This window comes from Macrobrachium rosenbergii, chromosome 9, assembly GCF_040412425.1.
Source record: "Macrobrachium rosenbergii isolate ZJJX-2024 chromosome 9, ASM4041242v1, whole genome shotgun sequence".
Classification (NCBI taxonomy): Eukaryota; Metazoa; Arthropoda; class Malacostraca; order Decapoda; family Palaemonidae; genus Macrobrachium; species Macrobrachium rosenbergii.
In genome coordinates, this window is record NC_089749.1 from 37,071,787 (window position 1) to 37,215,965 (window position 144,179).

Consider the following 144,179-nt stretch of genomic DNA (forward strand, 5'->3'; position numbering starts at 1 on the left):
TTCAGCAAGAAGTTCAATCCCGCAGAGTCCCGATACAGCACCTTCGACAGGGAACTCTGCGCGATGTACCGCGCAGTTCGGCACTTCAAGTTCCTCCTGGAGGGACGCCCTTCACAATCTTCACAGACCACCAGCCACTGGTTCACGCTTTCACGAAGCAAGGGGCGCATGGTCTTCCAGACAGCAGCGCCACCTCTCAGCCATAGCCGAATTTACCTGTTCCGTCAGGTACCTCCCGGCAAGAAAAATCCATGTAGCAGACGCCCTCTCCAGAGTCGAGTTGAGCACGCAGTGCAGCTTGGTGTAGATTACCAGGACCTTGCCAGAGAACAGGCCGCTGACCCAGAAACCCCAGCATACCGCACCGCCATCACATCCCTCAAGTGGCGGGACGTGACCCTCCCCGGAGGCCCCAGCCTGCTCTGTGACATCAGCACAGGCCAGCCCCGCCCTTTGGTTCCAGCCTCACGCCGCCGCCAGGTATTTGACATCATCCACGGCCTCTCACACCCTCCGGCAGGACCACGCCAAACTGCTTTCAAAAAAGTTCGTCTGGCACGGGTGCAAAAAGGACGCCACAGCCTGGGCAAAACAGTGCCTGCAGTGCCAGACCAGTAAAGTGGGTCGTCACACGCAGTCGGGGTAGGCGAGTTCCCACAGCCAGGGCGCCGCCCGCCACATCCACATCGACGTCGTCGGGCCCTTCCCCATCAGGCGGATCCAGATACCTCCTCACGGTGGTAGACCGTTCAACGAGGTGGCCCGGCCACGCCCCATGCAAGAAGCCACCGCCAGCGCGTGCGCCGAGGCCCTGCTCTCCAGTTGGGTTAGCCGCCGGCGTCCCGGACCACATCACAACCGACAGGGGCCCGCTTTCCTCTCCGAGCTGTGGTCTGCCTGGCTCAACTGCTGGGAACCACGCACCACACCACCACAGCGTACAACCCAGCGGCCAAACGGCCTGGTTGAACGGTTCCACAGGTCCTTAAAGTCATCCCTCATGGCCCGCTGCACCGCCGAGGACTGGAAACATCAGCTGCCGTGGGTCCTCCTCGGGTTGAGGACCGCCCCAGAGCCGACGGCACCCCATCCGCAGCTGAACAAACCTATGGGGAACCCCTCGTGGTGCCGGGAGAGCTCGTGGACGGATGATCGCCACTCCCCATCTCTGCAGAGGCTCCGCGACGTGGCGGCAAGTTCGCCTGCAGGCGCTCATACATCGACAGAGCAACCACCTTCGTGCCGCCACAGCTGTCATCCGCCACCCACGTCTTCGTCAGAGTCGATGCCGTCCGTCCACCACTAACTAAGCCCTACAGGGGACCCTTCCGCGTGCTGGAACAGAACAGCAAGCGTTCCGCTGGCACTTCCAGGCAGGAACGACTGGGTTTCCATAGACCGGCTAAAGCCCGCCTTCCTGTCGGAGAGTCCCGGCAGCGTCGCAGCACCCTTCCGCCCAAACGCGCTCCAGCACGCCCTCACCACACGCAGGGCGCGGCCGCCCCAGGAAGGGACCGCCCAAACAGCAGCCTCACAGGCGGGAGGCCCCTCAGTTATCCTCAAGGAGCGCGGCGCACCTTCAGCGTCCCACCAGGTACAGGGATTAATCAGACGCGTCCCTCGTCTTGGGGAGTATTTGTAAAGTCACCAATTCGGCGCCAGGATAGTGTTTCTCGGCGCCATTAATTAAGTCTCCGCTGAGCTTGTTTTCTTTGGTGACTTCCCGTTTTCTTCAAGCTCAATTAGTCACGCCTAAAACGTGCCAGGTCACGCATTTTAATCATTTTACTTTATGGTATTTATACGAATGTCACACATTGTGTATCACATGTTTCTTCATTCACAGGCATCAAGACTGTATCTATATTGTGTCTCTGTATGTTTCGTATTGTAATTCGTACTCGTTCACTGCATATTATTGTTTATTGTTTCGACCTCAGGTCACAGTCAATTCCATTGTCTCTCACGGCCCGGCGTCAGTCGGCCGCAATATAAGCCGCCTGGATCTGTAATAAATCAGCAGTAACCTTTACCTGCTCGTTTCTTTGACACCTTACAAGCACATTTACATGTCAGGATTCCCAATTGCTTCATCTTGGATATTTTATATATCTTAAGCTATTCTCATTTACATTTTTACTATAGTTACTCATTTTTTATTTTTACAACCCAAAAGAGAACCACCATCGCATGGGTAGGGTATGTGCGAACGTACAAATTTAATCGCTGGCATCGGAGAACTTGCTACAGCTTGTTTTGGTTCGTGTTGTCACGCTTATGATTTGTTTATTTATATTTTACTCCATTTTCATATATATTTTTACTGCATTTTATCATCTTTTATTTTTACAATCCAAAAGATGAACGCAATCATGTGTGTAGGTATGTACGAACACACAAACTCGTTTGCCCTTTGGACCCACTGGTATTTCATTTCGGCCATTGTGTCTTTTAATCCTTTGCATGCAGACAATGACGTCACACGAGCTCATCACAGGCAGGGCCCACAAAGTGGGTATATACTGACTGGCTCGTCCATACGACAGAACGTACGACCTTCCTTCGTTTTGGCATTAATAGTTTCAGTTTTGTATTAATTTTCATTGAGTGGTTGTCTATGAGGATCCTTATTATTTATAAGTGTCAGATTACTTTATTAAAAAGTACACCATCATCTGTCAAAAATATAAGTTAATTTGTCTATAGATAGATGAGGGTAAGAACTTCGAGGAATCAACTTTATCTTGTGTTATTTAAATAGCATCTTAGACAAACATGATGCAGATTGTAATGAAGATAACTCGGAATACCACAAACATTCAATAAATGAAAAGAAATTTGTCCTCATTTAACTTTATATATATATATATATGATATATATATATATATATATATATATATATATATATATATATATATATATATATATATATATATATATCAATCGGTTCTCTAAGGTAGGACTCTTCGTTGGGTGAGTCGGTAGAGCTTTATTGGACTGTCACTTCGATGGGCCGGAGTTCAATTCCCGGCCGGCTGATGAAGAGTTAGAGGAATTTATTTTTGGTGATAGAAATTCATTTCTCGCTATAATGTGATTCGGATTTCACAAGTAAGCTGTAGGTCCCGTTGCTAAGTAAGTAATTGGTTCTTAGCCACGTAAAATAAGCCTAATCCTTCGGGCCAGCCCTAGGAGAGCTGTTAATCAGCTCAGTGGTCTGGTAAAACTAAGGTATACTTAATTTTTCTCTAAGGTAGGTGTCGAGGGCGGATTAGCGTGGGCGTTCATTGTTCTGGCAATATGTCAAATGTTAGTTTTACGTAAGGATAGATTGTTACATTCGGGTTCTTGACTGAAAACAACGTCGTGGGTTTTTATCTTTAATTCCACTTCTTTAAAATAATAAACGATTTCCACCTTCTTTATAACTGCATTTGGGAGTTATTTGCTAGGTCCGGGCCCGAGACTTGTACCTAGACCCAAGACTTGTACCCAGAATCTAAGTTGAATTCGAGAGGTAATTACTCTAAGTTCGTTCACCACCGCTGGGCATGACTCTGCAATGGCCCACACACATGGCTCGACTGTCGGTTCTCCCTCTGTCTTCTATCGTTCCAGCTCCTGCTTATAAGGAACCTGTGCCCCTGTCTAGCTGATTCCAGACTTCATATAATTTTCTTATAATTTCCTGTCTGTTTCATTCTTTTTTCACCAGACTTCATGTGTAGAGTTATCGTTCGGTTAGTCATCGTTTACGCCTATGCCTTCTGAGATAACACAGGCCCTTTCATTTCTGTTGGCCTCCACTGGCGCGGTATCGTCATATCACTTGCTAACGACCTGCTGTCAACCAGCTACGAGAGCCAGGCTAGCTACAAGAACCAAAATCATAGCATCATTGGTTTAGGTCTATGTATGTAACACCTACCATGACTAGGCCTCCGTTCTCTCTAGGTATGAATCACCAATATAACACTCCTTTTAGCTCGTCCTATGAATAAGGCTACAGTAACCGACCCGCCTGTACGTTCATGTGTTCCTTGTTTTCATAGTCGTTATTAAAAAGATTCTGAATTTAATACTCTCTTATAGTCTCGGCATGCTGCCCAAACTGACTTCCGGCAGTTTTAACTAAACTATAAAGAAAATAATATGGTTCTACGAGGACTGCTAACAACATAATTTATATGCAAACAAAAATTCAAAATAGTTGAAATATTATGTCCATATCTCGTCCTGGAAGCTCATTCCTTGGGTTGCAGTCGTTAGTATTTTTTTCTTCTTCTTTGCTGTTCTTGAAACGCATGAATGAATATCTTGTTTTGTGTGTGTGCGTATCAACAAATGTTTTAGATAAGTGAATTTTATATTTAAACGTTTTGCATCACAAATTGTGTAATTGTAATGTGTAACGTGCTTATGCAACTTTCCTCGACTTCTTCAATATGAATGTGAGTGTCTCTCTGTACAAGGAGTTCTGTACGTTCTGTATTCAATACTAAAGTATGACTGGCAACGCAAGTAGGGAAAAGGGTAAAAGAGTGATGCTTATGAATATTTTTTATTTACTGGAGAAGTAATTAGTAAGCCTTCACTAGTTAAAGTAACTTTAAGAAATGGATAGAGTAGGTGTGTTAGTTCAATAGGAATTTAGTGTATTTACTTTAATTAACCTTAGTGTTAGTAATTAATTCTCGCAAATCCTTCCTTGGTAACAGAGCTGCGGAGGATTTTCCTTGAGAAACTTTCACTACAGTAGACTATTCACAAAATTCTGCAATTCGTCTCCTGTTCCTTTTCCCACTTCTAAATCTAGGATCATTACAATAAAACTTAAATTCATGGTTTGAAAACAAATTCCTCATTAAAATCACTTAATGTCTGTCTTAACTTTCTTCTTTATTCTTTTATTAGGAGATTCTCCCTTAAAGAAATATTAGTTATAGGCCTACCTTGCTTAGAAATCCCAAAAATGGCTGATAAACGTTCTGAATATATTACATTTCAGAAATTTTACTTTAAGCTCTTTTCCTGAGTATCCCCCTTAGTTAAAGAAAAAGTCAATTCGAAGTTAGCACGCTTAACCCCGGAATTTTGCTACAAAACCGACTAATTAAACGAAGAATGGCAACAACACAAAAAAGTTTGATCACGAAGTCAACCAGTGATGGTAAACTTAGCAATAAGGAACATAAATACAGGATGATTACAGGGTTTGTTCCCATTGCAATTATTGAAATGTGATTTTTCTGTTCCTTAGATTATATCCAGTTTTTTCTTCTGAAACCTCTTCTACCATTTCTTCAGTCATCTCTGTTTCCTTAACTTTCTCAGTTCTTTTTACCTTTGTCTTTATTTATCCAAAATCCTTCTTCTGATGATGATTCAGCATACGCGGAAGGCATTCATTCGTTCATTTTTTTTTTTTTCACTTTCACTTTTGTCTCTTGTACGTCTATGATTCTGAATTGTCCTGTGAATTTAGTGGCTAATTTCTAATTAATTCCACTTCTTAGTTCCTTCTTGATGTGATCTTCGTCTCCAATATTGTATTGTATTGGTTTTATTTCTTCTTGATGCTTTCCTACCATAATCTTCTGGGCTTCTTCTAGATTCTTGTGTTATTGTTTATGAATTATCTTGAAATCTCCAATCCTTATCTTCATAATGTCTTTTGAGTAATTAGGCTGTATTGGCTGATTCAGCCATGCATATGGTAGTCTGGGTTCATGTTCCATTAAAGCTTTTATGGGTGTTGCTTGTGTACTGGTATGATGCCTAGTATTTAATGATAATTAGACTGAAGGTAAACTGACATCCCATTCAAGATCCTGTCCTACAGTATGCCTTAATGCGTCCAGAACCTTTCTGTTATTCCTTCCTACTGAACCATTACTGGCTGAATGATACGGCTGTATTTTTATCTTTTCAACTTTAAATACGTCACAGATTTCTTGAACTAGTTGGCTATTGAAAAGCGGTGCCATTATTTGATATTATGAGTTGTGGGGAACAATATCTGCAAAATATCTTAACAAAAAGAGCAATTGTACATTCTCTAGCTCCTTTACCAGTTATTGGTATTAGCTCTGTATATCTAGTAACTTTCAATTCCCTTTGCTCGTGGTGTGAATGATAGCGATGAGATCTATGTCTACTCTTTCAAATGGAGTCTGTGGGATGGGATATTTTCCTAAAGGTACTTCCTTATCTGTTCTTCCTTGGTAACTGTTGCAAGGATTGCAACTTTTCACATAATTGCCAAGGTCTTTGTAAATTCTTTTCCAGTGGAAGGATTTCCTTACTAGTCTGACTGTCTCATCTCTTCCCGGGTGGGCTCTCATGTCATCATCGTGCATTAGCACAATGACCTTATTTCTTAGGCTCTTGGGTACTATCCTTTTATGGAGCACGCCTAGAAATTGATCAAATGGGTCTAATTCATGACACATCCAAATTAGTACGTCGTCTATGTCGTCCAACGCATCTATGGGGCATCCAATTCTCTTACTTAATTCTGCTTGCTCCTCATGACTACATTCCCTTTCACTTCTCACAAATTTGAAGATCTCTTTTAAGTCTTCATCTCTTTCTTGTACTCTTATGAAATTTTTCTGGAAAAGTTCTTCTGTATAGTGCATGGTAAAAACATTGCCTATAGGTTCACTTTGCTCTGCTTCTTGACTGATCATATTTATACTATCACCTTGTGGGATATACCTTGATAATGCATCTGCTACCTTATTTGCCTACCCTGGAACATATTTTAATTCTATGTCATAATCGTGGGCGGTCACACATCAACGAGCTCTACGTCCGGAAAAAATTCGGATTCTTGAGCATTTTCTACTGCCGCTGAATGATCAATGAAGACTGTTATCTTATATCCAAATATGCTGTGTCTGCAATGCTTTAAAGCTTCCATTATGGCTAGAAACTCTAGGTCTGTTACTGAGTAGTTCCCTTCTGTTGGTTTTAGTTTTCTATTGTAATAAACTATAGCGTGATATCTATTATCATGTCTTTACATTAAGCATGCTACTATACCAATTCGGCTTGCATCTGTGGCGAAGAAGAATTCTTTACTAAAATCTGGGAAACTAAGTACTAGAGGGTGTATTAATCTTTCTTTCAGTTCATCAGAAGCTTCTTGTTGCTTTGTTGTCCACGAAAATGATATGTGTTCTTTCAACAGTTCCATCAATGGAGCGGATATGGTTGCTAAGTCTTTTGTAAACTTTTGGTAAAAACCTGCTAAGCCTAAGAATGACTTAACATCCTTCTTACACTGAGGTGTAGGATAGTCTTTAACTGACTTGATCTTTAAGTCGTTTGCTTCCACACCCTTTTTACTTAATGTGTGTCCCAGGTAGTCTATTTTCCTTCTAGGGAAAGTGCACTTTTTTTTAACTTTAATTTTAGATTTGCTCTCTTCAGTATCTTTAGGATTTCTCTAACTAGTTTTATGTGTTCTTCAATGTTATCTGTATCTATTACCAAATCATCTGTGTAGCAATGTACATCTTTGCCTAGTAAATATCTTAGAATTTTACCTATTAATCTCACAAATGTCACTGGGTTTGACTTCAGACCAAAAGGCATCCTTACATATTGATATCTACCATTACTTGTGGAAAAAGCATTTTTAGAAATCCTTGTAACAGATCTATTGTGGTAAAGTATTTCTTGGACCCAATAGTTGCGATAAGATTTCTCATGAATGGCATTATACAGGGATCGTTTTCAGTTATTTTATTCAGTTTTCTTAAATCAACCACCACTCTGTAGGTTTTATCCTTTTCTGGAAGCAACAAAAGTAGAAAAGACCACGGGGATTTTGGTGGTTCTATTATTCCTTGCCTATTAATTTTTTTGTACTTTCCTTTCAAAGATCTCCTTCTGGGAATGTGCTACTCTATAAGCTGGTATATAGATTGGCTTGGTATTTTGTAGAATATCTGTCCTGTGGGTTATCTCATCTGTATTGCCAAGTGTATCTCCATCTATGGAAACTATATCCCTATATTCACTCAGTAAATCTATGAGTTTCTCTAGCAAAATCTTCCCTGATATCTTTCAAGTGAGTAGCTATCTTAGCTCTTCTCAGTTTTATATCCTGAGCTGAATTTTCATTCTCCTTAGAGAGAGACGCTACTGTTTCCTTCTCTATCACTCGAATAGGAATGGTGTATACTTCTGCTAGACCTACTTCTGTGCCTTGTGTCAGCCTAACCTTTCCGCCTTTGTTATTTATAACCTGTAAAGCTATTTTACCCTGTCTAACTTCGTGTGGGCTGGAAGAATAATGTATCCCGTTTACTTGTGATCATTTCTGTAAGTGTAAGAATTTCCTTCCCCTCAAAAAATAGATTTACTGTACATTCTATCCACGTACTTTCCCCAAATTTAATCTTAACTCTTTTTATTTTCAAGTAAGTTACTTGGTTGGATTCTAAGTTGTTATTAATCTGTTGAAAACTTATGCTGCATACTTGATCTTTCCTCTGTGTTATCTTCCTTTAGAATATTTTTCGGCAAAGGTGCGTCGATGGAGATCCTCTGTCTAACCATAGTCGGATAACCGATTAGCAAATGTGCAAACCCCAACTGTATATCTCTTACTATTAGAACCTTCTCCTTTAGTGAAATTCTTCCTAGCTTAAGGGAAAATCTATTTGTCCTATTATTTTGATTCCATTACCGGGAACGTTTGTGATTTTACAGTCTACCACTGGGTTCAAATCTGTTACACCTTTTCAGACATAATATTTTTAGGATTACCTGTATAAAAAAAAATGCAGCAATAGGCTTCTCTAAACCAAGATGGGCAAAGAATACTGTTCTATAACTATATTCATTCCCTCTATTAACTTTGCTAACATGCATAGTTTGGCTTAGGTGTAGCGTTCCGGTCCTCCCCTCTATTATGAAGGAAGATCCATTGTACCAACGGAGCGAAAGTTTACCATTGTCATCTGATGTTGGTTGATCTGGTTGGTACCCTATGCTTGCAGTTTGGTTAGCATCTTGACACCTATATGGAACTGGATCCCTATTCCTTCTAGCTTGTGGAGATTGACTACGGTCTCTACCTCTGCCTCGCGACTGAGATCTATATCTAGGAGTGGAAGCAGGTCAATTTCTGCAATCTCAAGCGCTATGTCCTGTTCCCTTTTGAAAAGGGCAGTAAGCTGTCCCACGAAAACACTTGCATAGTGGCTCCTTTTTTTTTTTTGGCACTTATAACATGTGACTGTCGAAAATCCTCCTTGAGGGGTGTTACCTGGGTTCTTATTCTGATTTCTAGATGGTGTCCTAGATTTATTCTTCCCCATTCCTTCTTGTCGTATGGTGACTAAGAGTCTGTATATAGTGTTCCCTTAAGGATTCCTACCTAAGATTCTCGCTACTCCTATTCGACCTCGGTTATATTATCTGATGCCTCCCGCTTACGGTTCATCCTACCAATAACTTCTGCTGGTAAAGTTCCTAACAGTAACAATAATCTTAACAAGGTTTTTTTTTTTTTTTTTTTTTTTTAGCTGATAGGTAAGATGGGTGAAAGAAGGGTGAGGGCAGTTAGCTAGCTAACCATGGTAGGGAATAGTTTAGAAAGTGAAATATTAGTAAGAGTAATGTCAAGTGTGGTTTATCCACAATTTTATTTAGGTAAGGGTACAATTTTTCTAATATTAACACAATACAATAATAATTTTACATTATAACAACATAGTAAATTGTACATATTGCATATTTTGAATTTTATTTCTTATTAGTATAATCATATTTAAAACATAAAATAAAATAAAAAAATTAGTTCCAATTTCCTCATTTTAACCTTTGATGTTAATTATCATAATGATTTTACATGATACCTACTTAGTAAATTTTAAATATTACTTTTTCACAAGGCTTTTCTTAATAATATAATGGTTGAGGTTCATCACGATGAAGATATGAAGATACTCTTCTCCACCATCTGTGGTCTATGTTGTTTGGGTGGTTTCTCTCTTCTGCTACGGATTCTTCTGTTAATTCACTGTTGTACTGATCTAGTTTGCTCCATATGTTGGTTGCCAGTCTGTATAATCTTTGATTAATTGGTTCTACTTTGTATTTTTGTGTATTTGTTCTATATTCAGACCGTCATCTTCTTGATTGTTTCTCACTGCGGACCTTAGTATCTTATTTTGGAATTTTTGTAATGCACTTATATTGGAAGTCGATGCTAAACACGTGGGTATTGGTGGATATTCCATTATTGGTCTGATTAGGCTTTTGTAGAAATGGATTTTGATATTTGTGTTCATATTCCTAAATCGTTTTAGCTTTGTATTTTGTGTTCTTGCTATTCTTAGCCTTTCTGTCACATGTCTTGATATTCCTCTTTGTCCGAATTGCATTCCTAGTATTCTTGTGCTTTTACTAAAATTCATCGGTTGTTGGTCTAACATTATTTGTGCAGGTTTGTAAGCAGACACTGATACTAGTTGGAATTTAGATTTATTTGTCTTTATCTTCCACTTCTTTTTTCAAATTGATTTATTCTTTCAATTTGGTTCATTGTTTTTTGTGCTACTTGTCTTTTCAAAGTTGGATCCCTTCTTCGAGTGCGTTTTTCTGGGTGTATAATTATTTGAGTTATATCATCTGCAAAGCAGACATCAGTACAGTACTCTGGTGGTGAAGTCATATCTGATGTATATAATATGAATAGTGTTGGACTGAGTACAGATCCTTGTGGGACTCCACTTTGTAACGGGAATGGATTCCCTATGTAATTTTGTGACTTGATTGCTGCTGTTCGATCTTTGATGAAGTTGCATAGTATTTTCTCAAAAATGTCTGGAAGGTTGAGATGTAATATTTTGTATTGAAGTCCTTGTATCCATACTTTGTCAAATGCCTTTGTTATATCTCTACATACTAGGTTACATAGGTACCTTCTTCTTTGTGATAGTGCAATACTCTCATATATTGTTGCTATTGCAATCTGGGTCCCTCTTCCTTTTCTAAATCCATATTGATTATTATTGTGTAGCTGATTACCTTCTAGGAACAACACTAATCTGTTGTTAATTATTTTTTCAAATATTTTGCCCGGTACTTCTAGTAATGATATTGGTCTATAATTCTCTACCTGACTAGTATCTTTTCCTGGTTTGGGTATCAAAATCATTATTGCATTCTTGAATATAATTGGAAAATATCTCATTGAGAGGGCCCAGTTGTATATTTCTCTTAATTTTTCGAGTGCAATGTCTGGTAAATTTTGAATTATGACCTTGTTAATTCCACTCTTTCCTGGTGCTTTGTGTTTAAAATTTTTAATTATTATTTTGATTTCCCATAACTCTATTTTCCTTGTTAATGGGCAGTCTTCATTGAGTCTGCTAATATCAGCTGCATGATGCGGATTTGCTCTGTTTCTATGTTGTTCAATGAATTCATTGACTATTGTCTCATGTTGGTTGTCGAAATTTTGGTTATCCTCCTGCGTTATCTGGAATATTTCCTGCCAGTAGGCCTTGTGCAGTACTTCCTTCTCTTTGTCATCATATATTTTCTCATTCCCATGCTTTATGTATGGCGAAGTATTAGTTTTGCTTCCCATCAGTCTTGCAACGGAGTTCCAAAATTGTTTTGGGTTATTTTACTGTATTTCTGTGTTTTTATTAGGTCTTCCCAATTTTGATGATATAATCTTGAGTTTTCTTGTACTAACTGTTCTTGTAATGACACATATCTTCTCATTAATATGTTGTTCCACCCTGTTATAAGTACTGTGTTTTGGATGTTGTTGTAGTGCCATTGTATCAATTTCAACTTATCACTACTAATAGGATGTGGAAGTGTGGTGTATTTAGTTATGGGTATATGATTTTTTATTGCTTCCTCTATATTTTTGTACCATTCTTCAAGCTCGCCATCTACTATTTCTTTTGTTATTTCTATTTCATTTGAATTTATTGTTAGTTGTCTACTTATTCTTTCTTCTATTTCATTTTTGAAGCTTTCCCAACTTGCTCTTTTTATATTTGGTATTTCTAAGGATGGAATCATTATTGGATTGGTTGACAGTGTAATTACCATTGGTATATGATCGGAGGAGGTTGCTGGTCCTCTTGTAACGGCAGTATTGAGGTGAATTTTATTATTTCCCAACATTATATCTGGCTTTCCTTTTCTGTTATTTGCTACAAAGGTATCGAAATCAGGTCCTAAGTGTATGATATATTTTTTATTTATTAATCTGACTATTTCTTGTCCTGTAATTAGATTGCCTATATCCAAATATTTGGTGTCTGGCATTTAGATCGGCAATGAGGTAGGTTGGTTCTCTCCTGTTCATTAACTTCATGACATCCGGAAGTGGGAAATAATGTCTTCTTGGCGGCTTATAAGCTGTGGCGATCACTATTGGTCCTTTGTTAGTTTGAATTTGGACTGCTAAAAAGTCGTCTTGGAAATCGTCTATTATCTTATGTCTAATATTACTCTTGATTGCTATTGCAATTCCTGCAAAGGGTTCATCAGCAAAAGTTTTGCGTATATGTATTATATCCAAACATTTTCAGAGTTTCATTTCGTTTCATACCATGTTCATTGATTAATATTATGTCAGGGTCTTCTTCTCTATATATATTGTATAATTCAAATTTCTTTGTTTTCCAGGATTTGACGTTGTGCTGAATTATTTTAATTCTTCGTAGAGTTGGGTCCATTCGAGTTACAGTGGTCTAGTAATTTTGTTCTTTTCTTTCACTTTTCCGTTTTCTGGTGTTATTGGCTACTGGCGTAGTACTTTTGATGCTGAAGTTGATCCCTGTGGATTTTGTAAGATGGGAGAGTTGGAGAAACCTGAGAAGCTTGGTAGTGAGGCTTGTATTTCTTCTGTTAATTAATGCTGCGTTTCTTGCAAATTACTTATGCGTCCTGAGGATGGATTGGTGAGTTCGAGTCCGAACTGGGCTCAATTCCGAGTGTAAAGTCTTCTTCTGATGAGTCGTCTTCTGAGCTCTCTGCTGTGTTTTCTTCATATTGTGTGCAGTCTTGCATATCTTGTTGTATATCCTGAGTTGCTTGTAAATCTTCTGCTTTGCTTGTATGGTTTTCTTGTCTTTTATTCCTTTCCATGGTGCTTGCTATCATGTTTATTGTTTCTTTAGAGAAGTGTATTGTAGGTAAATTGTTATCTGCTAATATGCTGTTTATTACTGAGGGTAGAATCCTTCTTGGCGCAGCCCCAGTTTTATTGCTAAATTTGTTATTATCGTGATTCTTGTCTCTTCTTGTATTCTACTTATATTATTTTGGATGTTATTTGCATTGGCCTGGCAATTTCCTGTATTAGTGGCTGTTACTTTGGCGTAACTTGTACGGTTGCTTGTAGTGGATGTTGCATTTCTGTTTGCTTTGATCTCTTGAATTTTTCTTTTTATTAGGGCCTTTCTCACTGGGCATTTCGCTGCTAAAGTTCTATGTTGTTGATTGCAGTTAACACATTTTTTTTTGTATTTTCTTTACATTCTCTGTATGTATGATCATGTGATGAACATTCAGAGCATATTTTATAGTTATTATCTTTAGGGCATTCCTTAAGCAGATGCTCATAAGAGTAGCATCTGTAGCAAAATGACAAATTTACAAATATATCCTCTTCAATGTGTTCACTTGGAATGTATTGGTAGGCTACAAATAATCCTCTTTCTATGGCTCTCTTTGCCATCTTCGGTGTTTCAAACTTTATTTTCATGGTGTGGGAATTGTTTTGGATTTTTATCACCTCATCCACTGCAGCCCATTCGTTTTTTCCTCTCGATACTGTCTTTAAGGTCGTCTTCTCCGTATTCTACCGTTGTAGCGTCTAGGTATTTTGCTACTATAGTTTTCATGGAATTATATTCTGGGGGGTCTATTACCTCAAACTTTTCATTTGCAAAAACTGTCCTGTTCTCTGAATTAAGAATCTTTTCTGAGTCATCTTCGTGAACATTGACAAGAAATGCTGTGTTGGCGTGGATTACTCTTTGGACTCTAGCCTGGATGGCGCCTATACACTGCCATAACTTGAGCCGTCTACTTGGCTCGTCATGCGGTTTAGGACTATTGTCTTGTATCTTAATCTTCATTTTGAATCATGTTATTTACTACTTTCTTGAAGTTTTGCCACAAAGAAGGGTGACACATAAGCCTAGCTATGCTGGCACTGAAATAAGAGGCCAGAACGATGCCGAAGACCTAGAATCGAGGAAAGATTTTGAAAAACCTCACGGGCTACTTTCCTCGGATACTAGGCAGTCATGAGAACACGTCTTACCCCTGCGGTTGCCGGAACAAGGTTTTGAGATTAGCAACCGACACTTCAGGCTTGCCTCTTTATTCCCTTGTCCATTTAGTGGATGAAACTAAATGACCCCATTCAGTTTTGTAGTTATATAACTGGGAAGTCATTCCTTGATAGTTTCTTCTGTCTACTCCCCAACCTTGTATTATCTTTGCGAGGCAAATAACAGGGTCTGTTTTGCCTATTGTGGAATATATTTTCCTAAAGTATTGTTTTAGCTCTTCCCAGTTCCTAGGTCTTTCATATGTCTCAGAATGGACATACCGCTCTGTGTCTGCCCCTGCTGCCAGATCAAGATAACTTTTGGCTTCATTTAACTTAACGCTATCTGTTCATGCTATGTTGTTAAGGTGCGTCTCTAATTACTCGACCCAATTCTCCAAATCACAGGCACCCTGACTTTCCTTTCTTCCCCAGAATTTGACCGTGTGATTACTTGCGTGTATTTTTGGGTAACTGTAGCTGATGTGTCTGAGTTGGTTGACTATGCATCATTAGTCATGGTTAATTTCCTTGTTTGCCTTCTTGTAATAACAGTGTGTGTTACCTTCCCAAATTGTGGAAACTGGACATTGGATAATCTTATGCAATTAAGTTAAGGTTAACTATCAGTTCTTAATAACACAGTATACAACTCTTAATCACCAATCCTCACAACTCCTCCACAGAACACAATGAATTAAGTCATGGAAAAAATTATCCCTTCAAAATAAGTAAAATCAAACACTCAAAAAAAGTCTCTTAAAAAGTACTAAACACTTTTAATCGAGAGCGCTTAGAATTAAGTAAAAGTAAAGTAGAGTAACTCTCGATTAATGTTGAATAAAAAAATAAAATAGAGTTAAATAAAAAATACAATAAAATACGAGTTAGCAAATACCACGGAATAATGTTTAGTAAACTGGTTAGCACAGATTAGTAAAGAAAGGAAAGAAAATTGCCAGATTTAATTGTATTTCTCAAATGAAATATCTAGAGCAAGTGCCATATTAAATCAGTATTTCAGCTTTTGGAGAATTCTATGTGTATGAGTCATGTGTATTGCTTGCGTTTTCGCCGACCGTGTGGTCTTCTCGTTATCGACTTTTCTTTCTTATCTGCATTGGGAGATGACTCTCTGAGGGTTTGTTTGTTTGTCTTCTTCTTTCTTCTTTCGTCATCAGTAGTCACTAATTCTTCTTTCATCTATGCTTGATGCACTGCCTCTTCTTCAATACAATTTTAAAAATGCATTGTCTTATAACGTGTGTCGTGAAGAAATTCTCTCTCTCTTTGCTGAGCGGTGTGTTATGACGGGGCAGAATTTATTTGGTGGAAAACACTGATGATTTCTTTCCCTTCTTAAATAGTTCTTCGTATCTGCATCACTTTCTATCCCTGAAGCTTAAGTTTTCTATACCAGTCAACATTTTCCATCCTTCTATAGTCGATGCATTTTAAGAATATCACTCAGCCGTGCCCACATCCTCCCTACCCCACCCAGCCATCCCAGCCTAACCTCCTCCCCTCTTTCACGATATACTCATACAGCTGGCAGTGCTGTCCTTATTGTGAGCCGGACTGCTCTACCACTTTTTGAGAATTTCTCCCAACAATAGCAATAGTTCTGGGCCTGATACACAATCTAAGAGACACCGACTCTGAACCAACATAAACAGGTGGTGGCTACACAAACACAAGTACATTTTCTAAACTTTATTACAAAAATAAACTAAATCACACAAAAAACATACTAAGCTATCTAATCTCAAAGCTATCCAAACTTACGTTAACTTTAATCAAGAAACAAAGATGAGTTATTCTGGACCATGTGCGGGCCAGCAATCAAAATTCAAAAATTACCTAAATTCTGACACAATTCACTAACATCTCAACTTAATCGAGCCTGAGAGTGTAGTGTAACTACTGGACATGATACATGTCGATGGAAAGCAACAATTGGCCTCGATTAAGTTGGATAAAATGATGATACAAATACCTATTGTTTCAAGCAAGTTCTTGCCAGTGTCCGGCCTTCTAATTAAGAACACACCTGCTACGCATCTGACGTCTGTCAGCGCTAAGGGAAGCGTAAGCATGGAGTGTTCTGCAGCGTTGCTACTGAATTCTTTCCAGGAATTTCCAAATTCCCAAATTTACAATCACTTCAATCACTCCATACAAGCAAGTTTCTCAGATCCAAAACTCTAGTTAACTAAAAGTGCAACTTACAGTACACTTTCCAAGAATAAAGAACATGTAACAAACGAAATAATAACAGCACCTCTCAGATCAGAACCATCGTGTAATTCTCCATGTCAGTCCAGCTAGACACGTAATCATTACGCTCGCTGATTCTATTGATATTTTAAACTGACTAGATAGGAGGTTTATGTTGAGAAAATCCCTCAGAAGATTTTGTTGACATCCTCCCAGCCAGAGGGATCTGACAGCCAAGGCGGAAAGGAGACAACATTTGGTTCTGACTTACGGCCCAGATGTGATTAGAGGCCTCACAGACACAGCTGGCTAGTAGTTAATCAGGATTCAGGGCATTATTCCATGTCTTATATCAAACAACATAGCAGTGCATAAAAACAATGAAATTTAACAAAGTGCATATTGGTGCTCCTCTTTCTCTCGGTAGCGTGCAGACTATTAGATTATCCTAACTATAAGGGTCCCTGGACCCTCTCACAGTTCCATCTCGTTCCTCCTCAAGGAGCAAATGTTTTTATACATCTCTCAAAAACACTATAGTTTGCCCTCTCAGAGCCAATGTCCCATTTTCTCTCTTTGGGCTAGAGCCTTTGTCCTTTTGGGTCTACCCTGAGTTCTGAGAACATTCACTGTATTCTGTCTTTCGCTACTTTCGTCTCCCACTGTCTCTGATTTACTCTCAATTAGTTCGTGATTGTCCAGATTCACTACTACACATTCACTATCGTGCACAATATGATCAACACCACGTTCAACACTTACGAGTTCATCCTCTTTGTACATTTCACAGCTACTGTCTTCATGTCTATCATTCACTTCTAACATGATAATGTGTTTGATCGGCACGACACATTCTTCACCTTCACAAAAAACTTTCGCAGAATGAACGACGTTAACCTCTCCGGGTTAGAGTTGTATATTTCTTCCAAGAGGATAGAGTTTATGACAGCGGTTGATCCTTTTCACTAAAATGATGTCGTTGCTTCTGAGTGAAGTCGGCATACCAGGGCCGAAATCATGACGTTGGTGTAGAGCCTGTAGGTATTCGGTGCTCCAGTGTAACCTAAAGGTAAGTAGAGCATCAACTAACTTGAAGTATTCAGCTTGAATCTTCTTAGTCATGAAAGTATCAGGCACACTTTCGTTCAGGGCTGTGGCAGGCAGCAAATGAATGGTCCTACCTCATAGGAGATGCGAATGAATGAAGACCTCATCCCCTCAGGTATCACCACAATAAGTAAGAGGGAGGTTGTTAATCACACACTCTGCCTCTTTAACTAGTGTTCTTGCCTGTTCCTCATTAAACAAGGTTCTATCAAGTGAGAGCACCAGAGCACGCTTCGTCAACCCGATTAGTCTCTCTTACATTCCACCCTTCTAAGGCAAACGTAGAGTTTGGAAGTAGCAGCGTATTCTTCTTTCTCTCAAGTATGACTGAGTCACGTCCTTATCACAGAGATCAGCTAACAAGTTGCTTGAAGACTTGAAGGTTGCGTGATTACCAGAGTAGATTACTGATGGAGCGCCGTGACAAGCAGCAAATCTATAAAGGCACTGGATGAAGGTGTCAGCACTGAGGTTTGTCACCAGATCCAGGTAGACAGCATGAGTGCTGAGACACATAATTAGGAGGATGTAAGCATGACCCTCCTGGATATTGATCAGACCTGCATGATCAGGTCCTACATGGTGAAACGGTGTGGTCAGAGTCACATGAAGGCTTGGTAGCTGGGGTTGAGGAGGTCACGACAATGGAGCTCTGAGCATCCTCTTAAACTTTAAGCATCTACTAACGATTCTTTTAACTAGCATTCACTGCTGGAGTCCAACACTCTTGTCTGAAAATTGAGATAACTGTATTGACGCCACAGTGTACAGTAGGTTTACGTTATGAATATGTTTAAGATATGACAATACAAGTTTTCCCTTAGGGGGCAACAGGATCAAGTCATTCACTGTACTACTTGCGTTGTTCAAGCAATATCTAGAATATATTACATCATTAATAAAAACTAAATTTAATTGTCTAGTAAAATTAACTATTTCATGAGAAGCTTTTCCACCTTTCTCTAAATATCTACACGAAGTGGGCCAACGATGGTGTTGTTCTACATAAGCTAGCTTTGTTAATGGATTATCTCTAATCTTCATGAATTTACCAACATGTTACATGATATTGTAAAGAAAGCTGTAGTTGGATATGTTCTCCCAAAAGTGAAGTAACAGAGCAGGAGGTTTTGGCTGAAGTTCTTTCTGCAACTCTCGTAGTGCAGACATTATCGTCGACGAAGTCGCATCATCTCATGTGTCATCAATTGCTGCCAGGGGGTTCCTGGGATATGCATCATGGCTGGCCTCTTGCCCACAAGGATTGCTCATGCAATTGCTGACATCTGCCCTGCGGGACAGTACATCCGCTGAATTCTGCTTGGTGGAAACTTACTGCATATTGAATCCAGGCTCCTGTAGAGTAAATGATACCTCCCATGCCCTATTGGCTATCAAAGTACTTTTGTTTTCAATCTTGCTACCCACCCAAGCGATAGTTACTTTACTATTTCCCCAGATCATTACTTTACTGAATTTAAAGGTTCAACTGAGATACTTGGCTAGTCTGGCCCCGACGAGCAAAGCCATTATCTAATCATGGGATCGTTATTGTATGTTTCTTACGAGGGGCAATTCTTAATTTGGCAGTTATGAGATAGGTCTCCCCACTGATGTTTCTAGTATAAGCTACTCCACCATAGACTTTCATGGAAGCATCACAAATAACATGTAACTCTGAATTCTCTGAAACTACTCCCCTGTTGAATTTTAAGTTATCTATCTCTTGAAAATCAGCGAGTATTTCTCTCACTTCTACTGCTCTCTCAGGGGTTAGCACATCGTCCCAACCCAATTTTTCATTCCACAGAACTTGCAAAAAGTTTTTACTTTTGACAAAAATTGGAGATACAAGACCTAGAAGGTCAAAGTTGGATACAACTGTCATGCACAAGTTTCTTTTCATTTACCTGCGTCTTTCTTCGAAGTCGGCGACGTGTTCATCCACAGCGTCTCTTCTCAAAGCCAGTAGCTCACGAGTCTATTAGTTAGAAGGGATTTATATTAAATATAATTACATCTCTCAGAAAGGCGTAATGGAGACAAAATCGGTAGCTTCTTACTTTACTGATGAAAGTTAATTACATACACAAGTACAGTTACGGTTATTCTTACTCTCTTGAAAACCACTCTTGCTAGTCGAAGTTCAGTTTCTGTCTGGTTAAGTAGCCAGCGGTCAGAGTCTGGTTGGGACCACGGAAGCTGCGGGGAAGTACTGCATCTTCTCGTATTGGTGACTAGCGACTCAATCCTCTCTTCTCTAGCTTCGTTCTCCTCTGGAACCCCTGCTTCTCTTTGCTATCTTCCTATCTCCTCCCTTGAAGTTACTTCATTGGAAGATATTATCTGTAAGGCCTCCCCTCAAACAACTTGATTGGGAAGGACAGTTGTGGGTATTGTCAAAATCTCTTTTTAGAAGATTTGATTGGAAATGTCCTCTGTAGGAGGTCATTCCCTAGAATGTCTAATTGGAGAAATGGAGAACTACTTCTCTTGTACTGCCCCTTTTCATGGAAATTCTTGTAAACGCCTCCTATTAAAGGTGGGATTATAGATATGGCTGGAACGTTGACTCCCTGCGAGGTCATAGGTTATGCTCGATCAGCTCAGTCGCGAGGGCACAGATTCAAGATTTCATAATCGGTTTTATGGCCCTGGGCACGATACACTCGCTAACTGTTTTGGGTTCATGTAAAGACAGTTTCCTGCCTTTAGCTTGCTTGACATGTCTAGCCTCGGTAATGCATAACAACCAAGGCTTAATTGTTTTTCTTTCTCTCTCTCTTTATTCTCTCTTTATTCTCTCTCTCTCTCTCTCTCTCTCTCTCTCTCTCTCTCTCTCTCTCTCTCTCTCTCTATTCTTACTCGATCGATCACTGTATAATTTATCTTTTTCCACTTCTCTCCTTTTAAGATTCTATTCTTATGCTTCCCTATTTAATCGTTCTTTACACAACTAAGGACAGGATCTTTTGTTTGGTGGGTACTGCTACATATTTGCCTTAGATACTTACTTGATTCTGGGCGGCAACGGATAATCGCAGGGAGTTCTTTACATTATCAAGGAGTCTACTGTATTTTATTGAAACACCTGACTAAATAGACTGATTAAGGCAACTCTGTAGATGAATAAACCAAGAGAAATACTGTGGCTTAGGGCTTCTTCATGTGAGGGAAGATTACATAATTCAAGGGTTCTCTTAATTAATTATATTTACATATAATAAACACAGATCAGAAGAATGATAAATTACTGGGCCGGTAATAATAAGGGACTGCTAAATGAATGAATCCTACACAGGAGAAATATTCTACGCCGATGATGGCCACTGCACATGGGATAGAGCCAAGGGTGGTTCCACAGCCAGGGCTGATCTGTAAGATATGCCAGATGGTTACTTGCAAGAATAAGAAGACACTCAAAGAGAATGCACAAATGGTGCCAAATTACTCAGTTCAACACTAAATGTATAACTACGTAACACTTGGTGCTCCAACACAAATCACTGAAGGTGATTGCACAATGGAAGTAGAAAATAAATCAGACAGAGGAATAACAGGATTGTGACTGACTAAGGAACCTTATTTCTGGTATGTTACCTTCATCAAGATGACGAAGTCCTCGTTCAATAGGGCGCTGATGCTGGAGGAGGGAATTAAGGGATGCCACGACAAAAGTATATTGGTCCAAACCTCGGGGTCAAACATTTGGAGGGTACAAGGGACAGGCGAAGATAGGGACATCTGTCCTTGGTGGAGTTCTGAGCACTTCTCTCTCTGACTGCTGTTGCATGGTCTATTTATAACCTCAGGAATTACACCTTGGCATCCAGGTAGGTGGCGCAAAGGTCAATCTCTGCCTTGTTTCCTATAGCGAACATGTGGGCATTCAGTCAGTCCTCGTGGAGAGGTCACCATCCCCAAGCGGTGTGGCACCAACTTTCTCTTTTCTGGCTCCTCCCTCACCCGTTGTCCAGGGTAAGTGAGGAAGGCATCCTTGAAGGCCACACCTAGAATTAAGGCCCTCAGGCAGTCATCTGAACAGAGAGAGGATTAGGCTTAACCATTGGGGAGATGGAGGAGAGAACTGATGAAGGGGCGAATGAAACCCACAGTTCCTTTATTTAAGAAATAATTAAAATGAATTATATTCTCTATCAGTTACAATATTGTGGTAAAACGGGTGAGGTTGCTTGAAAAGAAGTTTCCTTTGTTGCAGTACCCATTTATCATTTATCACTCCCTTCCCCTTGAGCAGTTTGAGTGACAAAGCGTCGAATTCGCGATTCCAAATCATCCCAAGAATTGGAATTTCTACTGGTTCTTCAGCATGAACTTCAGAATCAAATTGCCATTGTTACTTACCCATCCCATGAATGGCATGTATGTGCTTTCCAAAACTGCTCTGACTTGGACTGAATCTTCTATCATGTTCTCTACTGGATCATAAGTTTTGATGAAATTGTCAACATAAAAGTGCTTTAACCCTTTTTCAGGCAAAGAGCCTGACCCAGATCTTTATTTTGTCATGTATGGTGAGGTGCCGCGACCAATTAAATCGCTTTAGCTGGACCACGTGGATTTCAGCCAATAGCAGAATGTCTCAGCTGCTGTGAGCACAAGTTTGAGCTTGATAACTTGAACGACATAGCGTCACACACTCCTCGAAGGAAATATTCCACCTCCAGATGCTGAAGCGTGTGGATGTGCTCCCAGACACACTTACTTTCGTCACCACCAAAACTCAAACAATGGAGGTAAGACTATGAAAACTTGTTTCCTCATAGATAGATATTCGGTGATCATTGAAAAGTTATCCAGAATAGTGTACGTGACCGCTGATGCTATGAAAAACTTGTGTGAAAAAAAGTGCAGTGTAATCATCTGTTACGGGCTGAGTGTCCATTTCACGGGAAACTGCATTTCACCAAACTCAGCTGGCACTGGATGTTGTGCCTGGTTTACGGAAAATCACGTTTCACAAAACTCAGCCAGCACTGGATGATGTGCCCAGTTTACCGGGAAGTATGATTGATAATGAAACATGCCGAACCAGATGCTGTGCCCATTTATGTTAGTGTACATATTTGTGAACGGAATGTTCTGGAAGATTCTAATTGTGTTCTCCATTACTGTATTGATATTGTAGGCCATTCAAACGTTCTATATATTAATAACAACCGTGAAATAAAAGATTTTTGGGCAACATTTTTTTCTAAAATTCAATATTAGTATCTATTTGACTACTTATAGCATAATTATAGCATGATTTTAGTATAATTATAGCATGAATATATATAGGAATGATCACCAAATATGTACAATATTTTTTTAATTATCATAATTATTTTGAATTATATTATAATCATCATGACTTCATAACTTAATTATTGCGATTATGTGCTTGCTCAAGCTATTAACTAACAATTGCTCCTTTCATTCTCTTTTCAGGTTGGAACCTTTTGTGGTGCCAAAAGCGTTAGGAATTTTTCCCAAGTGACCCCAATTAGGACAGTGCCAAAGAATTTGAGGACATTGATGTCGAAGACAACGACAATGACCCTGACTACCAACAGTATGTCAAAGCAGCTTTAGCTGAAGATGCTGTTGAAAAGAAGAACCTCTTGTCACCTCCAAGGAAGAAACGAAAACGTAAATTTTTTTTTTTTTTTATTTACGGCACTCATGCTAATGTTCCTTTTCTCTTTTATTCACAGGAAATATATATATATATATATATATATATATATATATATATATATATATATATATATATATATATATATATATATATATATATATATATATATATATATATATATATATATATATATATATATATATATATATATATATATATATAATATATATATATATATATATATATATATATATATATATATATATATATATATATATATATATATATATATATATATATATATATATATATATATATATATATATATATATATATATATATATATATATATATATATATATATATATATATATATATATATATATATATATATATATATATATATATATATATATATATATATATATATATATATATATATATATATATATATATATATATATATATATATATATATATATATATATATATATATATATATATATATATATATATATATATATATATATATATATATAGATATATATATATATATAGATATATATATATATATATATATATATATATATATATATATAATATATATATATATATATATATATATATATATATATATATATATATATATATATATATATATATATATATATATATATATATATATATATATATATTATATATATATATATATATATATATATATATATATATATATATATATATATATATATGAAAATAAGAAGGCCCATAAAACACTATTTAAACGTTGAAACCATATATTTCAGGCACTTGTTTCTGTGCCCTGTTCACTGGTAGAATATGGACAGGTGGAAAGTTACAATGGTATATATACAAAAACATGAAGGTGTGGCCTTAGGCCTCCGATGTTAAGGAGGTGGCGTTTCTTAAGAAGGAGGAGATTGACCAAATTCCTAGTGGTTTTTGGCCTCATTAGCTCCCGTTTGGCGATGGATCTGGCGGTCGCGTTTCTTGGGTCATCTTCTTCAAAAGGGTCCGAGGATTAAGGTGTCAATAGCGTCCGATTTCCAATGTCCTCCTGACAGGTTCATATTGTTGGTTTGATTGATGATAGCAGATTCCAGCATCTTTCTTTTTTATGCGGACAGCTACTCTTGAAAACCAACTCCGCCCCACTCAGTTAATGACATGCCCTGTATTTCTAATATGTAGGAAAATTCCCGAACTCTCCGAGCGTAACGTACTGATCTTTTGTGCTCTGTTATTCTTTGCGAGAGCGATCTACCTGTCTCGCCTACATAGATGTCATGACAATTACTACACGGTATCTTGTAAACTCCGGCTTCTTCCCTTTTGTTATTTAAGTATACGTTAACGAGCGAACTCCCGATGGATTTGGGATAATGGAAAATGAAAGGATTATTAGAACTGAGTTGCTCGGTGGCCTTTTGGATGTTTTCATCGTATGGAAGCTTTTATTTTGTTGTTGAAATCTATTTGTCTGTTGTGAGTGGGACCTCTGTAGTATATTTTATTTGCTTTATTAATAGCCCTCTCGATAATGTGTGGTGGATAGAGCAGTTGCGTTAGGTGTTGGCGGATCGTGTTAAATTCTTGATCCAGGTACTCATTTGAACATATCCTAAGTCCTCTGAGGAATAGGTTGCACCCTACCATGATTTTTACGGAGACGTCGTGGTAGCTTAAGAAATGAATGTAGGAGACAGCGAAGGTGGGTTTTCTATATACTGTAAATGCATACCTGTTCTGTTTTCTTATGATCAGTACATCTAGGAACGGCAGTTTTCCGTCCTTTTCCCATTCTGTTTTAAATTTTATGGTCGGAACTAGCGAATTTAGCCTATTAAAAAAATTCATTAAAGTCCCCAGCTATTGTCCCAGAAAGTAAAGATATCATCTACGTATCTAAGCCAGATCATATTATGGGGTTTGATAGACGACAAAAGTTCTGTTTCGAAATATTCCATGTACAAGTTTGCTAGAAGGGGTGATAGGGGACTTCCCATGCTACAGCCAAATTTTTGTTTGTAAAAAATTACCATTGAAAGAAAACACGTTGTTAGTTACACAGAGGTTGATAAGTTTTAAAGTTTTATCTATGCCAAGAGGAAAATGGTCTTCATATGGTTGTAACTTCCTCTCTAAGAAAAACAACACGTCGGCAATCGGGACTTTAGTAAATAATGAATCGACGTCTAGACTGAGCAGTTTGATGTTGTTTGAGGGGATGTTTAAACTATTAAATTTTTGTATGAAATCTTCTGCATGTTTGACGTGGGAGGATGAGAAGGTTCCTAGAAAGGGTGATAACAAGTCTGCGAGCCATTTTGATAATTTGTACATGAAAGAGCCCTGCTAGATATTATGGGGCGTAAAGGAATCCCATCTTTATGTGTTTTCGGGAGGCCGTAAAAATAGGGGAGAGAGGGGTTGATTACCTTGAATGTCTCTAGTAATTCTATGTCTTTTTATTGCCCCTATGGTTCTAACTGATTTGTTAAACTGAGCAGCAATATTTGTTGTGGGATCTTTCGTTAATTTGTCGTAGGTCTCCGCATCGTTTAGAAGTTCTTGAACTTTATTGATGTATGTCTCCTTGTCTAACAGAACTATTTTCCTGTCTTTGTCAGATTTTGTGATGATGATATCCCCCTTTTCTTAAGCTAACTAATGCATTTTGGAATCTTTTCAGGAGCGAATTTTTGTTGTTATTTTGCTCCAAAACATTTAGCAAAATGCCTTTGAGACATGCCTCTTTCTTGTCATAGTTGTTTTTTGCAAAATGTTTATCAAAAGCAACTAGGAAATTAAGATTACTCTCGGGACCAGGTTTTAGAGCGAATGAAACTCCAAGATTTAAAACGGTCTGTTCTTCTGCAGTGAGGGGATGGTTAGAGAGATTCAGCACATTATTGGGAAGGCCAAGATTATTCCATACGCTGTTCCTAATCAGTCTTTTTAATTTGTAGCACAAATTTCTGGAGTGGGACTCACTGTTTTCAAAAGCACCTGATAGCACAAAATATGAAAGATATCTGTACATACCATCATCCCTGCACATGAGGCGAAGTGACGTGGCTAGCTCACTTATTTTTCTTCTAATCACATAGATGTCTTGGTGTGTGGCTTAATCCTCGGACCCCTTTTGAAGAAGATGACCAAGAAACGCGACCGCCAGATCCATCGCCAAACGGAGCTAATGAGGCCAAAACCACTAGGGAATTTGGGCAATCTCCTCCTTCTTAAGAAACACCACCTCCTTAACATCGGAGGCCCTAAGGCCACACCTTCATGTTTTTGTATATATACCATTGTAACTTTCCACCTGTCCATATTCTACCAGTGAACAGGGGCACAGAAACAAGTGCCCGAAATATATGGTTTCAACGTTTAAATAGTGTTTTATGGGCCTTCTTATTTTCATATTACACTGTAGTATTACAGGAAAAGACATTCATTTTTGCCCATTATGGAACATCACAGTTTACGCCAGTTTTTTCGGCTTCAACCCAGCTGTCAAGCACATCTTCACACGGTACGAACGGCTAGTACATGGGTTACACAAGAGGAAGAATCAGAGAAATTTTCTACAAGAATGCCTACAGGAACAAGTTTCTCCCAAAATGTACGGTTTCACGCGTTGGACATCGGCGTCAGACCCATTTCGGACTCCATCCGCACATTCCTCCAAGACAGAATACAAGCCACACACCAAGACATCTATGTGATTAGAAGAAAAATAAGTGAGCTAGCCACGTCACTTCGCCTCATGTGCAGGGATGATGGTATGTACAGATATCTTTCATATTTTGTGCTATCAGGTGCTATTGAAAACAGTGAGTTCCACTCCAGAAATTTGTGCTACAAATTAAAAAGACTGATTAGGAACAGCGTATGGAATAATCTTGGCCTTCCCAATAATGTGCTGAATCTCTCTAACCATCCCCTCACTGCAGAAGAACAGACCGTTTTAAATCTTGGAGTTTCATTCGCTCTAAAACCTGGTCCTGAGAGTAATCTTAATTTCCTAGTTGCTTTTGATAAACATTTTGCAAAAACAACTATGACAAGAAAGAGGCATGTCTCAAAGGCATTTTTGCTAAATGTCTTGGAGCAAAATAACAACAAAAATTCGCTCCCGAAAAGATTCCAAAATGCATTAGTTAGCTTAAGAAAAAGGGGGATATCATCATCACAAAATCTGACAAAGACGGGAAAATAGTTCTGTTAGACAAGGAGACATACATCAATAAAGTTCAAGAACTTCTAAACGATGGGAGACCTACGACAAATTAACGAAAGATCCACAACAAATATTGCTGCTCAGTTTAACAAATCAGTTAGAACCATAGGGGCAATAAAAAGACATAGAATTACTAGAGACATTCAAGGTAATCAACCCTCTCTCCCCTATTTTTTTGGCCTCCCGAAAACACATAAAGATGGGATTCCTTTACGCCCCATAATATCTAGCAGGGCTCTTTCATGTACAAATTATCAAAATGGCTCAGAGACTTGTTATCACCCTTTCTAGGAACCTTCTCATCCTCCCACGTCAAACATGCAGAAGATTTCATACAAAAATTTAATAGTTTAAACATCCCCTCAAACAACATCAAACTGCTCAGTCTAGACGTCGATTCATTATTTACTAAAGTCCCGATTGCCGACGTGTTGTTTTTCTTAGAGAGGAAGTTACAACCATATGAAGACCATTTTCCTCTTGGCATAGATAAAACTTTAAAACTTATCAACCTCTGTGTAACTAACAACGTGTTTTCTTTCAATGGTAATTTTTACAAACAAAAATTTGGCTGTAGCATGGGAAGTCCCCTATCACCCCTTCTAGCAAACTTGTACATGGAATATTTCGAAACAGAACTTTTGTCGTCTATCAAACCCCATAATATGATCTGGCTTAGATACGTAGATGATATCTTTACTTTCTGGGACAATAGCTGGGGGACTTTAATGAATTTTTTAATAGGCTAAATTCATAGTTCCGACCATAAAATTTAAAACAGAATGGGAAAAGGACGGAAAACTGCCGTTCCTAGATGTACTGATCATAAGAAAACAGAACAGGTATGCATTTACAGTATATAGAAAACCCACCTTCGCTGTCTCCTACATTCATTTCTTAAGCTACCACGACGTCTCCGTAAAAATCATGGTAGGGTGCAACCTATTCCTCAGAGGACTTAGGATATGTTCAAATGAGTACCTGGATCAAGAATTTAACACGATCCGCCAACACCTAACGCAAACTGCTCTATCCACCACACATTATCGAGAGGGCTATTAATAAAGCAAATAAAATATACTACAGAGGTCCCACTCACAACAGACAAATAGATTTCAACAACAAAATAAAGCTTCCATACGATGAAAACATCCAAAAGGCCACCGAGCAACTCAGTTCTAATAATCCTTTCATTTTCCATTATCCCAAATCCATCGGAGTTTGCTCGTTAACGATACTTAAATAACAAAAGGGAAGAAGCCGAGTTTACAAGATACCGTGTAGTAATTGTCATGACATCTATGTAGGCGAGACAGGTAGATCGCTCTCGCAAAGAATAACAGAGCACAAAAGATCAGTACGTTACGCTTGGAGAGTTCGGGAATTTTCCTACATATTAGAAATACAGGGCATGTCATTAACTGGAGTGGGGTGGAGTTGGTTTTCAAGAGTAGCTGTCCGTACAAAAGAAAGATGCTGGAATCTGCTATCATCAATCAAACCAACAATATGAACCTGTCAGGAGGACATTGGAAATCGGACGCCATTGACACCTTAATCCTCGGACCCCTTTTGAAGAAGATGACCCAAGAAACGCGACCGCCAGATCCATCGCCAAACGGGAGCTAATGAGGCCAAAAACCACTAGGGAATTTGGTCAATCTCCTCCTTCTTAAGAAACGCCACCTCCTTAACATCGGAGGCCTAAGGCCACACCTTCATGTTTTTGTATATATACCATTGTAACTTTCCACCTGTCCATATTCTACCAGTGAACAGGGGCACAGAAACAAGTGCCCAAATATATGGTTTCAACGTTTAAATAGTGTTTTATGGGCCTTCTTATTTTCATATTACACTGTAGTATTACAGGAAAAGACATTCATATATATATATATATATATATATATATATATATATATATATATATATATATATATATATATATATATAAAAATAGTCAACACACAATCACGTGTGGAACAGAAATAAATTTCTAACTCACGTCGGGATCGAACCCAGGTCTTTCAGGTGGAAGGCAAGGGCGCTATCCACTAGGCCATACAAGTCTAAAAGAAGTTGGAACCTGAGAGCAACTGCACCCAAGGAATTACCTGGGCAAGCTAACTGCTTGCATACCAGCGAGTTTTCGCCAACTTCCCGACTCAGCAATGACCCAATAGACAGCATTTCATTCGAATTATCCTTTCTGAGTGAATAAGATAGAAATAGTCAACACACAATCACGTGTGGAACAGAAATAAATTTCTGACTCACGTCGGGATCGAACCAAGGTCTTTCAGGTGGAAGGCAAGGGTGCTATCCACTAGGCCATACAAGTCTAAAAGAAGTTGGAACCTGAGAGCAACTGCACCCAAGGAATTACCTGGGCAAGCTAACTGCTTGCATACCAGTGAGTTTTCCCCAACTTCCCGACTCAGCAATGACCCAATAGACAGCATTTCATTCAAATTATCCCTTCTGAGTGAATAAGATAGAAATAGTCAACACACAATCACGTGTGGAACAGAAATAAATTTCTGACTCGCGTCGGGGATCGAACCCAGGTCTTTCAGGTGGAAGGCAAGGGCGCTATCCACTAGGCCATACAAGTCTAAAAGTTGGAACCTGAGAGCAACTGCACCCAAGGAATTACCTGGGCAAGCTAACTGCTTGCATACCAGCGAGTTTTCCCAACTTCCCGACTCAGCAATGACCCAATAGACAGCATTTCATTCGAATTATCCCTTCTGAGTGAATAAGATAGAAATAGTCAACACACAATCACGTCAGGAACAGAAATAAATTTCTGCAGTTGCTCTCAGGTTCCAACTTCTTTTAGACTTGTATGGCCTAGTGGATAGCGCCCTTGCCTTCCACCTGAAAGACCTGGGTTAGATCCTGACGTGAGTCAGAAATTTATATACATATATATATATATATATATATATATATATATATATATATATATATATATATATATATATATATATATATATATATATATATATATATATATATAACATTAAACTAAACATCCTTTAATACCCAATTCACTCTACCACAGAAATAATATATATGTTACCGAAGGGGAATTTTTTAGTTGATAATAAGTTTGTCATCCCGTGGGCTCGAACCAGCAAAGGACAAGAACTCAGGACTACAGTGACGCCTCAACCCACAAAGCCAACAAGTGAGGTATAAGTTATTACCGACCCTCACCTACAAATCACCGCTGAACTCGGGTACTTGTATTTAGAATCAGTATCAACCCACCTCTGCCATGCTAACCTTGTAGTGCGTTTGTCGCACGTATTATCAACAAAAAAATTCCCCTTCGGTAACATATATGAAAATATATTATTTCCGAGGTAGAGCGAATTGGATATTAAAGGACATTTGTAGCTTAATGCTTGTATATGAATCACGGTGATGTGATAAAATTTCATTCATAATATGGCTACGTGCGACAAACGCACTACAAGGTTAGCATGGCAGAGGTGGGTTGATACTGATTCTAAATACAAATACCAGAGTTCGACAGTGATTTGTAGGTGAGGGTCAGTGTAACTTATACCTCACTTGTTGGCTTTGTGGGTTAAGGCGTCACTGTAGTCCTGAGTTCTTGTCCTTCGCTGGTTTCGAGCCCACGGGACGACGAACTTATTATCAACTAAAAAATTCCCCTTCGGTAACATATATGGAAATATATTATTTCCGAGGTAGAGCGAATTGGATATTAAAGGACGTTTGTAGCGTAATGCTTGTATATGAATCACGGTGATGTGATAAAATTTCATTCATAATATGGCTACGTGCGACAAACGCACTACAAGGTTAGCATGGCAGAGGTGGGTTGACACTGATTCTAAATACAAATACCCGAGTTCGACAGTGATTTGTAGGTGAGGGTCGGTAATAACTTATACCTCACTTGTTGGCTTTGTGGGTTAAGGCATCACTGTAGTCCTGAGTTCTTGTCCTTCGCTGGTTCGAGCCCACGGGACGACAAACTTATTATCAACTAAAAAATTCCCCTTCGGTAACATATATGAAAATATATTATTTCCGAGGTAGAGCGAATTGGATATTAAAGGACGTTTGTAGCTTAATGCTTGCATATGAATCACGGTGATGTGATAAAATTTCATTTATATATATATATACAGTGTGTGTATATATATATATATATATATATATATATATATATATATATATATATATATATATATATATATATATATATATATGTTTTTGAAATTAGAGGGCCCCCTCTACAGCATAAACTAAAATTGATATGGACAAAAACAAAAGTAATTCAGAACAGGTATTTATTTAAGTTTCTCTCTGAGTATTTAATATTTTGTGTGGCCTCCATCTGCCTGTACCACAGCCTGCATTCTTGAGGGGTATGATTTCAGCAAATTGCAAAAAAGCTGAGACTCAAATTCCATTTCCCTGAGCACTTCAGTCACCTCTCTTCGCAGGTCATCGAGGCTTGGTATACCAACAGTAAACGTGCCATGCCAGCCTCAAGGATGTGACTCCTCTCCTCAGAATTTGTCTCAAATAAAGCCATGACAATGGTCTCGACCACAGTCATGCAGCCGCAACACATCTCCACGTTACAGAAGCCCTGCTTGGCCGCGACATCAACCTTGGCAGTGCTCATACAGCAGAGGCTGTTCTCCTTGTCACTCATTTAGTAGGGAACATTCTCCTCAAGGTTGCTCTCCTGTTCGTCCCACAAGGTTCATTGGTCTGCCTCTGCATCTAGGCCTCCATCTCCACGCCCCTGTACTTCTTGGGGATTCAAAGATATAAAGAAAGCATTTTTCAACCTAAGAATGAGTTTGATATTTCAGATTCTCATCTTCATGCACCAACCTCAAAGGTTGTAGGTCCTGAACGTGCATACTCTCTAGTTGTTCAACGAGATGAAGTAGTTGGGGATTCCTTGGATATAGCTGATAGGAGTTCTAGAGGTTTAGATTTGGAGGATCCTCTACTGCTTGATCTTGACGCTAATGAGCTGGCCAAGACATACAGTGAGTTTGTTGATATGATTAGAAAGTAGTACAATGACTTGGAAGAAACTGCGACTGGTCCTTCAGACCGGTCTTCAGGTCTTGAGACGTTCCTAGACCCCAAGAAAGAAGCCGTAGGATTACCCCTGGCCAATCTTGCTGATTTTGCCTCAGAACAGGTAGATGCTCTTGTCTGTGGAAAGGACAATTCACTACGTTCTGGGTGATCTCTTAAGTTGCTTCCATCTCCTCTTCATAGGCACAGGGGTTTTTATGCCACCTCAAAGAGTCGCCCTGCTACCAAGACAATTGGACTCAGACTCCATTAGGTTGGGACCGAGCCTTTCCATAGATCAATTTAAAGGGAACAGCACTTCTTTCACCTTCCAAGAAGCATCATCTGTGGAGGCTTCTGCTTCCACAACCTCACAAGCAATATCTTGGCCTGATTTGTGGCCTACGGCAGTGGGCAAGATTTCTGCAACAGCCTTCTCTAAAGATTCTAGGGAGTCTTCATCCTCCTTTCATCTTCTACAGTCGGGGGGCAAGACCATTTCTGCCTACTTAACGGCTAATATGTGAGCCAACTGGTTGCTGAAGAGGAGAACTCTGCTCTTTCTAAGGTGTCTAGATACATCAGCCCTGAGCCCAAGTTAGTATTAAGGAACAGCACTTTATTGGAATCATCTTCCCTTGTTCCAAAGGACCAGGTTCAAGCTGCAATTGATTGAAGGAAAGCTGACAACAATGACCATCTGGTTCTGCAAGCAATCTCTAAATCAGCAGGGTCTGCTAGTCCAAATGTTGCTAGACCATGACAGCAGGTTTTGCAGAGGAAGTCACAGACTAAGACAGGTCCTCGTAGGGAGCGACAATCATCTCCTAATACTACTAAGACCTCCTCTCAGCAGCGTCCTCCTAGAGGCGGCAGGGGAGACAGAGGCAGAGCTAGAGGTGGGGAAACGCTAGAGAAGGTGCCCTTCCCAATTTGCTGCCTTTGGTGGCAGGGTGCCTGGCGAGCCATTGGGCTACTTGGTAGCAGCTAAGAGAGGAAGATTGGGTAGTAGATGTTCTTCAGGTGGGATATCTACTCCCTTTAGAGTTCCGTCCTCCTCTCACAGATCATCCTCTCTGTCAGAGGACATACCTTCCAGACTCACCAAAGGATCTGTCTCTCCAGAACGAGGTGATGGAGAAGGGAGCTGTGGAAATAGTGAAGGATCCTTCCACGGGCTTCCAGTTGAGTTTTCCTCGTAAAGAAAGCATTGGCGGCCTGGAGACCAGTTACAGAACTGTCAACTCTGAATCTTTTCATCATGAAGACTCAATTCAAAAGATGGAAACTCCCCGTATGGTTCTACCTGCCATCAGACAGAATGATTTTATGATGACAATAGACCTGAAGGATGCCTACTATGTTCCGCCAGTTCCATATCAACATTCTAGAAGCAATGGCAGTATTTCTAACTCTAAAGAAACTACGTCCAACCAGGCAGATTCATATCAGACTGGTACTGGACAGTGCAGTAGTTGTACATTGCATAAACAGAGGGGGCTCCAAGTCGAGCCGGATCAGTCAGGTAATGATTGCAATTTTCTCTCTGGCAAGGAAACATCGTTGGCACCTGTCAGCTACTCATCTGGCAGGTGTCTGGAATGTCATTGCAGATTCACTGTCCAGGACGACTCCGCTGGAGTCGGAATGGTCATTGGACAAAGCATCATTCGAGTGGATTTGTCTTCAGGTACCAGGTCTCCAGGTGGACCTGTTTGCCACAGAGAGCAACCACAAACTTCCGTGTTACGTTGCTCCCAATCTAGACCCTCTAGCTCACTCCACGGATGCGATGTCAATGGACTGGAACAGGTGGCAAAGGATCTATCTGTTTCCACCAATAAACCTATTGATGAAAGTTTTACACAAACTCAGATCATTCAAAGGTCAAGTAGCACTTGTGGCACCCAACTGGCCGAAGAGCAATTGGTTTCCTCTTCTTCTAGAGTTGAAACTCCGGCGCATACAAATCCCCAGTCCAAGGTTGACACAAATAGTACAAACTCGGACTGTGTCAGCTTCCTCAAGAATTCTGAATGCCCTAGCTTTATGGACTTCATGAAGTTTGCAGCTCAGATAGACGCTAACATTGATCCTATTAATACACTGTTCATAGAATCAGACAAGAGGGAATCTACCCTCAGACAATATGACTCAGCAGTTAAAAAGTTAGCATTATTTCTGAGGGAATCTGAAGCTCAGGAAATGACCATGAACCTTGCAATCTCTTTCTTCAGATCATTATTTGAGAAAGGACTGGCCTCTAGTACTATTACTAGAGCAAAATCTGCTTCAAGAAAAATATTTTTACATGGCTTCAATATTAACCTTACAGACTCATATTTTTCGTCAATTCCTAAAGCATGTTAAATCTTAGACCAGCAACCCGTCCCCACACGGTTTCCTGGTTCTTAAATGACGTACTTAAATTAGCATCAGACACTGATAATGAACTGTGTTCATACTCGAGTCTGTTAAGAAAAACATTATTTTTAATTAGCCTAGCCTCAGGTGCCAGAATTTCTGAACTGTCTGCTCTCTCTAGAGAACTGAACCATGTTGATTTCCTCCCGTCAGGAGAAGTTCTGTTGTCTCCGGATCTCAAGTTTCTAGCTAAGAATGAAGATCCACAAAATAGATGGTCCCCTTGGAAGGTTATCCCCCTTCCACAGGATCTGTCCTTGTACCCAGTTAACATTTTAAAAGCTTATTTAAATAGAACTTCTAATATAATGTCTGGCCCTCTTTTTGTTAGGGAAAATGGAGAAACCATTTCTTTAAAGGCCATCAGGCAACAAATACTGTATTTCATAAAGCAAGCAAACCCGGATTCAGTACCTAGGGTACATGATATTCGAGCAGTGGCCACCTCCACTAATAATTTCCATAATATGAAATTTGATGACCTTAAAAAGTATACGGGCTGGAAATCACCAACAGTGTTCAAACGCCACTATCTTAAATGTCTAGCTCTTAAATACTCCACAGTGGCTGCAGGAAGTGTTGTTCCTCCTGCCCTAGACTAGCTTATGTAACCTTAGTTTATCCTGTCCTTTATTCTTCTCTCGCCTGCCCGCCTCGTTTACTCGCCATGCCTTCTTCCTTTAGGTCAGGCCTGCTTCACAGCCTGACTCCTGACCGTTTTGCATATTTTGTTGTACCCCTTTTTTGTTAGCCTTAAGTGTCTTGGTGTAATTAATTCTGTCTGTGTGCCCTATATTGTTAATCATGCTTTATTATTAATGCTTTGGGTTATTAAAACACAGTAATTTTCTTATAGTTTTATTTAGCTCCATTAAGGTAATTCTTAGAGGGCTCCACCAAGCTTTTGTATGGCTGATTCTCTGTTATAATTTCACCGGGTGACACAGGTCGAGCCCAGAAAAGGGATTTTGACAAAGGAAAAATCTATTTCTGGGGGAAGACCTGTGTCACCCGGTGACCCATCCCTGTATTTCCTTTCCCCCTCTGAGTGGCATACAAGCTTGGGGGGTGCTAACTTGGGATGTTTACAAGATGGCGGCTGAGGTGGTGGTTGGCTGGGTGAAGAGAGTGAGGTATGTAACGGCTCCTCACTTTTCGGGGTTTTGAGATTGGAGAGCTCTATAGGGCAGAGGCCTGTGGCAGTGGCACCACTCACCCTTTGTGTATACCGACACCATATAATGGCGTTCGATCTGGGGGTCGTAACCCTGGCATTGTGTTTAGCTTTTTCTCTGGTATATTTAGCAATACTTATACCTAGAAATATGTGCTAAAAGGATATTTCACCGGGTGACACAGGTCTTCACCCAGAAATAGATTTTTCCTTTGTCAAAATCCATTTTTGTGTGTTATGAATTGGGTGAATTCTGTTTTTTTGATAGAGATGGTTCTGTTCCTTGCAGATGTTTTGAAGAGGTTAGACACCATAATCAGTTATGGCATATAGCCACCTATATGGGAAATGGAACTGGAAACAGAATTGACTTTCATAGTTATGGATAACAGACCTAGAAATAATGTGGACTGATTTAGTGACTTAATGGGGAGACAGGAATTAATCCCCACACATTAAGTTCTTCATGCGACTGTTTGCTCTTGGGGTGTGGCGTCATGGGATTTATCATCTAGCATGCATAATTTCATTTTACGTGACTTCTTGTTAGATTTGTATAATAAACTTTATTTTTGTAAGCTAGGTTTTGATTTACAGCGCATACCTTAGAAACAGGAACAGAGCTTAGAGAGAGAGAGAGAGAGAGAGAGAGACTCGGAAGGGAAGGATGCAGGCCAATGCTACCAAAAATGCTTCCAGTTTCTCTAGGGGATGTGTTCCCCCATCCTAGGGGTTGGGGGCATAACACATATTACATTGAATTTTTTCATAACCAGTTTTCCAGCTGTGCAGGAGAACTTCCCAATGTAAAGGCCGAAGGTTTGTATTTGTATGGGAACAATACTTGCTTATTGTAACCATTATTCATTCTGTCTGAGTCATTTCAATACCTTACATTTAAAAAAAAAATCTAGGCTAGCCTTTTATATCGGTATAGCAAGAACTCAATGAGATTTCAAACTTTTTCTTGACAAGTTATTTGGCATATGATAATGATTTGTATGCTCAGGACAAATTATATAAAAATGGAAAGTATTCTGAAAAGAAAAATGCAATACTACTGCATTGCTGTGCAGTGACTGAAATTTCCTGCTTTCCATCCAATGTTGCAGTGGTTGTTCCTTTCCCATACCACTGACAGCCTTATGCCTCATAGACAACAGTATTCCATGCTTTTTATAATATTACCCTACTCATATAACTTACATGCTAGAAATTATTAAAACTCCTTTCATATGCACTTGCACAGCCAGATGTCTTGTTATTTACCCACAGTGAGATAAAACATAATTACTGAAAGACCATCGTTTGTTAGTGTTTGATCTTCATGGATTATTTGCTACAAGCTCGTCTTCCATTTGCTTGTACAGTATTATTATATTATCAATGTATAAATCTGAATGCTTATGAGCTTTATAAAGAGGTGTGAGGGTTCTTTGTGTATATAAGCATTCAGATGTATTACTAAAGAAATAGTTTGCAACTTTATCACTGTATGCCTACGATCCAGAACAATTGATTTCAGCCAACCCCAAGCTAGCTACTTTGGTGAGTGGACAGATGGAATGAAATAGACTATAGTTAGTGCTACTTATGACTAAATCCATTTCCGATGTAAGCATTAACTTTTTTGCATGTATCTTGTATTCACATGTTCTGATGTGTGCTCTAAAAACAAGCATCTTATTTTCATTGAACCCCACTGGAGTCAACCATTTTGGTCGAGTCAAAGTTGACCAAAGGTTGAAATTTTGGCACATCGTGATTTATATGAAAATATTTCAAAACTGATAAAAGCTACAACCATGAGTTATTTTTTGTTGTATTCTACGTGAAATTGCACACATTTTCATATATGAAACTTTATGTAACGAATAATATAAAATGGTGCAAACATTACGACAAAGTGACGAAAGAATTTCTGAGATTTTCGGCAGAGTTACATACTTGACGCTTTTGATGTAAGGAAAAAGTTTTTTCAAAAATTCACCATAAATCGAAATATTGTGCTAGAGACTTCCAATTTGTTACAAAATGAAGGTAAATGATTGAATATTACTAGAATGTAAGAGTTTTAGCTTACAATTGTGTTTTTCGACCACTTCGGTCGAGTCAAAGTTGACCAAAAGTTGAAATTTTGGCACTTATCGTGATTTATATGAAAATATTTCCAAACTGATAAAAGCTACAACCATGGGTTGTTTTTTGTTGTATTTTACATGAAATTGCACACATTTTCATATATAAAATTTTATGTAACGGCTAATATAAAATGGTGCAAAAATTACGACAAAATGACGAAAGAATTTCTGAAATTTTCGGCCGAGTTACCGTGCGCGGATGTAAGGAAAAATTTTTTTTTAAAATTCGCCATAGATCGAAATATTGTGCTAGAGACTTCCAATTTGTTGCAAAATGAAGGTAAATGATTGAATATTACTAGAATGTAAGAGTTTTAGCTTACAATTGTGTTTTTCAACCATTTCGGTCAAGTCAAAGTTAACCGAAGGTTGAAATTTTGGCACTTATCGTGATTTATATGAAAATATTTCAAAACTGATAAAAGCTACAAGCATGAGTTGTTTTTTGTTGTATTTTACATGAAATTGCACACATTTTCATATATAAAACTTTATGTAATGGCTAATATTAAAGGGTGCAAAAATTACGACAAAGTGACGAAAGAATTTCTGAGATTTTCGGCCGAGTTACTGCGCGGACATAAGGAAAATTTTTTTTTTCAAAAATTCATCATAAATTGAAATATTGTGCTAGAGACTTCCAATTTGTTGCAAAATGAAGGTAAATGATTGAATATTACTAGAATGTAAGAGTTTTAGTTTACAATTGCATTTTTCGACCATTTCGGTCGAGTCAAAGTTGACCGAAGGTTGAAATTTTGGCACATCGTGATTTATATGAAAATATGTCAAAATTGATAAAAGCTATAACCATGATTTATTTTTTGTTGTATTCTACATGAAATTGCGCACATTTTCATATATAAAACTTTATTAACGGCTAATATAAAACTGTGCAAAAATTACGACAAAGTGATCAAAGAATTTCTGAGATTGTAAGAGCCTGACGCCGTCTCTTTCAAACACGTGTGTGTTCGTGTGTTCGTCGTCCATCGGAGTGGCGAGACGTTTGGTGTCTTCACAAACAGAAACATACACACAGTTTGATACAGAAGATTCGTTGGAACATTATGAGTACATGATTAGAATGCTTGCATGGCATTGCAAGTAGTGGTGATTGTACATACATCAAGACAACAATGGTTAGGGAGAAACAGACAGAAATATTGTATGGTTGAAATCGCTTTCCTTTAGAGAAAGAAAACGAGATGCTCTTGTTGTCTTGTCCACTCCGATGGACGACGAACACACACGTGTTTGGAAGAGATGGCGTCAGGTTCTTACAAGATTTTCAGCAGACTTAGGGCGGTTGTAAGGAAAAAGTATTTTCAAAAATTCACCATAAATCAAAATATTGTGCTAGAGACTTCTCGTTTGATGCAAAATGAAGGTAAATGATTGAATATTACTAGAATGTAAGAGTTTCAGCTTACAATTGCATTTTTCGACCATTTCGGTCGAGTCAAAGTTGACCAAAGGTTGAAATTTTGGCACTTATCGTGATTTATATGAAAATATGTCAAAATTAGTAAAAGCTACAACCATGAGTTATTTTTTGTTATATTCTACATGAAACTGCGCACATTTTCATAAATGTAACGGCTAATACAAAACAGTGCAAAAATTATGACAAAGTGACTACTGTAAAGAATTTCTGAGATTTCCAGCAGAGTTAGCCCTGACGTAAGGAAAAAGTTTTTTTCAAAAATTCACCATAAATCGAAATATTGTGCTAAAGACTTCTCGTTTGTTGCAAAATGAAGGTAAATGATTGAACATTACTAGAAAATTTTTGAAAAAACTTTTATTTCGATTTATGGTGAATTTTGAAAAACTTTTCCTGTAGCTAACTCTGCTGGAAATCTCAGAAATTCTTTACAGTAGTCACTTTGTCAACCATTTCGGTCAAGTCAAAGTTGAATGAAGGTTGAAATTTTGGCACTTATCGTGATTTATATGAAAATATGTCAAAATTGATAAAAGCTACAACCATGAGTTTTTTTTGTTGTATTCTACATGAAATTGCACACATTTTCATATATAAAACTTTATGTAAGGGCTAATAGAAAACGGTGTAAAAATTACAACAAAGTGACTAAAGAATTTCTGAGATTTTCAGCAGAGTTAGCTGATGCTTTCTTTTGGGATAAGAAAGAAATTCGCGCATGCGCAGCTGGGTCACACTTGTAAACAAAACAGCAGCGTGATCCGTGAACTCCCACCATCCCTCAAGGCGCGTGATTTAAAATTTTTCGCAAACAAGGCCTATAAGTATTTTTCCACAAATATTTAAAAAAACTTTTTGTAGTCGACATATTTTACGTCCACTTGGCACCCAACAGACAACTTTTGTCGACGTAAAATACATCCAGTCGGCATTAAAGGGTTAATATATATTAAAAACTCCGCAAAGTCGTGAATTCGTGGTAATCGAATCGCGAAGTAGCGAGGGGTCACTGTACTTACGAGTCTCCCACTTATTACATACCTGATCTGGCTATCATTAAGCGATGAGAATAATAAAAGAGAAGCAATTTTTAAAAACTTTTTTGTTAAAACAAAACCCCATCACAGCAAAATTTTTCTGGGCCAATTGATGTGACAAAACAAATGCAATTTTTGAAAACTAAAACTGACTATACAAACCCATCACTTTACAAAATTCTTCAGGGACCTCCTCCTAACCCGACTGCCTAGAAGTAATTCAAACAATTCTTTTTCTGCGTTGATAATGCCTGGAAATGAGTTAGCATATACTTAAGGCTGTCATAAAGTGATGGGTTTGTACGAAATAATAAATTCTTATTCTAAAAAATGTATATTTTAATAAATGCAGAAACACATATACATATTTAACATAATTTGTGAACTAAAAACCAGCAAGAACTTAAGTCTTATCAGGTGACTAAAACCTGAAGTCTCAGTTGTTAAAACACTTTCAAGCTTACTTTTTTGGATTCTACATAATTGGTAGTCTTCAAAGAAATCAAATGCCACGAGTAATGGTCCGATTTGTGTACTACTTAGCAGCCAATTCATGAAAGGCCATCAAGCTATTTTCCAGCTCTGGTAGATAAAATGAAAGATTAAGTATAATTGCATGAATTTATTAAGGTTTATCTATGAGACATAATGGCATGTTTATCCTGTAAGTAGGCTTCAACTTCTTGATGCATATTATCATAAACTTGGTGACAACCAACAATGGCAAGATCCATCACAGGTTCAAACTGATCTTGATGCAAAGGATGTGATGTATCCAAGGAAATGATTTGTTCCTTGTTTGGAAGGAATGATATGGTTAGCTCACAGCCAGTAACCGTTTCTTGATGGGTGACATCCAAAACTGCTGTTTGCTTGTGCATAGATGCAGTACAAGATACCACATAATCAACTAGTTCTACTCCTGCATGTATTAAAGCTAAAGTTGAAGCATTTACACATGCAGACATAACTCCTCCATCGGCTTCCAGCACCTAAAAGAATATGAAACTTGTCACATATAAAAACATGAATGAATATATAACTGAAGAATAAATATTTTGACAAAAAAAACATTCTCCTGTGACTCACTGACAAAAAAATGACGGTCTGATTTGTTACAAAACATAGCAGTCAAATTTACTACGGTCCCTAATGAAGAAACAATGGAAAACATAATGCTGTTAATGAGTGGAAAGAATAATATCCCTAAGATGGCTACTCTCATCAGCAAACTTCAAAATACCATTTCCTTCAAAAAACCTAAAAATATAAATACTGTACTTAATTTAGCATTTACTTTTTAAATATTTACCTATACATTACATAGCTTTTACTTCTGCACTAGCAGGAGTTCAACACATTACAAAAGAAAAAGGAAAACTCTCGATTTCTATGAAAATCTGTTTTCTATCTATTTATTACCCACCCACACGAGGGGACCAACAAGTACTGATACTCATAGTCTACTTCTGTACACTTTGAATGTGGGGAGGTAGGGAAAGCAAATTGTGTAATGAAGAGGTAAGTATTTAAAAAAGGCTACTCAGTAACAAGAAATTACTTACAAAACAAGTGTTTGTTTACCTAGTGAATTCAATCCATCAGCTATTACTGCTGCCTTGGAAGGATTGTCAATCAGGTTTGGGAACTTCATCATGAAGATATTTGAGATCTCTTTAAAGGGTGCCCCTTCAGCAGGAGGGGTAGGGTTACTGTGCCAAACCCCTGCAGAGCCAACGACAGATAACAAACAGGTACTGACATACAAGACGGTACACTGCCTATACTCAGCATTTAGTGCCTCCAAGTTTTCCAAAAACCACAACCCAGTCTTAAAAAGCAGTAAGCAGAAAAAGACTATAGAATGATTCAGGACATAATATACCCTGCATAAAACAGAAGGGTTAACTGCCTCTTCCAGGCTTAACCTATCTATGCAAGTTTTAATTGCCCCAACAGAACAGAGAAGTGTTTTCTCTTCTTCCCAATCAAAGAGGTTAAATTGGAATTCTTACAGTTGCCTGAAAAACTTAGCCTTAACATCATTCTCAGCTCTAAGGCAAAAAGATAAAATAGTATTCCCTTTACAACAGGCTTAAGGGGAGTGCTTGCGATAAATTTACTCTTTTAACTGCCAATAGTGCTAAATAAAAGAAGGTTACACAGTAAATAATTCAATGGAACTCATTCCAGAGGCTCAAAAGAGTCTGCAGATAAAATTTAGCCCTGCATCTAAATTCCAGAGAGAGACTGATACTGAGTCGAAGGGGCTTCAATCTCAACAGAGCTAGCTGCTTGTGACACAAGGACATGGCTGTTTTCCACTTGATTAAGGATAGAACCCATGATACCTTTGAAAATTCCCTTATTGGGAAGAGACAGTCGAGCACCTCCAAGTGGTTAAGTGTGAGATGCAGAAGTTAGTGGAAGTGCATGGAATTCTGTAGTCTGAGTCAATTTCCCCTTAATGAAAGAATAATAGAGACATCTACCGAGAGAGCTAGAAAGTTGAAAAATCATTTGCTCTGAGTGTACTAAGACTCTACAGGAATCACTAAGCAATTCTTGAACTTGAAATTTGCTCAATACTTCCTTAGAGTAGATAGAGGGGGAAGACCTATGAGTCTGAATCAGGTGAACTTAAAGAAACACATCCACTGCTCAAGCCTGAGGACCCTCAAAGGAATAGTAATCGACTAGTTGTTCCTGTTCATCTGCATGCTAATAAGTCTACATCTGAGTACTCCTCTAATCCCACAGCAACTGTCAAACTTGTGGATGTAATGACCACTCTGTAGGTAGTTTTGTTCTTTCTGAATCCCAATTGGCAAAAACACTGTCCTTCCACAGTATGAATTTCCAAACTAATATCATGCTGTTCATTTCACTCAAAGAAGCAAACTTTCCACTATGACTTTGTTTCTGACCAGGGATAAACCTGCTAGGTATCTTCGATGTTCTTTCCACTGTCCTGACATCTACCAAGTTTTACCAGGTGTAGTGTTGACCATTCTATGTTGGATGTAAGTGTAACGACACTAGTCAAAAACTCCTGAAGCTGACTTCACAAACTCCCTAAGCTGGCACCAAAAACAAACTAAGCAGCCGCCTCAACCTCTCCAACCTGACACTGAAAAGAGGCAATATACTGCACAAAAGTTCAATTAAAGATAAAAACTTCAACAATCTAAAATGACAAATTTTAAAAGTAATTTGTATTTTTCCAAACCATACAAACCTGAGGTCTTTACAATAGGAGTATACTTCAGTGCAGCTGCAGACCAGCCATTTAGCTTTAAACAAGGTGGTTAAGTATGTAGTTAACTACCGACTATGGGTGGGAGTCCTGCCCACCCAGTCGGTACACATCCACTTTGCCTTTTGGCCCAGGGAGCAGAATGAGGGGTGGCTTGAGGTAGGCATTTAACTTGTAAAAACCTCAGGTTTGTAGAGTTAGGAAAAATACAAATTACTTTTAAAATTTGTCATTTGTTCCTGTACAATATACAAACCATCGCTCTTTACAATAGGAAGACTTACATACTTGGTGGGAGGATTCTGAGTGGGCTTCTGAAATGACTGGTAGTTCGCCTCACCTGGGTCTCCTCCTGGTCATAAGAGCAAAGGAAGGAGACCATGCCTCTGACATGCTAAACAAAAGTGTGAACAACTGTGTGTTCAACTGTCAGACTTCTGGGCCTTTCAAACTGCTTCAGAAAAGGCTTGGATGAACCCAGAGTATCGGAGACAATAAAACTTGAGGTAACCAATGGTCTGTTTTATCTTCAGCCCCTCTCTCCCCTTGCTAGAGAGAAGGGAGGACTTACATCTATTAATCTATTAATCTACCTAAGATTATAGCTATAACAGGGTACTCAGTTATGTAGGCTCACCTGCATGATCCGCTGGACCAGCATGTGATGGATGGCAACTTGACTCTGCAAGATAGCGAAGGGAGAGAGCCAGTCCTCCCTCATATTCACTCTTTGCCACCGAACACTTAGGTGAGATGCAAACTGTCCACTTTGGGAGCTGGGGGAGCTACACAACTTGATGAGCAGCCACCACAGGACTTACGGAAAAAATGTCCCAGGGCCTGTGGGCAATGTCCTGTCTTGATACCTGCAGAACTGACAGGTTTTCACTCTATAAAAATGGGGTCCATATCCGTAGACAGGAGAACCTTACTGGTGTCACGGGAGTCTGTGGGACTCTGTGCAGCGGCAGAAAAACCTTACCCGCACAGGGAAAACTTCCCTGAGCCAATTCTGGTGACAAGTAGGCCCATTGGAGCCCAGTGCACCTCTGGTGGCACAGGTAATTCCTGTGGCACGGGGTTTGCGGAACCCCATGCAACAGTTGTTACCGACACCTGGGGGTCCAAGGAGCTCCGCAGAGTGGTGGAAGGTCCTTCACCAGCCAGGGAAGGTGACTTCTGGGGACCGGTGTCGGTGGCACGGGTGTCCGTGGAGATCCGTGCCTCTGTTACTCCCGGGGCACTAGGGTCCAAAGAGCCCTGTACAACAGTCCCCATGTCTGTAGACAGGGGATAGCAATTGAGAGATCCCTTTTGCCTCTCCTGAGGCCTCTAGAAGGTTCCATGGACTGGGAAATCTGCAAATGTCTGGGTGTAAGGGCCAAATCCTTGTCACCTGACATTGGTGATTGAGCTTATTTTCCATTACGCTCCAGTTCCCCGGAATGTACCCGGTTAACAGCTCTGCAGAGTGTGCAACCACCCACTCGTACACTTATACTTCAACATGTAGAGCTGAAGGGAAACCAGTCTCCCCACCCTGTTTGTTGACAAAAGTTACTCTTGTGGCGATGGGGGTACTGACACTCATCAGCACCACAGAGTAGCTACTAAGGTCCTGAATCTCTTGAAGGGCTAAGGAAGCTGTCTTGAGTTCCAGGATATTGATGTGGAGGGGTCTGCCATTCCGGTTCCGCTCACCAGCAACTTTTCCAAGTGTGTGTACCTCTTCCCTTGGTCAATGTACCAAAGAACAGGGGCATGACGGGAGGGGGAGTGTGAAGGGGCATTCCAGTGAGGTTCCTGTTGTCTAGTCACCAGGCTAGTTCCAGATTCATTTCCTCCCTAGGAGTGGAAAGGAATTGAGTGTCCCTTATTGGAGATTAGAACTCCTGCATTCTTCATCGAAGGGAACAAAGGTAGAGCCACTCATGAGGGCCCGGCTTCCCCAATGGCAACAGGATGAATGAAAACGACTTGTCACTATCGAGCTGGTTGTTCCTTAGAGGCAGGAATTACTGTACTCTTCTGTGACCCTGCTGTTAAGGGACTGAGATCGTAACACCAGCACGTCAGGACACTAAGTGACTGCTTGAGTGTGAGATTGGGCTTTTCAAACTTGAATGAGACTGCCAAGTCCCGACAAATTAGAGAAGTTGCCCTCTTGTCACAAGACAAATGATGGATGTGTATTTTGAAATACATATACTAACAAGTACTAACAGTACCGCCTTCACCTCTTCTCAAGGGCGAGACTGATGAGAACTGAAGTTTGGAAGTGGGCTGCACATTGGAGAGGGGTGGAGAGAACTCGCAGCTTTCTCACCATACAGTGCCAAGTTGCTTCATGTCTTATCAGGAACCCCCTCTTTGAAGTAGGTGGTAGAAAAGAATGTTGCCCTTATAATCCTTCCCTTTTCTCATACCCCTGCCCACTTCCAAGACAGACAGAGGGCTAAGAGGAGCACTGCTGCGCAACTTCTGGTAGTGTAGAAAACTGGGTGTTCCTTCGCAGGCCCTTGGTAGCCTGGGGCTTCCTTGGAACCGGAGAGGAAGGGATAGCCTGGCCTGAAGGCAGAGCTGCAGAATCATGTGAAGACCTGTAGGTCTTGGCCACTACCCAGTGAACACAGAAATCAGCATTGATGCTACCCGTGTCACTTGAAGCATCCACTTCTACCATCAGCCAGAGGAAAGTGGAACCTAGTATCAGGTCATTCCAGGGAACCAGTGCTAACTCGTAACTGACAAACCTGGTAACCTGAGTCAAGGCAGTTCCTCTCCTCTTGGCACCAGGTTTACACACAGGTTAGCTGTCTGGTGTGCTAGGTAGAAAAAGTTCTATCTTCAGACATTGTCAGTCTCCTGAATGTGGGTTCTTCTTCGGAACTATGAGAACCTGCAGAGGAATAAGTGATCTTGGCCAAGAAATGGAACAAAGATCCATCCCGGGAACTGTATGAAATGCTGCTATGACAGTCAATTCCATTGTCACTGTCCTGTGGTAGGAAAACTCCCTCTGTGGGGAGGTGTTCAGAGACGGGCTTGAACATCGGGTCAACCTGTTTGGTTGGAAGGGGCTCTTCAAGGTACTGAGGAATTCTTGTGGCAATTCAGAGGTTTAAGAAAGCATTTTGCACTATAGGTGAAACCTGAATAAATTATCCTGGTCATAAAAGAGAAAATTCACCTGGTTAAACACGCTTCGGCAAGCTGCGACCACAACGAGTCCAATACCTCAGGGAAGCTACGTCTCTTCCTTGAGATCGTAAACCACTGAATTCATGGACGATCCATGGGAAAAACCTCCAGAGATGCCTTTTGATATCTCTACCACTCTAGTTTGGTCCACAGGCCAAATCTGGAGTATATACTACTGTGGTTGGGAAAGGGTGGAAGAGTGAACGTTTCCAGTCTCAAACCCTAAGACCGTCTAATACCCACTCCTAGAAGACTCTGAGGAAGTAAGAGAACAGGTGAGAGAGTCCAGCACCCTTACAATACCTGCCAGAAGCCAAGGAACCTGCAAGTGTGTAAGGCCGTGGTCGATGGCCATACAGGTCTTTGAAGACATGGTCTTGCAAATGAAGAAGATTGAACCAATGAAGTTTTGGGTTCCTCTCTTTGCCGCCAAAAACCTGATGGCAGATTACGATCCAAGGAAGCAAGCCACGGTCTCTTCACAAGATCCCGACACACCAGCAACACGATCTCCCAATAAGTTCTCTGGAGATCGGGGGTGTCTGTATCCTGGGGAAAAAACCTAGAGCTTTTCCAGGTCACAGAACCCCTGGACTATTCTTGGCAAGAGAGAAACCATGACAGAACACCCACACCTACTCTTGAACACTTAGAGTATACAACCTGCCTGATCCTAGGACCAAACCCGGAGTGTAAGCTTCATAAGAGGGCTGTGTTGGGACTTGGCATCCCAATAATGAACCCTTCTGTCCAACTCACTGCTCCTGGTGTAACCCCAGGAGGATGAGGGGACAGAGGGGCCGAGCACCTTTCTCTGAACTGCCAGAGCCGATGCCCTGACAGGAGAGGAAAGCCGTAAAAGATCGTCACCTGCAGCAACGATGACTGCGCAGGTGTTAGTGTGAGCGGGAGCTGTCCCGAGGATAGCCAATGGGTTCATGCAAACATGCATGGAAGCTATCCCCAGATAAGCAGGGTCATTTGCGTGAATGAAGGCGAGGGCTGACCCAGAGAGAGCATTCGTGCACTCCTGGGTGTGGACTCAGGCTGTCCTCTCGATGTGTCCCAGTCTTCTTCAAGGCTGTGGCCTCTGCATATGAAGAAGACTGTATGGGGAACTTGTTCATAGCTTCTTCAGGTGAGTGGACTGTCCCCAAGTCATGAAAGTATTGTGCATCAGTTGCTTCCACTACTTGAAAAATGAAGTAATCTCTAGCCGAGATAGGCTCTATACCAGCTGATGACTGATTCCATGGTACATCCTGGTAAAAGGTAACTCAAGATTTTGAAGAAACCTAAGTACCTGTGGTGATACGGGTCTTATCAGAGATCCACGCAACTGAGCTCCTGAGTAATGAGTGTATCGATAATCAGTTGCTTTCTCTACCAGAGTGTCCAGGGAAACTTGAGCAGAGGTAAGCTATTACCAATTCATGGAGGCAACTCCACAATACTGGTAAAGGTAGCTCAGGGTTTCTATGAAGCCTGAGTACCTAGAGTGACACAGTTCTCCTTGGAGGTCTGAGCACTCAGAGCTTCCGAGTTATGTACAGGACGATCTTTGGCTGCTCCCTATACTCAAGTGTCCGACGAGACACAGCAGAGGTACGTACTAGTCTGGGAAACTGATTTCCTGGAACTAGTATCAGTGACATGGGTTACCTCTTCGACTCATATCTGAGGAGACCTGCGCACCCGGTGCTTCCGTGTTGCAGGGTCTCAGTGAGATCCGGGGCAGGATTCGAGAGTTCCACCCTTTCCCAAAAGAGATAGCACGCAAGTAAATGAAGGCGAACACGACGATGATAATTCGATTCTCTTTTTCAACTTCTACCACAAGTTTATTGTTGTCCCAGGACCCCTGCACCATTCCTGTGCGGAAATGGGAAGGTGGGTAAAAGCGCACGCACAATCTGGAATCTCTCTCTCTCTCTCTCTCTCTCCAAGTCCAGCCATGGCGGAACCCGAGCAACAGCTGATTGCTTACCCTTAGATGACTCAAAAAGAGCAATCGGTAACATACAGGCAAGAGAATCTGTAATTCCCAAGTCTCTCGATTCTACAATATCTGAAATCCCTAAAACATTACAAATGGCAAGCAATAATTTTCAGAATACAAACCTTCCTTCACACTGTGAAGGAATGAAACTCTCCGAGAAAGACAAATTGTGTTGTAAGTGAGGTGAGAAAACCAGTTTAAGCTTATTGTCTTGGCAACATAAAAACCAGTTTGCCATAAGGCTAAAAAAGTTATAGGGTTGCGTTACGTCAGCATGAACAAATGTATCAGATTACTGAATACATAACACACAAGAGTAAAGTAAGGGGATGGGTTTGCATTATATCTTATTAGCCCATTGTGTCCAGATATAAACAAAAACAAAGCAGTTTTACCACTCTCAAGGATAAGTTGTAAGGTTGCGTTATACCAGAATGAACAATTATATCAGAATACTGAATACACAACACAAAGTAAAATAAGGGGATGGATTTGCATTATACTGTATCTTATTAGTATGCTATGTCCGGCTATAAGCAAAAAATAAACAAGTTTTACCACTCTCAAGGTTAATAAGTTACAAGGTTGCGTTATGTCAGAATGAACAATTGTATCATAATACTGAATAAGCAGCACAAAGTAAAAAAAGAGGTTGGATTTCCATTATATCATAATATTATCTCTGGACATAAGCAAAAATAGCAACACACTAATATACTGTATATGAAATCATTGCATAAACAGATGTATCAGTTGAACAGCAGGCACAGAGGGAAGAGTAGCACATCTCTCTTTCTCCCCAGCCAAAAGCAAAGTGAATGCGTACCGACTGGGTGGGCAGGACTCCCACCCGTAGTCGGTAGCCAACTAAATACTTAACCAAATGGTTTTTAAAGTTAAACAGCCAGTCTCCAGCTGCACTGAAGCACATTCCTATTGTAAAGAACAATGGTTTGTATGTTGTGTAGGAACAACCTAGAACTGAACTTGGAGTGTCAACTTTTTGGGAGGGCTGCATTGGGACATAGCACCCCAATAATGAACCCTTCTGTCCAACTTGTGGCTTCTAGTGTAACCCCAGGAGGATGAGGGGACAGGTGAGAGGGACTGAGCACCTTTCTCTGACTTGCCAGAGCCGAAGCCCTGACAGGAGAGGAAAGTTGTAAAAGATCATCAACCTGCAGTGATGATGACTGCAAGGCTCTAAGAGAGCGAACCCGCTAATATTAACGTGGGCGGAGGCTGTCCAGAGGAGAGCGAACAGGTTTGCGCAAATCTGCACGGAAGCTATCCTCAGGTAAGCAAGCATATTTCATGTGAATGTGGGCAAGGGCAGGCCCAGGGAGAGAAATTCTACACTCCTGGGCATGGACTTGGGCTTTCCTCTTGACGTGCCCCAGTCATCTTTGAGGCCGTGGCCTCTGCATATGAAGAGGACTGTACGGGGAACTTGTTCATAGCTTCTTTGGGTGAGCAGACTGTTCACAAGTCACAAAAGTATCTTGCATCAGTTGCTTGTACTACTTGAGAAGTGAAGGAATCTCCAGCTGAGGTAGGCTCTATACCAGCCCATGGAGTGATTCCATGGTTCTGGTAAAGGTTAACTCGAGATTTCGAAGAAACCCAAGCACCTGGAGCTCCTGAGTAACAAATGTATTGATAATCAGTTGCTTTCTCTACCTGAATGTCCAGGGAAACTCAAGCAGAGGTATGCTATTTCCAACTGGTGGAGGTGACTCCACGATACTGGTAAAGGTAACTCGAGGTTTCTATGAAACCCAAGTACCCGGAGTAACATGGTTCTCCTTGGAGGCCTGAGCACTCGGAGCTTTTGAGTTGCATACAGGACGATCTTTGGTTGCTCCCTCTACCTGAGTGTCCAAAGAAACACAGGCGGAGGTATGCTATTACCAATTCGTGGAGGTGACTCCATGATCCTGGTAAAGGTAACTCAGGGTTTCTATGAAACCCAAGTACCAGGAGTGACACAGTTCTCCTTAGAGGTCTGAGCACCCAGAGCTTTTGAGTTGCATACAGGACGATCTTTGGTTGCTCCCTCTACCCAAGTGTCCATAAAAACACTGGCAGAGGTAAGTGCTAGTCTGGGAAACTGACTTCCTGGAACTAGTATCGGTGACACGGGTTACCTCTTAGACTGTCATATCCTGTGTTGCAGGGTCCTGGAGAGACCCGCAGCACGATTCCCGAGTCTGAAGACGTGAGAAAGCACCCAGAAGGGATAGCACACAAGTAGATGAAGGCGAACGCAATAATAATTTTAATCTCTTTTCCGACTTCTACCACAACTCTACTGTTGTCCTGGGACCCTTGCACCATTGCCATGTGGGAATGGGATGGTGGGAAAAAGCGCCCATACTCTCTCTCTCTCTCTCTCTCTCCCACAGACAAATCAAAATGACTAATTGGCAACATGCAATAAAATACCACAGGTATTGCTAGCAAGACAACCCGTTATTCCCAAGTCCCTCGATTCTACAACACCTGAAAAACCTAGAATATTACAAATGTCAGGTAATAATTTTCAGAAAACAAACCTTCTTTTGCCCTGTCAAGGAATAAAACTCTCTGAGAAAGATGAAGAGTCATACAGTTGTAAGCAAGGTGAGAAAACTAGTTTAAGCTCATTGCCTTGGAAACAAAAACCTGTTTACCTTAATGCTAAAAAAGTTGTAGGGCTGTATTATGTCAGAATTAACAAATATATAAGATTACTGAATATGAAACACACAAGGGTTTCGTATTCAGAACCCCTCATGTAAGGTGAGGTAAATCACTAAAAAATGCTAATACATATAGTAAATGCTTATTTCTAGAGTTTAAACCTCACATATGACAAACTCATGATCCCAAAGCATTTTAATTTCATTTAAAAGTTAGCTTAATATCATACTGTAATTCATATTTCGTTACAGTACAGAGAGAGAGAGAGAGAGAGAGAGAGAGAGAGAGAGAGAGAGAGAGAGAGAGAGAGAGAGAGAGAGAGAGTTACTCTTACATTAGATATCAAAAATGGAAGTTCATGATCTATGAAGGAAAAGAGAGAGAGAGAGAGAGAGAGAGAGAGAGAGAGAATTTTCAGTATCCTTATGACCATCTATGGGCAACACTTTCTCCCCTTTGTCTTCAATATGTCAAGATAATTAACATTTAGTTACAACCCCCTCGCTCCGAAGAATCAGAGAAAGACTGGGAATGATATGTATTTGTTTAAAATTTTTAATAACTTACTATACAAATGCAAAAAGTTTTAATCATACCATGGGAAATATGAAAAAAACTAATAACAATGTAATGTCACGTTTATCTATAAAACTACAGTATACAAAACATATAAACATACATGTTACATAAACATAAAAAATCTCTCTTGTCTCACTCATACATCAAAGCAAATATTAAAGTACTGGGTGAGAGAGAGAGAGAGAGAGAGAGAGAGAGAGAGAGAGAGAGAGAGAGAGAGAGAGAGAGAGAGAGATAATAATGTTTACAGTTACAGCTGTTTTGTGATTTTGATTGATTTCACTGTATTTTAACTAAAGTATGCTAGTATCATTTATGTACAAAAATAAAAAATACAAATTTTACACATAAAAGCATGAAAACTTTTAAATAACTTCAAACATTAAAATTTATAAACACTTCTGAGGGTTTCTCGAGGACTTTGTTATAAACACTTCTGAGGGTTTCTCGAGGACTTTGTAAATGTGAAAAAATTCCATGTGCCAATTAGTTAGGTTCCAGTGAAATGTTCGCATCTGTGAATTCGCGCAACTCAAAGCATGTAAGATCGAGGTATTACTGTATATCATATTAGCACGTTATGTCCAGATATAAACATACACAACAAACCAGTTATACCACTCTCAAGGTTAATAAGTTGTAAGGTTGCGTATGTCAGATGAACAATTATATCAGAATACCTGTACTGAATACACAACACACAAGGGTAAAATATGTGGATGGATTTGCATTATACCATATTAGCACAATATGTCCAGATACAGTGCTACCCTGCTTTTTCACACTTCACTTTTTTGCGCTTCATTTTGTTGCGGATTTTTTGGAACACATTATTCACTTTTCCGCAGGGGAACTTTCACTAATTTGCAGACTTTGTAGATAACATTATTACAGTGTAAATACACTATCCATTATTTTTATCATAAAAATCTATATTTAATCATGAACGGAATATGAAAAATACAGTAATTAGTGAAAAAAGTGTTGTTCTACAAAAAAAAAACACATTAGTGATAATTTTAATTTTTACCAATATATAAAGAAAACAGGACAATTTCAATACTATGAGAGAAAGCGGCTATGCTTATGTATACAGGGATAACTTGATTAGTTGTCAAACGTCTCTAAGAAAGATTTACAGTAATACCTCGATCTTATGCGACTCGAGGTGTGTGAATTCGCAGATGTGAACTTTTCATTGGGACCTCACTTACTGTCATACACGATTTTTTCACAGACATGCGGCACTTGCGAATCCTCTAGAAACCCTGCAAACGTGTTTATGTTTAATTTTTTATGTAATTTATAAGTTTTCAAGCTTTTGTGTGTAAATTAAATATCATTAAATAACATAATAATAATAATTCCCTCTCTCTCTTACTGAGATGAGAGAATTTTTATGGTACTGTATATGTTTATTTGTTTTGTAAGATAAATAAATGATTTACCTAATAATAAGTATTAATTTTCAAATATTGATATGATTAATAAGATTAAATAATATGATAATAATAATCTGTAATTAAAAAATTTATGCATTTCTATAGTAAATTATGAGAAATTTTAAACAAACAAATATCATCCCCTGAAATGTACCACAACGGTAAAAGATGTTGCCATATGAAGGATATTGAAAAATCTCTCTCTCTCACACACCAAAGGATAGAATTGTAAGAATTGGATTGACAGATAAATAAATAGATACTTAGTTCAGCCCTTCTCTCTCTCTCTCTCTCTCTCTCTTTCTCTCTCTCTCTCTCTCACCAAAGGGTAGAATTGTAAGAAATGGATTGATAGATAGATAGATAGAATACTTAGTTCAGCCCTTCTCTCTCTCTCTCTTGTTCGAAGTTATACGTATTTCTCTGTACGTCTTTTACTCTGTGAGTGAAAAAGAAAATGGCATCCCATGAACTAGGGGTAACATTAGTATACTAAACTGTATACTCAATTTTTATGTCAACCATTTATTTCTTTTTTAAGGGTAATGTATTAAGCTAACTTTTAAATGAAATTACAGTACCTTTAATTTCATTTAAAAGTTAGCTTAATACTTTGGGAACATGATTATGGTTATATTTAGTATTTAAACTCTAGAAATAAGCATTTAATAGCACCGTACCAAACTTGCCCAAATCTTCGCCTTGCGAGAGGGGTTCTGGAACCTAACCTCGCATAAGTTCAAAGTATTACTGTATTTAATTTCTATTAAAGATTTATTTAATTTGTATTAAACATTTTATAGATATTTTGCTGTGCTTACATTAATAATAATATTTTAAAATTAGTAAATCATTGTTATAAGCATTTTAGGGCCATATATACATGAGTACCTGTAACAGTTTAAAAGGGTACTAATCTAAGATGACTTAGGGTGTTTTGGGATGATGATTTGGAGAGTATTTTTGTTTGAATTGATATTAAATTGTTTTAGTATAATAATTTAAGGTATATTTTTATTTGAATTGCTAAATTAGGCATTGGACTATTAACCTAAACGCCGAGCCTCTATTTACAAGAGTGTCTGCCATATGCAGGTGGGGTTTGGGAGTTCGAGCCAAAGCGGAAAGAAAGTTTTTTTCAAAAAATCACAGCATGCTTAGTTTTTAGGATTAAGAGTTCATTTTTGGCTCCTTTTTTTCTCATTGCCTGAAGTTTAGTGTGCAACCATCAGAAACGAAAAAAATATCATTATCATACATAAATACTGGAATATATGACAGTGCAAAAAAAAAATTCATATATAATTGTATACAAATCGCGCTGTGAGCAAAACGGTTAAAGCTAATGAGCTATTTTTTTTTCGTTGTATTGTACACTAAATTGTGATGATTTTGGTATATAACAAATTGTAAAACGATCAAAGCAACACAGAGAAAATATTATCACAAAATGGTGCATGAATTCGTAGCGAGCGAACATAAAAAAAAAAGTTTTTTTTTAAATTTACCATAAATCAAAATATTGTGCTAGAGACTTCCTGTTTGTTGCAAAATGAAAGTAAATGATTGAATATTACTAGAATGTAAGAGTTTTGCCTTACAATTGCATTTTTCGACCATTTCGGTCGAATCAAAGTTGACCGAAGGTTGAAATTTCAGCACTTATCATGATTTATATGAAAATATTTCAAAACTGATAAAAGCTATAACCATCAGTTATTTTTCGTTGTATTCTACATGAAATTGCGCACATTTTCACATATAAAACTTTATGTAACGGCTAATATAAAATGGTGCAAAAATTACGACAACGTGACTAAAGAAATTCTGAGATTTTCAGCAGAGTTAGCGTGAGCGGAGGTAAGGAAAAAGTTCTTTTCAAAAATTCACCATAAATCGAAATATTGTGCTAGAGACTTCTCGTTTGTTGCAAAATGAAGGTAAATGACTGAATATTACTAGAATGTAAGAGTTTTAGCTTACAATTGCATTTTTCGACCATTTTGGTCGAGTCAAAGTTGACCGAAGGTTGAAATTTTGGCACTTATCGTGATTTATATGAAAATATGTCAAAATTGATAAAAGCTACAGCCATGAGTTATTTTTAGTTGTATTCTACATGAAGTTGCGCACATTTTCATATATAAAATTTTATGCAACGGCTAATATAAAACTGTGCAAAAAGTACGACAAAGTGACTCTTCCAACCACGTGTGTGTTCGTGTGTTCGTTGTCCATCGGAGTGGCGAGACGTTTGGCGTCTTCACAAACAGAAACATACACACAGTTTGATACAGAAGATTCGTTGGAACATTATGAGTACATGATTAGAATGCTTGCATGGCAATGCAAGTAGTGGTGATTGTACATACATCAAGACAACAATGGTTAGGGAGAAACAGACGGAAATATTGTACGGTTGAAATCGCGTTCCTTAAGAGAAACAAAACGAGGTGCTCTTGTTGTCTTGTACACTCCGATGGACAACGAACACACGAACACACATGCGTTTGGAAGAGACGGCATCAGGCTCCTACAAGATTTTCAGCAGAGTTAGAGCAGACGTACGGAAAATGTTTTTTTTTTCAAAAATCCACCATAAATCAAAATATTGTGCTAAGAGACTTCTCGTTTGTTGCAAAATGAAGGTAAATGATTGAATATTACTAGAATGTAAGAATTTTAACTTTCAATTGCATTTTTCGACCATTTTGGTTGAGTGAAAGTTGAATGAAGGTTGAAATTTTGGCACTTATCGTGATTTATATGAAAATGTCAAAATTGATAAAAACTACAACCATGAGTTATTTTTTGTTGTATTCTACATGAAATTGTGCACATTTTCGTATACAAAACTTTAAGTAAAGGCTAATAGAAAACTGTGCAAAAATTACGACAAAGTGACTACAGAATTTCTGAGATTTTCAGCAGACTTAGCGCGGATGTAAGGAAAAAGTTTTTTTTTAAATTCACCATAAATCGAAATATTGTGCTAGAGACTACTCGTTTGTTGCAAAATGAAGGTAAATGATTGAATATTACTAGAATGTAAGAGTTAGCATACAATTGCATTTTTCGACCATTTCGGTCAAGTCAAAGTTGACTGAAGGTTGAAATTTTGGCACTTATCGTGATTTATATGAAAATATGTCAAAACTGATAAAAGCTACAACCATGAGTTATTTTTTGTTGTATTCTACATGAAATTGCACACATTTTCATATATAAAACTTTATGTAAAGGCTAATAGAAAACTGTTCAAAAATTACAACAAAGTGACTAAAGAATTTCTGAGATTTTCAGCAGAGTTAGCTGATGCTTTCTTTTGGGATAAGAAAGAAATTCGCGCATGCGCAGCTGGGTCACGCCTGTAAACAAAACAACAGCGTAATCCATGAACTCCCAGCATCCCTCAAGGCGCGTGATTTAAAATTTTTCGCAAACAAGGCCTATAAGTATTTTTCCGCGAATATTTAAAATACTTTTTGTAGTCAACGTATTTTACGTCCACTTGGCACCCGACAGACAACTTTTGTCAAAGTAAAATACGTCCAGTCGGCGTTAAAGGGTTAAAATAAACAATTATAAGCATTTTAGTTTAAGGGGTACTTGGATGGTATTTGGCAGCTACAGGCAGTCCCCGCTTACTGGCTGCATCATTTAACGGCGATCCTGTTTTACGGCGCTTGTCTAGTGATGCCGTTAACTGGATTTTTGCCGCCGATCTCAGCTTAACAGCACCAATCTTCGGGTAACAGCGCCAATACCCAGTTAATGGTGCTGTTAAGCAGGTTAGTGCTATTATCTCCAATTTTCGTTTAGTGGCGCTCAGCAGAGAACGGAACCACCGCTGTTAATCAGGGACTGCCTGTATTAACAGTTATAAGCATTTTTTAGAGGGGATTTTTCATTTCTGCAGTGGGTTCTGGAACCTATCCCTGGAAAAAGTGGGGGAGCACTTTATAAGCAAAATCAACAAACCAGTTTTACCACTCTCAAGTTTAATAAGTTTCAGTCGTCCCCCAGTATTTGAGGGGATGCGTACCACACCCACCAGCAAAGACTGAAACCCCATCTAAAAACGCTTATAAATTCCTATTTTAATAGTTCAAACGCAAATGCATACCTTAAACTATCATCCTACACCATTTATACCTTAAACTATCATCTAAAACACTTTAATATCATTTCAAAGTCATCTTACAACATTACCCTTAAAAATGTATGGCTTACAGCGGTGTGAAAACTACTCAAGTTACCCCCATATCCAGGAACATCCATTTTCTCTCATACAGTATTAAAGCAGTCCTGTTTTCTTTTTACAATACAATGGGGGAAACAATGGGAATTCACAAGTAGAGTTAAATACTGTACCTAAATATTTAACATTCATTGAAAAAAAAAAAATACTGTACATTTTATCAATATTTTGCTGTGTTTACATTAATATTAATAATTGAAAATTAATAAATAATTTTATTATAAAAATGTATTTAGTCACAAAAATAACATGAAAATACAGTAATTAGTGAATATTTCTCGACAAAAAAATCTGTGAATTACCAAGTTTTTTTGTGAATAATTAGGGGTTAAGTTCCACAGAAAAATCTGTAAATAGGTGAAGCCACAAATCCCGAACCACGAATAGGTGGGGGTCGACTGTATAGGGTTGCATTATGTCAGAATGAACAATTATATCATAATACTGACTACATAACACACAAAAGTAAAATAAGGGGTGGGATTTGCATTATATCATAATAAAACATTATGTCCAGATATAAGCAAAAACAGCAACACACTAATATATATGAAAACATTACATAAACAAACAATTCAATCAAATGGCAGACACAGAAGGAGGAGCGGCACATCTCTCTCTCTTTGCAGCCAAACACAAAGTGAATGCATACCGACTGGGTGGGCGGGACTCTCATACTTAATCACCTTGTTTAAAGTTAAACAGCTGGTCTCCAGCTACACTGAAGTATATTCCTATTGTAAAGACCGATGGCCTTTATATTGTGTAGGAGCAACTGAGTCCATGTTTCAGCATGGCCAAAGCACCTGTCAGTCTCAATTTGGACTCTTCACAGGAAAAAGAAAAGACACCAAATCTTCTACCGTAGACGGTTTAAGCACCCATTAAACACCTGCATCACAAGAGGAGGTGCTCTGCAACTTTATAAAAAGCCAGAAGACAAGCCCCGGCAGAGTTAAAGGTAGCTTTGTGCTCCTGAGCAAGAGAAAACTTACAAAATGCACTCTAATTGAAGGAGAAAGCTTGGGTTATCTTCTCCAAATACTTAAAGGGTGCTGATATACTCAAAGACATGCGAGATTTATTCTCTATGTGGCCTCTTTCCTCAACTAAATGAGGATACAGCGAACTGCAATGCTCCAGTAAACGCCACTCAAACCGATCCTCCAATTCAAACTCTTCTTCCATGAGAGGGCAACAGGGGGAGACACTGGTGACAGGAGGTGACACCTAGCAACAGGCAGCGACACCTGACAACAGGAGACTACAGCAGCCGAGTACCTGCACTGCATCCACAACTCAATGAAAGGGAGACAGTCTGAAGCAACTCAGATGAATCCACATGAGTCACCTGAGTGAAAGAAAACAATTTGCCAAAAGAAAATGGGAGATGTTGGGAGGAGGGAAAGAGGAGTTACGACGACTCTCCCGCCTCGTCCAAAAGCGATTCAACATACAGTACTTAAGAGCATTCCTAAGTGACACATCCTTAGAAAGCTATGTGGCTAAAATAATATCTAGCTTGGAAACAACAGAAGATGCTGTAACCATGGTAAATTTGGGAAGAGAAACATTAATCAAGGCAGAAGTCAGAGATTTGCCGATAGCCAAAGAAAAAGCATGTAAGGAACAAACAAGTGCATTTTGATGGAGAAAGAGGAATAGGCTAGCAGACAAGGATTTAGAATGAGCAAAAGATGAAGAGATTGGTTATACAATCGACTGAGTCAACATAACATCAGAATAAGTAAAACTTGCTACAGACACATTATTTTTAATAAAACTGTCTATACTATATTGTATAATTAGTCCTACTGGTGCTAACAACCTCATACTAGGTGCCAATGATGGCAGAAGTCACATACATAATGAAGATTAATGTTTGCCAAATTAAACTTTTGGCTAACGCATTATATGAAACTATGAGTGTGAAAAACGGAGGCAGGTGACGGAGGGTACAGAACCACGTTCCCCTGAGAATCAACCCGGTTCCCTGGTAGCGGACTCTTCCAACTGTCACAGGGCAGTCCTAGGCTCAGGTACAGACAAGCAAGGGCACCGACACCTTACCTCTTATAAGGGAATATGAAAATGATCTCACACACTATGGGGGTACACGGACCGGTTCCCTAACAAATTCAGACAAACCTTGTGCTGACCAAAATAAGGTTTACTTCCTGTTCTAAATTCTCAATACACTTTTCCTGAACCAAAAGGGGAGTAGGTGGAGCTAAAGAGGTAGCCTCAATACTAACTAAAGCAAAAGCAAAGGAAAAGCCTAGACTGAGCAAGGATAACTACAGATGAAGGACTTGGAGAAGGGGAGAAATGACAGGTTGATAACCTGACCTAACTAATTGCTTTCACAATCTATGTGCTTCCCTTCTTTTTCTATGCTAACGAAACTTAAGCAGAACGTCCTTCAAAAATTCCTGCTTCCTCACATCTATCCTCAAGATCACACTTTATACCATTGCAACCAGCATAAACAGTGTGTATAGTACTGTATCTTAAAAAATCAACATCCTGCTAACACAGTAATCATCCCTACAGAACCTGACATTCTTAGCCTTAATTCCTGTGGAGACATCTTAGGAAAAATAAATGTACAGTACCATGATGGCTGCAAACAGCCATGAAATACCAACAAGCTCCTATACACAATGGCAGCATGGAAAATTTTGACAAGAACTAAAACATTCGAAACACACCTGGTGGAGAACAGGTGTACTAAACGGTCAACCCGGCAGCCATTTGATCTTTTGTTTGAATGCCAACTTGCTTAACAGCGAAGAGATATAAGCTACTTTTAACAGTAGGTAAGATTCATCTCAAATAATGAAAACTCATGGTCAGATGGAGAGCAATACCATATGACCCTACTGATACCAAATTAAAAGAAAATGTGATTGCACTACTAGGAAATGTCTCACCCCTTTTGCTTAGTTATAATTCAACACATGCAATGCAGTCGATGCCCCATATTTATGGGGGATAGGGGACACAACCACCCACGAATAGCGAAAATCCGCAAATACTTGACACCCCCTCTAAAAATGCTTATAACTGCCTATTTTAATAGTTCAAACACCAAATACATAAAAAATGTAAATTTAGTCATGAAATAATATAAAAATACTGCTCTACGTAAGATCCACGAATAGGAAAAATTTCCATGAATAATTTGGTGGTATGTTCCACAAAAAATCTGTGAATAGGTGAAGCTGTGAGTGCTGAACTGTGAATAAGCGGGGTCGACTGCATTGCTTTTAGACAGGCAGAACAGCTTTAATAAAAAGTAACTACCTTGTAATTTGCCTGAGTATACTACAGTACTCTACACTTACCTGAACATATATATCAATTTGGGACCCTGGATATTTGCTTTTACGTATGGCTCCCTGGAATATCCCAGAAATCTGCAGACTCATAGCTCGAGTTCTCTGATCTCTTGGGCGTCTGACACGTTCCCCTTGGCAAGCAGCAATTCGGCTCATTTGACATTGGATAACACATTCATCAAGTTGCTGCTTACTAATACTGCGAACCTGAAATACAATAAAGGATATAATACTTAACTTGTCCTTATACTGATATGCAGAGCAACAAATGTCATCACCACCTAATAAATACTAATTCAAAATCAAACCTCAGAACCAACATTTTCTTGAGTATCAAAAATCAGTTGTATTGCTGTCATACATTTCAATTAAATAAATAGTAATAGTGTATAAAAGTGTTGTAAAGTAAAGAACAAAAGATTTAGTTTGGTTAAATTAATTCTAAAATCTCTATTAAAACACCCATGACCTTAAAAAATAAAAACACAAATGGAATAAAAGATATCAGTAATTCCTTGCAAAGAACTCTGCAGAAGGGACAGTGACATACTCAAGACACTCTAGCTATATCTCATGCATATTTCTACTCTTAAAGATGACCAATTTTAAAAGTAGTTTGTAGTTTTCCTAACTATACAAACCTGAGGCCTTTGCAATAGGAATATACTTCAGTCACCTTAGATTAGTACCCTTTTACAACTGTTACTCATACGTATATATGCCCCACAAAATGCTATAATAATGATTTACTCATTTTAAAATATTAATATTAATGTAAACACAGCAAAATAATACAAATTAAATAAATCTGTCTTACAGAAGGTTTGACAACTAATCAGTTACCCCTGTATACATAAGCACAGCCATTTTCTCTCATAGTACTGAAGTCGTTCCATTTTCCTTTTACATTGGTAAAAACAATTGAAATTACTAGTGTAATTCATTTTTTTTCTTAGAGCAACACTATTTTTCACTAATTACTGTATTTTTCATATTGTGTTCATGACTAAATACACATACTTATGATAAAAATTTTTTACAGTGTACTTATACTGTACTACTGTATCTGTTAAGCTCACCCCAGGATGGGCCCCAGAATGAGCATAACAGGTTTACGATTCTCTCTCTCTCTCTCTCTCTCTCTCTCTCTCTCTCTCTCTCTCTCTCTCTCTCAGTGTTAAATCACAATTTTTGAAAGTAAATTGTATTTTTCCTAACTATACAAACCTGAGGTCCTTTACATCGGGAATTACTTTCAGCGTAGGCTGGAAACGGCCGTTAAACTCTTGAGCAACATGGTTAGGCAGTAACTACCGCCAGGTAGGTGGGAATACTCGGCTGCCCGGATGTAAACATTCCAGTTTGCCTTTCAGTCCAGGTTCAGATTGAGGGGTGGCATGAGGTGGGCATAATATGTAATGTAAAGGACCTCAGGTTTGTATAGTTATGAAAAATACAATTTACTTTCCAAAACTGGGATTTGTTCCGACACGATATACAAACCCTCAGTCCTTTACATTAGGAAGACTCACTGGTTGGAGGGAGGAATCTGAGTGATTCTCCTGAACTGACTGGAGTTCTGCACATCTGGGCTACTCCTCCCGGTCGAAAGAACAAGGAGGAGTACCGAGCCTCTGACATATTGATCGGAGTGTAGGAACTGCAAGATCAAATGTCAGATACTGGAACTTTTTGCATGAGTGATGGACGAGTGAAAGGTTGACTTGGGGAGAAATTTTGGAAATTGTAGAAGATTATGAGCTTGACAGGATTATAAAAAAGAGAGCAGAAGTGTGAGTGTAAGGGCTGGGGTAGATGAGAGAGTGCCAGAGTTTGGAAGCTTTAGGGATGCAGTGTTGAGGGGCCCAATGAGAATGGCCAATAGTGTAATAGATAGGAGTGTAAGAGCAAGTAATGTGGAGGTGCCAGTGAGGATGAATGGTGGGTTTGTAAGGGAACAACGGGTTGGACGGGTTAGGGATAGTAGTTTACAAAGGGGAATGTCGGTGAGTGGAAGTCGAGCGAAGTGTTTTAGATGTGGAAAGGAAGGACATACAAAGAATGAGTGTAGGTGGGCTTTAGGAGCGTGTTTCGGGTGTGGGCAATCGGGAATTTGGTAAATGAGTGTACGAAAGATAGGGGGGTTAAATGCTACAGGTGCGGACAGGTGGGTCATATTGCTAATGGTTGTAGGGGTACCTGAGTGAATGTAATATGTGGCAATTGTGGTAAGAATGGGCATTATGCGAGAATGTGTTCAGAACCGAGAGGGAAGTGTGTCGAATGTGGAATGGAAGGACATGTATCAAGTGTATGTAGAGGAAAGAGGGTGACTGTGACAGTGAATTCGGGAAACTGAGTGTGAAGGGGGTTCAAATGGGTGGATCCTCCAGGATGCAAGCGGTGCGTGTGATGCATGTGCGTGAGAGCTTGTGTATGGAGGATCAGCAATTGGTTTTGATAGAGTATGGTAGGAAACGTAAGAAAGGGAAGAACGTAAGTGAATGGAATGATCGTAAGTTGTGTGATAGGGGTGTGAGTGCCAAAGTGAAAATGAGCGATAAAGCGTGTAATACGGATGAATGGGATGGTATGAATAGGACGTATAGCATATGCGGGTTTGATATAACTGAGTTGACTGAACGTGTAGGGGTGAGTGAACGGTTGGAGGTGAGCGAAAGTGTAAGAGTAAGAGAGCGTAGCAGTAATATGCAGTGATTGAAAGCATGAATGAATCGTTGCAAGAATTCGAAAGGTCAATGGCGAATGGGATGGGTTAGTTGAAGAATTGGGGAGGTATTTGGGAACGAGTTAGAGGGTATAGATGAGATTGTGGATGAAACTGAGAGTGGTAGTAGTGAAGAAGATAGCGTGAATCTGAGAGAGAATGGAGGAGAAGATGTGAGTCTGAATGTTGCTGGAAGAGAGAAAGTGATTCTGAGAGAATGATTGCGTGCCCGCGAACGCGATCTAGAGGACCTGCTAGTGAGCATCCGTGGGTGTTGTGTAAGGCAATTTGAATGCAGTGTGAAAGGTGTTAGTTGGGAAATGCTAAAAGGGGAGAATTATAGAGGGATGAATGAATTTGTTTGTATTTAGCATTTCCCAACGTTCTGTGTGAGAGAGAGAGAGAGAGAGAGAGAGAGAGAGAGAGAGAGAGAGAGAGAGAGAGAGAGAGAGAGAGAGAGAGAGAGAGTGTTGTTCGTTGTGAGTGGTTTCAATCACATTGGAGTCGTTTACTAGCGCTGTCTGTCTGTGAAAATGTTAGGTAGATTTCGGTTTTGGGAGAGTCTTGGGTAGTTGAGGTCCAACCTTGAAAGTGGACTGGCAGTTCGAAATTAATTTTGGTCTGGGTTTTTGTACCAACATTGATGGTGCATGTGTCTTCTTTTTTGTTCATTGTTGGTGGAGGGTCTGTTTGCAATTTTGTTTTGTGGTTTTGTGTGCTGTGATTGGCGACCATGGACCTTTGGTCCGTCTCCAGCAACCGAAGATCAGGGTGAGCGTTGTGTATTGTTTTGTTTGTGGGTTTGAATTCCGCCACACCGCTGGGTTCTTACCTGCATTGACCGCCAGATCCAGTATGTAACAGCACGTCTGCTCCCTGCCCGTGGAAAGAGAGCCGAGAAGGGGAGAAAGAACAGAGGTCAGTCACTCCACATTCATTCTCCCAATCACAACTGTATATCTTAGGCGAGATGCAACCTGTCCTGTTAGAGGAGCTGGGTAAGCTACACAACTTGAGCAGCCACCACAGTACCCAAGGAAAAGGTGTCCAAGGACTTGTGAGCAACATCCTGGAGGTAGAAGGTGAAGGTGGTCTGTTGGGACCACAACACCTGCCTTCAGCACCTGTAGAACTGACATGTTCTTCGGAATGCGAGGTGCGGACCTCGTGAGCTCTCGGATGAAGCGTACTGGTGTCGTCTTCTCCAGCAGCAGAATACACTCTCCTTATCGTCTCACAAAGCCAGAAAGAGATTGTGTCCTTGGACACTTCTTTCTTAGTCGAGCCTGTACTAACAAAGAGTCGTCGACACTTAGGCCAGAGACGTCGAGTCTTCTTCAGATAGCACCGCAGCACTCTAACAGGACACAGTAGCATCTCATCTGGTTCATTACCTACAAAGTCCTCTAGGGAGGGGATCGTGAAGGACTCGAACTGTGCATCAGGGACTGAAGGATTCTGAGTCTTCGCTACAAAACTGAGCGTAACTGATCCCCATCCCCTCGAGTGTTTAACATCGAAGGAAAGTCCATGCAGTTCACCAACTCTCTTCGCCGATGCCAGGCCTAGCAGGAAGACTGTCTTGAGGGCAGATCCCTGGCTAACGACTCTCATGAAGGCTCGTACGGTGTATGAATCAGGCTCCTTAGAACGAGTCACATCCCATGCAGGGGGCCTGAGTTCCCTGGGTGGACAAGACCTTTCGAAGCTTCTCATCAGGAGGAAAATCTCGATGGAGGAAGAGAGGTCTACTCCTTTCACCTGCAAGACTAGGCTGAGTGCGGCGTGGTAGCCTTTTACAGCTGAAACGGAGAGAAGCTCATCTCGGTGAAGGAAGATGAGGAAGTCCGCCGACCTGCTGAATAGTAGCTCTGACAGGAGAGATACCCTGTCGACGACACCAACCACAGAAGACGGACCACTTCCCCTGGCATACCGCTGCGGAGGATCATCTGAGGTACCCAGCCATCTCCGTTGCTGCGCAACATGAAAAGCCTCTCGCTCACAACAGATGGTGGATAACCTCAAGCCATGAAGACACAGGGACTGCACTGCCTGGTGGTACCACTCTACATGGGGTTGACACAGCAGGTTGGGCCAGGGGGAGGATCTCTCTCAGCGCCTCAAAGAGGAGAGCTAGCAGGTCGGGATACCAAACGGCCTGGGGCCATTTGGGTGCCACCAGAATCATTCTGAGATTCGGAGTGATCATTACTTAGTTGATCACTCGGAAAATCAGCAGAAAGGAAGAAAGGCATAAATGTTGAGGTTGTCCCACAGGTGCTGGAACGAGTCCGCAGCGGCCCATGGGTCTGGCACGACAGAGCAGGAGACCTGGAGTTTTTTGTTGTGCTGGGTGGCGAACAGGTTGATGACTGGACACCACCACAGGTCAAACAGCCTTTCCGTCACTTCCGAGTGAAAGGACCATTCAGTCCCAATCACCTGATTCTGGCAGTTGAGCTTGTCTGCCACGACATTCCTCTTGCCTGGAATGTACCTGACTGACAGCTCTACCGAGTGGGGCCATATCCCACTCTGGCGCCTGCATTGTCAACTGGTGGAGAGGGAGGGGATACCAGACCTCCCTGCTTGTTGACGTATGCCACTACCATGGTATTGTCGCTCATCAGTACCACGGAGTGTCCCATCGCTCGATCCAGGAACTCTTGGAGAGTCAGGAAGGCTGCCTTCAGTTCCAGGATGTTGATGCGAAGGTGCTTGTCGTCTCAGTGCCACACTCCTGAAGTCAGCAACTCCTCTAGGTGTGCGCCCCATCCCTCAGTTGATGCGTTTGAGAACAGCAGCATGTTAGGAGGGGGAGTATGCAGGGATACTCCTATCAAGAGGTTCCTGTCGTCCATCCACCAGCGAAGGTCCTCTCTCACCTCCTCGGGAAGCGGGATGAGAAAGGACTGAGCGTCTTGGGACTGGGACCAATATTCCTTTAGCCTCCATTGTAGAGACCACAGGTGCAGACACCCATGAGGTACCAGCTTCTCCAGCGACGACAGGTAACCAATGATGACTTGCTATTGCTGGGCTGGCTGTTCCTGTCGTGACAGGAACAGCTGTGCTGCCTGCCTGAACCTGCTGATACGAGAGTCTGAGGGAAAGACTTTCGCTGCTACCGTGTCTATCAGCATGCCCAGGTACTTTATCCTCTGCTTGGGGGTGACATCTGACTTCTCGAAGTTCACCAAGATCCCAAGATCACGGCAAAACTTAGGGAGTTGATCCCTGTCCTGCAGCAACTGCAAGTGGGAGCTCACCAGGACCAGCCAGTCATCAAGATACCTCAACAGATGTATCCTGTGCCAGTGGGCCCAAGCTGACACGAGAGAGAACACTCGTGAACACCTGGGCAGCGGTCGAGAGCCCAAAGCAGAGTGCCCTGAATTGGAAGACCGTCTCCCCGGGGATAAAGTGGAGGTACTTGCGAGAGGAAGGATGAATGGGTATTTGGAAATATGTATCCTTCGAGTCCACCATAAGCATGAAGTCGTTCTCCCTGATGGAAGCAAGCACGGATCGCGCTGTTCCCACCATGAACTGAGTCTGGCGAACGAATCGATTCAGGGGAGAAAGATCTATGACTGGTCTCCATCCCCCTGTGGCTTTCTCTACGAGGAAGACACAGCTGTAAAAGCCTGGAGACTGGTCTGAAACGACTTCCACAGCACCCTTGCTCAGCATGGCTTTCACTTCTTGCTGTAGTGTGGAGTCCTTTGGAGTTCCTTGGACGCAAGTGTGGAGATGGACCGGAGAGCAGGCGAGGGGAGGCCGAGACTCGAAGGGTAGTAGATATCCCTCCTGAAGGGCATCCACAATCCAGGTCTCGGCTCCATGTCACTGCCATGTTGCCCAATGGCTCGACAGGCACCCCACTACCTTCAGCAGCATTTGGGGGGGGATTGACGCCCCTAGCGTTTCCCCTTCTTCTTCCCCTTGGGCCCTTTTCCAGATTGGAAAGCGGGCTGAAAGGGGCGGGAAGACCCACCTTTTTTAGAGGAAGAAGAAGGCTGGGTGTTTCCATGGGACCCCTTCAAAGACTGGGACTTCTTAGGGGCTGAGGAATTGCTAACCTGGCCCGAGGGCCTGGCAGCAGTGGAACGTGAAGACCCGGAGGTCTTAGCCACTGCCTGGTGGATAAGCCGGTCGCTGTCATCGGCCCGGCGCTTGTCCACTGCAGCTTCCACCAACTCTCTAGGGGAAGAGAGAGGAGGAACCCAGCAACGGTCCATTCGGCAGGGACATTGCCGACTCGGGCCCCACGGACCTGGAGAAGCGAGAAAGAACAGCGTCCCTCGGCTTCAGGACCAGGCTAGCCCACAGGTTTGCCGTCTAGTGGGCGAGGTAGGAGATGGCCCTACCTCCATACTGGCACAGTCTCCTGAAGGCGGAGTCCTCCCCGATTACGATAGCACCTGAGGAAGCAGCCACCTTGGATACTGTGAAGACCACAGATCCAGCCAGACTGCCTGGAAGGCCGCCATGGCGGTGGCTTCCAGGGTTGCGGCTTCTTGCTGAGAGAGGAAGATACTCTCTGCAGTAAGTTGCTGCAACATAAGACCCGGATCTAGATGAACCAGGTCCGGGTCAACCTGCTTAGGCGGCAATGCCATCTCCGACGGGGTGCAGAAGCGCTTCTGGTGAGGCAGAGGGGGAAGAAGCTTGTATGAGAGGTTCAATCTGAGAGAACTGTCCTATCCTGACACAAGACTATTCACTTGATCGAGTACCCCCTTGGCAAGCATGGACCACAGCAGCCCCACCGAAGCCTTGGGTTCTTTCTTGGGTCCCCAGTAGGATTCGAGGCACGACGGACAATCCACAGACGAGGCGGTGGTCCCTTCCCAGAGGTCATTGTGCTGACGAATCAGCACAATAACCTCAGCAAATGTCCTCTGTATCTCGGGGGTGTCAGCATCCTGGGGAAGAGGACCCTCGAGTCCTTCCAGAGTGCAGCCCTCCCGACCTACTCTCCCTGCAGGAGGGAGAACCTCGGCAGACCCCCGTGATCCTTCCTGTACCACGCAGGCATAAGACCTGGCCGAACAGAGGACCGAGCCAGGCACGTACGCCCCCGAGGTAGAACTCTGGGGAGACAACTCGCCAGAGTTCCTCCTGTCCGACTCGCACCCCCTGAAAGGAGCCCAGGAGGTAGAGGGGACAGGAGAGGAGGATCGGGCGCTCCCACTGGCCTTGCGGGCAGAACCAACAGGGGTAGTGGGCCGGGAGCGGTCACCAACCTGCGGTGGTGACAGCAGCCAGGGTCGAGGAGAGCGCTTTTGCCTGGGTGAAGCAGTCTCCCAAGGAGAGCGGAGCGGCTCGCCTCCTCCGAGTTAGGCTTCCACTCCCAAACCTGAGGATAAATTTGGGTCAAAATGGGAAGCCTCCACTTGCTCTGGGGGAATTTCGCACCGGGGCGAGGAGAGACCCCAGACAGGATGTCCTGAGCAACTGCTCCCCCACGCCCCTCCACACCCGATGAAACAAATGAGGAAGGGGAGGGGGAGTCCTCACCTAAGGGAGAGGGAGCAAGCAGGGGAAGTTCGCTGGAAGGGAGAAACGATCCCGACGGATTAGCCACCACTGGAGTCGTCGCAGGCGTGTTACCCTCGGACGATTCCTTGGTGGGCTTCCGATGGTTGCGTCTCCTCCCTTCAAACCCCCTCCACTGTTCGGGAGACCAGGCACAACACTCACTACAAGGAGCGTTGCACGAGCACACACGTCCCCTGCAAGTGGGGCAGAGGGTGTGTGGGTCTGTGTCGACACTAGATCGAAAAGTATTACATCTCTTGCCTCCTACCCCAGGACACACACGTTGGGGATAGGAGGGTTTAGAAGGCTTATCAACATTCATTATAGAAAAGCAAGGAAAGTTCCCACCGGGAAAGCTAAAGGGCAGTCAGGCAGAGAGTGAAGAACATCGTCCGCATTCTACGGCGGCTGAAAGCAAATTGGGATGTTTACTCCCACCTCCCGGACGGTAGTTAACTGCCTAACTACCTTGTTCGAAAGTTCAATGGCCGTTTTCAGCCTACGCTGAAAGTAATTCCTAATGTAAAGGACCGACAGTTTGTATATCGTGTCGTAACAATTATCAGTTCCAAAAATTTAAAACTCAAACTTTTAACTGGAAGTTAATATTAAGCACTTATCTTGCTATTTTTGATGTTTCCATTGTATTTTTCCCAACTATACAAACCTGAGATCCTTTACATTAGGAATTACTTTCAGCGGAGCTGGAAATGGCCGTTGAACTTTCGAACAAGATGGTTAAGCAGTTAACTACCATCTGGGAGGTGGGAGTACTGCCTGCCCAGATGTAAACATTCCAATTTGCCTTTCAGCCTAGGTGTCAGATTGAGGGGTGGCATGAGGAGGGCATGAAATGTAATGTAAAGGACCTCAGGTTTGTATACAGGCAGTCCCCGGTTATCGGCGGCCTTGGTTATCAGTGATACGGTTCTACGGCACTTGTCTAGTGACGACAATAACTGGATTTTTGACACCGATTCCCGGTTATCGGCGCTGAGCTCCAGTTATTGGCACTGATCTCCGGTTATCAGCGCTGATCCCCGGTTATTGGCACTGATCCTCGGTTATCGGCAGCGCTGATCCCAGGTTATCGGCACCGATAACCAGATGCCGGCGTTCATAACCAATCTTTGTTTGTCAGAGATTTTCGGTTATCACCATGCTGTCGGGAATGGAACCCCGCCAATAACCGGGGACTGCCTATACTGTAGTTAGGAAAAATACAATTTACTTTTAAAAATTGTGATTTGTTCCAACAAGATGTAGAAACTGTTGGTCCTTTAAATTAAGAAGACTCACTGGTTGGAGGGAGGAATCTGAGTGAGTCTCTATGAACTGACTGGAGTTCACCATACCTTATCTTCCCTTCCTGATCGATAGAGTGAGGAAGGGAAAACTTCCTCTGACAAAATGATCGGGTTGTAAGAAAAGCAAGATCAATTGTCAGACTTTGCATGAAAGACGAAGTGTCAGCTCATGCAAAGTAGGCTACGAAGAACTTTAAGGTCGGTGACATTAAGGCAATCGCAAGCATTGGGTTTGCCTTATTGTCATGGTCTCCTTCCTCCCCTTGCAAGGGGAAGGAGTGGGGTTGCTTCTAAAATCCTGACTGGGAATAGAACGGAAGCTCTAGTGTGCTTACCTGCATCGACCGCCAGATCCAGCATGTAACAGCATGTCCGCTCCCTGCCCATAGGAAGAGAGCTGAGATGAGGAGAAGGAAGAGAGGCCAGTCACTCCACATTCATTCTCCCAATCACAACCATACATCTTAGGCGAGATTCAACCTGTCCTGTTAGAGGAGCCGGGTAAGCTACACAACTTGTTGAGCAGCCACCACAGGACCCAAGGAGAAAGTGTCCAAGGACTTGTGTGCAACATCCCGAAGGTAGAGGGAAGTAAAGGTGGTCTGTTGGGACCACACTCCTGCCTTCAAAATCTGCGGGACCGACAGGTTCTTCCAGAATGCGAGGCACAGACCAATGCTGCGGACTTCGTGAGCTCTCGAATGAAGCCTACCGGTGTCGTCTTCTCCAGCAGCAGAATATGCTCTCCTTATCGTCTAACGAAGCCAGAAAGAGATCGTGTTCTTGGACATTTCTTTCTTGGTCGAGACAGTACTAACGAAGAGTCGTCGACACTCATGCCGGAGACGGTGAGTCCTCTTCAGACAGCGCCACAGCACTCTAACAGGACAGAGTAGCATCTCATCTGGTTCATTACCAACAAAGTCCTCTACGGAGGGGATCGTGAAAGACTCGAACTGAGAGTCAGGGACCGAAGGATTCCGAGTCTTCGCCACGAAACCCAGGACGAAATCGAGAGTAACTGATCCCCATCCCCTCAAGTGTTTAACATCAAATAAAGTCTGAAGTTTGCCAACTCCCTTCGCCGATGCCAGGGCCAGCAAGAAGAAGGTCTTGAGGGTCAGATCCCTGTCTGATGACTCTTGTAAAGACTCGTACAGTGCATGAGTCAGGCTCCTTAGAATGAGAGTCACATCCCATGCAGGGGGCCTGAGGTCCTGGCTGGGCAAGACCTTTCGAAGCTTCTCATCAGGAGGGAAACCTCGAAGGAAGAGGAGATATCTACACCTTTCAGCTGCAAGACTAGGCAGAGTGCGGCACGGTAGCCTTTTACAGCTGAAATGGAGAGAAGCTTCTCTCGCCGAAGAAAGACGAGGAAGTCCGTGACCTGCTGAACAGTAGCTCTGACCGGAGAGATACCCCGTCCATTACACCAACCACAGACGATGGACAACTTTTCCTGGTGTACAGCTGCGGAGGATCATCTAAGGTACCCAGCCATCTCCGTTGCTGTGCGACGCGAAAAACCTCTCGCTCGCAGATGTGGATAACTCAAGCCATGAAGACAAAGGGACAGCACTGCCAGGTGATACTGCTCTACGTGGGGTTGACACAGCAGGTTGGGATACCAAACAGCCTGTGGCCATTTGGGTGCCACCAGAATCATTCTGGTTGATCACTCTGTGAATCAGACAGAACAGAGGAAAGGCGCAGACAACGAGGTTGTCCCACAGGTGCTGGAACGCGTCCTCTGCAGCAGCCCATGGGTCCAGCACAACTGAACAGAAGACCTGAAGCTTTCTGTTGTGCCAGGTGGCGAATAGATCGATGACTGGACACTTCCACAGATTGAACAGCCCTTCTGTGACTTCTGGGTGAAGGGACCATTTGGTTCTGATCACCTGATTTTGGTGGCTGAGCTTGTCTGCCACAACATTCCTTCTTGCCTGGAATGTACCTGGCTGACAGCTCTACCGAGTGAACCAGTGCCCATTCGTGCACCTGCATCATCAACTGGTGAAGCGGGAGGGATACTAGACACCCCCCTGCTTGCTGACGTATGCCACTACCGTGGTATTGTCGCTCATCAGTACCACGGAGTGTCCCATCACTCGATCCAGGAACTCTTGGAGAGCCAGGAAGGCTGCCTTCAGTTCCATGATGTTGATGTGAAAGTGCTTGTCGTCTTTGTCCCACACTCCTGAGGTCAGCAACTCCTCCAGGTGTGTGCCCCATCCCTTGGTCGATGCATCCAAGAACAGCAGCATGTCCGCAGGGGGATTATGTAGGGATACTCCTATTAAGAGGTTCCTGTCGTCCATCCACCAGTGTAGGTCCTCTCTCACCTCCTCGGAAAGAGGGATGAGAAAGGACTGAGGGTCTTGGAACTGGGACCAATACTCCTTTACTCTCCACTGTAGAGACCAAAGGTGAAGACACCTATGAGGGACCAGCTTCTCCAGCGATGACAGGTGACCGATGACGACTTGCCATTGCCGAGCTGGCTGTTCCTGGAGACAGGAACAGTTGTGCCGGCTTCCCTAACTTCCTAATACAAGAGTCCGAGAGAAAGACTTTCGCTGCTACCGTATCTATCAGTATGCCCAGGTACTTTATCCTCTGCTTGGGGTTGAGATCTGACTTCTTGAAATTTAACATGATCCCAACCTCACAGCAAAGCCCGAGGAGCCAATCCCTGTCTGTAGCAACTGCGAGCGGGAGCTCGCCAGGACCAGCCAGTCGTCGAGATACCTCAGTAAATGTATCCCATGCAAATGGGCCCAAGCTGACACGAAAGAGAACATTTTTATGAACACCTGGGCCGGGGTTGAGAGCCCGAAGCAGAGTGTCCTGAATTGGAAGACCGTCTCCCCGAGGATAAAGTGGAGGTACTTGCAAGACGACGGATGAATGGGTATTTGGAAATATGACATTTTCATAATAAAATAAAGTTTTAAGTATACTTACCCAGCAGTTACATTGCTATTGTTTTGAAACTGAACGGCAGCTAGAATTCAAAATTTGCGCCAGCAAAAACAAAAAACAATATGGCAGCTGAGAGATACCCCCTCTACCCACTGGTGGAGGAGTGAAGAACTAACTTAACACAAAACTTCAGTCGTTTATGCCCTACATTCATGAGAGGGGAGGACGGAGGGCTTTGACCATGTAACTACCGGGTAAGTATACTTAAAACTTTATTTTATTATGAAAATGTCATTTTTAGTAGCCTTAGCTACAGTGAAGAGGGTAAGTGAAGTGCATGCCTTAAATAAAAAAGTAGGTTTTGCAAATGGAAATGCTATCTGTTCCTTTAATATGGGTTTTATGGCCAAGAATGAAACTCCATCCAGGCCTTGGCCATGGTCGTTCGAGATTCATAATCTGACAGATCTAGTTGACAGAGAAGAGGAGAGACTCTTATGTCCAGTTAGAGCTCTAAAGTTCTATATTCAAGCGACCAAGTCTATTAGAGGTAACTTGGACCATCTCTGGTGCTCGGCTAAGAATCCTTCTCGACCCCTCTCAAAAAACGCGTTGGCTCTCTTTATTCGGAGTGTAATAGTGGAGGCTCATGACAATTTGGATGATGCGGAGTGCAGTGTTTTGAAAATTAAAATGCATGAAGTACGAGCGGTTGCGACCTCTCTGGCCTTCAGACGCAATTTGTCTCTTTCTTCTATTATACAAGCGACCTTTTGGAGGAGTAGGTCAGTTTTCGCCTAACATTATCTACGAGATATGGAGACGAGATATGGAGACAACATATGGTAATTGCAGTACCCTAGGTCCCTTCATAGTGGCTGGCACAGTATTGGGTATTAGTGTCCCCTTCTCCTTGACACAGGTTTTGGAGTTTGCTGGGGAGTCTGGGGGTACATTGTGCTGTGCGTTTAGGAGTACCTCTCAGTCATTAGTTCTTTTAAGGGGTTTAATTTTGGTGTAGGCTAGCGGTGATACCCATCGATTGGTTTTATATTTTTTGGTTGGTACTGTGCCCTGAACAGGGGCATTTCTTTGGTCATCCTTCATGTCCTACGAATCCTTCTAGGTCACAAGGATAATTTACTTGCTATAGACGTCCCATGGCTCCCTCGCCACGTCTAGCAGTTAAGAAGAGCTCCATATTTAAGAGGAAGAATGAATATGGCTCACTCACTTAACAGGTAAGGAACTTACAGCATTTCTTTTACACAATAGATGATTAACACAACTTAGTTATAGTTCTGTCTATTCATGGGCCCGCCTCCTTTAGTGTGGGAATTAGCAATGTAACTACTGGGTAAGTTACATACTTAAAAATAGCGTCTCTCGTCACCTCCCTTAAAGATGCTGTACTGGGAGGTTCGAATCTATCACTCCTAAGCCACTTCAGAACCACGTCCAAGTTCCAGCCTATTAATCTTGGTCCTTCCGTCCTCTTCTTATCGAAAGACTTAATTAAATCCGACAAATCTTTGTCACCAGACAAATCTAAACCACGGTGTCGAAACACCAAGCCCAACATAGCCCTGTACCCCTTAATGGTAGAGGTGGATAATAGTTTCGTCTTCTTCAAGTACAAGAAGAAATCAGCCACTGGCGCTAAAGATGTCTTAGAAGAAGAGACTGCCTCTCTCCTGCACCAGTGTCTAAAAACATTCCACTTGGCCTGGTATACGTCCGAAGAAGACCTGCATTCCGCGATAGCTTCTGAAGCTTGCTGAGAAAATCCCTTGTCTCTGAAGAGACGGTTGATAGTCTGAATGCGGTTAGCGCTAGACCTGACAGACCCTCGTGGAACTTTCTTACGCGAGGCTGCCTGAGTAGATCCTTCCTTTGAGGTAGTAGCCTTGGATAATCTGTCAGAAGTTCCGGCAGATCCGGGAACCATTCCCTCGATGGAAAAAATGGGGCGATCAGAGTCATTCTGACGTTCTTGTATGTCCTGAGTTTGTTCAACACTTCCCTGACTATCTTGAATGGCGGGAAGGCGTAAACATCCAGATTCTCCCAATTCTGAAACATAGCATCTGTAGCCCAAGCCTGACAGTCCAGAATTGGAGAACAATAAACTGAAAGTCTGTTGTTCCTGGCTGTGGCAAATAGGTCTACCAGCAGAGTCCCCCAACACTTCCATATTTGTCGACATACCAAGGGGTGCAAAGTCCATTCCGTCGAGATCACTTGCTTCTTGCTACTGAGCAAGTCTGCCCTTACATTTAGTTTCCTCGAACAAACCTTGTCAATACTTGCGTCTGATTTTGCTTCAACCACAATAGCAGAATTCTTGTCGTCTCGCAAAGGGAAAACGAGTGAGTGCCTCCTTGTTTCCGAATATATGACAGAGCTATTACATTGTCCGAATGGACTACTACTACCTTCCCTCTGATCTGTTCTGCAAATTCTGTCAACCCTAGATGAACAGCTACCAATTCTTTCATGTTGATATGCCACTTCTGTTGGCTTTTGCTCCAAACTCCCGATGTCTCTATGTCCCCTAGAACCGCACCCCATCCCTGGTCGGATGCCTCTGAAAAGAATGTTAGGTCAGGGTTCAACGGAGCTAGAGACTTTCCTTCCGTCAATCTCTCTCTTGACACCCACCAAAATAGATCCTTCTTGATTTCTCAGAAATCTCAAAAACGAAGGAATCCGGAAATTCCTTCTTCCGCCACTTCACTTTTAGATAAAATTGTAATGGCCTCATGTGAGGCGCCCCAGATCCACAAACATCTCTTGGGACGATAACGTCCCTAGAAGGCTCATCCATTCATTCGCAGAGCAAGTTCTGAGAGCCAGAAACTTCAAAACTTTTTTAAGGCAAGAATCGACTCTTTGAGCCGACAGAGAGGCCCGAAATTTCACTGCATCTATCTGATATTGTCTTCTGAGAAGGGATCAGACACAACTTCTGATGGTTGATTAGAAGATCCAATGCCTCTGCTAATCTTAAAGTCACCTGAAGATCCTCTATGCACTTTGCTAGAGTTCCCGACCGAAGAAGCCAGTCATCGAGATAAAGAGATATCCTGATCCCTTGTGGATGGCGCCATTTCGAAAATGGGGCTAGAATCCTGGTAAAAACTTGAGGTGCTGTCGAAAGGCCGAAACAGAGAGCCTGAAATTGGAAAACTTGGTTCCCGAATACAAAACGTAGATATTTTCGAGATTCTTGGTGTATCGGGACATGGAAATATGCGTCCCGCATATCCACCGTTACCATCCAATCCCCCTGTCTGATGGATGTTAGAACCATGTTGTTGGTCTCCATGCAGGATTTTGTCGGTTTTACAAACTTGTTTAACGAGCTGACATCCAACACGGGTCTCCAGCCCCCTGAAGCTTTGGGAACTAAAAACAGGTGATTGTAGAAGCCCGGAGAGCTCTGATCTTCCACTGCTTCTACAACTCTTGTCTAACAGGGCCAACACCTCCTCCGAAAGCGCCATGGATTTCTTTGAATTGCCTAAGTAAGCTGTCAAAGCTATCAGTACCCTCAAAAGGGGGGCTGAACCACAAAAGGAATACAGTAGCCCCTTCTCAGAGTCTCCACAACCCAGCTCTCTGCTCCTATCTCTTTCCAACACCTCCAAAACTGTAGAAGTCTTGCTCCCACCGGTGCACAAAGGATGTGCTTCTCACTTCTTGTTGGCAGACTGGGGAACTTTCTTAATTGATCTAAGAGGGACCCTTGTTCTTCCTCTGGAATTTGCCAATCCTCTACAACCTCCTCTACCTCGAAAGGGCATTCCATGCGATGAAGAAGACGCAAAAGAAGAAGAAGAAGTCGGACATACAACCGGTGAAGCAACAGAAGCCCCTCTTGGTCTTTTGGAGGATTGAGCCAGTAAATCCTGTGTAGATTTCTTCTGAAGAGCCAAAGAAATCTCCACTAACAGCTCCTCTGGAAACAAGTACTTCTTATTAAGAGGTGCAAACAACAAGGCCGACCTCTGAATTCTTGAAACTCCCTTCGTAGGGAAAGAACACCATAATTCGCTCTTTTTAAGAACGCCTAAAAAAACATAGCAGTCAGTACCGAAGCAGCGTCGATAACCCCTTGGTCTAAAACGTTAAGGACTTGCAACAAATCCGTAAATGTCTCCTCATCCAAAGAAGAACATGCAGAAATCTTACGGCCCAACGCTCCAATGGACCACTCCAAAAAACTGACCACCTCAAAAATACGAAAGATGTGCTTCAATAGGTGATCCAGTTCCAGCATAGAAAGCATAACCTTCGCTGAATTAAAAGCTGAACGTCTCGGAGCGTCGATAAGCCCCGAGAAGTCTCCCTGGGAGGAGGCAGAAACTCCCAAAGAGAAGGCTTCCCCGGTCTCGTAGCAGAGTCGTCTCCAAGATGTCAGTCTGGAAGGAGGAAAACAGAAGATAGTCTTGCCCTGCTCCCTCTTCTTAAGGAGCCAAGCATTGATCCCTTTTAGTGCTTTCCGTGCCGAAAAAGACAAAATAATCTAAGTTGTGAAGCACTCTTCTTCCAATCCCTCTTGAGAGAAGAGTCCGGAGAGGAAGGTGCTACATAAGAGAACGAATCCAGACAACTCTCAACAAAGAATTTCAAAAGCTTCTTGAAAGTGGTGGAATTGTGACTCTCCTGTGCTATTTCCTCATCGCCTTCTTCGTCTGCTTCCTCCTCCGAATGCATAGGGGAAAAAACTACCAGAGAACGAGTCTTGTTTTGAGTGGGTTGCACAAAACCCAAAATCTTATCCAACTTCGCTTGAATGGCAATCGCTGAAAGGTACTGAACTTCCTGCTCGGAAATCTGAGTTGGAGAACCCGAGCGTCTGGCAGATGAGAGACGAGTTGGCACCAACGAACAAGTCAAAGTTTCAGGCGCAAGAATACACTTCTCTTGATACTGGCGCTCATGCGCTACCTCCGAGTAGCCACCTCTTCCACTTCACAAACACTAACATTCGTCACTTTATCCTCCAAGGATTTTACAGAGGATCCCAACTTTTCAACAGCTTGAAGTATTAACGAAAATTTCACATTCATATGGGCTTCGAGGCTGGTCATGGCATTGGGTTCAGGTGAACGGAAACCAGGTGAAGGAACAGGTTGATTAAGAGGTGGGGTGTTAATGGGAGATATGGAAAGTTCATGATCCTGATAATCTACTTCCTTAGAGGAAGCTCTAACTGCAGCTTTCCACTTTCTATCAGAATCTAATTTTTTCATCCTACTTGAATAAATCTTCCACTTCCCTTCATCCCAATCTCTACATTCATCACATGTCAAATCCGGGTTACAGTCCTGACCTCTACAAGCTGCGCAAACAGTATGTGCCTCAAGTCTCTTTAGCTAACCTACTTTTGCACCCTTTGCTGCAAACTCTAATTGCCCTGTTCTTACCTGAGCCCGAGTCAGATATACTGCAAAGAAAAGAGGGTAGCTAAAATAACACAAACTGGGAATGATGTAACTGCTTGTCCTAACTAAATATTGAAGACAAAATACTAAGTACATCACCAAATTCCAATAACAGAATATTCCTGAATTCTAGCAGCTGCTGCAAACAGGTGTGTACAGCCCAAGCCGGCAGAAACGACTGCAGTTTTGTGTTAAGGTAGTTCCTCACTCCACCAGTGGGTAGAGGGGGTATCTCCTAGCAGCCATATTATTTTTTGTTTTTGCTGGCACAAATTTTAAGTTCTAGTGGCCGTTCGGTTTCAAAACAATAGCAATGCACCTACTAGGTAAGTTACACACTTAAAAAATGTATTTACACTAATTACACTAATTAGTGAATATTTCTCAACGAAAAAGTCCGCGAATTGCCAGATTTTTCGCAAATAATTTAGAAATATGTTCCACAGAAAATCCCGCGAATCAATGAGTCTGCAAACCGTGACAACGCGAATATGGGAGGTTTACTGTACCCAGGGCGACCTTGGAGGTCCGTGCACTTTGAGCTCCTGAATCACGTATGGGATGATCTTCAGTTGCTCCCTCTACCAGTGTCCTAAGAGCCACAGGTAGAGGTAAGAAGTGCACTAGTCCAGGAAGGTGACCTCCTTGAACTATTATCAGTGGCACGGATCCCCTTGGAGACCCATACACTTGATACTTCCGAATCACGGGGTCTCGGCGAGACCTGTGGTACGGCCCCCGTGTCGAAAGACTGGAGAGAGTCGACAAGAGATCCCTTTGCCTCTGCCGTGGGGGGAAGCAATTCTTACAAAGCCCAGTGACGAGACTTCTTCCAGGTGGGAGAAGCTACCTTCTTCTTCCTCTGCAACCACAGCAGGTGATACTAAAGGAGGGGCATGCGTCGTTACCATAGTCGATGTACAGGCCCTCAAGAAGGAAGACATCATGACAGTCAAAGTAGTCATTGTCACAGAAGTGGCAGTCACTGGAGGCATCGCAAGATCACGGGATGCCTTCGGATGACTCAGCAGGCCCTGCAACGAAGGAACACCCGAGAGACCCAGAGAGAGCTAAGTCTCCTGGAGTTTCTCATTCTCCTTCACACCTGAAAGGGAAGTTGGTTAATGGTGGCAGTCTCTCTTTGTTCCAAAAGGGATTCCTCCCCTCACCCTGAACGAACAAAGACCACCAAGCAGAGGTCATCCTGGTCCCCAGCCCCCACGAAGACTACCGCCTGATGAAATAAGTGAAGACAATGGGGGGGAGATCACTCCGGTAGCAGTGAGAGCCATGGATGGAAGTCTCACAGGGGGAAGGAACAAGAGGGATTAGCAACCCATGGAGATGTCGGGGGCATGTTACCACTAGATGAATCCTTGGGAGCCTTCCTCTTGTACCTCCACCTCTAAGAATACTTCACCCATTGCACAGAGAACCAGGCACGACACTCGCCACACTTATCATCCTGGGTACAGTCACGGCCCCTGCAACTGAAGCAGAGGGCATGGGGTCAGCATCAAAGGAGGAGCGACAGTGGTTACAATGCTTAAGGCTGGTCCCATGGCACACACACCGCGAACCAACCTTTCGCTCTAACAGTTAATCATCTGATTCTTGTGTTTGCATTTCTCAAACGTATAAATATATCCAGATACAGACACAAATACACAAAAAAAAAATAACAATCCAACTAGGAACATAGAAAGTGAAGCAAAACATCAGGCAGGGCAGAGAGAAAACCAAGGGCTCCTCATAGTGCGGCGGCCGAAAGCAAAGTGAATACTTACCATCCGGGTGGGTGGGACTCCCACCTGGTGGATGGTAATTAACTGCCTAACCACCTTGTTTAAAAGTTAAACAGCTGGTTTCCAGCTGAACTGAAGCAATTCCTCATGTAAAGACCGATGGTTTGTATATTGTGTAGGAACAAATAAATGTACAGTACCGTGATGGCAGCAAACAGCCATGTAATACCAACAAGCACCTATACACAATGGTAGCAAGGAGAATTCTGACAAGAGCTAAAACATTTGAAACACACCTAGTGGAGAACAGGTGTATTAGAGAGTCATCTGGGAAGCCATTTGATCTTTTGTTTGAATGCCTATCGGTGCAGGGATCTAAGCTAACTTAGCAGCAGGTAAGATTCATCCCAAATAACATAAACCATAAAGGTCTGGAATGAGACAGTTTGCCTGCTAAAGCGCTGTATTTATGGGTTAATTTCCATAAAGTATACAGTATTTTTTACTGACTTATTTTATACTACTGTGCTAGTTTGTTGTTTCTGTGGATTTTGTGAAATCTTATTGGCAGCATATGTTTGCACAGACAAAAGAAGGTATGGCTATGAGTTTGGGGTTGCTAACATAGGCTTCAAATCTACTACTTTTCTCTACACTTTGCAGAAATCATCACCTCCCTTAGATTTATCAGTCCAAACAAAGAGGTTAGTGTACCTATTATAAGAAGGCAAGTTTGTAATCCTGTACGAAAATTTCAAAATGCAATACTGTCTAAAATCTTACCTCCCGTGGGCCGTACACTGCAGCAAGGACCTTTGTATTACCCATCTCTATGTAAGCACTGCCATTAGGCCTATCATATAAACCTAATCTGCAACTGACTGTTCTTAGACATGTAGGAGTTCTACCATCCTGGCGTAGACCTTCAGGTGAAATGATCTCCATAGCAACTGGAAAAAATAATTGTCAACAAAATTTCTACAAAAAAGGCATTTTTATAATAAAATAAAGTTTTATATATACTTACTAAGTACATAGCTACACTTTCCACTTGGGCAGCAGCTAAAATTTGAAATTCGCGGTAGCACTCCGATTGCTTAGTGTAGGTGACCAGTCCCGCCCACTAATGGGAATACTAGGAACAACTTAGCATACAACCTCATTCTGTTTCTGTTCTTGTGTCCATCAGAGGGGAGGAGGGCGGGCTCCAATTTAGTGATTACTTGGAAAGTATATATAAAACTTTATTTTATTATAAAAATGCCATTTTGATATAAGGAACTTACCAAGTAATTCCACACAGACAGGAGGTGGGATACATGGACATATTCCATTACAAAACATTGTGGGATACATGGACATACTCCACTACAAAACATTAAGTCATGTAATGAATTTGAAATAGACAAAGTTGCTAGCATTAAAAAACAATGCTTGTCGTTTCCTTATCAGCTAAGAGGGCCATTGCAGGAGAATACTGCCTCTGGTCAGTGCCCATCTTAACTTGTTGTGGCGCTGCAGTATAGCCGCGGATTGTCTCTACTTAAGTGAGAGCTTTGCAGCGAAAGAGTATTCCGTTGGCTGGCAAAGCATCATTAAGTGCCCTTGCCCTGGGCACAGTACCAAAAAATAAAAACCACCAAACAACTTTGTCACCTACACTGAAAATAAACAACTACCCATCCACTGAGAGTGGTGGGTGCTCCAGGTACATCGTACCCCCTGGCTCCCCAAAAACTTTGCCACCTTAATACAAGGTGAAGAGATAGGAGAAAATCCTCTGCTTCCTCCCTCAGTGCCATGCTAATTATTAATAATGGTCCCAAGGTATTACAAAATTTTTAAACACTGTTCTGACTTCAAGAAAAAATTCATAAGTGAAGAACTATTACACTTCCAGTGGGCCAATTGCCAAAAGGATGTGAGTGACATAATGAGCCTGAAAGCTAACAGGTAGGCAAATTGTTCTCCTGAATCTGAGAGTGCACCTCAAAAATAAAGTTCACCGGAGATGAAGGACAATGCATTCTTAGACAGAGAGCGAGACAGGATCTTGTCAGGACACCCTAGGTATGGATAGCCCTTTGATTATTAGGCTTGCTCAGGTAAAACCTGAAAGCTCAAACTAGACATTTCGCTCACTCTCCCAGAGCCAGGGATGTCTGTCAATTACTTAAGGGAGAAAGCATTGATCCTTTTTCTTTCTTGGCCAGGAAAATGTAGTGTTCAAGCACAGACTGTCTCCCTGAGCATAATCTGCTCGCTTGTCTATAGTCTGAAGCTCACTAACTCGTTTGGCATTTGCTAGGGCTACAAGGAACCGAGTTTTCTAGTTAAATTGAGAGAAGCAGAATGGAGAGGCTTGAAAGAAGGGCCTGTTAACCACTTGAGAGCTACGTCCAAATTCCAAGATACAGGGTTGACTCTTCTCTGCCTTGGAAGTCTCGAAAGACTTACTAGGTCGCTAAGATCTTGGTTGGAAGATAAAACTAGACCTTTGTGTTTAAACACTAAACCTAGCATTGCTTTATGCCCCTTGAAGGTGAAAGAAGAGAGCCCCATCGGCAGTCCTCAGGTAAAGGAGGAGTTCCGCTATCTGAGCTAAAGAGCAATGCACAACCAAGATGTTATAACCGTTACACCATCGTCAGAAGACTGCCCACTAAGATTGGAGTACTTGGCATGAAGACTCACATCTGCATCTTGCAACAGTCTCCACAGTCAGTCTTGAAAAATTCACTTCTTCCAGTCAAGCTCCTGGACAGCTTGCAAATCTGTCCGAAAAAAGAGTGGCCCACCCTTGGTGGTATCTTTTGAAGTGAGGCTGCCTGAGTAGATATGGATTGTGGAAGGAGTTGTGGAGAGTCCACCAACAACCATATCTGGTTCAGGAACCATTATTCATGGTTCAGAACGGGGCTAAGAGGGTCACTGTCACTTTGCAATGAACCTGAAAACTTGTTCAGCCCTTCCTTGACTGAGTTGGAATGTGGAAGGGCATAAAGGTCCAGGTTGGCCCTAACTTGTAGCATGGCATAAGTTGCCCATGCAAGAGGGTCTAGGATTGGAGAATGAAAAGGAAGGCAAAGGTTCCTTGAGGCAGCAAACCGGGCCAAAATCAGCCTGTCCCATAGATTCTACATATTCCACCAGACCAGGGGATCCAAGGTGCACTCGGCGGGAAGGACATGCTTCTGACAGTTCAGTGCATCCGCCGGAACTAATTACTGTAGTTTGCCCTGAAAAAGTCGAGTGACTGGGAAACTCGATTTGATATGCCCATTGTAGGGCAGGGCGAGCAAGCCGAGCTGATCGCGTGAACGCAATCGGAAGTGGACAAGGCGGAACTCATCTGCCATGGACTAGCGCTAATTTCTCGAACTCTAAACTCCTTCGAGGCTGGGACCCCTCGAGAAGAAGGTTTAAAGGGGAATTCTGCGTCTGCTATCCTGCATGCTCGAACTCTAAGGTTGAAGACACAAAGAAGAAACACGGCCAGGCAACTGAAGCAGCTGGCGGGCAGAATCGAGACACATGAGCGTCTTGGCATCGAGACACCTGGGTGTCTTGGCACCAAGACACATGGGTGTCTTGGGACTTTCTCTCGTCCTGTGCCTCTCGCCACAAGAGTGCTCGTGATTTATAGAATTCAAGCGACTACGAGACTCAAGATAATCGGAAGCAGCTGCTTTCGGTTCCCTAAGAAATTGAAAAGAGCCAGGTATAGAACCAGTCTTCGACGTAGACTTCTAAGACTGGCAACGAGGGTGAGGCCCCCGAAACGCGAGACCCCAGAGGAGAATGCGAATCGGTTCCTGCTCGAGGTTGCCAATGAGAGAAACTTGTCTTCCAGAAGAGAGTCAGTCCCTTAGAAGTCCGGCAGGACTCCCGAAGGGAATCTCTTCCCTGCTTCTTCTAGTGTTCAAACCGATAGGATCGAGACACCAGGCTGGGAACCCGACCAAGCACTGGTGAGCACTCAGGGAGTGCTTGTAGTGCTGGCAGGAAGAGCTGAGACACCTGGGTGCCTCAGCCCTTTCTCTCGCACTGCTCCTGAACTGGGCCAGGGAGAGTACTCCCCAGACCAGATCGGGATACTCAATATTCCACAGAATCTCTAGCACTCAGAGCGGCTCACAAACAACGCCAGAAGCAGCACCCGTCTTAAGAGGTGGAACCTCTAAAACTGGGAACGGGAACGCAAACCAAGGTCTGCGCACCCACAGCTCCAAAAACAAAACCCAGGGGTTTGCGAATCGGTTCCCTAACCCGAAGGTCAGGAAGAGTCAATGAGATACTCACTGCCTCCTCGGAAGGAGGCAGTTCCTGGACGTCCAAGGGCATCAAAGGGGAAGACGCAGCCTTCCTCTCCTTCGGCCAACGGAGGTCTATCCGGTTCCTGGGATGCCCCTCAAACCTCAGGAGAGAAAGGGAAGAGGCAGCAGAGGACGAAATCAAAGATTAAGTTGAAGAAGACGGCGGATACTTCCACAGGGCGACTTCCTTCACCTTCACTCCGACATCTTCTACAGGATGGTGGACACAAAACATCATAACCTCCAGGGCAGCTAAGCAGAATCACAACGGAAGTGCCCCAGGACACGACCACCAGGTGAAGCAGCAGGAACGATCAGGACAGCCGATGCAGGAGCTACAGAAGCGGTTTGGAAGGCAGGAGCTACAGCAATGGCCAGGAACATCACATGAAAGTCAGCAGCAGTGACAGGAATGATCAGGATGGCTGCGGCAGGAGACCAGGAAGAGCCATCCAGAGACTGTCACCGAGTCAACAGGAGCATAACACAGGAAACAGCAGGAGCAGATGGACCAGATGTGGCAGAGGCAGTGCCACAGCATACATGAAGGCCAGCAGTGACAGCGATCAATCCACATCGGCGGGAACAGAGTCAGAACGATCCTGACGTGGAACTATGCCATTCCAACAGGTACTGTGGTCAATCTCGAAGCAACACTGTATGAGCATCGGGACTCCTTCATGCAAAGATATCCCGACTGAGATATCCAGCAAACTACAGGCAGTCCCCAGTTATCGGCAGCCTTGGTTATCAGCTATACCATTTTACGGCGCTTGTCTAGTGACAACGTTAACTGGATTTTCGGCACCGATATGCGCCAATCTCCAGTTATCTGCGCCCATTCCCGGTTATCGGTGCTGATCCCCACTTATCGGCGGCGCCGGTCCCTGGTTATCGGCACCAGTAACCGGATATCAGCACCGATAACCATGGATCAGCGCTATTATCACCGATTTTCGCTTATCATCACACTGTCGGGAACGGAACGCCCCCTGATAACCAGGGACTGCCAGTATTGCTGTGCCTATAATGCTCACTGTTAACCTGAAAGAAAAAACAAAGATGATTAGTAGAGGGAGACTCCTCTCGCTCCGAGGGGAACTGCCCTGCACAGCGAGAGGAAGCCCCTGAGAAGAGGTTGCCCGACCACCCATGGCTCCCCACCCCCAACAGTGGGATCTTCGCCCGACAAGTGAGCGAAGTAGGGGAAGGAGAGATAAGGAAGAACCTACAGGGAGAGAGAAGGAAGGAGTGGAGGCCACCAAGGGCGCCATAGAAGCGAAACTGGATAATAAAGAGCTTAACGACAGTCAGGGAAAGAGATCCGAAAACACGTCTGCAATGCATGACAGCCAAAAGCAAACTGGAATGTTTACATCCAGGCAGGCGGGTATTCCTGCCTACCTGACGGTAGTTACTGCCTAACCACCTTGTTCAAGAGTTTAACAGACGTGTCCACCTTCACTGTAAGTAATTCCTAATGTAAAGGACTGATGGTTTGTATATTATACAGGAACAAACAATAAATTTAAATCAGAGCTTAACAAAAAAAAAATAAAATACTGATCCTTGAAGGCTACTCGAAATCAGCGATAATGTTTCACCAAAATCTGGTAATCCCATCGGCGAATAATAAACAAAGCCGCTGCAAACACCCGATGTTTACACCAAGTGCAGCAGAGAGAGAATGAGGTTGTCTACTAAGTCGTTCCTAGTATTCCCGTTAGTGGGCGGGACTGGTAGCCTACACTAAACAATCGGAGCGCTACCACGAATTTCAAATTGAGGCTGTAGCGTAAGTGGAAAGTATAGCTATGTAATTAATTGGTAAATTACTTATATAAAATTAGTTCTATGATTATCTTGACTACATTATCATAAAATGTCATACAAACAACAGTTATATCTCTTGGATTCAATGGGGAATTCAATGCTGCCCCAAATTCCTCTTGGTGATCAATATTATTATTGCTACTATTCAGAAGATGAGCCCTATTCATATGAAACTCAACCTTCCAAAGAATATGGTGCTCATTTGAAAAAAAGTAATAGAAGGTAATGGGAAAAACTGAAAGAAGAGATCAGCTATTAGGAAAAGATAGATTAACCCTTAGACGCCGAGCCTCTATTTACAAAAGTGTTTGCCGTATGCCGGCGGGGTTTGAGAGTTAGTGCCGAAGCGGAAAGAAAGTTTTTTTCAAAAAATCACAGTACACTTAATTTTTAATATTGAGAGTTCATTTTTGGCTCCTTTTTTTTATTGCCTGAGGTTTAGTATGCAACCATCAAAAATGAAAAAAAATATCATTACCATATATAAATATTAGAATATATGACAGCACAAAAAAAAATTCATATATAATTGTATACAAATCATGCTGTGAGCAAAACAGTTAAAGCTAATGAGTTTTTTTTTTTTTTTTTGTATTGTACACCAAATTGCGATGATTTTGGTATATACGAATTGTAAAACGATGAAAGCAACACAGAGAAAATATTATCACAAAATGATGCATGAATTCGTAACGCACGGACATAAAAAAGTTTTTTTCAAAAATTCACCATAAATCGAAATATTGTGCTAGAGACTTCCTGTTTGTTGCAAAATGATGGTAAATGATTGAATATTACTAGAATGTAAGAGTTTTAGCTTACAATTGCATTTTTCGACCATTTCAGTAGAGTCAAAGTTGACCAAAGGTTGAAAATTTGGCTTACCGTCATTTATATGAAAATATTTCAAAACTGATAAAAGCTACAACCATGAGTTATTTTTTGTTTTATTCTACACACATTTTCATATATAAAACTTTATGTAACGCCTAATATAAAACGGTGCAAAAATTACGACAAAGTGACTAAAGAAATATGGTATTTTTATAATAAAATAAGGTTTCACACATACTTACCGAACAATTACATAGCTATACGCTTCTTAACCCTATGGCAGTCGAAATCCCAAATTTCTCGGTGCTAGCGGCGTTGCTGACGTGTAGGTGATACAACCCCGCCCACTTTCGGGGATCCCAGGTACTACTGAGCTTTGCTTGACAATTCGTTGAGCCGCCCCGTCCAACTGTGGGGAGGAGGGAGGGCTTTAATCATGTAATTGTTCAGTAGGTATGTGTGAAACCTTATTTTATTATAAAAATACCATTTTCACACATGAAACTTACCGAACAATTACATAGCTGAATCCACATTACCCGGCTGGTGGGCATATGGACTTTTAATGCAAATAAGAAAAAACTCACATTGCAAGAATGTTGTAGTACCTTACCTCGTGAGAGAGCAGCTGCAGGAGAATACTGTCTCTGGTCGGCGCTCTCATCACTTGTAGGGAACGTGGCAGTAGTGGCCAGGATCGCTCCTACTACTAGTGGGTATTCTGCAACCATGGAGGTTCACCGATGGTTGATCAGAATGAAATAATGTTAAGCCCTTGCCCTGGGCTATGACCAGATTAAAATAACAATCAAAGACCATCACCTACACATAACCATAAAAAATTAACAAACCCTACCATAAAAACTGGAGGGTACTCCTGGTACCGTGTACCCCCAGGCTTCCCCAAAATTCGACCACCTTCTAATCAAGACGAAGAGATAGTCAAAAGGAAGGGGAATTGGACCAAATCCCCCTATGCTTCCTTTCCCAACACCATGCCCATCACCGACAAAGGTCCTAAACGACAACAATTATCAAACGTTGCTTCCACATCCTTCAGGTAATGGAGAGCAAAAACCGATCTTGACCTCCAGAACATAGCTCACAAAATAGATGCTAGCGACGTATTATGTCTAAAAGCCATGGAAGTCGCTACTGCCCTAACCTCGTGGGCTTTAACTTTACACACCTGTAGAGTCTGATCTCTTACTGACGTGTGTGCTTCCTGAATCAGGCTCCTTAAAAGAACGAAATTGCGTTCTTAGACATGGGACAGCTCGGATCTTTAACTGAACACCACAATCGGTTCGAACTTCCTCTCAAAGCCTCTGTTTTATGAAGATAAAATTTCAGTGCTCTCACGGACACAAAGAACGTTCTTCGTCCTCTTCTCCTACTACTCCTGACAAGCTTCGAATGGAGAAGAAATGAGGCCATGGTCTTGAAGGATCTTCATTCTTAAATATAAAAAAATCCTGAGTATAGGCACACACAGCTTCGTCTTGTGTGAATCCTATCTCTTTACTCATTGCGTGCAGCTCGCTGATTCTACCAGCTGAAGCTAAGGCGACTAAGAATAACGTCTTCTTAGTAAGATCCTTCAAAGAAGCCGAATTAAGAGGTTCAAAATTTGCTTTAGAGAGCCAGGACAATACTACGTCTAAATTCCAGTCCACTAAACCTGGTCTCCTTGTCCTAGAGGACTCAAAAGATTTAATCAAGTCGCTGATGTCCGAGTTATTAGATATATCTAAGCTTCTATGTTTAAAAACTGACGCCAACATGGATCTATATCCTTTTATTGTCGAAGTCGATAACTTCCTAACGTCTCTCAGATATATTAGGAAGTTTGCTATCTAATGTATAGAGGTTTTAGAAGAAGTTGTGTGACTTTCTCTGCACCAATTTCTAAAAACTCCCCATTTTGACTGATAGAGTTTGCCCGAAGAGACTCTTCTACAGTTAGCAATAGCCTCTGCCGCTCTTCTTGAAAAACCTTTCGCTCTGACCAGGTCCCGGACAGTCTGAATCCTGTCAGAGCGAGATACGACAACCCTTGGTGATTTCTGTCGAAATGGGGCTGTTTGAGTAGCGATGGAATTTGTGGCAGAAGCCTGGGGAAGTCTACTAACATCCTCAGGAGATCCAGGAACCACTCCTTTCTGGGCCAAAAAGGAGCTATTAGTGTCATCGTAACATTCTGGTGACTCTGAAACTTGTTTAATACCTCTCTGATCATCGCAAATGGTGGAAATGCATAAACATTCAGACCTGACCAGTCGAGAAGCATTGCATCCGTTTTCCAGGCTAACGGGTCCGGAACCGGAGAACAGAAAAGAGGAAGCCTGTTGTTCCTGGACGTTGCAAAGAGGTCTATCGTTGGTTGTCCCCACAACCGCCATAGATCCTGACAAACTCTGATATCCAATGTCCACTCCGTTGGAAGAACCTGACGCGCACGACTGAGTTCGTCTGCTAAAACGTTGAGCTTCCCTTGCACGTACCTGGGGAAGAGGGTCACTCTGTGCGAATTCGCCCACAGAAGAAGATGCTCCGTCATTCTATACAGGGAGAACGAATGTGTCCCTCCCTGTTTCCTTATGTATGACAGCGCTGTGGTGTTGTCCGAGAACACCGCAACTTTCTTCCCTTCGACTAGAGGAGTGAAACTTTGAAGCCCATGAAAAATTGCTTTCAGCTCCTTTATGTTGATATGAAGACCTCTCCCCTGTTCCGTCCAGATGCCTGATGTCTTCTCTTTCCCCAAGAGGGCTCCCCATCCCGAGTCCGATGCGGCGGCATAAAATTCTAGCTCTGGGTTCGCTCTTTTGAGGGACAAACCCTCGTGAGCTCTTTCCTCCGACAACCACCAACGAAGATCCTCCTTGATTTCCTCGGAGATCGGAATAACAGTCGAATCCGGTTGAATTCTCCGGTCCCAACTGGCCTTTAGGTAGAATTGTAGCGTCCTCATGTGAAGACGACCAAGTGTAATAAAGGTCTCCACCGAAGCGAGAGTCCCCAGCAGGCTCATCCACTCCAGAGCCGTGCAGGACGAGTGGTTTAACAGTTTCCGTACAGTCGCAAGGAGAGACTCTATTCTCCTCGGGGAGAGAAAATCCCGAAAAGCTTGTGAGTCCAGAATCATCCCCAAATATGGAATCCTCTGACTCGGTACTCACTGTGACTTCTCTAAATTCATTACTAATCCCAGTTGCTATGTTAATATTAGTGTCCGATTTAAATCCCTCACACACTGGAGACTGGAGTCGGACCTTAGAAGCCAGTCGTCCAGATAAAAAGCAATGTTGATTCCCATCAAATGTAACCATCGACTTACCGGGGCCAGGACTCGAGTAAATACTTGAGGGGCTGTCGAAAGTCCGAAACAGAGCGCTCTGAACTGGTAAACTCTGCTGTTGAAAACGAACCGTAGATATTTCCTGGAGCTCCTATGAATAGGTACATGGAAATATGCATCTTTCATGTCCAGCGACACCATCCAGTCTCCTGGTCGAAGAGCTGACATGACTGATCGGTTGGTTTCCATACGAAACTTCGTCTTCAGAACAAAGATATTGAGTGCACTCACATCCAGGACAGGCCTCCAGCCCCCCGATGACTTGGGGACTACGAACAGCCTGTTGTAAAAGCCCGGTGAGATGTCTTCCACTATTTCTATGGCCTTCTTGGAAATCAGGGCTTCTACTTCTTTGGCAAGAGCCAAAGCTCTTTCTGATCCCTGCGAGTATGCTGTCAAGGCGATGGGAATACTCGACAGCGGTGGATCTTGCACAAACGGGATCACATAACCTCTTAAAACTGTGATCACCCACTGTTCTGCCCCTCTTCGACTCCATTCCCGCCAAAACAGGCGGAGTCTTGCTCCTACAGGTGTGTGAGGGTAAAATTCCCTACTTGTCCAACTGTCTCGAGGGTGGTTTCTTACTGGCTGTGGCTTGTGGACGTAAATTAGTCCTTGGTCTGGGTTGCCATCTAGTCTTTCCCCCCCGAAAAGGGTGCTTCTGAAGAGGTGACCCTTTAGCTCCTGTAGGTGTTGTCTCCTTGGGGCGTCGCGTCGACGAACGAGTCAATAAGTCATTGGTAGACTTTTTCTCCAGATCGGAGAGAACTTGCTGAATAACCTGTTCAGGGAATAAATGCAACTTACATAAAGGCGCAAACATGAGAGCAGACTTCTGGTTAGAAGTGACTCCCTTGGAGGTGAAAGAGCACCAAAGTTCTCTCTTTTTAAGGACGCCCAGAGTAAAAAGAGATGCAAGTTCCCCTGAGCCATCCCTGACTGCCTTGTCAGCACACGATAATACATCAAGCCAGTCTGTCGCCAAGCTATCCTCCAGAGATTGACAATCCTCTATTTTCCTTGCTAATGCAGCAATAGTCCAATCTAAGAAGCTGAAAACTTCTATTACCTTAAATAGGTTCTTAATCAGGTGGTCGAAATCAGGCGAAGAGAAGAAAATTTTCGCCGACGAAAACGCTGTCCTTCTGTTAGCATCCACCAGACCTGAGAAATCCCCTTGGGAGGAGGCAGCGACTCCCAACGAGGGTAATTCTCCAGTAGCATAAAATTTATAGGTTTTCAGTAACTTGGACGGTGGGACAGCGAAGGCGGCTTTACCAGACTCCCTCTTCTTCTCCAGCCACTTCTCCGCTTCTTTGAAGACTCTTTTCGCCGACTGCGAAAGCACTAGTTTAGGTAGACTCGCCGAAAGTACTTTCCTATCCTTAACAAAGGTAGAAGGAGGCGAAAACGGAGGAGCTGGCTCGAATTCCGGATAAGAAGCCAACAAAAACTTCATCAAGTTGGAGTAAGCAGAAGCCGCTTTCGATTCTTGTTCCGACTGATCCTCTACATCCGACGTTGTCGACTGCTTGGTTTCTTCATCCGTACAAGCCTTAACTTTCTTCAATGACTTAACTAAGTCCTGAAGCTGTCTCAACAGTTCCAAAAAAGCTTCTTTGTTGTTCGCATCATCTCCCGATGGTGTGGGCGAAGGCAACGACTTCCTTGATGAAAACTTGCGAGTCGAACTCTCTCTCTCGTCAGCTGGCGAACGAGTCGAAACTTTCCTTGTTTCAGTCGGCGAGATGAAACTATGCGAGTTCGACACTGATACCTCGCGAGATCGCTTGCGAACAGCACCCAAACCTCTACTAGGCGAAAGATACACAGGGTTCTCCCAACAGCTACACGAGGGTTGAGGACTCTTTTCCCTCCCTCTCTTCACAGGTGATGACGAACTATCCAATGGCACTGCGCGCCTTTTTAACGGGCGTGACACTTCACTCCACTTCTTTCGCCTGGTATCAGGCGAACACACCTCCGAGTCCGACGACAAACCTACACCAGACACATCTACACCTTTCCAATGGTGTCTCTTCACAGTAATTGAGTCGAAATTCACGACTGAGTCGACGGCTGCCCGTGGGCAAACCCCTCCAGTCTCCCTTCGACTCACGGTATGTCTTCTCCCAGGTGCTGGGGAGCGAGACAGTGACCTCGGTCTAGGAGAAGTGGAGGGACGGACAGCCGCCTCTTCGGATACGACACTTGCACTTTTCACTTCACTAGACTTAGTCACAAATTCACGAAAAGATGTACCTAAATCCAAAACAGATTTAGCAATCAGCTCAAATTTCCTATCCATCTTATCTTCTAATTGGGCAATGATGTCGGAATCAGAAGCATGGGGAACCTGAGCCGGAGTAAGATGTACTGAAGTAGGAGGACTATCAATAGGAGAGACGTTTGACAAAATAGGAGAAGACAAAGCGGGCTTCTTTGCCTCTGACGGCATGGAGTTGACTCTAATCTAGCCCTGCTATCAGCCCTAATGGCTGCCTTTCTTTTCCTATCTTTTTCCATCTTATCAAGGTGAGACAAAAAACTCTTCCATCCTTGATCATCTAGATCTACACATTCATTACATGTACGCTCTTTAGTACACTCTTGCCCCCTACATTTCACGCACTTTGAGTGTGGGTCATAACATAACTTGGCTAGTCTAGTTTTGCAGCCTTCGCTGCAAAACCTAACAGATGAACCTGAATCTGACATAACTCACACTAAACAGATGAATAAAGAAAGCAGCTATGCCGTCAAACACAAAAAACAACCAAGAAAATTGTACTTCACCAAATCGGGTGTCAAACAAAATGGCGAACAGTTAACTGCAGCGAAAAAACCACGGGTGTTTCACCGTGGGCGGCAGGAAACGAATTGTCAAGCAAAGCTCAGTAGTACCTGGGATCCCCGAAAGTGGGTGGGGTTGTATCACCTACAGCTCAGCAGCACCGCTAGCACGAGAAATTTGGGATTTCGACTGCCGTAAGGTTAAGAAGCGTATAGCTATGTAATTGTTCGGTAAGTTTCATGTGTGAAATCTGAGCTTTTCAGCAGTTAGCGAGGACGTAAGGAAAAAGTTTTTTTTTTAAATTCACCATAAATCGAAATATTGTGCTAGAGACTTCTCGTTTGTTGCAAAATGAAGGTAAATGATTGAATATTACTAAAATGTAAGAGTTTTAGCTTACAATTGCATTTTTCGACCATTTCGGTCGAGTCAAAGTTCACTGAAGGTTGAAATTTTGGCACTTACTGTGATTTATATGAAAAAATTTCAAAACTGATAAAAGCTACAACCATGAGTTATTTATTGTTGTATTCTACATGAAATTGCGCACATTTTCATATACAAAACGTTATGTAATGGCTAATATAAAACGGTGCAAAAATTACGACAAAGTGACTAAAGAATTTCTGAGATTTTCAGCAGAGTTAGCGCGTGCGGATGTAAGGAAAAAGTTTTTTCAAAAATTCACCATAAATCGAAATATTGTGCTAGAGACTTCTCATTTGTTGCAAAATGAAGGTAAATGATTGAATGTTACTAGAATGTAAGAGTTTTAGCTTACAATTGCATTTTTCAACCATTTCGGTCAAGTCAAAGTTGACCGAAGGTTGAAATTTCGGCACATCCGATTTATATGAAAATATGTCAAAATTGATAAAAGCTACAACCATGAGTTATTATCTGTTGTATTCTACATGAAATTGCGCACATTTTCATATATAAAACTTTATGTAACGGCTAATAGAAAATTGTGCAAAAATTCCGACAAAGTGACTAAAGAATTTCTGAGATTGTAAGAGCCTGACGCCGTCTCTTCCAAACACGTGTGTGTTGTGTGTTCGTCGTCCATCGGAGTGGCGAGACGTTTGGCGTCTTCACAAACAGAAACATACACACAGTTTGATACAGAAGATTCGTTGGAACATTATGAGTACATGATTAGAATGCTTGCATGGCAGTGCAAGTAGCGGTGATTGTACATACATCAGGACAACACTGGTTAGGGAGAAACAGACGGAAATATTGTATGGTTGAAATCGCGTTCCTTTAGAGAAAGAAAACGAGATGCTCTTATTGTCTTGTCCACTCCGATAGACGACGAACACACAAGATTTTCAGCAGAGTTAGCGCGGACGTAAGGAAAAAGTTTTTTCAATATTCACCATAAATCGAAATATTGTGCTAGAGACTTCCCGTTTGTTGCAAAATGAAGGTAAATGATTGAATATTACTAGAATGTAAGAGTTTTAGCTTACAATTGCATTTTTCTAGCATTTCGGTCGAGTCAAAGTTGACCGAAGGTTGAAATTTTGGCACTTATCGTGATTTATATGAAAACGTCAAAATAGATAAAAGTTACAACCATGAGTTATTTTTTGTTGTATTCTACATGGAATTGCACATATTTTCATATATAAAACTTTATGTAACGGCTAATACAAAACAGTGCAAAAGTTACGACAAAGTGACTAAAGAATTTCTGAGATTTTCAGCAGAGTTAGCGCGGACGTAAGGAAAATGTTTTCTCAAAAATTCACCATAAATTGAAATATTGTGCTAGAGACTTCTCGTCTGTTGCAAAACGAAGGTAAATGATTGAATATTGCTAGAAAGTAAGTTTTAACATACAATTGCATTTTTCGACCATTTTGGTCGAGTCAAAGTTCACCGAAGGTTGAAATTTTGGCACTTATCACGATTTATATGAAAATATGTCAAAATTCATAAAAGCTACAACCATGAGTTATTTTTTGTTGTATTCTACATGAAATTGCGCACATTTTCACATATAAAACTTTATGTAAAGGCTAATAGAAAGCAGTGCAAAAATTACGACAAAGTGACTAAAGAATTTCTGAGATTTTCAGCAGAGTTAGCTGATGCTTTCTTTTGGGATATGAAAGAAACTTCGTTTTTTGCAAAAAAAAAGCTGGGTCACACTTGTAAACAAAACAACAGCTTGATCCGTGAACTCACAGCATCCCTCAAGGCGCGATTTAAAATTTTTCGTAAACGAGGCCTATAAGTATTTTTCTGCGAATATTTAAAAAAACTTTTTGTAGTCGATGTATTTTACATCCACTTGGCACCCGACAGACAACTTTTGTCAATGTAAAATACGTCCAGTCGGCGTTAAAGGGTTAATGACTCATGGTCCCAGTGGGTCAGTTTAGCATTAAAGTCAAAATAAAAAAAAAAGCCTTATGAATAGTTTTACTCAAGGAAATTGTTTAAAAAGACTGCAAAAACTAGTGGCACCTGGGCATAGGAATCTCTAGTGGGGAGGGGCTTACATGACTACCTGTGCAAAAAAAGGGGTAATTCTAAGCCAGCTGTCTGCGGTGAGCTAGCCTATGGCAATGGACGTTTCCTTATGTTATTTTAGCTGCTGAACAAGAATTTAAAATAACATTTTGGCGGTCGGCTGTAACTAAAATGTAACTGACCCTTGAAAACTGCGTGTCTGTACCAGTGGGTCGCACACAGCTCAAAGGTAAAATAACAATTTTTAAAGTAAATTGTATTTTTCCTAACTATACAAACCCGAGGTCCTTTACACTAGGAATTACTTTCAGGCGTAGGCTGGAAACGGCCGTTAAACTCTTGAGCAAGGTGGTTAGGCAGTAACTACCGCCAGGTAGGCAGGGATACCCGCCTGCCCGGATGTAAACATTCCAGTTTGCCTTTTCGGTCCAGGTTCAGATTGAGGGGTGGCATGAGGTGGGCATAAAGTGTAAAGCACCTCGGGTTTGTATAGTTAGGAAAAATACAATTTACTTTCCAAAATTGGGATTTGTCCCGACACAATATAAAAACCCTCGGTCCTTTACATTAGGAAGACTCACTGGTTGGAGGGAGGAATCTGAGTGAGTCTCCTGAACTGACTGGAGTTCTGCACACCTGGGTTACTCCTCCTGGTCGAAAGATCGAGGAGGAGTACCGTGCTTCTGACATATTGATCAGACTGTAGGAACTGCAAGATCAAATGTCAGATACTGGACCTTTTCGCATGAGTGAGGAAACATAACTCCTACGAAGTAGGCTGGAAGGATCTAGAGTCGGAGGCAGTAAGGAAAAGCCGAGATAGGGTTCCCTTATTGCCCGTCTCTCCTTCCTCCCCTTGCTAGAGGGAGCGGAATTGCTCCTGTGAATCTATAAGAAAAATAGAACGGGTGCTCAATGTGTAGTCTTATCGCATCAGTGCCAGTTCCAGCAGCTATTGGTTTGAGTCCTATTCTCATCCCTAAGGAGAAGTTGGAGGACGGGGAAGGAGGAGGAAGAGAAGCCAGTCACTCTCGGAATCCTTCTCACTTCCAGAACCAACACCTTAGGGGAGATGCTACTTGTCCTCTTGAAGGAGCCGGGTAAGACAACACAACTTGTTGAGCAGCCACCACAGACCCAAGGAAAAAGGGTTCCAAGGGCCTGTGGGCAAGACAGAAGGAAGAAGACAAGAGTGTGGTCTAAGAGACCACGTCTTGCTTCCAGACCGACAGAAACTTCCGGAATGCGAGGGATGGACCAAGCCATTGACTTCGTGAGCTCTCGGTGAAAGGTACCGGTATCGTCGTCGTCAGCTGCCAAGTACTTCCTTTGATCGCTTCACTAAGTCGGGAGGAAGATGTGTCCTTAGACACTTCTTCCTTGGGAGAGACAGTACTAGCGAAAACGTTGACAACATCCAGGTTAGGAATGTCGAGCCTTTCAGAAAGTACCACAGCTCCCAGTAGGACAAAATAACGAATGATCTGGATCATCAACACAAAGTCCAAGGAGGAGGGGAACAAGAAGGACTCGAACCCGACAGTCAAGGCCAATGGATTCGGAGTCCACCTACGACATCCGAGGAGGGGTCGAGGTATGAGCCCCATCCCTGTTCTTCCATCTTCTACGCCAAGGCCAGGGTAAGATGAGAGATGGTCCTAAGAGGGCATATCTCTATCCTACGAGTCTCGTAAGGCGCGTGCAGAGCACGGACAGGAACCCTAAACGAGAGTCGCATGCCACCCAGGAAACAGTTCCCTGGGAGAGCACGACTGAAGAAGCTTCTCATCCGTAGCTAACTCTCGACTGAGAAGATGAAGGCTACTTCAGATAGAAGACTAGGTCGCAAGGGCCTACGTTCTTCACAAATGAAAGGGAGAGAAGCAACCCTCGCCAGAGAAGACGAGGAAGTCCAGACTTGACAAGCAACTCTGACCCGAGAAGAAGTTCCGACAACAACACCACCAGCGAAGACGGATCCAGTCCCTGGGACAGTGTTGCAGAGGACTTCAATATATCCAGCTATATCTGTTGCCGCTCGGCGAGAGAGCCTGTGCTTGCAAGAAAAGCTGGAAAGTCTCCCAGTCCTGAACACACAGGGATGTACTGCCTCAAGAACTGCTTCTTGTGTAGCTGCTACAGGGGGTTGGGTCAAGCGGAATTCTTCTCGATGCCTCGGCAATCAGGTCGGATGAAGGCGAAGTCTTCAAGTATTTGTCTGTAACTCGGGGTGAGCAATGTTTGTAAACCCCTAGCGAAACGGACAAATACGGAGGGAAAAAATGTCGATATCGAGTTTTCACCAAAAAGACAGCATGCCTCAACAGAGCGGCCCCTGGTCAGGTATGAAGGAGCGAGAAAAAACTACCGACTTGTGTGCAGGGAGGCAACAGAAGGATGGTAGGGATTTCTCAGTCGAGCAGTCTCTGCATGAATCTTCGTGAAGAAAGAATGAGCAGCATGTTCCGTCCCGATCACTCAAACCTGAGGCCAGGCTTGCCTACCAATACATCCCCACCAGGAATGCATCTAGTTAATTGAGCTGTCGAGTGTGCAACAGAACAACACTCGAGTACCTGCAAATGAGATGAAACAGGAGGAAAAAACGATTGCCTCTTGTTTGTTGACAAATGCCACTACTGTGGTTTTGTTGTTCAACGAAACCCGTGAGTGCCACAAAACCCATCACGAATTCTCGGACGGCCAAAAAGGCTGCCCTGAGCCCAGGACGGTGATGAGAAGGTACTAATCGTCTCGGTCACACAAATTCAAGACAAGGTCTTACCAGTGTGCACCTATTCCTCAATCTGTGAATCCGTAAGTAGACACAAGATGTGAGGGGAATATGCAAGCATATTCAAAGATTCCTTCAATCAAGCATTAGCCTAACTCTTTCCTCATACATCGAAGAAGAAAGAATGGAGGAAAGGAAGCAGACTTCCATTCTCCACCATGGGGAAGCTTCTGCAAAATGACAGGATACCGAGGCAATTAGCTCTAGCCAGGCTGGCATTTCCCGAATCGGGAGCATGGGAGAGGTGGCGGGATGGAAGTTCGATGGAAAGAATTGCCGAGACCTAAGGGAAATAGATACTTCTCCTGAAGGAATCCATTCCCAGGTCTCGGCAATGTCGCTGCCAGTTCCAGAGACTCGATAAGTATCATTTCGTCCAAGCATCAGCAGTTGCAATCTTCTGAAGCCTAAGACTTTTTAGCTAAGGAGTTGAGGGGGGCTGGCTTGAACTCAAGGTCGAGTTGAGATGACTAAGACCCAAAGTTCTTGGCCATTGTCCAAAGGACAAGTCAGTGCCCTGGTGCAAACCTTGATTACTGGGGTGTCTGGCAAATCTCTGAAAGAGAAAGGCAGAACCAAGTAAAGGTTCGGTCCTAAGGGTCGAGCCAACTCGGGACTTACGAAACCGGAGATCCGAATTGGGACAAAGTCCTTCTTCTTAGCACCAGAATTGCCCAAAAAAATGCAGTCGGCAAGACCCTCCGAGGAAAGAAGAATTCATATTCTGTCGAGGCAGGGGTGGAAGCTTGGTGTCTCGACCTGAATTAACTCCATCGAAGAAAAGAATTCATCAGGTCGAGAACGCTCTCGGAAGTCAGGACTGCGGCGGTTCCTGACACTCTTGGCCCCTCGGGAACTGCAAGGGTTGCGAGTGATGAAGGTTATTCATTGGGGGAGCCGCGGTCCTGTCCTGGGGATCCTCGTGCTGACAAATCGGCGTGAAGTTCTCCGAAAACATGGGGACAATCGCAACTTGAAGAGGAAGACCCTCGCTGTTTCCGATGCGTGAAACTCCTGTACCTCTCCCCTTGGAGGGAGACCTTGACAGATCCCATGAAACCCTCCTCAGCTACCTGGTTATAATACAAGAGAATCGGGGGACCGACACCCAAAGCATGCCAGGCACCCGTACTCCGAAGAAAATTTCATCGGAGCTCTCTCTCTCCGTCTTGCGCCTCTCGGAACAACCGAGAGGAGAAGAGAACAGGTGAGGCGAAAGAGTATCCCTACCTGTCCTGCCAGTAAGATAAGCAAGAGAGGCAGACCGTGAGCGATAATCAACCGAAGGAGATTACTGCCACACGGGGGAAGAGCACTTGTGCCGTGGCAAAGCACTTTCCTGGGAAGAGCAAAAAGTTCACTCGAACATAGCTAAGAACCCGAATCGGAAAAAACCGAGTAGGGCCGAGCCGATCACGTAAATGCGATCCAGCTGGTTGGTATGTGGCGGACTGGGAGGCAGGCGGGGCGAGCCGAGCCGAGCTGAGCCAGTCTGGCAAGCTGAGTCGAGCCGAGCCAGTCTCGTAAGCGCGACCGGGGGCCGAGTCGAGCCGATCGCGCGAACACAATCGTAACTGGGCAGGCCGGACTCGTCTGCTGTGAACAATTGCTAGTTCCCAAACTAAACTCCTTCGAGGCCGAGGCCCCTTGAGAAGGTTCAAAGGGGAATTCTGTGTCTGCTATCTTGCATGCTCGAACCCTTAAGTTCGAGACACAAGAATGAAGCCCGGCCGAGCAACCGAAGCAGCTGGCGGGCAGATTGAGACACCTGGCGTCTCGGCACCCAGACACCCGGGCGTCTCGGCACCCAGACACCTGGGCGTCTCGGCACCCAGACATATGGGTGTCCCGGCAACCAGACACCTGGGTGTCTCGGCACTTTCTCTCGTCCTGTGCCTCTCATAAGTAGAGCGCTTGTGATTCATAGAGTTCGAGCTACCCACGAGACTTCCAAAATTCAGGAGCGGCTGCTTTGTTTCCTAATAGATCGAAAGAGCCAAGCACAGAACCAGTCTTAGATGCAGACTTCCAAGACTGGCAACGAGGGCGTGGCCTTGAGAGGCCACGCTCTCGCGGCCCCTGAAACACAAGATCCCACAGGAGAATGCGAATCAGTTCATGCCCGAGGGCGGGAAGAGCCAACGAGAGAAACTTGTCTCCCAGAAGAGAGTCAGTCCCTTAGAAGTACCGCAGGACTCCCGAAGGGAATCTCTTCCCTGCTTCTTCTGATGTTCGAACCGACAGGATTGAGACACCAGGCTGGGAACCCAACTGAGCACTGGCAAACACTCGGGAAGCGCTTGCAGTGCTGGCAGGAAGACGAGCCGAGACACTCGCACTGCTCCCGAACTGGGCCGAGAAAAATCTCTCCAGACCAGATCAGGATACTCGATATTCCATAGAATCTCAAGCACTCGGAGCGGCTCGCGAACGAGCGCCCGAAGCAGCCCCCGTCTTAGAGGCGGAACCTCTAGGACTGGGAACAGGATCGCAAACCGAGGTCTGCGCATCCACGGCTTCTGAAACACAAAACCCAGGGCTATGCGAATTGGTTTCCAAACCAAAGGTCGGAAAGAGTCAACAAGAGACCCACTGACCCCCCGGAAGGAGGCAGTCCCTAGACGTCCAAGGGCATCAACGGGAAGAAGCAGCCTTCCTCTCCTTCGGCCGACGGAGGTCTGTCCGATTCTTGGGACCCCCTTGGACCTCGGGAGAGGAAGGGAAGACGCAGCAGAGGACGCAATCGAAGATAAGATGAAGAAGACGGCGGCTACTTCACCTTCCACTCCGACGTCTTCCACAGGATGGTGGACACGAAACATCATAACCTCCAGGGCAGTCCGGCAGGAACACAACGGACATGGCACAGGACACCACCACAAGGAGAAGCAGCAGGCATGATCAGGACAGCCGATGAAGGAGCTACGGCAGCGGTTCGGAAGGCAGGAACTACTGCAACAGCCAGGAACATCACCTCAACAGGGCGACTTCCTTCATCTACACGCCGACATCTTTTACAGGATGGCGGACTGCGTAACCCCTGGGGCAGCTGGCAGGAACACAACGGAAGCGGCCCCAAGCACGACCGCCAGGACAGCCAATGCAAGAATTATGGCAGAGGTTCAGAGGGCAGGAGCTACTAAAATGGCCAGGAACGTCACTTCCACAAGGCGACTTCCTTCCCCTTCACGCCAACATCTTCTACAGGATGGCAGACATCGTAACCTCCAGGGCAGCTGGCACGAACATAACGGAAGTGGCCCCAGGCACGACCACTAGGAGAAGTAGCGGGCATGATCAGGACACCCGATGCAGGAGCTACGTTAGTGGTTCGGAAGGCAGGAGCTACTGCAACGGACAGAAATGTCACTTGAAAGTCACCAGCAGCGACAGGGACGATCAGGGCGGCTGCGGCAGGAGACCAGGAAAAGCAGCCCACAGTCTGTCGTCGAGTTGACAAGAGCATAACACAGGAACAGCAGGAGCAGATGGACCACAGATATGCAGGAAGCATTGCAACAGCATACATGAAGACCAGCAATGACAGCGATCGATCCACATCGGCGGGAAAGAGTCAGAATGATCCCGACATGGAAATATGTCATCTAACCAGGTATTGTGGTCGATCCCAAAGCAACACTGAATGAATGTCGGGACTGCCTCATGCGCGATATCCTTCGATATATCCAGCCAACTACTGCTGTGTCTGCGATGCTCACTGTCAACCTGAAAGAAAAGCAAAGATGATTAGTAGAGGGAGAGTCCTCCCGCTACAAGGGGAACTGCCCTATGCAGTGGGAGGAGGTACTCTACAAGAGGTCGCCCGATCGCTCCCCGCCCCTAGACTTCGCCCGATGAGCGGGCGAAGAAGGCAAAGGAGAGAGATCTACTAAAGGGGAGAAGAACCTACGGGAAGAGAAAAAAAACACTCAGCATAAGTAGGAAGGAATTAGTGATGGCCCTTATACACGGAAGGCGGACGCCCAAGAAGGGAACGAACTCTTACGTCCCAATGAATGTAAGGGAGTGAAGATATTACGTCCCAAACTATATCTCCGAAAGTACAGGGGCACCCTCAGTATTTACGTAAAGGGCTGCTGGAAGAGAAGCATTACCACTTGGTTACGCTACTCCAGTTACGCCCTTGGCCGCCAAACCCAAGACACAGGCAGGGAACGACGGCTTATGCAAGGTTATCACAAATCGTGGGTATGTATTAATAAATATCAAACACACATATATATACACAAAAATACAGAAAGATCCCACCAGGATAATAAGAGCTTAACGACAGTCAGGCGGCGAGAACGAAAACACGTCAGCAACACATGACGGCCGAAAGCAAACTGGAATATTTACATCCGGGCAGGCGGGTATCCCCGCCTACCTGGCGGTAGTTACTGACTAACCACCTTGCTCAAGAGTTTAACGGCCGTTTCCAGCCTGCACCTGAAAGTAATTCCTAGTGTAAAGGACCGAGGGTTTGTATATTGTGTCAGAACAATTACAGTTTAGCAGCACCCAACCAACAAAATATTACCTTAAACTCTTGTAAAGCAAGCAAAATAATACAGAAAAATGTCAACTGCCATAGTCTAGCTCCACTGCACACTATTCGAAGCTTTCGTAAATGGGAAACAAAACATTACCATTTCTGCTTTCAACTTGGGTGGCCTCTATAGGTCGCCATGGCAGAACGGCACTGCGAGCTTTATCTGCACGTTTTAAGATTCCTGGCAAGCTTGTATGTTCTGGCACGAGGGAATTACCTTAAATTCTTGTTCAGCAAGTAAAATAACACAGAAAAACATCAATTGCCAGTCTCTCACAGCTCTCGCTAAGCGCAGACAACCGGCAGCTGCTGATTGGTGAACCGAAAGCTAGCGCATGCGTGTTAAAGCTTAGAACCAGCAATACTAGTAATGAATGAAAAGTGCCTTTGGAACGGCTCCCGCTATCCATTTATTCGCCTTTCTTTTTACGCTTGTTTTTCGTGTTCCAAATGACATATATAACAGGAAATACAACAATAAGGTACCCACACCTTTTCCCAAGTTATTTACCCCACCAAAAAAACCTGAGTTCCCAACAGCTCCCCCTTACTGTTAGCTGTTCTCAAAAGGGTTTTACCATACCCAAAACCCCAATTCCCAACAGGTCCCCTTTGCCGTCAGCTACAGTCCTAAAGTAATTTATAGCTTAATTACATTTGACCGCCAAAATATTAATTTAAATTCTTGTTCAGCAGGTAAAGTTCTATAGAATAACATCAATTGCCATAGCCTACCTCACCGCGGACAGATGGCTTAGATCTACCAAAATAGGTCTTATTTTTGTCACTATGTTAATAGACCTGTTCTTCTTTGGATCCTGGACGGGAACAGGTTCCACAGACAAAAACAAACCTAACCTATCCTAGAATGTCATGTCCTGACCAAATTAGGGTAAAATTGCAGTAAAAGGCAACACGGCCAAATGGCAAGGAAATACACTTTTCTAGGTCATTTTGATGTGTTTCGCACAAATTTCACATTAAAATTCGTCGGAAATTGATAGTTTCTTAGAAATACCTGTATTATTTTATCCCATTTAACACAGTGCTCTTGAGATCCTCATAGTATGTTGTCACCGAGATTATGAGTGTGTTCGTGTGTTTGTTTACAAATGTAGCTCCTCCCACATGCTAGTTTTGATGACACAATCATAGTTTAAGTAAACACGTGACAATTTACTACAAATCCATTCATTTCCAACGAAATTGAAGGTGAAATTCGTGCTAAACACATAAAATCAGTCAGAAAAACATATTTCTTTGTCATTATGGCGTGTTGCCTCTTACTGCAATAATACCCAAATTAGAACTTATTTTCCTAACCTCACTTAAGGCACCACGAACTGAACTTGTGGGGAGGGGCTTAGCCCCCCTGCCCTTAGATCCCCTCAAGTAACACTAAACATTGGAAAGGCCTGATCCCGTCCTTCTGCAAACTACCCCAGCAAGTTATGTTCCGCCAATCTTTTACCTATTTTCAGTGTTACTTGGGGAGTCCAGGGGGTACGAAACCCACCAGCCAGGTCAAGACACGGCGCCCAAAGTCAGGTTAGGAAGGTAGCCTAAGGTCTGGTTAGGTCAGAACACGGCATTCTAGGAAAGGTAATTTTGTTTTCGTTGGCGGAACCTGAGTCCGTCGTTCTCAACTGGCCCCGAAAACTCATGTCTTCAACTCCCGATTAAGATATGCCTATGGTTTAAATGAAAGATTTACCTGCAAAAAGGCTGGGGTTAATGTAGAAGTAGGAATAGTGAACAATTCATTAGATTACGGTTGCCTAAGTTCATCATGCTCTAAATTAGAGAGATGGAATACCCATAAGACTTGTCACTTAATACGTATTATTAGCTTACATCTAGAATAGCTTAGAGTATATAACGCAGACACACCAAAGTCACCAAATACCTTAGGACGGTGGGACTCGTGCACAGAGTTTCTTGAATCACGTCAATCTTATTGATAGTAGTTGAGGCAGTAATTCCTCTATGTAACAGCTCTCTCGCTCGTCGTGGATAGTTTTTAATTGTTCTTGTTTGGATAAATTCCTTATTATTAATTTTCTTTCCAGAGAGATCTATGAACAGTAAGATATAACCTACCAATTCATCATTACCTTCTTGGCATAGCTGCTGCATAATACTAAATCTGCCCATATTATTATTCCATGCTGGGCTAAAAGTAACAACAAAGACCACAAATTTCATTTACTTTCCCCTTTTAATATTTTCCCACCATTTAGCTCTAGCATGTTCTTTGTAGCTCTGCTTATCAGAGCTGTCTTTCCCGTGTTATCATAGCAAGTTTCCTCTTTCCATGTTCCTAAATTTACAATAAATATTAGAGTTTATCTTATTAATTTCTCTTTGCTTGGCGTTTTTTTTCGGTTCTTTTACATTTCTTTTATTTTTATTTGCTCTGCTCAGTTTCACCTACAATTTGGTCTAACTTCTTTCTGTATGTAAGACTGTAGAAGAGAACGTGTAAGAGCCTGACGCCGTCTCTTCCAAACACGCGCGTGTGCTTGTGTTCGTCGTCCATCGGAGTGGACAAGACGACAAGAGCATCTCGTTTTCTTTCTCTAAAAGAACGAGATTTCAACCATACAATATTTCCGTCTGTTTCTCCCTAACCATTGTTGTTTTGATGTATGTACAATCACCACTACTTGCATTGCCATGCAAGCATTCTAATCATGTAGGCTACTCATAATGTTCCAACGAATCTTCTGTATCAAACTGTGTGTATGTTTCTGTTTGTGAAGACGTCAAACGCCTCGCCATTTCACATATATTATGCTACTGCATTGTATTCATTAATCTGTCTTGAATCTCGTGCAATTGGCCATATGTAGAATGTCCTGGCCTTTCCATTGATATATGTTTCATACTGTATGTTAATCATGTCTCTCAATATCGCCATCTGTTTGTCTGTCGGATGCCTGAGTCTGTACCTCTGTTTTTACCTGTCTGTGTGTAGACGCTACTTTACCGCTCGCACGCGTCAATAACGTCTTCGAAGAATCTGTACATTTTAATCAGACACAACAGACCCGACCCAGACAACAAATCAAAAGCCATACCCTTCCCCTCTAGATGCTGACTTTAGAAATCACTCCCTCCCCTATCATTCCATCCATCACAATCAACACCCAACAAATACACAAAACACATACAGACACAAGAATTAGGACCGGACAAGGAATATGGCTTTAGATCACCACGAACTAGCATACTAGCTACCTGTGCCTACTACTCAATTCTTCTTTTTTTCCATCTGTTGGCCTCTCCCACTAGCCAACACTCACTGCTATCGTACTTTTATCCTCGTCTGATGGGTACCTTAGGGTTCAAAGAGGTTGCAACCTTGCCTGTTAAATCTTTTCATTTCAAAATTTCACCCCCACCAAAATCAGTTTCATGTATCATAATAAAGTTTTCATTAACCTACCCATCTCACAGACTCATCATCAACATAGAGTTACGGGCTGCTCTAGGAGCAAGAGCCCGTGCTGGCACAAGGCCAGCTAAATCTAAAACAACAACAACAATGTACATTTATCTCAGTAAGGAACTACCAATAAACCAGTAAACACCCAGCCAGTACATCACTCGATTCCCAGTCCTTACACTGGTGAACCCCCGGAGTGACCCGAAAGACCCGGCCGACCCAAGATGACGACCCATGCACCGACAGACCCTTCGCCGCCTCACTGCTTCCCGCCGTTCCTGAGTTCTCAGTAGAAGTCCGACCCTCCGAGATGACCCACCCCACCACCAGAGCCCTGGATGCCTCCTCCAGGAAACCTGAAGCCGCCCCTGCACTCGTACTGGACAAGCTGACCAACGAAGGACCAGCCAACGTCATCCTTCAGCCTGCTGCCGCCCCTCTCGAGCTGGAAACCAAGTATCAGCCGCCGTCATCCTTCAGCCCTCGAGCTGGCCACCGAAGGATCATCCGACGTCACCCTTCAACCGGTTCCTGTCCTCCTCGAGCTCCTGCCAGCCGGCGCTGCCCTTCAGCCTCCTACCCACCCCTAGCCCAAGCCCTTCGAGCCAACTACAATTGTCGGCAAGACAATTTCCGTATCGATACCTCGCCTGGGTGGGGAATATTGTAAGAACCCATCGCCCCGACGCCGTCTCTCCCAAACACAACCACACCGCACCCTCCGCCTGAGCAGTTGTCTCCGCAGCCGGGCCGATTAATCAGACGTTACCCATGTCTTGGGGGAGAGTATTTGTAAGAGCCTGACGCCGTCTCTTCCAAACACGCGTGTGTGCATGTGTTCGTCATCTATCGGAGTGGACAAGACAACAAGAGCATCTCGTTTTCTTTCTCTAAAGGAATGCGATTTCAACCATACAATATTTCCGTCTGTTTCTCCCTAACCATTGTTGTTTTGATGTATGTACAATCACCACTACTTGGATTGCCAAGCAAGCATTCTGATCATGTACTCATAATGTTCCAACAAATCTTCTGTAACAAACTGTGTGTATGTTTCTGTCTGTGAAGATGCCAAACATCTCGCCATTTCACATATATTATGCTACTGCATTGTATTCATTAATCTGTCTTGAATAATCTCATGCAATTGGCCATATGTAGAGTTTCCTGGCCTTTCCATTGATATATGTTTCATCACTGTATGTTAATCATGTCTCTCAATATCGCCATCTGTTTGTCTGCCGACAAACACAGATGCCTGAGCCTGTACCTCTGTTTTTACCTGTCTGTGTGTAGACGCTACTTTATCGCTCGCACGCGTCAATAACATCTTCAAAGATTCTGTACATTTATCTCAGTAAGGAACTACCAATAAACCAGTAAACACCCAGCCAGTGTGTCACTTGATTCCCAGTCCTTACGAACGAGACCGGTTTTTCCCGCCGGAGGGAAGGTTGGCTTCTCCCTTCAACCAAGTCAGTACTCAGTATGCAACTGGCGCTCTTGTAGCAAGCATTACTCTACAATACACGCATCACTGGGCACCGGGGTTTCATTACAGTCCTAAGCATCTAACATCCTACATGGCGCAGTGAGTTACCTATGCTCACACATGTGAAGCAGAATGCCCACCCCAAGAAGACCTACAGTAGCTGCCCGAAGGCCTACTGGCCTTAGAGGCTCCTATTCGCCGGCTCCTCATAATGCTGCATGTACGCTACTATGGCTGGTGCAACAGCAACATACTCTCGAGGCCCTCCAAACCGGTATTGCCAACGCTGCCCTATCTGGAACATGTGGATCCCTGTCTAGGGTGCCACCATCTGCAGCCCCCAAGAAATGTGAAATGGAGATGTCGACGGCCGCGTTTCGATCGCGGCGAAGGTCAGTGGAGTGTTGGCTTCGACTTTGCAAGGTGCCGGCCGACGAGATGGTCCATCACGTGAAACTGTATTGCACACCGACGCTGCAGCGTGCCCTCGATGCCAGGTGCAGCACAACAAACTGGAGCACCCTTTCGACTGAGGAGGCACTGGATGCTGTCTCCAAACTCATACCTCGTGCATCAAACCAAGCAGTTCAGTGGTCAGAGTTTTTCAGCATGATGCTGACGCAAGGCCATAACGAAAGTGTCAGTGACTTTTTCTTGCGTAGCTCTCAAAAAGCCACAGACTGTGAGTTTCAGTGCCCCAATTGTAATTTTAATCTTTCAGAGTATATGTTGTTAAAGAAACTTATAGTGGGATTAGGGGATCAAGTGTTAAAAAGACAATTATTTCAATCATACGAGTCATTTGCGAGTGTCGATGCCCTACGGGCAATGTGTTGCGCATTTGAGGCTGCCAAGCAAGATGCCAGCGGTAGGCAGCAAGGTACGGAAATCGCACCAGTAGAGTTTGAAAGTAGTGCACCTGCCATCCCCGAGACAGCTGCTATACATGGCAGGAGGAGCGAGCCACTGTCGGACCCCATCACCATTAGGCGCATGTGCAGGAACTGCGGGGCTAGTCACACCCCTGAAAGAAACGCATGCCCGGCAAGGTCGCTTATTTACCATAACTGCCAGAAGACCGGGCACGTCAAGAAATGCTGCAGAAGCAAGAAGGCACCGTCAAACCCCACCACCGCCATGGTGGTGACAGGGGCAATCATCGCTGCAACACATCACCCCTCCCAACCAACTGTCCTGGTCAGGGTGGCGGAGAGAGAGGGGCCCAGGTTCATGAACGTGAGCGCCGTCACTGATACAGGGGCTCAAGTATGTGTTGCAGGCGTTTTTCAATGTAAGGCCTGTGCTGCTGCAGCGTCATGCTGGCTTAAGAGATGTCGCCAACTTACAGCTGGAGTGACTGGGAATAGCAGTCTTTCTGATCTCCTTCAGGAATCGCACAAGTGTACAAGAGGTTTATTTCGTCAAATCGGCCAAGTTGCTTTACCTCTCTCTTTCTGTACGTAAAGACCTCGGACTTGTCCCAAATGACTTTCCACACCATCTTCCAAGTGAAATATCGGCGAGTGCGTCTACCGACACAACCCCACCACCCAGACCATCGTCAGTTCCGTTACCACCCATCGAAGAGAACGTCCTATGCTTGGAGCAATGGTTACTCCAATACTTCTCGTCGACGACTTTCAATACGACCAGGGAACCATTACCAGTGATGGTGGGGGAGCCCCACCACATCCATCTGATGCCGAACACCGTGCCATACTCATGCCATACTCCCGCAACAGTTCCCAAGCACTGGGAAGCCGAGGTGAAGGCCCAGCTTGAAGAAGACATGCGGAAGGGCGTCATCCAAGAAGTCTCCCCAGGAGAAGCGACGGAGTGGTGCGCACGAATGGTCGTGGTGGCAAAGAAGTCAGGTCACCCACGACACACAGTGGACTACCAACGCTTGAATGCCTCTTGCAGAGGGGAGACACATCACACTCCAGCGCCCTTCGACATGGTATCCGGCATCCCCAACACTCCTACAAGACAACAGCTGACACTTGCTGGGGATTCCACCAGGTAGAACTCAACGAGGAGAGCCGCCGACTGACAACGTTCATCACACCCTGGGGCAGCTTCCAGTATCACAGGACCCCCACGGGCCATTGCTCTACATCGGATGCCTATACAAGGCGATTCGACAATGCCATCAAGGACATACCCCGGAAGTAAGTGCATAGATGACACACTTCTTCATGACAGTGGGGTTGAAGAAGCCTTCTGGCACACTTACGACTTCTTGGCAACATGTGCAGCAAAGGGCATTACACTTAAGCCCAAAAAATTCAACTTCTGCAGGAGAGAGGTAGAATTCATTAGGTTCTATTTGGGTTGGGAGAGCTATAAATCGACCGACGACAGCCTCGCAGCCATTCAGAAGTTCCCTATGCCACCCAAACCCACAATTACCGACATCAGGTCATGGTTCGGCTTTATTAATCAGCTGGCGCCGTTCCTTGCGACTGCCCCCATCATGGAACCATTCAGGGACCTCTTGAAGAAGAAGCAGGCAGGCAAACACGTCTTCTGGGACAAGTGTCTGCAGGAGAAATTCAGGAGTGCTCAGGACACCATCTGCAAGCTGGTCACAGACAGCCTGGCATACTACGATAAGTCCTGCCCCACGGCTGCCCTTATGGACTGGAGCAGGGAAGGCATAAGATTTGTCATCCTCCAGCAGTATTGCAGCTGTACAGCCGCTGATATGCCATTCTGCTGTAGAGATGGGTGGAGAATCGCCCTCTGCGGAAGTAGACACCTGTCCCCAGCAGAGGCCGACACCTGTCCCTCCCCCGCAGAGGCCTTGTATGCTGCAGTAGAGCGGGAGGCCCTGGCTGTGGTGTGGTGCCTAAGGAAGGCTAGGCTGCTTCTGCTGGGATGCCCCAACCTCAACCTCCTAGTCAAGCTCCTGGGGGACAGAGCCCTGGCAGACATTGGCAACCCCAGGTTGTTCAGGCTAAAAGAGAAGACCCTTCAATACAGATTCACCATCAAATATCTACCAGGAAAGAAGAATTGTGCGGCTGACTTCTTGTCTCGCTTCCCTTCCCTGCGTGCTGCCCCTGATGACTGTGACGTTGAGCTAGAGGACGATATGGCAGCTGCCGTCACTTTGGCAACGACCGAGACTCTACTTAGATAGGGGCTCACGATGGATGAGAAGACCGTCAGTGCAGCGGCGGCCAAAGATCCAGTATATCAGTTGCTGATGGCACGGGTGTCTGCAGGTGACTGGCCGCCGCAGAAGACGCAGGAGGTGGCCTGTCTTAAGCCATTCTACGGTGTGAGAGATCGCCTCTCAACACTGGAAAATCTAGTGCTCTACACATACGAAGATGGGTGCGTACGGCTGGTGATTCCAGATGAACTTCGTCAGCAGGTGTCAGCAAGTCTACATGCAGGTCATCAAGGGCTCGACTCCATGCTCAGGAGAGCCAGACAATCTGTTTATTGGCCTGGCATGGAGGGAGACCTTCAGCACCACAGGAACAAGTGTGTTATTTGTGACACGCACACTCCATCCCTACCTGAGGGAATGATGGTCATCACACTGCCCCCAGAATACCCCTTCCAGTGTACAGTTGTGGATATGTTTCAGCTGGAGGGGCGCATGTACATGGCGTACGCTGATGGACTCACGGGATGGCTGGAAATAGCCCATTTCCCAATGGCGCTACTTCACAGAGTAATGTCAGTGCTAAGAGGCTACTTCACGAGATGGGGGGCCCCAGAGGAAGTGTCCACGGATGGAGGCACCAACTTGGTAAGCGAAGAAATGTCCGCCTTCTTCAGGAGATGGGCGGGTCAAGGTGCGCCTCTCATCAGCACATTTCCCGCAATCAAATGGTAGGGCAGAAGCAGCTATGAAAACCGCGAAAAGGATCATCAGGGCAAACACAGGGGATGGTGGTAGCCTGGACTGCAACAAGGCCTCCCTCGCAATGTTGCAATACCTGAACATGCCCATTCGCAACATCAACAAGTCCCCTGCACAGTTGGCGACTGGGAGGCAGTTACGAGATGGCGTTCCTACGGCAAAGCAACATTACCTGGTTGACAGGCACTGGCAAGAGGTATTGCATAGGCGTGAACTCCAAATGGCCACCGATAAAGAGAAAATCAGTGCCAATCATGCCACCAGAACACTCAAACCCTTTGAGGTAGGGGCCCGTGTAAGAATGCAAAATCAAGCAACAATGGAATAGGATCGTACAGGGTTGGTGGTGGATTCCTTCCCCCACTGGCAGTACAGAATCAAATTGTATGGCAGTGGATGGCTGTCACTAAGAAATAGGAGACACATCGCACCCACCAACAGCACCGACGTACTAAAAAATAGTACCTCTGGCTGAGTTGATTCGCCTGCACCTTCAGCAATCGAATCAACAAAGCCAGAGGCACCGGTACGCCCCAAGAGGCAAACTATGCACCCAAAATGGCTATCCGATTATGTCATAAACTGTGTGAACGAGTAAAAGTTATGCTCTACGCAGTTAATTCAGGTGCTTCCATTACAGAATGAACATATAACTGGCAGTATGTTGATTATTCATTTATTTTATCATTTATCACAAAAGTTCTTTGTCCTGTGTTTTTTTTTTAGATATGCATTGTGCATACATGTAATTCTTGTAATATCAAATTTTCATTCAATTATTGTAGCCATTTCATAGCATCTCTTGCTTATAATTAAATAAAAATTTTGGAAGGGAGATGTAAGATTGTAGAAGAGGAGACCGGTTTTTCCCGCCGGAGGGAAGGTTGGCTTCCCCCTCCAACCGAGTCAGTACTCAGTATGCAACTGGCGCTCTTGTAGTAAGCATTACTCTACAATACACGCATCACTGGACACCCAGGTTTCATTACAGTCCTAAGCATCTAACATCCTATACTGTTCTCCTTAATTTCTATGATCCAAGGTGTTTTTGCTTTTGCTTTCATACCTGTCCGAAGTTATTCTTATTGCTGTTGAGTGTAGACAAGCGAGTTTTTTCTTATATCTTGAGTTGGTAGATGGGGCCACTGTCTTATATCTTAGGCTAGGGCACAGTATACTGCATACCTTGATGCTTTTAACGTTGTTCTGTATACTGTTATATTTCTTTTTGCAACTAATTCTTTTCTTGTTTGTTTAGCTTCGTTATTTCTATTGCATCCACAAATACTGGCAACGGTAACGCTTCCTAGCACATTATTATTATTAAAATAGTTTAAATAGACCACTGAGCTGATTATCAGCTCTCATAGGACTGGCCAGGGGGATTTGAATGGCACCGAATATTAGCACAGGGACTAATGTAGTCATTCAGTGCTTTGATGAATGAAAATGAAAATTCATATATATATATATATATATATATATATATATATATATATATATATATATATATATATATATATATATATATATATATATAAATATATTATTTGGTTCTTTATTCCGACACAATGTACAAACCATCGGTCCCTTACATTAGGAATTACTTACGGCGAAGCTGGACACGGCTGTAAGAGGTGCAAAATAATGAGCAGGTGGACAAGTACTGCTGGTTTATTGGGAAAGCAGGTCGCCTTATAAAGCGGCTTGCAGACGTCATACAATAGGATACAGGTGACCCGAGGTCAATTGTTCTCGATGTGACACAGGACAGGTAAATACAAATGACATGAAAAGTAAAATTACAAGAATTGACACTAATGTTCTGACACATGTACCTGAAAATAAGACTTGAGCAAATCCATTTCTGTAAATACTTTGGCCCCGTGTGAGGCGCCTGTTAGGTCCTGCATGTTCTGCAAGGGATAGTGGTCCGGTGTCGTTATTAAGTTCAGTTGACGATAGTCCCCACAGGGCCTCCAGGAGCCATCTGGTTTCCTTACCATGTGGAGGGGGGATGCCCACGGACTCGATACCTTCCTGCAGATTTCCATCCATTCCATCTCGGCAAAAGTTAGTTTAGCGTCTTGGAGTCTTTTGGGTGGCAAGCGGTGGAATTTGGTGTGTGTTGGTGGGCCTGTCTTGGTGATATGGTGATGGATGCCATGCTTGGCCTGGGCCCCCAGCAACTGACGTAGCTCTGGGTTGAAGACATCTGGGAACTTGTGGAGGGAGGAGCTGTATCTGTTCGAAGAGATGGAGCAGACGTCGGGCATCCCTTGCCCGGTGGAGAGCGGTCGGGAGCAGCAGGTTCCAGTATCCAGGAGGAGTTTTCTGCCGACGTCTACCAGAAGTCCGTGGTGTGCGAGAATATCGGTGCCTAGGAGAGGAAACTTGACATCCGCGATGACGAAGGGCCAATCACACTTACGACTCAGGATGGATATTCTGCAGGTCAAACTTCCATAGCAGCAGATGGGGCTTCCATTTGTGGCCACCAGTGCGGTTGCGGTGCTGGATGTGCGGTCGCTGTCCTCCCTTGACAGCGAAAACACAGATTGCATAGCCCCTGTGTCTACCAGCATCCATCGTTTTGATATGGCATTGTGGGTGAAGAATCCAACTGGCTGGGGCTCCTTAAGGTTTGCAGCCACTGCTGTTATTTGTGGCCGCCTTTTTCGTTTTTTGTGAAAGAACAGGGGGCTCTGCATTTCTGGCAGCGCTTCTGAACCTCCGATGGAAGTAAAACCAGGCTGGGTTTGTCCTCATCCTCTGCTGCTGCAGCAGCGTCTTCTTCCTGTACACCATGTTCGTGTCCTCTGCCTCAGCTTCTGTTCTGCGGGTGTTGTGGTGTGTTTGGAGGCCTTGGTGGCCTTGTGGAGTTTGTGTGTGAAGTTCACCAATACGTCCATTGAAAGGGCGTTCACATCCGTGATTTGCCCCCTCACCCCCTGCGGAAGGCGCCACAGGAATATTTCTTGCAACAAGCTGATCTCCTTCCTCTGACCGTCCGGTCGACACCCAGCAGCATCTGGAGACCTCGTAGTTCATCCCAGGCATCCCTGGGTGATGCGTCCCTCAGGGGCTGGGTCATCAGGTCCAGGGTGAGTTGGGCTCTCTCTGGGACGGGCATGGAGTATGTGTCGATGAGCTTTTCTCGCAGGTCTCTGTACTTGACTTTGCCCAGCTGCGAGTCCAACCATGGGGTGATTTTGTTGAAGGCCTCCTCCAGTAACATTGTTATGGTTACGTCCGCCTCGGTCTCCTCATCTGTAATTTTCGCCGCTTGGAAATGGACATCTGCCCGCAGAAACCAGGATGTGGTGTTTTGTCACAAGAACGGAGGGAGTTTTATTATCTGGCTTATTGCTGCCTTTGAAGGCAAGAGGGGGGATGCACAGGATCTGTGCAACCTCGGAATGACTTGCTACCTCAGTGTCTGACATTTTCTTTTTCTTCCTCACACCAAAACGCGACATACGCGTTGTATTTAGCCCGTTAACGGTGTTTGGGGCTCGTCAGAAGTCAAAACTATATGCCCTGTGGTTCCGTTAATGACTTCTGAGTACGGTCGGCGTGAATCATAAATGGCGGGGCCAAACCGGTCAAGCACGCCAGAACATACCTGGAGGGGTACGCCGTAATTAGTCCGTTAGTGGCGTGGGTGTTCTCCGAGGAAGGAGCTTTCAGAGGCCTAGACTTCAGTCACTGTGTGGTTCTGTAGGCTCTCTGAAGGTAAAGCGGCCATAGTGAGTCCATTAATGGCAAAGCCAAAACTGCTGTGTTTGCAGTTGTAATATTTGTTTTGTTTAATTATAGTGTTGTTATTACTACTAGTGGCTTGATATGTCAATTGTCCTCGCTTACATTCGGAGGCTACCATTCATTTTAGGACAATTAACTCAGACTAGCCTATACATAATAACTCAGTCCTGGGCATAGGCTAAAACAAGTGTGATACACCGGTCTAGGTTAATAAACCCCGGATTACTCTTAGCTTGAACTGGTACTTGACGTCGTAGATGGACGAATCTTCTTTTTGTAGTTAGGGAAACGCTGATTCCTGTGGGTTGTTTAATGCTTCTTAGTAGGTTACATGGTGTAAACAACTTATTCCTGTTCCTTCCATAACTGTTAGAACTGGTTCTTAAATAGGTACTTATACTGGTTCTTGTACAGGTGCCCTATACTGGTTCCACAGGTGCCCTATACTGGTTCCACAGGTGCCCTATACTGGTTCTGTAAAGTCACCACATCGGCGCCAGGATAGTGTTTCTGCGGCGCCATTAATTAAGTCTCCGCTGAGCTTGTTTTCTTTGGTGACTTCCCATTTTCTTCAAGCTCAATTAGTCACGCCTAAAACGTGCCAGGTCACTGCGGCGCCATTAATTAAGTCTCCGCTGAGCTTGTTTTCTTTGGTGACTTCCCATTTTCTTCAAGCTCAATTAGTCACGCCTAAAACGTGCCAGGTCACGCATTTTAATCATTTTTACTTTATGGTATTTATCACGAATGTCACACATTGTGTATCACATGTTTCTTCATTCACAGGCATCAAGACTGTATCCATATTGTAGCTCTGTATGTTTTGTATTGTAATTTGTACTCGTTCACTGCATATTATTGTTTATTGTTTCGACCTCAGGTCACAGTCAATTCCATTGTCTCTCGCGGCCCGGCGTCAGTCGGCTGCCGCAATATAAACTGCCTGGATCTGTAATAAAGTAGCAGTAACTTTTACCTGCTCGTTTCTTTGACACCTTACAGTTCCACAGGTGCCCTATACTGGTTCCCAAAGGCCACGAAAAGTTCATTTAGGACAGCCATCTTGTGCCAAACAGTGTAAGGACTGGGGTATGAGCGACATACTGGCTGGGTGTTAACTGGTTTATTGGTAGTTCCTTACTGAGATAAAGGTACAGAATCTTCGAAGATGTTATTGACGCGTGCGAGCGGTAATGTAGCGTCTACACACAGACAGGTAAAACAGAGATAAAAGGTTCAGACATCTGTGTTTGTCGGCAGACAAACAGATGGCGATATCAAGAGACATGATTAACATACAGTGATGAAATATACATCAGTGGAAAGGCCAGGAAATTCTATATATGGCCAATTGCATGAGATTCAAGACAGATTACTGAATACAATGCAGTAGCATAATATATGTGAAATAGAGAGACGTTTGGCGTCTTCACAAACAGAAACACACATACAGTTTGATACAGAAGATTCGGTGGAACATTATGAGTACATGATTAGAATGCTTGCATGGCAATGCAAGTAGTGGTGATTGTTCATAAATCGAGACAACAATGCTTAGGGAGAAACAGACGGAAATATTGTATGGCTGAAATCGCGTTCCTGTAGAGAAAGAAAACGAGATGCTGTTGTTTTGTCTGGCCACTCCGATGGACGACGATTGACGAACACACGAACACACACGTGTTTGGAAGAGACAGCGTCGGGACTCTTACAACAGCATGCAGTCCTCACCTAGGCCATGCTGTACTCATGCCTAACTTAACTGTTACATTACACAGTTAGCCTGGCTTTTCATGCATAACAGGTGGAATTTAACTCAAGAATTGATATGTTCATAAAATTATGGAGGAATATCGCACATCTTAGCCTACGGTTGGTGGTACTGTAGAGTTTTAGATAAAAAAAAAAAGGTAATCCTTTGTTAATTCTGATTCTATTCCCTGCTGTGAACGTCTTTTGTTTTTGAGTTCTCGGTTCCGGGGTTGTGTTGTCATGCGGCCGGGGTGCTGGTGTAAGGTGTCAAAGAAACGAGCAGGTAAAAGTTACTGCTACTTTATTACAGATCCAGGCAGCTTATATTGCGGCCGACTGACGCCGGGCCATGAGAGACAATGGAATTGACTGTGACCTGAGGTCGAAACAATAAACAATAATATGCAGTGAACGAGTACAAATTACAATACAAAACATACAGAGCTACAATATAGATACAGTCTTGATGCCTGTGAATGAAGAAACATGTGATACACAATGTGTGACATTCGTATAAATACCATAAAGTAAAAATGATTAAAATGCGTGACCTGGCACGTTTTAGGCGTGACTAATTGAGCTTGAAGAAAACGGGAAGTCACCAAAGAAAAACAAGCTCAGCGGAGACTTAATTAATGGCGCCGCAAACACTATCCTGGCGCCGATTTGGTGACTTTACAAATACTCCCAAAGACGAGGGACGCGTCTGATTAATCCCCTGTACCTGCTGGGACGCTGAAGGGTGCCGCGGCTCCTTGAAGATAACTGAGGGGCCTCCCGCCTGTGAGGCTGCTGTTTGGGCGGTTCCTTCCTGGGGCGGCGCGCCTTGGGGTGAGGGCGTGCTGGAGTGCGTTTGGGCGGAAGGGTGCTGCGTCGCTGCCGGGACTCTCCGACAGGAAGGCGGGCTTTAGCCGGTCTATGGAAACCCAGTCGTTCTTGCCTGGGAGTGCCAGCTGGAATGCCTTGCTGTTCCGCCCCAGCACGCGGAAGGGTCCCCAGGGCTTAGTTAGTGGTGGACGGACGGCGTCGACTCTGACGAAGACGTGGGTGGCGGATGACAGCTGTGGCGGCATGAAGGTGGTTGCTTTGTCGATGTATGAGCGCCTGCAAGGGGCGAACTTGCCGGCCACGTCGCGGAGCCTCTGCAGAGATGGGGAGTGGCGATCATCCGTCACGAGCTCTCCCGGCACCACGAGGGTTCCCAAAGGTTTGTTCAGCTGCGGATGGGGTGCCGTCGGCTCTGGGGCGGTCCTCAACCCGAGGAGGACCCACGGCAGCTGATGTTTCCAGTCCTCGGCGTGCAGCGGGCCATGAGGGATGACTTTGGGACCTGTGGAACCGTTCAACCAGGCCGTTGGCCGCTGGGTTGTACGCTGTGGTGGTGTGGTGCGTGGTTCCCAGCAGTTGAGCCAGGGCAGACCACAACTCGGAGAGGAAAGCGGGCCCCTGTCGGTTGTGATGTGGTCCGGGACGCCGGCGGCTAACCCAACTGGAGAGCAGGGCCTCAGCGCACGCGCTGGCGGTGGCTTCTTGCATGGGTGTGGCTTCGGGCCACCTCGTCGAACGGTCTACCACCGTGAGGAGGTATCTGGATCCGCCTGATGGGGAAGGGCCCGACGACGTCGATGTGGATGTGGCCGGCGGCGCCGCCCTGGTTGTGGGAACTCGCCTACCCCGACTGCGTGTGACGACCCACTTTACTGGTCTGGCACTGCAGGCACTGTGGCGGAATTTTAACCCACAAACAAAACAACACTCACCCTGATCTTCGGTTGCTGGAGATGGGTAAAGGTCCACGGTCGCCAATCACAGCACACAGAAACCACAAAACCAAATTTCAAACAAACCCTCCACCAACAACGAACGAAAAAAAAAGAAACACATGCACCATCAATATCGGTACCGATAAAAAAAACAAAAGCCAGACGAATTCCCGTTCACTTTCAAGGTTGGACTTCAACTGCCCAAGACCTCCCAAAAACGAAAAACTCCCCGACAGACCGACAGACAGAGAGACAGCCAAAAAACCAACTCCAACAACCGAACCACTCAACCACTCACAATGACAATTACACTCTCTCTCTCTCTCTCTCTCTCTCTCTCTCTCTCTCTCTCTCTCTCTCTCTCACAAAACGTTGGGAAATGCTAAATAAAAACAAATTTCTGATCCCTCTATATTTCTCCCCCCTTTTAGCATTTCCCAACCAACACCTTTCACACCTCTTTCAAATCGCCTTACGCAACACCCACGGATGCTCCCTAGCAGGTCCTCTAGATCGCGTTCGCGGGCACGCAATCATTCTCTCAGACTCGCTCTCTCTTCCAGCAAGATTCAGATTTACATTTTCTCCTCCATTCTCTCTCAGATTCACGCTATCTTCTTCACTATTACCACTCTCAATTTCATCCACAATCTCATCTATACCCTCTAACTCGTTCCCAAATACCTCCCCAATTCTTCAACTAACCCATCCCATTCGCTCATTGACCTTTCCAATTCTTGCAACGATTCATTCATGCTTTCAATCACTCGTCTATCACTGCTACGCTCTCTTACTCTTACACTTTCGCTCACCTCCAACCGTTCACTAACCCCTACACGTTCAGTCAACTCAGTTATATCAAACCCCAACATATGCTATACGTTCTATCCATACCATCCCAGTCATCCGTATTACACGCTTTATCACTCATTTCCACTTTGGCACTCACACCCCTATCACACAACTTACGACCATTCAGTTTACTTACGTTCTTCCCTTTCTTACGTTTTTTACCATACTCTATCAAAACAAATTGCTTCATGCACTCGTCAGTCTTTCCAGCAAAGCCCCCCTCATGCAACAACCCCTCACGTACATGCATCACACGCACCGCTTGCATTCTGGAGGATCCACCCATTTGAACCCCCTTCACACTCAGTTTCCCGAATTCGCTGTCACAGTCACCCTCTTTCGTCTACATACACTTGATACATGCCCTTCAATTCCATTCGACACACTTCGCTCTCGGTTCTGAACACATTCTCGCATAATGCCCATTCTTACCACAGTTACCACATATTACATTCACTCGGGTACCCCTACAACCATTAGCAACATGACCCATCTGTCCGCACCGGTAGCATTTAACCCCTATCTTTCGTACACTCCTTACCAAATGTCCCGGTTGCCCACACCAAACACGCTCCTAAAGCCCACCTACAATCATTCTTTGTATGTCCTTCCTTTCCACATCTAAAACACTTCGCTCGACTTCCACTCATCGACCTTCCCTTTGTACACTACTATCCCTAACCCGTCCAACCCGTTGTTCCCTTACAAACCCATCATTCATCCTCACTGGCACCTCCACATTACTTGCTCTTACACTCCTATCTATTACACTATCCATTCTCATTGGGCCCCTCAACACTGCATCCCTAAAGCTTCCAAACTCTGGTACTCTCTCATCTACCCCAGCCCTTACACTTACACTTCTGCTCTCTTTTATAACCCTGTCAAGCTCATAATCTTCACAATTTCCAAAATTTCTCCCCAAGTCAACCTTTCATTCTTTCCACCTTTTCTTCTCCTTTCGCTTCAAGTTCACAAATTCTCTAACTCCATCTGGCACTGTCCCTAACAACTTCCGTACTAACTCCTTACATTCATCTATCCCATCATCCCCAAACTTCTTCCTTGCCAACGTCTCCAGCCGACAAGCATACAGTGACAAGGTTTCCCAGCTTTCATTCTTGCCTCATCAAATTCATTCTTCCTCTTATACTTAACACTCCTTTCATACGCCTGCTTGCTCAACTAATCTAGCTTTCACCTTGTCATACTCAACATCTCCCACACTCATAATAACCCTATACATGTCAAGTAAAAACCCAGTCAAATACTCTCCTAATTCTCGTGCCCATACTCTCTTACTTTCCCCATACTTATCCTGACAAAACCTTTCATACTCCCTAAAGAAATCATGCACATCCCTACTTCCATACTCATTATACTTTTCACACCTGGTACCTCCCCACATACATAGCCTTTCTCACTTCTTTCTCACTTTCACTCTCACTTTCGCCCCTTTCGCTCTGTCCTTTCATACCCTCTTCCAGAATACAAAGAGTCCACTTCTGCACTTACATTCATCTTACTCATTACACTCTTCTTCCCCCTCTTTTTATCCACTTTTATCCACTCACCTCCATCCACCTCACTATCACTACTGCCTTCACCCTCTCCCTTCTTTCCTGCCTTTCCCACTTCCTTTCCCTTCTTACCAGTTTCCTTTCCTTTCCTTCTTCCCTTTTTCTTCCCCTGACTTATCCTTACTTTCCCTCTGTTCCTTCCCTTGCTTTTCATTCCCTTTTCCTTACCCTGCCTCTCATTCCCTCGTTTCTTACTTCCTATTCCCATATCACTTTCATCACTCACGCTTCCATTCACTTCTTCCTCCTTTTCTTTCTCTCTTGCCCCTTCACACGTTCCAGAGAACCTGCCTCCAACAGCCCCTTCTCCAAAAAACACCCTTGAACATACCTTTCACCATTTCTTCCACACCTTTCATCATTCCCTCCAACTTTTTTATCCATCCTCTTTCCATTCTCTCTTCTGACTCTTTCATCTCCCCTTTCATTTCTTCTTTTGCACTTCTTAGTATTCCTCCACCTCCTCCAACTGACTCTCAATCTCTCATTCTCACCCCTCAACCACGTATTCTCCTCTCTCAACCTTACCAGTTCCTCTTCCATCCTTCTCTTCAGTCACACTACCAGCCACCAAAAGAAATTGCAGCTGCAATACCAGCTGCCCCACGTTGGGCGCCAAATATTATGTGGCGGAATTTTAACCCACAAACAAAACAACACTCACCCTGATCTTCGGTTGCTGGAGATGGGTAAAGGTCCACGGTCGCCAATCACAGCACACAGAAACCACAAAACCAAATTCCAAAACAAACCCTCCACCAACAACGAACGAAAAAAAAAAGAAACACATGCACCATCAATATCGGTACCGATAAAAAAAACAAAAGCCAGACGAATTCCCGTTCACTTTCAAGGTTGGACTTCAACTGCCCAAGACCTCCCAAAAAAACGAAAACTCCCGACAGACCGACAGACAGAGAGACAGCCGTAAACCAACTCCAACAACCGAACCACTCAACCACTCACAATGACAATTACTCTCTCTCTCTCTCTCTCTCTCTCTCTCTCTCTCACAAAACGTTGGGAAATGCTAAATAAAAACAAATTTCTGATCCCTCTATAGCACTGTTTTGCCCAGGCTGTGGCGTCCTTTTGCACCCCGTGCCAGACGAACTTTTTTGAAAGCAGTTTGGCCGTGGTCCTGCCGGAGGGGTGTGAGAGGCCGTGAATGATGTCGAATACCTGGCGGCGGCGTGAGGCTGGAACCAAGGGCATGGGCTGGCCTGTACTGATGTCACAGAGCAGGCTGGGGCCTCCGGGGGCGAGGGTCACGTCCCGCCACTTGAGGGATGTGATGGCGGTGCGGTATGCTGGGGTTTCTGGGTCAGCGGCCTGTTCTCTGGCAAGGTCCTGGTAATCTACACCAAGCTGCACTGCGTTCAACTCGACTCTGGAGAGGGCGTCTGCTACGGATTTTCTTGCCGGGGAGGTACCTGACGGAACAGGTAAATTCGGCTATGGCTGAGAGGTGGCGCTGCTGTCTGGAAGACCATGCGTCCCCTGCTTCGTGAAGGCGTGAACCAGTGGCTGGTGGTCTGTGAAGATTGTGAAGGGCGTCCCCTCCAGGAGGAACTTGAAGTGCCGAACTGCGCGGTACATCGCGCAGAGTTCCCTGTCGAAGGTGCTGTAGCGGGACTCTGCGGGACTGAACTTCTTGCTGAAGAAGGCGATGGGCTGGGGGCGCCGTTGATGATTTGCTCCAGAACAGCACCGCAGGCAACGTTACTGGCGTCTGTCGTCAGCTGGAGGGAGCCTTGGGATCCTGGTGTGCCAAGGCGTTGCCTTGGTGAGGGCGGCCTTCGTCAGGGAAAAGGCCTGCTGCTGGCTGGGTCCCCAAGACAGGGACTTCGGTTGACCTTTAGGACTTCCGTCAGGGGGCCGTGGTGTCGCGCGATCCCGGGATGAACCGCCTGTAGAAGTTTACCATCCCAAGGAACTCCTGGACGGCCTTGATGGAGGTGGGTGTCGGGAAATCTTGCTACGGCTGCCACTTTCGATGTAAGAGGGCGGACGCCTGTCGGAGACACCTCGTGACCCAGGAATTCTGCTTTCTGGACGCCGAAGGTACACTTGTCGAAAACGGACGACGAGGCCGCTTTCTTGGAGGCGCTGGAGGACTGCTTTGATGTGCCTCTGGTGTTCGCTGTGAGACCTGGAAAATATGAGAATGTCGTCGACGTAGCAGACGCAGAATTTTAGGTCCCCAGGATGCTGTCCATGAGCCGCTGGAAGGTGGCCCCCGGCGTTCCTCAGCCCGAAGGTGGAGAAGGCGAACACATAGGACCCGAAGGGCGTGATGATGGCTGTCTTTGGTATGTCCTCTGGCGCAACAGGTACCTGGAAATAAGATTTAAGAAGGTCCAATTTAGTGAATATTTTGGCCCCGTGAAAGGAGGCCGTGAGGTCTTGCATATTGGGTAGAGGGTAGTGGTCGGGCTCCGTTGCAATGTTGAGCCGCCTGTAGTCGCCGCAGGGTCTCCAGGAGCCGTCCGGTTTCTGCACCATGTGGAGGGGGAGGCCCATGGACTGGAGGCTTTTCTGCAGATGCCCATCTGTTCCATCTCCTTGAATGCTTTTTTCGCCTCCTGAAGGCGCTGAGGGGGGAAGCCTGCGGAACTGCATGTGTCGGGGCCCTTAGTCACTATATGGTGGTATATGCCGTGCTTGGCTGGGGCCCCGGGGACTTAGGCGAAGCTCGGGCTTAAATACCTCAGGGAACTCCGACAGAAGGTGTGCATACTGGTGGGGGCGACGGCGCTGATGGTGGGTCTGGGTCCCGCCGTTAACGGAGAGACCGGCAGGAGTCGGTATCGAGGAGGCGCTTGCGCCACGTCGACTAGCAGGCCGAAGTGCGCCAGAAAATCGGCCCCCAGGAGTGGGGTTCCTACGTCCGCGACGATGAAGTCCCAGGAGTAACTCTGGCCAAGGATGGAGATCGACAGGAGCCTGGTGCCGTAGGAGAGGATGGGGGTTCCGTTGGCGGCCGTCAGGAAAGCGGCCGGGTCTGGTGTCTGGTTGCGTCCTCTCTGGATGCTGGGAAGACCGACTTAAGGCTCCTGTGTCGACCAGCATCATCCTGCCGGAGCGGTGTCGCGGACGTAAACCTACTGTTTTGAGGCCCTGGGTTCTTCGGCTGCCATGGCGGCCTGTCCTGCTGGCCGCCGCCACCCCCGTTTTTTGAACGGTTGAACGAGCAGGGCGGCAGGCAGTTTCGGGCGTCCTTTCCGAACCACTTGTGGTAGCGACAGAAGCCCGGGGACCTCCGTCTGCTGTGGTTCGGTGGACGTCTGTTGGCGATGGCGTTGACGGGCTGCTCTACGTCCTCTTCAGGCTGGATAGCTGACCGGCTGTGTGGCCGGTTTTAGCCGCTGTGAAGCCTTGACGGAGTCTGTGAGGTGTTGTGCCGCCTCTATGAGGTCCTCGACAGGCATGGTGTAGGGGTGAGCGATCTGGTTGCGTACTTCCGGGAGGAGTTGGCGAAGGAAGATTTCCCGATGAAGCTTATCTCCTGCCGCTTGTTTGTGCCACCCAAGACTGGTATTGACAGGAGATCTACGACCATGCCCCAAGCGTCTCTTGGATTGAGGTCGTGGCGTGGATTATTGGCAAGGTCGATAGCACGGGCGGCCCGCTCGGCGATGGGCAGGAGCAAGCTTCGAGGAGGAACTTTTTGTGGTGCTGTATGTGAGGGTGTGTGTTTCGGTACTTCGCGAGATGAGTTTTCCGTACGTCCTCCGGAAGGGCGTTGAGCACTGTGTCGGCCTGTAGGATTTCGTCCGTGAGGTCCGCGATTCTGAAGTGGCTCTCCACCCTGCGCAGCCACATCGATGGGTTCCCCTGCGTAAACGGCGGCAGCTTTACGGTGAGGGCGGCCCGCGATTGTGTTGCCCGCCGTCGTGTGTTCGGGCGCTGGTGTGGAGTTGCGGGAGGGCCTCGATGCAGGGGCGGGCGCGCTGTGATGGGAGGTAGGTAAACCTCGAGTCCGCTGGGTCCGCGTTTAACTGCATGAAGGAGGGGATATCCGGCGTCCATGCTCGCTCCTTTGACCCCTTACTGGAGTGGGTACTTGGCGTCAGTACGCACTTTCGTGCGCCGTGTGGTTCCGCTAGTGACGCTGGTGGGGTACGCCACGAGAGTCAGCACGCTCAAACGCTGGTTACAGCGCCGTGTTTAGGCCGCTAAGAGCGTTTTGGAGAAATCCTGGAGCCAAGACTGAGTCGCCGTGTGAGTCCGCTAATGGCTCCGGGATACTCCGGGGGTCACCACTGTAAGGTGTCAAAGAAACGAGCAGGTAAAAGTTACTGCTACTTTATTACAGATCCAGGCAGTTATATTGCGGCCGACTGACGCCGGGCCGTGAGAGACAATGGAATTGACTGTGACCTGAGGTCGAAACAATAAACAATAATATGCAGTGAACGAGTACAAATTACAATACAAAACATACAGAGCTACAATATAGATACAGTCTTGATGCCTGTGAATGAAGAAACATGTGATACACAATGTGTGACATTCGTATAAATACCATAAAGTAAAAATGATTAAAATGCGTGACCTGGCACGTTTTAGGCGTGACTAATTGAGCTTGAAGAAAACGGAAGTCACCAAAGAAAACAAGCTCAGCGGAGACTTAATTAATGGCGCCGCCGAAACACTATCCTGGCGCCGATTTGGTGACTTTACACTGGTCCTTGGCGGCAAGTTGTTGTAACGGATTCACAATAAACCTTGTATCCGGCCCTGTATTTAATTATGCTCGTCCTAACAAATGGCGACGAGAATCCATGCAGAGGAGCATAGGGTCTACAAGAACTTCATGTGGATGTAAGGATTTTCCAGGAGTTTTGATGAGTTCAGCATAGCCTACCGGCTCTGAGGACACTTCCGTAAGGCCAGTTGATTGACGGCGATGGTGCGGAGGTTAGCAGGGTCGCCTATGCTAGTGAGGATTTTCAATTCCCCAAGCTGTACTAGTTGATGCTTCGATTTACTGTGTTTTTACCCTACCTTACCTGGCATATAGGCTGCTACCTACAGTTTTGCTTCATCTTGCAGTTTTGTTCACGATGGCGACGACTACTCAGATTAAGATTGATCCTTTTAATTCTTCTCAGATAACCCTGGATCTTTGGCTTAGTTTATTAGAAGCTAATTTTAGTAATCTTGGAATTGAGGAAGATAACAAAAAGAAAAAATGTTTTGCTAGTGTCGATTGGAACTGATGTTTTTAGTGTACTGGGTGGTAATTCTAAGCCCGCTGTCCGCGGTGAGGTAGCCTATGGCAGTTGACGTTTTGTATAGAACTTGACCTGCTGAACAAGAATTTCAAGTAAAATCTTGTCGGTCGGCTGTAACTAAAGAAAATAGACCCTCGAAGACTGCACACCGGTACCATGGGTCCCCTGCACTTTAGCATACAGCTCAAAGGTAAATTACAGTTTAGCTGCAGCCGAGATTAGACAAAAATATTACCCTAAACTCATGCAAAGCAAGCAAAGCAACACTGAAAAACGTCAACTGCCACAGGCTACCTCAACTACACACTAACCGTTGCTTGCCATCAGGCTTTTGAAACGTAAAACGGTAAACAAATCCGCCATCTTGAGTTCACGTAACCACTAGGGAACCATATGTTCAGCAGGGCGGGGAAGGAGAGGTACTGCACAAAAGAGGTACAAGTTGGTAAAGTGACGTGTAGGACTTATGTAGAAACATGGCGTTAAATGACAGTTACCCAAAAATAATAATGCTCCTACATGAAAAGCACTAAAACCTAATAACACCAAACACAGGTGACCTAACTACCTACTAATAAAGAAGATAGTTTTAGGAACCTTACCTTAAAGGGGTAGAGGGTACAATTCAGCCGAAACCTTTACAAACGCGTGGAGCCTCGTCTTCGGGTCATCAAAGTGGATTTTAAAAATGGGCTACTGCCAAGTACCAACGAATTGTACCCCTTCGGCCGGGACCTATTGCAATTCGTCTCACTTCAAGTTCCTCCACCTCCTTTCAATAGTATTTGTATGCGCACCAGTTACTGGGTCCACAAAGTTCATGGAGTGATTGACGGTTAAGTGCCGTAGCCTTTTGGTCCTTCAGGCAGTCATAAGCTCTCCAGCAATCAGATACAATAGTTGTCCCGGTACAATGTAGTCCTTATAACTAAGGTAGCAATTGACACAGGTAAGAGGCAAATTGCACTTGGTTACAGGCTCAGAGGAGCGGAGGTTCCGCTGGAAACGTCCGTCATCATGCTGGGTTGAAGAGTGAGTGAACTGTGCCGGTGAACTGCACCGAACAGGGTAGGAAGGATAAAGTTGGGAGTGCTAAAAGTGTATTTCTGCTTTCAGTTTTGGGGAAGCGGACGTATTTCGCTTTGTCCGCATTTTTAAAAATAATCTGGCAGGCTCGTATGCTCTGGCAAGCTGTAATTTTGTCTTCGCGCGCCAACCACAGGGCTTACAAAATATGTAAAAAAGGTTTCTGTTAACGTCACTGAGAGAAAGTGGTCTGGAAACGTCCTGCCGGAAGACCCTTCTCCTCCTACCCCATATACATGCTTCAGGTGTCTGCCGACAAATGTAAAGTAATTTTGTAAGTTATTTATGGTAAAATCATGTTGCGAAGAGACGTCAATATATTTGTGAACGGAAAAGTACTGGAAGAACGTTGTAGGCACAAGCTACAACGAATAGGAAACGGTTATAAACAGTTGAGCAAAAGGAATACATGTAACTGAGTTTATGTGATCCCCAAATTCTCCACCTGGGTGAAACGTAATGTTGGGGTAACGTTGCAACGTGATTGGTTGGGTACAGCCACCCGCCAAAAACCCACCAACTACTCTCAGTTGGAGGCATTGGATGAACCAAAGCTCCTGTAAGACCGCCTCATGCTGACATGGCCTGGAATCAGCAGTAGTAGTGGTATGTGAAAAGTGCCTTTGTAACGGCTCCTCGACTGTCCATTTATTCCCCTTATTTTTACTTGTTTTTCGTGTTCCAAATGACATATATAACTGGAAATACAACAATAAATTGCCCAAACCTTTTCCCAAGTTATTTACATGACCCAGAACCCCACTCCCAACGGGTCCCCCTCACCGTGAGCTATTCTCGAAAGTGTTTTTACCCACCCAGGACCCAGATTCCCAACCGGTCCCCCTTACCGTTGGCTATTGCAGTTCCAAGGTAATTTATAGCTTAATTACAGCCGAGCGACAAAATATTACTTTAAATTCTTGTTCAGCAAGTAAAGTTCTATAGAAAAATGTCAACTGCCATAACCTAGCCCACCGCGGACAGCCGGCTTAGATCTACCTACTGGGTAATTTGTGGTGCTCCTAATTTACTGTTACAAAGACTCTATGATGACCTTGTAACTGTATTGAAATCACATTACATTGTGAAACCTTCTTATCACCGTAGCCTAATAGCTTTTCAACAAAGAAAAAAAGAGAGGGATGAGACAGTGAATTGTTTGTATGCTGACCTCAAGGCTTTAGTAAAGATTGCAATTTTGGTAATCATTTCGATTCAAGAGTCAGAGATCAGTTGTTTATGGCAGTGGACAATGAAGTATATTTTCCCAATTTAGTTGCTTTGAATATTGATCTCAAGCTATGACCTCTAGTGCAGTTTTAGAAAGAATTTTGAACATGGAAAAAGCTTTTTGTGGGTGAGAGGAACGAATCACAGCCACAGGTTAGTTCAGTGAGAAAAGAAAAGTCATCTTGTAAGCATTGTGGTTTTTCTCATGAGAGTATAGACTGTTGGTTTAAAGATCTGACTTGTAACATTTGTAAAAGGAAAGGTCATCTAAAAAGGGTGTGTAGAGAGGCAAACAAAGATTTGTCTCTTCATAGGCCTAGTAGTGTTAAACCTAGGTATTAGGCTTCCAATAGTAGGGCTGAAGGTAAGAAGGCTGTAAAAACTATTGATGATTATGAAGACAACAATGATGATAGATTGTTAATGGTTAAAGGAAAGATTTGTTCCGACACAATATACAAACCCTCGGTCCTTTACATTAGGAGATACTTTCAGGCGTAGGCTGGAAAACGGCCGTTGAACTTCAACAAGGTGGTTAGGCAGTTACTGTCCGGGAGGCGGGAGCACCGCCTGCCCGGATGTAAACATTCCAATTTGCTTTCGGCCGTCGTAGCGCATGGACGTTGTTCTTCGCTTCTCTGCCTGACTGCATCTTTTCTCTTCATCATTCTTGGTGGAATTTTCCTTTTTCTTTTTGTGTTATGGATAAATCATCTAAATCCTCCCATCCCAGCGTGCGTGTCCTGGGGTGGGAGGAAAAAAATAATTCTTTTAGATCTAGAGTCGATGTGGACCCAAACGCTCTCTGCACATCTTGCAGTTCGCGTGTGTTCACGCGACTCTACTTGTAATGAGTGTTGTTTGTGGTCCTCCGAGGAATGGGGCAAGTTCGAAGGGAGGAGATCTTACCGTCGTAAGCCTACCAAGGAGTCGTCCGAGGGAAATATGCCCCCGACGACCCCGTTGGTGGCCGATGTTTGGATTGTTTCTACCTCCCAGCGAACTTCGAGTCTTGCTCCCTCTCCCCTCGGTGAGGATTCCCCCTCCCTTCCTCTTACGTTTCTTCGTTTGTGGAAGGGCACGGGGAGGAGGAGTTGGACCGCGGCGTCATCTCGGAAGTCTCTTCCCGTTCCAGAGGGGAGTTTTTCCCTTCGAACGAGTGGAGGCTTCTTCTATTAACCCGACTTTTGCTTCAGGTACCGGGTCGATAGCCAGACGATGATACCAGCTCACCTGGCTGCCCGGGCCTACCTGGCTGGCTCTGGAAGGTTTGGCTCCCATGGCCCCCCCTCCAGTCACGACCCACACGGCAGCAACAGCCACTACCACGACTGTCACCTTCTCGCCGTTTGTCCAGATGCCGATTTCAGTTGCTTCGCGTTTGGACACCCAGGTATCGGCGTCATCCGCGGGCCAGCACGCTGTTCCCCTGCCACCTGGCTTTCTGGCACCATTCTCGCGCACTGGCCCCTCCTACATGGTGACGTCATCGTACCCGTATGTGACTGTTGCTGCCCCCGTTGCTGAACATGGCCTGGCCTTGGATACGGTTCCTCGTCTGTCTCTCCAGCCCGGCCCGGCCGCCTGCCTCAGTTCCCTTTCAGCGACCTTGGCGCGGCCCGTACCAGATCTGCACGCTGGAGGGGCGGGCTCATCCCTGGCCCCGCCCACTTCGGTTCCTGGTTTCCACGCGGCTCGCTGCCCAGGCAATTGCTGGTCCGAGCTCCCGCCGTCTCTGCCAGGTTGCACCTTCTGCTGTTGTGGCCCCTCCCGCTGTTCCTGTTCCTGCTGTTCCTGAGTCACGCGTCTTTGCTTTCCTGGATTGGTGATCTGACTGCTTTCCTGAAGCAGATGGTGAAGAAGAAGAAGAAGAAGAAGAGGTCTCTTTGAAGGTGTCGTTATCGTCTTCATCTTCATCTTCGCTTCATCGGTCGGGGTCCTGTCTGCTGCTTCTTCCTCTTCTTCTTCCAAGGCTTCGCGGTTGAAGAAGAAGAAGTCTGTCTCTCCCCTAAGAAACCTCGTACTGAGATTTCCCTAAGGGTCTGCCTCCTTCCACACAGAAGGCAGTGGGTTCTCTCGTTGGTTCTTCCCGATCTTCGGATCAGGGAACCGCTGTTCCGACCTCCGGGCCAGGGACAGCGGAGCCAAGGGTGTGCAGACCAGGTCGGCACTCTCCCCGCTGCGCCTAAGAAACCTCCTGCTTCTAAGGCCAGCGAGACCGCGTCGGACTCTCGTTCGCGAGTTGCTCCAGTGCCCCGGGTCTCCAAGGAGATCAGGATACCCCAGTCTGTTACGGTGGACACTTCTCGCCGTGCAGACCAGGGCGTGGGACGAGAAAGAGCCGGGCATGCAGGTGCCCTTCTTTCCTGCTGGCACTCCATCCAGTGCCAGGTCAGGTTCGGGATAATGCTTCAGCCCCGAGGGGCGAGTGCATGGAGAAACAGGAAGAAGTCCCTGCTCAGTCTTCCGAGAGGCTTCGCCTCGAAGAAGTCTGGGGCGCGTCTGAGAACAGTGGCGAAGCTCGCGCCAGCCAGCTTAAGCGGATCGACTCCTCCCAGTCCCAGGCCACGCCCACGCGGCCAGACTGGCTCAGGGGAGGCCCGAATCTCGACTCTTGGCTCGACTGCTGTAGCCAGCTCCGCTCTCCTCGGAGACCGTTTCACCTGGGTTGAAACGTTCTCCTCGACCTGAGGGCCTGTCATCACCGCTGGTTGGTGAACGCCCTCGGCCTGCTGCCTCTACTGGTTCTGCCAGTAAGGGCAGTGGGAGCGCCTAATCTTCCTCGAATCTGTCCCCTCCGCTCCTTCCCGTCTCCTCCAAAGGGCGTGAGTCGGAGAGGAGGAACTCTGGGAGTGTTCTCCTCAGAGTTCAACTGCATGGAAAATGGATGTTCCTGGCTCGGTCCTTGGCTCGACCAGGTCCTATGCCCGTGTAGTTCAGGAAGATCCTCAGGGGTCTGCCGAGGTTCTCCTTCCTGCGGGGAGAGTAGTTCGGGAGGACCGCACCCTGGAAGGACTTGAAGGTCCTCTGCCCCAGGATGCGGACACCCCGGAATACAGAGGACTTTTTTTCGGAGGTTATCGCGCTGATTCTCGGCACAATGACCACGGGGAAGGGACCACGGTTTTATTGGCAATTCGTCTGTGGATTGTCCTTCGCGCCTCAATCCTTCTGGGGTCCTAAGAAGGAACCCAAGGCTTTGGTGGGGCTGCGTGGTCCACGTTTGCCGAGGGGGTACTCGATCAGGTGAACGGTCTTGTGTCTGGGCAAGACAGTTCCTTCGATCGAGCTGCTCGGAGAAATTCTTCCTCCCCTCTACCTCGTCAGAAGCGTTTTTACTCTCCAATAGAAGGAGCGTTGCTGACTAAACAGGTTGACCGGACCTGACTCGTCTGGATCCGGGTCTTTTGTGCAAAATTGTCGGCAGAGAATGTTTCTCTCTCCAGCAAGAAGCTGCAACCCTGGAAGCCACCGCCATGGCGGCCTTTCAGGCAGTCTCCTGGCTCGATCTGTGGTCCTTCACAGTATCGAAGGTAACCCGTTCCTCAGGCGCCTGTCGCACCTGGGAGGACTCTGCTTTTGGGAGACTGTGCCAGTCTGGAGGTAGGGCTCTTCCTACCTTGCCCACCAGACTGCAAACCTGTGGCAAACTTGGTGGATAAGCGAAGAGACTCAGTTCTCTCTGTTTCCCAAGTCTGTAGGTCCCTGGTGTCGGCAACGCTCTTCCCGGGGTGAATGGACCGTTGCTGGGTTCCTCCTCTCTTCCCTAGAGAGTTGGTGGATGCCGCCCTAGACAAACGCTTTGCCGATGAGAACGACCGGCTTGTCCACCAGGCAGTGGTTAAGACCTCCGGGTCTTCTCGTTCCACTGCAGCCAGGTCTTCAGGCCAGGCTGGCCCTTCCTCGGCCCCTAAGAAGTCCCAGTCTTCGAAGGGGTCCCGAGGAACACCCAGCCTTCTTCTTCCTCGAAAAGGGGGTTACTCCCTTCCTTTTCAGCCCCCTTTCCAATCGGTAGAGGGGCAAGGGTAAGAAGAAGAAGGGGAAACGCTAGGGGATCGAAGAAGAAGCTGCCAAAGGTGGGGGTGCCTGTCGAGCCATTGGGCAAGGTGGCAGCGACACGGGCCGAGACCTGGATAGTGGATGTCCTTCGGGAGGGATATCTCCTACCCTTGCATCCAGTCTCTCGGCCTCCCCTCACCTACACTCCGGTCCATCTCCAAACTTATCTTTCAGGTTTGTTGAAGGACATCGCACAACAGCAAGAAGTGCAAGCCATGCTGAGCAAGAATGCTGTAGAAGTCTCTGAGGACCAGTCTCCAGGCTTTACAGCCGGATCTTTCTCGTAGAGAAGGCATCAGGGGATGGAGACCAGTCATAAACCTCTCTCCTTTGAACCGTTTCCTTCGCCAGACTCGGTTCACGATGGAAACAGCACGATCGGTGCTGGCAGACTCCATCAGAGAGAACGACTTCATACTTACGGTGGACTTGAAGGAAGTGCGATTTTCAAATACCCATCCATCCGTCCTGCTCAACAAGTTGGCCTGGCTCCGCTTCCAGCCCTCGAGAGTCGGTCTTCCAATTCAGGGCACTTTGTTTGGCTCTCGACCGCTCCCCAGGTGTTCACGAGTGTTCTCTCTCGTGTCGGCTTGGGCCCACTCGCACGGGATACGTCTTCTGAGGTATCTCGACGACTGGCTAGTCTGGCGAGCTCGCTCCAGGAGCTACAGGACAGGGATCGTCTCCTCGAGTTTTGCCAGGATCTGGGGATCGTGGTAAATCTGGAGAAGCCGATCTCACCCCCAAGCAGAGGACGAAATACCTGGGCATGCTGTTAGACACGGTGGCAGCAAAAGTCTTTCCCTCGGACTCTCGTATCAGCAAGTTCAAGGAGGCAGCACAGTTGTTCCTGTCTCGACAGGAGCAACAAGCTCGGCAAATGGCAAGTCGTCATCGGTCACCTGTCGTCATTAGAAAAGCTAGTTCCTCACGAGGCAACTTCTTCACTTTTCGGTCTCTCCAGTGGAGACTAAAGGAGCTCTGGTCCCAGTCCCAGACCCCCAGTCCTTCCTCATTCCTCTTTCCGAGGAAGTGAGAATGTAAAGGACCTCCACTGGTGGTTGGACGACAGGAACCTCTTAATAGGAGTATCCCTGCACTCCCCCTCCGGATATGCTTCTGTTCTCGGACGCATCGACTCAATCGAGGATGGGGAAGGCACACCTGGAGGTTGCTGACTTCAGGGAGTGTGGCACCGAGACGACAAGCACCTTCACATCAATATCCTGGAGCTCAAGGCGGCCTTCCTGGCTCTCCAGGAGTTCCAGGATCGTGATGGGACACTCCGTGGTATTGATGAGCGACAATACCACGGTAGTGGCATAAAAATTGTTATTTCAGGGGACTGGTGTCCCATCAGCTTCATCAGTTGGCAATGCAGGTGCACGGAGTGGGCAGTAGCTCACTCGGTAGAGCTGTCAGCCAGATACATTCCAGGCAAGAGGAATGTAGTGGCGGACAAGCTCAGCCGCCAGAGCCAGGTGGTAGGGACCGAATGGTCCCTCCATCAGGAAGTAGCGGAAAGGTTGTTCGACCTGTAAAGGCGTCCAGTGATAGATCTGTTCGCCACCCAGCACAACAGAAAACTTAGGTCTTCTGTTCGTTAATTCCGGACCCAATTTTATTTCAGGATTTCCAACACCCGTTTAAAACATTTGACACGTGCTGCTTTCCTCCATTCTGTCTGATTCGCCGGGTTATCAATATGATGATCACCCCAATCTCAGAATGACTAAGACCCAAATGGCCATAGGCCAAATTGATGTACCCGGACCTGTTAGCTCTCCTCTCTGAGGCACAAAGGTTTCCCAGGCCCAACCTTATGCGTCAACCTCACGCACAAATTTCCACCTGTGCAGTGCATTTAATGTCTTCACGGCTGGAGGTTATCCGCCATCTGGCTGGAATAGATGAGGCTACTTTCGGTTGCTAATGTAACAGAGATGGCAGAAACCTCAGAAAATCCTCCTTGGCGGTATACCAAGGAAACCTGGTCCGTGTTTGTGGTTGGTGTCATTTAAAAGTATCTACTCCGGTCAGAGCTTGTTCAGCAGGTCGCGGACTTCCTCGTCTTCCTTACAAGAAAATGATTGAAGATCTCCATTTCAGCAGTAAAATGGCCCATATCACATAGTGAATCAGCCTAGTCTTGCGGCTGAAAGGAAAATAGGTTGAAATCCTTTTCGAGATTTCTAAAATTTTGAATAAACAAATTCATTGAACGGTCTTGCCCACCCAGGGATCTCAGGCCCCTGTTGTTGGTATGTGACTTTTTCTAAAATTGATTTAAAGAATGTTATCTTCAAATAGCCTTTGAGAGAAAAGTCAAGAGACAGGGATCTGACCCTCAAGACCGTTTTCTTGCTTTACCTTTTGGCTTGTCGGCGATCATCTCCTGGTATTTTCACGGACTTTCCTTTCAACTGTTGGCAAATGTGGAGGGGATGGGGATCATTTAGATGATATTCATCCCGGTTTCTAGCAAAAAGACTCATGATCACCCTTAAGAAAGGTTTTGAACTTTTTGTTCGACATAATGTACAATCCCCTAAGACTAAGACTGTTTTGGATAATGATCCTGAGAATATTTAGATGATACTGTGTCTCTGTTAAGGGTCAAGCCATCTTCAAAGGGACTGAAGATTTTAGACCCATGTCCTACTTCTGGCCTGAAGAAGTTCAATCTTTTTAGGTATGATTACTTACTATTGCAAGGTTGTAAAGAATTTTTCTTCTACGCTAGCTCCCTTGTATGATTTGTTGAAGAAAAATGTAAAATTTAGATGGACTTCAGTACAGCAGAAGGCGTTTGAAGGCATTAAAAGAGATTTTTCCGAGTCCAAAGTGCTGACTAGTTTTGATGGGAATAGTCCTTCAATGGATGCGTCTCCTGTAGGTGTGGGGTGTGTTCTGTTGCAAAAGGTTGGTGACCAAGAAAAAACAATTTATTTTGCAAGTAAAAAACTGTCTAAAGCAGAAAAGAACTACTCTCAGTTAGATAAAGAAGGATTAGCTCTTATTTTTGCTGTGAAACGTTTTAGATATTTTTTGCTTGGCAGGAATTTTGTTGCTAGAACTGATCATAAACCATTACTGGGACTTTTTGGAAGAGGAAACAGATTCCATGTAATGCTAATTCTAGAATACAAAGATGGGCTTTGTTGTTATCTCAGTATGATTATGAATTAGTTCACAAACCTGGGAAGGAAAATGTAATTGCTGATGCCTTAAGCAGATTGCCACTTGATGATGATTTTCATTCTGGTACACCAGCTGAGTATGTTAAATTGGTTGAATTACTTGATTTTGATGACATCTCTTTTCAGGCAGTTAAACATTTCACCAATAAGGATGCTGTATTGTCTCAGTTGAAAAATTGTTTGAAGCTGGGATGGTCAAGGGAACATAATATGTCACTTCTGGAATATGCCTCTGTAAAAGATTATTTATCTCTCCATAATGGTGTAATATTGTATAGAAATAGGGTTTTGATTCCTGTTGAGTTAAGATGTAAGGTTTTGAACCATTTGCATTGTGGGCATAATGGTATAAATGCTATGAAAGCTGAGGCAAGGAATTGGGTATGGTGGCCAAAGATAGACCAGGACATAGGAGAAGTCACAAAGAATTGTAGCATTTGTTTTAAGAATTTTACAAATCCTCGAGCTCCTACATTGTCTTGGCCTATTGTTGGTAAATCATGGTCTCGACTGCACATAGATTATGCAGGACCAATGGATGGTAAATATTTTTGATAATTGTAGATTCTCATAGTAAATTTTTGGATATTCATTTTTCTAGTTTCACTACGTCAGCTGTTACCATTGGTCATTTGAGGAAGACATTCTGTAATTTTGGTATAGCCTACCTGATATCATTGTATCAGATAATGCTCCAAATTTTGTTTCTCAAGAGATGGAGGAGTTCTTGTGTAAAAATAGTATTAAGCATGTAACACCAGCTCCTTATCATCCATCCTCCAATGGTCTGGCTGAAAGGGCGGTGAGAACATTCAAGGAGGGCCTGGGAAAATTTAAGAAGGGGATATTCAGACCAGAATTTGTAGATTTTTGTATAACTATAGGAGGACTGTGAATTCTTCCACGGGTAAGGCCCCAGCAGAAATAATGTTTGGTAGGAATTTCAAAGGTACTGTTGAATCAGTTAAACTGAAAGACAAATCTTTAAGGAAAATGAGGGTGAAATTTTCCAGGAGGAAGGTAAATTGTATAAAGTCAATGATGCTGTGTTTGTTCGTAATTTTGGGAAAGGTTCACCATGGATGGAAGGAAAGATTGTGGAAGTACTTGGGTTGAGAAATTATAAGGTGGAAGTACAGAGTTTTGGTAATATTATTTGGACAAGACATGCAGATCAGATTATGCATAGATATATGGGTGACTTTAACCAATCCAATAAAGAAGTGTTATCCAATAATTCTAAGTCATCTGTAAATTTGAGTGATTCTAGTGCTTTCATTTCGGACACTAATGTACCATGTGGTAATGGTGGGGCTGAAGAACCCATAGAAGTAACTGTAAATAATGATAGTGAATGTTCAGTACAACCGCCAATGTTAAGGCGATCCAGTCGAATAAGTAAACCTCCAGATCGACTTGATTTATAAATATATACAAATATGCTGTATTTATCATGTTTTTTTTTTTCATATTTGTAACATATTTTGGAAGAAGTATTGATTTATTTAATTGTCTGATGTTTTAAATTGGAATATTATTGCTTTTCTAGGGATAAGGGATGTAGAGTTTTAGATAAAATAAAAAGGTAATCGTTTGTTAATTCTGATTCTATTCCCTGCTGTGAACGTCTTTTGTTTTTGAGTTCTCGGTTCCGGGGTTGTGTTGTCATGCGGCCGGTGTGCTGGTCCTTGGCGGCAAGTTGTTGTAACGGATTCACAATAAACCATGTATCCGGCCCTGTATTTAATTATGCTCGTCCTAACAGGTACTGCAACCACACGCAAGCTCATCATGGTGCAACTTACATAACATTACCATAACAACTCTCGGTAATCTGCTGTTACATCAAGGTAAAGATACACAAGAACACTATTAAGTGTTATGGCAACATGTACAATATAAACTAGGATATGTGCATACCTTTTACAAGGGAGAAATATGGCATTTCAAATGAAAATAAGGGGAGCTACATTCCTCTCCCCTCTCAAGTCGACAAACACGTCTTGAACAGTGCGAGTTTGAACTTACGCACTTATGTACGCACACTCGATCATAGACAATCTCAATTTCGAGTGGCTAATTCAACTTATTGATAAGGTGAAAACCGATTAGTTTTTCCAGTCCACCAATTATGAAGGGTATTGTCCTTAATTCAAAAGAAGGATTTCCATCATTACACAGTCACTCCTCGGGTCACCAGTTGTGAGGACAAAAAGGTCGAACTGGATATTAACTGATTTACTCGTTGTTGTTTCAGATTTAGCTGGCCTTGTGCCAACACGGGCACTTGCTCCTGGAGCAGCCCGTAACTCTATGTTGATGATGAGTCTGTGAGATGGGTAGATTAGATGAAAACTTTATTATGATGCATGAAAGTGATTTTGGTGGGGGGATTGATTCATTCACCTGGGCTTAGGTAGCCTATAACCTACATGGCAGAGTGCGGACGGAAACGTAGTGCCCAACTTCCGATTGCCGTGACCAAAACTCTGAGCAATTTGTGTTTGTTGACAGTCAAACAAATGACAATTTTTAGAGACATAACATACATACAATGATAAAATATATATCGGCGGAAAGGCCAGGAAATTCTGTGTATGAATATTTACATGAGATTCTTGACGTGTTAATAAGTATGATGCATGAACGTGATTGATGCGTAATGAGGAGACGTCTGACGTCTTTACAATATTAATTACTGTAGGCTTTATGCAATACTTGTAAATGTGGGTGAAGTTTAGCAGTTAACCTTCATTTTTACATGGTGTGTAGAATAAATGTTCAGTGCCTTCATGAAGTGTGGTTTTTTCCTTCATACACACGCACGTGTGTGTGTGTGTATGTGTATATATATATATATATATATATATATATATATATATATATATATATATATATATATATATATATATATATATATATATATAAGCTCAGGGTTACAGGCAAAACATATTTTGGGCAGAGAAAGTTAAGGCCCCCCAGATGAGAAGGGTTCCGCACGCCTATGGGCCTGCTGACTTATGCAACATTGCCTTTAAAAGTCAAGAGTAAACGCCTTAACTAACACCATTTGACAATACACTATATTACCAAAAATTAGCGGGAGGTGTCTTGTACCTTGTGTCAAAGTACCATTTCGATCAAATATTTAGTTTGAAAGATATTTGAGAAAAACGAGGACTCGCTGTCCCTGAAATGGATAATAAGACTGAATATACACAAGTCTTGTTTCAGTCTTCTTGGAGATCTAAGCATTTAGTTTTGAAAAAAAAAGTAGGTTGTCAAGAAATAGCAAAAGAAAATATTTTTGGATTCAAGAAACTAAAAACAATCAGGAATATCTGGAGCCAGACATCCCTATAACATTAAAAGCCGTTTTCTCTATGCCATTACCGCTAGAGAGAATGGAATATTTTAGCGGGAGACAATTATTTTGAATAAATTTGTTTTACACACTTTTTACAGGCTTTATTTGCAATTTGTCCCTCACAGTGCAGTACAAGCAATGAAAAAGTTGTCCATAAACCAATCTAAACATTTGGTTTTAGCAACAACATTTTAATAGATGTTTATTTACACGTTTATACAATCCAAAACAGTGTATAACTTACTTGATCCTATCCAGAATAATTCAGACAGACGTGTTTTACGTCTTTTTTAAAATTTGTGGTTCACATTGCTATGCAAGCGATGAACAAAATTGTCAATAAACTAATCTAAAAATTTTTTATCGTTATCACTTCAGGATATATTTATTTAGACTTAAAACAGTTGAAAACTTAATAACAATTCGACAATTCCTCGAAATTCGGCGGTCGGCACACCCCTTAGACCAATCTGTGTATATTGCATAAAGTGGACCTTTCCGTTTTATTGATCTATTGTATGTTGTCTATGGCGTTCTGAGGTGTATGAGTAACTTTTTTTATAAATATTTTAAGTGCATGAAAATTTTTTTTAGTTTTCTGTAAAGAAAACTATTGGGCCGGTGTAAGGGCGACAAATTGCGCCTCTCTTTCCTTGTGTTTCTCCTTTTCAGATGTACATTAATCACGTCATGTATTTTACCTGTCTTTATTTCAGATTCTTTGTGTACCTCATCTTATGCATCATTGTATGGCCTTTCTGCCGATACGTATATCTACCCTTTATATGTCATGTAACAAATGCTGTACGTATTTTTATGCTTGGAAAACACAAATCGTGTGTGGACGCAGCAGGGGGCCTCGGGTCGCCCGCTACCTTTCCGTCCGCTTTTTATCTTATAAACACCTGTCGAGAATAATAAAGAATTTTACGGGCTACTCTAGAAACAAGAGCCCGTGCTGGCACAAGGCCAGCTAAATCTAAAACAACAACATAATAAAGAATCAGTCTTTCACTTCTGACTTTTCTTGAAGCCTCACACTGGTGACCCTGGGTCAGGGACAGGTAGCGCGGTTTTGGTCCAGTCATTAATAGACTAACTACGGCCGCACCCTACCATCAGAGATCCTTTAACGGACTAACTATGGCATAAAGTTTAGGCCTCTGATAGCACCCTACCTGGCAGAAACCGTGCCATTAACGGACTAAATACGGCATACCCAAAAGGGCATGTTTTGGCACTTTGCTCGACCTCTCGAACAAATCAGCACCATTAATGGACTCAATACGGTGTATATTCCCGCGTTTTAGTGCGTGAGCAGTCAAGATGTCAGAAGTAGAACCTCAGTGCAAACCCGCGAGCGTCGTCTGCATGCCGCTCTCACCAACAAAGCCGGACACAGTCAAACTTCCCCTGTTCTCGCGCCAAAACACGGCATCATGGTTCCGGTGCGCAGACAAGCATTTTCGCATGGCGCGCATCTCAGACGATGCTACAAAATCAGACATAGTCATGTCGGTGCTCCCAGGAGAAGTATTCAATAGAATCTCCCCCTGGCTAGGTGCACAACCAGACAAAGTCACATACACAGACTTAAAAAACAAACTGCTGAATTCCTACTCCATGCCCGTGTCCGAGAGAGCGCAGCGTGCATTCGACCTGTTATCCCAGCCCTTGGAGATGCATCAGGGAAGCCTGGGACCAGCTGCGAGGGTAAGTAACACTCCCAGGTCGCGACGAGAATAGTAGGAAGAGAACAATTGACCTGACAAAAGCAATCTTCCTTCGGTGCCTCCCGCAGGAAGTTTGGCGCCAGATAAGGGGTGCAGAGAACCTGGACATGGATGCCTTAGTCGACGACGCCCAGAAACTATACGAGGACACCAAGGCCTCGACACATGCCACCGTCCCGGGAGCCTGCAACCTGTTGGAGGAAGACGGTAACGACGACGGAGACATCAACACCGTTTATAAGAAGAGACCGCCATTCAGAGAACACAAGACATGTTCAAACCCGGTGTGATGTTTCTACCATAGATAGTTTGGGACCAACGCCAAAACCTGCAGGTCTCTGTGTTCTTTCACAAAAAACGACAAAGACAGCCACAAATAACAGTGGTGGCCGTGAAACCCAACTCCCCCCTGCCCAGCAGGGTTTTTCATCACAGACAATATCTCCAAACACCGCCTGCTGGTTGATACGGGGCCAATGCAGTCGGTTTTCCCGCCATCCAGGGAAGGTTTAGAAAAAATACCTGACTCACTACCCTCCCTCATAGCAGCAAACGGAACTCCCATCTGCACTTATGGCATAATGACCCAGGCTATATCAATCCTGGGGTGCAGATACCACTGGTTTTTCGTCGTAGTGGATGTTAAGTTCCCTTTGCTGGGCACGGATTTCTTAGGGCACTACGGACTCCTAGTCAACGTCGCCAGACAACACCTCCTCGATGCAGGGACGTGCCATTCCCATCAGCTCTCCACCGGACCTGGGATGCCCTCCATATGCTCCACAGCCCCCAACAGCTACATGCCCCTCCTACAGGAATTCCTGGGCATGTTCAGACCAGAACTGTGCCAGTCACCTGGGGCTTTGGCAATGCACGGCATCTTCCACCACATCACCACGACGGGCCCACCAACCCATGCCAAGTTCTGACATCTGTCCCCCCAGAAGTTACAAGATGCCAAATGGGCTTTTGCAGAAATGGAACGCGTGGGCGTTTGTAAAAAGGCATCAAGCCTGTGGGCATCCCCTCTCCTATGGTGAAGAAGTCCGACAGTTCATGGAGGCCCTGTGGGGACTGTCGGCACCTTAATTTGGTAACGACATCAGATCACTACCCCCTCCCTAACATCCAAGACCTGACAGGTACCCTCCACAGAGCCAAAATTTTCTCCAAGATGGATCTACTGAAGTCATACTTCCAAGTCCCTGTGCATTCCGACGACGTCCCAAAGACCGCCATCATCATGCCCTTTGGAAGCTACACACTTTCCTATTCCACCTTCGGTCTCAGGAACGCAAGCACCACTTTCCAGCGCCTGATGGATACCATCTTGGGAGATCTTCCCTTTTTGTATCTGCTATGTCGATGACATCCTCATTTTTTCCAGGTCTGCAGAGGAACACCTTTGCCACGTACATGCTGTTGTGAAACGCC

At 43.8% G+C, this 144,179-nt stretch overlaps 1 protein-coding gene across 5 annotated transcripts; it reads right to left on the reverse strand.

Moving 5' to 3' along the window:
• Positions 1 to 41,471: 41,471 nt before the first annotated feature.
• Ski6 (exosome complex component Ski6) lies at positions 41,472 to 106,338 on the reverse strand. 5 transcript variants are annotated; one of them, XM_067108911.1, is made up of 5 exons: positions 106,153 to 106,261; positions 88,553 to 88,719; positions 82,111 to 82,277; positions 61,632 to 61,832; positions 41,472 to 41,856 (listed from the first exon to the last, which is right to left on the reverse strand). In XM_067108911.1, exons 3-5 carry the CDS (start codon positions 82,270 to 82,272, stop codon positions 41,497 to 41,499), a joined length of 723 nt encoding a protein of 240 aa, XP_066965012.1. In that variant the 5' UTR covers positions 82,273 to 82,277; positions 88,553 to 88,719; positions 106,153 to 106,261; the 3' UTR covers positions 41,472 to 41,496. The 5 variants fall into 5 exon arrangements, with proteins under 5 accessions (XP_066965012.1, XP_066965013.1, XP_066965014.1 ...); XM_067108912.1 differs by having other exon boundaries at positions 106,205 to 106,219; XM_067108913.1 differs by lacking the exon at positions 88,553 to 88,719 and having other exon boundaries at positions 106,205 to 106,338.
• Between the last annotated feature and the right edge of the window lie 37,841 nt (positions 106,339 to 144,179).

Coding starts and splice junctions, on each gene's coding strand:
- Ski6 (XM_067108913.1), bottom strand. CDS start 82,272: ATGGAGATCATTTCACCTGAAGGTCTACGCCAGGATGGTAGAACTCCT. Junction 61,833..82,110: donor CAGTGTACGGCCCACGGGAG/GTAAGATTTTAG, acceptor ATTGTATTTCAG/GTTCGCAGTATTAGTAAGCA. Junction 41,857..61,631: donor AAATTGATATATATGTTCAG/GTAAGTGTAGAG, acceptor ATATTCTTTTAG/GTGCTGGAAGCCGATGGAGG.